This window comes from Mustela putorius, unplaced genomic scaffold (genome assembly GCF_011764305.1).
Source record: "Mustela putorius furo isolate JIRA1106 unplaced genomic scaffold, ASM1176430v1.1 tig00000698_pilon_pilon_pilon, whole genome shotgun sequence".
Taxonomy (NCBI): Eukaryota; Metazoa; Chordata; class Mammalia; order Carnivora; family Mustelidae; genus Mustela; species Mustela putorius.
Window position 1 is genome coordinate 2033979 of NW_025421449.1, and position 103512 is coordinate 2137490.

The window sequence follows — 103512 nt, forward strand, 5'->3', positions numbered from 1 at the left end:
TGTCTGGCTCAACAGGACTGGGTAGGAACAGTCGTGGGTGCTGGAGGCTCTGCCCACACTGGCCTGCAAGGCCAGCCCCCCCAGGCGCAGCCTTCCAGGACACCGCCCCATGGCCTCCGGGAGCACTCATGGCCTCATCCCGCAAGGCCTGTCGGGAGGCCTAGCCTCCGGGAAACCACTGAGTACTGGGAGTTGCTGGTTCAAGGAAGGTGAGCTCCAGAGGAAGGCCCATGGGACAGGCTTCAGACAGGCACAGAAGGGCTCTCCTGGAGAAAACAAAGGGCAGACAGGACCAGGATAAAGGACAGACCTCTCCATCAGGGAGGTGTTCAGCAGAAGCTGGGGCATGGCTAACAGGGGGATCCTGGCCGCTGTTTAGTGGAGCACCTGCGGGTGGTGGTGGGGGGGCATCAAGCTCTTCCCTTCACAGGCTCCCATCCATCCCCCAGGGGATTTCAGGAGAAAGGTCTCCATGCCCGGCAGGAAACCTGTTTCAGCTCAGCACTCTGGTTTTCCGTTCTCTGAGCCCTGCTTTCCTCATCTGCAAGGGACTGACCCTGGTCTGGCTGCCCTTCCCGGGGCAGTCAGGTCAGAGCTGGAATTACCTTTAAAGAAGTAGAAATCCTTGCCCCTTGTTGGGCCACAGCTGTCCTCTCTCCAACCAGAAGGGCTCCCCCTCCCCGTTTCCTTTCTTAGCTTTGCTGGGCACACAAGTAGCCAGCTGGCGTTTACAGAAATGCTGTGTGCCAGGCCCACATCTGCTCCTTTCACAGGACGCTGAGCTCTAAAGAACCACAGACTCATTCCATAGCAGGTGGGGACAGGGAAAGGAGGCCCACCAGGCTCAGTCAGGAGCTCCAGACTTGGGAGAGTGGGGGAAGGTCGAGGGGGAGGAGATGGCCCACACCTGGGCCCACACCCAGGCCCACAGCCAGCAGGAAGGAGCCTCACTTAGGACACAGCTGGGCTGCAGCCCACACCGGCCCTGGGACCTGGACAATCCGCTCAGCCGGCAGATTGTTAGTTCCTTAAAGAGGGGACTGCCTTGTTCATTGTGCTTTCCCCACAGTATGCATTTGAGTTTGGACCCCCAGAATCTTAGCTGAGTCCGTAAGTCAGTGAGTGGCCCTGTGTCCGGACTGGCCTAGAGATAACTATCACCTTGAGTGTCCGTCAGACTATCAAGTCCTGAGTCCCAGTCCGGACCTCTAGACTTAGAATTTGGAGAGAGGGCTTGGTTATCTACATGTCTAACAAGCACCCCATGGTCCCGACTAGACAACTTCGAGAACCTGGGCGGGGCTGGGGTTCTAGCTGTAGTTCAGACCTCCTTCCCTTCCCAGCATTCAGTTTTCTCATCTGTAAAATGTTATCGGAGATTCCCTCCTTTCATACAGAATAAATGGAGCAGAGGGTAAAGTGTTTCAGAAGTTCTGAAACCTGGTGTATATGTAGAACTCTCTGCACGTGGACATTATGGGTGGTCCATGGTTGTCGCTCAGCCTCCCCAGCCTGGGGGCTTGCTGGTTCAGAATAGTCAACCCCAGCCCTCAGACGATTATATAAATAAAAAACTGACAGGTCACTGAGAGTGCAGCGGGAGCCCTGACAAGGATGTGGGCACCGAAAATGGCACCACATGGGAGGGGTGTAGAGCTTGAAAGAGGTACAGGAGTCAGTCTCCTCCAAATTTGGATCTTCCCAAGTCCCACGTGTGCCAGAATCCTGGTGGTCCCCGTGGAAACAGGGACATTCAGCACAGAGCAGTCTGACCCCCCCCCCCAAGATGGGGAAAGGAACAGCAAAGATGAATCTACTTTTAGTGGACCAGAAGCTTCTTGAAGCGGAGGATAAAGTTTTATTCCTCCTGTGTCCCTTGCACTGTGTGATACCTGGAAGGTGTGTAATCAGTGTTTTAGCTAAGCTGAATGGTTGGGATGGTAGCTAACCTTTCCTGAGTCCTTCATGCAATGGGCACTCTGCTCATCCTTGCAGTTGATTTTTATCATCACAGAGATGGGAAAACAGAGGCTTGCAAGAAACAAGGTGATTTGCTCAAGGCCCTAGGTTTACAGATGGGAGCGGCCAGCATGTGAAGAACAGGTGTGCTTGGGACCCAAAGCTGTGCTTTGAGCTCTGTCGCTTCCCCACGGATGAGAAGGTGAATGTGTGCCTTGTACTAAGACTTAGAAACTCCCCAAGCCTTGCCTCTCCCAGGGTCTGGGAGCTGCAGACAGAGCTCATTTCTGATGTGTATTGGCCCAGAACCACGCAGGGGCCTGGAAGTGCTCTCCGGCCAGCAAGAGCAACTGTCAAATCCCATCCATCACCAACCTTTCTGCAGCTCCCACACCTCGAAGAAATAGAATCTGTCACCTCTGTGGGACAAAGGCTCATTGTCTTCCCACTCATTTTTTAAGGGTGTTTGTTCACCCAGGATCTGTTTCCTGCAAGAAGGACTACAAGTTCCCTCTTCCTGGGTGGGGAATGACACCTTCTCACCTCCCCTGCCCCAGACGGACTGACCAACAGATTACCTGACCTGGGAGATAACCTTTCAGGGCCCTCCCAGCTCGCTGGAGGGTCGGGGAGCAAAGTCCCCCGAAGTTCTTGAATGCTTTCCATCAGAGAGTCGCAGACCCTCCCTTGACACAGGCAGAGGCGTTTAGCATGGTTAAATGGTTATATGCTGGAACCGTGAACCCAGGCTGCCAGGAGGCAGGGTCAGGATCCTTCTATGTCCCTACCTGGGCGCGGCAGACCAGCCACTAACCATCTCGAAGCTTCTGCTCCTCAGTGGTAAAATGGGGGTAAAGGATAGGACCCCTGCGACAGGGATGTTTTAAGTAGGAAATGTGTGTAAAGCACACAGTGTGCATAGCGTCGCGCTGGCTGTGTATTCACTCATCGAACAGACATGCTTTTCTAGTGTGCCTACAGCCGGTTAACGGCAGGAGCTAGACTCCCTCGGGGGCAAGGCAGGAAGGCAGCTCCTGTCTGCACGTATTTAGGGAGCATCTCCTATATGCCAGTGTGACCTGGGCTGTCCCCACTTCCCCAGTGCCCCTCTTGCTCCTTCTTCTACGGTCGTGTGTCCATTGTATCCCGAGGGAACGCCTACTCAGCTATCGAGACACAGCTTAAAGGACCCATCACCAGCTCCCCCACAGCTGGGCAGGGCCTCTTCTAAGCACAGCATGACAGAGCCATCATCCACACTGTCTTCAGAGGCCACCATCGGACTGTGAGCTCCCAAGAAGCAGAGATGGCTCCTGATCCATTTCTTCTGAAGCCCCAGCTCCTGGCTCATAACTGACTGTCACTTGCTGTGATCTTCAACCTAGAGGAATGAGTCCAGTCCTAGAAATGGTAGAGAGATGCCTGGGTGGCTCAACTGGTAAAGCGTCTGCCTTCAGCTAGGGTCATGATCCCGGGGTCCTGGGATGGAGTCGTGGATTGGGCTCCCTGCTCAGCGGGGAGTCTGCTTCTCCCTTTCCCTCTGCCCCTCCCCCAGCTTGTGCTCTCTCATACTCTATCTCAAATGAATAAATAAAATCTTAAAAAGAAAGGAAGAAATGGTAGAGGTGGCTCTCAGCACAGGCTTCTGGCTTCTGTCTTCAGTATTTGTCCATCCTTTCTGTTGCCCACTCTGCTGATCTTGGAGGATGACTCCCGGAGCTAGGAGAATCATCTAGATGCTTCTGCTGAGCACATGTGGCTCCCTGTGACCTGGAGAGAGAGACCCAGCCTTCCCCACTACAGTGCCTTTGTACTCCAAATGTACTCAGCCCTGTGGAAACACCTGCCCTTCCCTCAAAGTTCAAAGCCCCTCTTCCTCTGTCCAGGGTAATTCTGTCCCCTCTGCATTCACACAAAACACTCCTTTTTATTCCTATGTCCAACTCGAGGGTCTCCTCTTCCACAAAGCCTTCCTAGGTGGTCCCTCTCCCTCTGCAGGCTCTGAACCAAGCCACTCTTTGTTGAGGGCTGAGGTCCTCAAGCCCTCAGGAGTTTTCCACCAGCGAGCCTGCTGCCTGCCTTTGCCTTCGTCAGAGTGCTCAGTGGAGGGCTTGGCACTCTGTAAGGGGAGGGAGCAAACCATGCCTGCAGCCAGCCTTGGGTTGCAGCAGTGTTTCACCTACCCCCAACAATGTTTTGGAAGGTTTTCATTTAAATCATCAACAGTAAAAATGCCTGAGATCTTGAATAAAATACCTCTGCATTTTAAGTAATCTCTACCCCCAACATGGGGCTCGAACTCATGACCCTGAGATCAAGAATTGTGTGCTCTACCCACTGAGCTGGCCAGGTGCCCCTGAATAAAATGCTTTTATTTCGTCGTCTGAGAAATGGAAAGATCTTGGCCCTCGTTTCAACATGGCAAATGTTCCCTAATGCAGAACATTAGCTGTTTTCTTTGTGGCAGGCTCTGTTGTCCACAGCGTGCCTCGGTTCTCACCCCTCCTTACCTGACTGCGCCCATTCGCCCGGCTGCCTGAGACGGGTGAGTTTGAGAAACGTGCTGTGTGTTGGATGAGAGAGAGACATTCTGGAAGCAGTGAGGAAACAGAGACTCAGGAGTGTCCTACTCCACGGGGACTAACCCACAGATTGTGGGGACCCGTTCCAGGCTGGATGAGCTGTGAATAATCTATTATTAAATAAGTGCTTACCACAATGTGTTTGCATTATCTAATTTACCCCTCCTGCCCCTAGGAAGCAGACCGGATATTGACTCTCATTTTACAGGTGACGAAACTGACTCAGAGCTTGCTCAAGGCAGAACCGCTAGCAAGTGGTCAAGCTGGGATGGACCCTCAGTTATTCTGACTTTGGAAGGGAGCCTGACTACCACCGTGTCCCTACACAGTCACTTATTACCGCCTGTGCACAAAGAAGCCTTTCTCCACTTACCCCATCTCAGCAAGCCCTCTGGGCTCTATCACATCACCATGTTCGTTTCTTCCCTGGTCAGAAATTCACCTGTTGTGCTTGGTCCTGTTCAGTTTTTGTCTCTTCCCTCCCCCAGTCCCGGGCTTTAAGCCAGATTCCCTGTCCGTTCAGTTCACCACGGAACCCCCGAGGTTTAGCACAGATCTGGACACATGCAAATTCAGTACCTATTTATTTTGAATGAATTTGTTTGACCCAGTCCCTGGACTGGGGGACACAGAGGTGAGAAGACAAGGACAGGGAGATGCAGGGGCCGCCAAAAGGATGTAAGCACCACAGGTCACCAGTTTCCTCTGGTTTCAAGTTCTTCTACTTCACTGTCCTGAGTACATGGCTGGCGGGTACACAGTGGATGCTCAAGAAATAGTCAGTACACCTGTCTTAGCATGCTGATGTCTTAACACCAGCAAGAGAATGCCTCCTGAGTGCTCCTGGCTCTGTCTGACCACGATTCATGTAAGGGAGCCATCTCTGCCGCATTCTAGGAGCTCTGTGCCCTGAGCAGGGCTGCTGTCAGCCTTGAAGAGGGGGATTAGCCTCATATGGTATAACCAGTAGGGGCCAGGCCTGTCTGACTTGGAGTTCAGTGCTCCCTCCGATCAGGTCTCTCCTTCGAAACCCCTCCTGGTTAGAGCCCAGGCTCCACTTGTGCTTCCCACAGGGTCAGGAGGTGAAGGCTCAGCCTGCCCTGGGAAACAAACAAAGAGACCACCGGGAAAATCCCTCTCCTCCCACTGGGAAGCTTCTCAGAGATTCCCACAGCCCCGCCAGCCACCTCCTTCTTCCCACCTCCCCATCTCCTTCCAGGGAGACTCTCTGGTGCTGAAGGTGGGCTGGAGCTTGATGATATAAGAGAGCCGGGGGTCGGAGAGCCTCCGTGTATGCGTATGCGTGCGTGTGTGCGTGTGTGCGCATGTGTGCGTGCGTGGGAGGCAGGGAAAAGAATGAGAACTATGGGCAAACATTCGAACGACAATAAGGAGAGCTTAGGGAGTGTCACCCCCGTGCCAGGTCCTGGCTATGCCGAAAGATTTACACGCACCGCGACTTGGTGTCTCCCAAAACTGCGTGACCACAGTAATTCCCAGGAGGCACTTCTTAAAGATAAAGGGAGCCCCCAAAGTCTGGGTGCACTTTTAGCGCCCTTTGAAATGTTAACAATATGGCAAGTACCAAGGATAGAAACTCACAAAAACCACCCTTTGACAGTACAATTATAGAAATTCCTTTTGTATTAGTTTGTGAATTTTTAATGGCGTTTTTAATTAAAATTTTTTTGTTCCAGTCGACCTTTGCTGTCTTCCAAAAAATATTAAATGAAAATTTCATTGTTTGAAATTCAAAACAACCCGAGCACCCACTAGTGGGTGACTGGACACACAGACTGTAGTATACCTGTACGTGGGAATGCTGCTTGGCAATTAACTGTTGATCACACACAGCGAGGATGAACCTCAAAAAAATGATGCTGAGTTCAGGAAACCAGAAAAAAGTTAGGATATACTGTATGATTCTATTCCTATCAAATTTTAGAAAAGGCAAACTAATGATTGCAGGTAAACAGGGCAGGATGTGGCTCAGTGGTTGTCGAGGAGGAGAGGGAAATGTTACAATGGGGCACAAGGAGAGTTTGGGGGGTGATGAATTCATTTATTGTCTTGGTTATAGCAATGGCTGTATAGCATGTCAAAGCTTACCAAAACACACGCTTCAGGTATTCTGAATTATTATACCTAACTAAAGCTGTAACTATCGGGGCACGTGGCTGTCTCAGTTGGTAGAGTGTGGGACCCTTGATCTCAGGGTTGTAAATTCAAGCCCCACGTTAGGTAGAATGACTACTTAAAAAAAATAAGATCTTAAAAAAAAAAAAGAAAATAAATTTGTCACAATGAATGTAACCATAATAAACTTTCAAAATATAAAAATCATCATTCGAAATCCACAAAACTAAATAGGCATAAAAGAAAATTAGAGGGGTGCCTGGGTGGCTCAGCTGGTTAAGCGTCCGAGTCTTGATTTCAGCTCAGGTCATGATCTTTGGGTTGTGGAATCGGGCTCCAAGTTCAGAGGGAGTCTGCTTGAGATTCCCTCCATCTCCCTCTGCCCCTCCCTGCTCTCTCTAAAATAAATAAGCCCTTCCACGGGGCACCTGGGTGGCTCAGTGGGTTAAGCCGCTGTCTTTGGCTCAGGTCATGATCTCAGATTCCTGGGATCGAGTCCTGCGTCGGGCTTTATGCTCAGCAGGGAGCCTGCTTCTCTCTCTCTCTCTCTCTCTCTCTCTGCCTGGCTCTCCATCTACTTGTGATCTCTCTCTGTCAAATAAATAAATAAAATCTTAAAAAAAAATAAAATAAATAAGTCATTCTTAAAAAAAAAGACATTTAGATAATTAAGCTTCAGTGTTTTTTGTAAATTTGTAGCATTCTAGAAGAAGCATTTAAAAGCATTTAGCAAATAGAAGCCCATTTAATGGACTATACTTCAGCTAAAGCTTCAAAATGCACTAAAACTTGGAATACCAAAGCCTTCTAGGTCTGTTGGACTTTAGACTTACTGGAGTAGTCTTATTAAGTATGATGGAAAAGGGCATCATCTCTTTCTTTTCCTCTCTCTTCTGTCTTTCCTCAAACCCACGACATAGCTGCTTTTCTCTGCTTTGTTCTACAGTTGAGGGGTTCAAGGCTCAGAGGGGCTGGGTGAATTGTCCCAGCTCACGCAGGCAGTTAAAAGCAGTGCTGGAGGGGCACCTGGGTGGCTCAGTCCTTAAGCGTCTGCCTTTGGCTCAAGTCATGATCCCAGGGTTCTGGGATCAAGCTCAGCATCAGGCTCCCTGCTCCATGGGAAGCCCACTTTCCCTCTCCCACTCCCCCTGCTTGGGTTCCTGCTCTCTCTGTCTCTCTCTCTCTGTGTCAACTAAATCAATAAAATCTTAAAAAAAAAAAAAAAAAAAAAAGCAGTGCTGGAATGAGGGCCCCAGGCAGTTTGACTCCAAAGCCTGCACTTGGGGTAACTCAGGCAGGGTGAGGGGACCTGAATTTCCAAACTCTACCAAGCTCTGTGCTCTGTTAGCTCCTGACCACAAGGCTGGCAGGATCCCAGGCTGGTGCATTTTCCACCCACATCAAAGGGCCCCAGGCTTCAAAGGCAGGTTAAAGGGAGATGCACATAGCTGGCTGGGTATGCAGGAAAGGCCCAGGAGAGCTAATATGATTAACCAGAGACCCAATGGGGCAGGAAGAGTCTTCATGGAGCGGGTAATTCAGTGGAAGGAACTTGAATACGTTCTTGCCCACCCCCCACGCCCAGCATCTTTCATTCTGTGGCTACGAACAGACACTGTAGACCCCTGGGAATTAGGGGGGGAGGTGAGAGCTGTTTGAAAAACATGTTGAAAACCAGTTGTTACCAGTTTTGTGCCAGGCATAGTGCTGAGTGCTTTGGACACGGGCCTCACAACCAACTCCCTTCACATTGTGGTCTATAGATAAAATTATTCCCATTTTACTGATGAGAAAGCTGAGGCTTGGATTGCTTAAATACTCGCCCAAGGTCACACTGGTACTAAGCAGTCGAGCCGGAATTGGGGCCAAGGTCTGTTTCGACTTGAACCCTCATATTCTATCCTATCATTTGGAAAGGGACAAACAGTTAAGACCCCCGGGTGTTCTTTTGGTCTTTTCTTCACTCTGTCGGGAGGGTGACAGGCACGGGGGGTGGAGGCCCTGTGCCTCATTGCCAACTTTCTACATTCGCATCTTTGGGGGACAGGGACTGGGTAATCCAGTGCTGAGAGCATGTCCCCTGGATTTAAGATGTTATATATGGACAAAACCACCCTATGCCCCCACTTTATCCTGCAGCTTCCATATCCACCCCCCACACCCCAGTCACTCCCCTGGCAGCTGAGACTCAGAGCCAGCGGACCAGGGTTAGGAGGTGAGACAAAGGCTACGCTGGCTTCCCTGCAGGGACCCCCTGGCCCAGCTCCTACTCCTGGCTCGCAGCACCCTTTCCCTCCCTTCTACCACCTCCTCCCTTAGCTCCCCTTTTCCGTCCTTCCCGTGGGCTGTACCCTCAGAACACTGTTCTTTCCCCGCTGGTAAGATTTAAGATTTAAAAAGATTCCCTTTTTTGGCCTGTATCTGAGCTGCCCTAGTGGAACTGGTAGGACTGGAAATAGAAACTAACAGGGCCCTGCCCTGCTGGGGCATCCATCCCGCTCAGGTCAGGGGAGCCAGGAGCAGGGGACAGTATTGGTTTGAATTAGTACCAATTAGACTTGCAGTATGTTGGGGGAGGTGAAGGGAGTTGGGACACCTAGGATCTCCTTTCAGCTCAGTCCAGACCAGCATGTGACCTTGACTAGGGCACATGGCTTCAGGGAGCCTGTTTCTGCATTTGGCATGGTTCCAGGGCCTTTACGTCATGTCCCCTATGACCTACCTCCTCTTGGACTATGAGCTTCCGGGGGGACAGAAGTCGCCTTTTGACCCCTGCACTCAGTGCCCTGTGTACAGTAGTTGCTAATAAATGAGGCCCCAAAGGGTACTTTTCTTATCAAACAGCTTGCTTTCCGCCCCCACAGGTTGGTTGCTGTCACAGGGGGTGGCCAAGGCCAAGGAAGGGAGCACCGGCTGGCCCAATAGTTGAACCCGTGCCCTTCAGTGTGTGTGCTTGCCTCTGGTTTGCTTCCTTGTTTCTGGAGAAGGGTCTTAAAGGGATGTGAGGGGGCGGTGCCCAGTCGCCTGGTGCACCGGGCCCTGCCCTTGGCACAGCCCAGGCGTCTGGAGCCTGCAGACCCCGTGGGACCGAGCTGAGTGCCTACGGTGCCTCGCAGGCCCTGTCTCTGTAGGAAAGCAGGCAGAGCGGCTGTGGCGCCGCTGGACAGGAGGCCCGAGGCAGCGGTGAGTGTCCCCGGGGCCGCCCCCTCCCTGGGCCGCCCCCACCCTGAGCCCTGGCCTGAGGACGCTGTGGAGTCACCCCAGTCCTGTCTGTGGCTCCTGCGTCCTGGCACCGCCCAGCAGGCATCTCCCCAGCCCTGTGGGTCAAGTCACTACCATGGGGTCCTGGACTTGAGCCCCGCCAAAGGGGGGTACTCCCAGGTGAGCCCCGGATGGGGCAGCAGGGTGGTCAGGGCTCCCTGGGGGTGGCTGGATGTGTCCCCCTTCCCCCGTCCCATTCCCACTCTGGGTCTCTGTCCAATAGCCTAATTCTCCTGTTGCCAGCCGGCCTCAAGGGGTGGCAGGTCCTGCTCTGTAGACCAGGGGACCCGAGGATAAAGTCATAGTTCAGGACCATCTGCAGAGCCCCCAGGAAGTACCAGGCTAGCTCTGGGAAAGGGATATGACAGGAGACATGGGTCACACACACAACACCACCCCCTCTTCCTCCTCCTCAGTGTTTCCTGCCCCCAGGAGTTGCTGCTGTCTCTGAGCGCACCGAGAGCAGGGGTCCCCACACCCCCAGCCTCAGGGGATCCTGGGCTACGCTAGCTGTCACCACAGTCTGCCACAGTGCACCCGTGCCCGAGCCAGACCCGCGGGAGCGCTGTGCACACTTGTCTCATTTGGTGCTCTCAGCTCGCAGAGTGGGCGCTGAGAGGTCCCATCACTTGCTTGAGGTCAGGGCAACCACAGGTGGAGTTACGCTGAAGCTAATGATGTGTAAGCTTCAGACCCTTCCAAGGTCCCCCACCCTGTTGTATCTTAGTAGGTTTGTATTTTCTCTTAACGGCTCCTTTCCTCAACAATATGAGGCTCAAGTCCCACAACAAGTCATTTCTCTGGGGTACTTTCTCTGTCTGCTGTCCTCTGCCACACTGCCCAGGGTTATGTGTGTGTGTGTGTGTGTGTGTGTGTGTGTGTGTGTGTAGGCCTGGCAGGAAGAGAAGAGCACCCAGACCTGGTCAGTGGGCTCCCATGACCACATTCTTGTCTTCCCAGGACTCCCAACAGCCTGACAAACCTCCCCACCTTCCCCCATCACCTACCCCCTTTGTCTGCTATGGAAGGAGCCAGCTTGGGCAGAGCCCTCGAGTGACCTGGAGCCTCTCTATGGGCTCAATTTCCCTCATCAGAGGAAGGGGTGGTCATTACAGGAGGGACTGCAGAAACCAGGGGGAAGGGGATGGAGCAGAAGGGGCTCTGGAAAGCTGCTGGGTCCTGCAGCCTGGCCAGTGTCCTCTATTCGCCTCCGTGCCCCTAATCCCATCAGCACAGCACCACGGTGCCCTGACACCCCGTCTTTACAGCTGCCCACCCCAGTTCCCTTCTAGCTGCGGCATCTTCTCCTCCCAATCAAGTTGTTGATGAGTTCTGCTCCCCGCAATCCTTGAAACCCCCGCCACCCAGGGTCACTCTTCACCCCTAAGAGTGCCTCCCGCTGTCCCCAACCACCTGGGTTGTGGGATTCTGCTGCCAAGTTGGTTCTAGGCCTACTTGACCTCACACCAGCCTTTGATACAATTGAAACCCTTCCCTACCCCTTGGATTTCATCCCATTCAGCTTCCCTTCCACCTCCCTGGCTGTCCCTGCTCGGTCCCTGTCCTCAGCCTCTTTCCTCTTCGCTTCCCCTCACCCCACCTACTCAGCTCTGACGGCTCTCCTGTCCTCCCACGACTCGCTTCTCCTGGAGACTTTAAACTCCACCTGATACCCGAGGTGCCCTGCCTCTCTCTAGCCCAGACCACTCCTCGGAGCTCAGGACTCTGATCCACTGTCCATCGGTGCGGCTCCCCTGGGCTCCCTTGGGGGGGATCTTGACCCCCCCACCCCATCCAAGATTGGGCTCTCTCTGTGTTCCTTGCCTGCTGTTCCCACTTCACTCGAGCCCCTCTGTCGACCCAGTTACTCGACCCTGGTTCCCTCAACACCCCAACATCCAATCCAAAACCAGCCCTGTTGATTTTGCTTTCAAAATCATTCTCTAGAACCTGTCTGCTCCTCTCCATCTTCCCTGTCATCACCCTGGTCCCAGCCACTGCCATCTCTTGCCTGGACAGTTGCAGTGGCTTCTTGCTGGTCTTCCCCCTCCTCCCCCCATAATCCAGTTCTCTGGGGAGCTGCTGTCAGATAGGATGGCAGCCCTTCCCTTAGGGAGACCCTTCAGAGCCTTCCACTGCCTTTAGGATCAAATACGAGCTCCTGAAACCCACCCTGCCCCTGCCCCCCATCTCCTGTGGACCCCACTGCTCTCTGGCTACGCCAGCCTTCTCTCAGTTCCTGAGCTTCGACGAGCCTCTCCCCATCTCAGGGCCTTTGACCCTGCTGTCCCTCTGTCCAGAATGCCCTTTTCCCCATGCTGCCTCGCAGACACCTCTTCGACCTTCAAGTCTTTGCTTAAATATGACCTCCTTAGCAAGGCTTCCCCCTGCCTTCCTGTCCAAAAAGGACCCCCAGCCCCACACTCCCTCCAAATACCCTGTATTTTCCCTTCCGAGCACTTGTCAGCTCTAGTTTCGGCTTTGCTCATGGGGCTCTTGGTTTATGCCAGCCTCTATTACCTGACTGTAAGCGGCCCCCCCAGGGCTGTTGATGTTACCCTCTGTGTTGTTCTGCATTTCCACACTTAGTACGGTGCTAAGCGCACCGTGGGCCCCCAAGAGCTCCCTGGCCCGAGGGAGGCCTGGGGAGGCTGGCTGCCCAGGCTGTCCTGTTGCTGTCTGGCCAGCAGGTGGCCTCCCAGGACAGAACTTCATCAGGCCTCCTATTCCTGGACTGCTCATGGTATCCCAGGGTGCCCCCCAGCTGGAGATCTAAAAGGCAGGTGTGGGAGGCAGTCTTCCCCCTACACTTGTCTGAAACTTGCATCTCCGCATCGTGGCTATATATATATATATATTTTAAAGATCATTTATTTGAGAGAGGGGGGGCAGGGAGAGAGGGGCAGAGGGAGAGAGAGAATGTCAAGCAGACTCCGCGTGGAGCCAGGAGCCCCACATCAGCCCATCTCATGACCCTGAGATCATGACCCAAGCTGAGATCAAGACAGGGGCACCCAACCTACTGAGTCATCCAGGCACGCCCTCCCCCTGTTTTTTAAGTATCGCATTGTGGTTATTTTGGCCCACATCTCCTGCAGAGGTCTGGATTGGCTCTAACCCATTTTCTCCCTTGGTGACAGTGAGGAGCTCCAGAACTAATGACTAGCAGAAACAAGGTGACTTGGTCGTGCGGCGAGGCCGTCCTCCTGGTGGTTGGTGCGAAGGCTTTGGAGCCCAGTTGCCTGGGTTCTCATCCTGGCCCTGTTGCTGACTCCTTGTGAGATCTGGGGCCAGTCACTTAACCAATCTGTGGCTGCTTTTCTGTAAAAGTGAGACTAACGCTTGCCTCCTCGGGTCACTATGACACCAGACTGAGGAAATCTGTGGAAAGTATTCAGAACGGGGCCTGGTATAGAAGGAAGGCTCAGTGAAGGACAGCTCAATGGAACCATTCTTGACCCCCCGCCAGAACCCCCAGTCGCAGGTGTGAGAGAGACTACCCACAGTGCCACTGGGCAACCTCCCACATGCGTGTGCACGGCACACACACGCACACCAGGGAAAGTACGGGAACAGCATGCAGCGCTCCCAGCCACAGCTCTGGCGGGCTGAGGTGCCCTCCGTGCCAGGACGGGGGAGCCCAGCAGATGCCCTGTCACCCTCCTGGCAATGTGCCCCCTGAGCTCGGGACCACTTGACAGGTTGCCATGGTAGCGGGGGGCGGGTGAGGCCTGCAGGGGGACAGTGGCTGGCCTTGGCCGAGCTCTCTGGCTTTTTAGAAGGAGCAGGCTTCCTGCCAAAGCACAGGCCTTCCTGCAGCCCAGACATTCAGCTGGCTCAGGCAGCCATGGCCATACTCAGAGCTCCCTCCACCTTCCCTGCTCTGGGGACAGGGAGGCTGAGCCAGCCCCAGGCACACGCACCTTTGGCCCGTGTCTGGTATAGGCCTTTCTCCTTTGCCCCATGGTGAACCCCTCTGGAGTTTGGGTAGCACCCAGCACATAGTGGCTGGTCTGGCATGTGTGTACGGTGGCTGAACACACACAAAAAATGAATTCCTTCTCCCCGCCTTGAAGAGAGTGACATTGTCAGGCATAATCTGACCTGCCCTAGAGATGGCCTGTTCGTCCCATGAAGACTTATTAAGCGGCTGCTACTGTACAGCCAGGCTTTGCTCTGCGTGGAGTCCAGATGCGAGCCCAGAGGGATGTGTCTCTGCTCTCATGGAGCTGACATCCTTGGGGGATGGGAATGGGGGGGAGACATAAACATCTGATGGTGATGGGGGCCATGCCGGGGGTTATGCAGGGCTTGGCAACAGTGAGGGAATGAGCCGGGGCTTCAGGTAGAGCAACAGGGAAGGCCGCTCCAAGGAGGCAGTGTTTGAGCGAAGGTCTAAGCAGAAGGAAGGAAGAAGGCCTGGAGGAAGAGCATTCTAGGAAGAGGGACCAGCCAGTACAAAGGCCCTGAGGAGGTCCTATGGTTGGCCCATTGAGGGAACTCAAACAAGTTAGGCTGGAACTCCGTGGGTGAAGGGGCTGAGGGAGAGGACACAGTCCTAAGCTGATGGGCCTTTCTTTTTTTTCCTTTTTAACATATAATGTGTTATTTGTTTCAAGCTGATGGGCTTTCACGGATGTGTGCCTCCCTGTAGCCCCTACCTGGTGCCACATGTGGAACATGCCCAGTGCCCCAGAAGGTTCCCTCAGGACGCCCTTCCCCAATCAGTGTTACCCTTTTCCTGGGGGTCACCACTCTCTGACCTCAGTGGTCACAGCCTAGTGTGACCTGTCCTAGGACCTCAGTTCAGTGGAGGAGGACATCTTCTGCCACCTTCTCATCTCTACCTGGCTTCTCTCGCTCATGGAGTCTGTGGGACTCACCCAGGATACTGTACGGGGAGTTTGTTCATTTTAGTTGCTGGGGGGTATTCCATTATGAGAGGACTCCATGATTTGTCTACTCTCCCCTTGGTGGATATTTGAGTTGTTCCCCAACTTGCTCAGTTGGGGTTGGGGCTGGGGGGCTGCTGGCCTTCATTGGCCCAACAGGAGTTCTGTGCTCCAGGGCTGCTATCAAGGAGAAGGGAGGGGAAAAGGGCCCCCCCCTTCTTTTAGGTCCCGCCCCCCGCCGGGGGGCCGTGCACGTTCTTTGCTTCCCACACCCTAGTCTTCCTTCCTCAGAGCTGGACCTTGAGATCTTGGGGAGGCATTTGGTGTGGGTGTGGGTGTGGTGACGATTTTCTCCGTTCTGTGGGTTATCCTTCCTAAAAAGCTGTGGTAAAGTACACATAATATAACATGGATCATAATATAACATGGATCGACAGCGGCAGCAAGGACACCCACATTGCGCAACCGTCACCACCGTCCATCTCCAGAACTTTCTCATTCTCCCCCAATGGAACTCTCTACCCATTACACCTTGACTCTCGGAGGCTTTTGGAATAGTGGTTTTTGGGGAGGAGGCAGGAGGTGGCCCTCCCTGAGGAATCTGGGGGAAGCCAAGGGGAAGTGGGGGAAGGTAGAACAAAGGGAGCTGTGGGCAACCGGGCCTCGTGAGTGGAACATTCCCCATGCTCACCTCCAAGACCTGCTGGGGTTTTCCAGACCCCCAGCACTGGGCTCTTTATTTCCTTCCTGCCCCCATCCTGGCTGCTCCCACTCTCCCCTCACTGGCATGGAGGGCGTTTTAACCCCTTTACTGCCTTGGGCCAGCGGCAGCTCAGCACGGCACTCCCCACAGGCTGGGAGGTGGCCAATGGCCCCACCAGGAGATTTGTCTAGAGGTTTTTAAATGTCGAATGTCAGCTAGGTGAGAGGTCAGAGCTGGGAGACCAGCTTCCTAGGGGGTTGGAGGCATGCTGAGTGGTGAAAGAAAGAGAGGTTTCATTCTCCTCTCGACCCCCTTGGGAAGGAACCTCTTGGGGGAGTCTGAAGGTGCAATAATTGTTAAGGTTTCTTCTGGTTCTGGAGGTTCCCACCAGCTTTGAAGGCCTTGGGGGTGTTAACAGCTGGAGACATCTGGGGCTGGGGGATGAGATGGGTGTTTCTCAAATATTGAAAGAAAGATGTGCTCAGTGCAACGTGATCTGGTCCTGCCACAGGGTGGGGGACAAAAGGACTTGCTGAGGACTGAGGGGAGTGTCTGGGAAGTGGGTGTCAGATTTGTGTTAGGAAAAAGAAAAAAGACCTCCTCATGCCAGTCACAGCTCAGCAGGGAAGGCTCCCTAGGGAGTGAGTTGGCTGTCCCTGGGAGGATTACAGCTGGGCGGCCGTTTTCTGGCTGGACGCAGGGCACTGGAGTCAGAGAGGGCTGGGGGCCACTGGGTGAGTTCCTCAACTTCTCTGTGTCTCTGTTTCTTCATAAAATAGGGATAATAATGGGATAGACGTTCTAAAGTGAGGAATGAGGTTGTGGATGTGAAGCCTAACACGGTGTGGCTCTAAGCACCCCGAGAAGGAGAGGGCGCTTGTGGGAACATTCTTGGGTGAGGTGGTGGGGGGTTCCATTAAGTCCTTGTCAAGGATCCCTCAACTCTGATGTTCCATGGAAGGGGAACCGCGGGGCTCATTCTGACAGAGTTCAGAGAAGTCTGAGTTTGTCACCCACTGCCAGATGGGCAGCCTGTCTACTACCTGCCACAGATGGGGTGTGAGGAGGGTACCTCGTGTTTCTGTGTAAGAAAAGAATTGTTGACTCCGTTTAACAGATGAGGCCACAGAGGTCCCTTGAGTTGCCCAATGTGGACATGGTGAGGCAGGCGCTGGGTTAGGGGCTTGGGTCTCCAGAAGCCTGGTCAGGGCCTTGAACACCCGACCTGTCTGGGCAGGGGCCCTTGATTTTCCATTGAGCTAGAGGGGTTGCCTGTCTCGCTGGGAACAAGGCTGGGTGAGGGGCACCAGGCAAGGTTTTGAAGAAAGCTTCTTTCAGGAAGTTCTTGTCTTTGTCCCAGGGCCTGCCCAGGGCCTCTTGCAGACCTGCCGTCATGGACAGAGCATGGCAGGGTTTGGACTCAGGAGAGCCCTCCTCAGATGAGTGACATCACCATCTGAGCCTCCTTGCTCTGGGATGTGGGAGTGGCAGCTACGTCCCAGTTTGGTATGTACCAGTTTGGTATGTACCCAGTTTGGTACGTCCCAGCATGGTACATTTGAGAAAGTGCTTTGTATGTGACTCGAAAAGCGTTTTCTTTCTTCCTTCCTTCCCTCCTTCCTTCCTTCTCTTTCTTTTAAAGGATTTTATTCATTTATTTGACACACACACACAGAGTAGGCAGAGAGGCAGGCAGAGAGAGAGGAGGAAGCAGGCTCCCTGCTGAGCAGAGAGCCCGATGCGGGGCTCGATCCCAGGACCCCGAGATCATGACCTGAGACGAAGGCAGAGGCTTAATCCACTGAACCACCCAGGTGCCCCCCGAAAAGCATTTTCTAGACCTTGGGCCCAAGCTTGCTGCTCTGAGCTCCCTTCCAGAGAACTGGCTGCTCCCAGTGGCCACACCTTTGGGGTCTGCTGCTGCATTTACATGCAGGCCACCATCTGCCAGGGCTGCTCCCAGACAGTGGCTGAGCCCAGGTGAGACACTAGTTGGGCCACTCTTGCCAGAAGCAGGACAGATTTACTGGGCAGGCTTTGCTCTGGTTGCCCTCTCGGCCTGGCCACGATGCATTCAGGCCTATGCCAGGTCTCAGGCTCTTTCTCGCAACCTCCCCTTCCCCACCGCTTTCAGTGTCAGGCTTGGAGGGCGCCCTGAATGCTCTCCCTCCTACTCCTGCCTCTTCACACAGTCTTTCATGTGCATTCTCCCAGTAAGCCTCTGGCAAGGCTAACCGCCTCGCCGTCCGCTTTCCAGTGGGTCATTACTAATATCCGGTAAAAAGTGGTACCTTCAGGGGCGCCTGGGTGGCTCAGTGGGTTAAGCCGCTGCCTTCGGCTCAGGTCATGATCTCAGAGTCCTGGGATCGAGTCCCGCGTCGGGCTCTTTGCTCAGCAGGGAGCCTGCTTCCCTATCTCTCTCTCTCTGCCTGCCTCTCCATCTACTTGTAATTTCTCTCTGTCAAATTAATAAATAAAATCTTAAAAAAAAAAAAAGTGGTACCTTCACTTTGGGTGGCAGGCCAGAGGGGACCTCAGATGTCTTACTCGGATTGCTGGAACGTGGGGGCTGCCAAGTGTTGTGGGTAGAGAAAGGTGAGCTCTGAAATCAGCCTGCCTGGTAAGGATCCCCGATCTGCCTCTTACCAGCTGTGTCCCCTGGGATGGTTAGTTCACGTCCCCGAGCCTCAGTTTCCTCTTTTGTTAAAGGAGATGACTCCTGCCTTGTGGGATAGAAGCAAGTCTTCAGAGAGTGAAGGCACATGAACTGTGACACAGAGGGAATGCTCAGTCTGTCCTTCCCTGGAGGAGGGAAATGGTGAGAGGAGGGAGCAAGATGCCATCTCTGAATCTGCCGTGTCTGGCTCCAGGAAGCGCCCTGGATTTGGTTGTGGGGTCGGAGCTGCACATGCCCCTCTGAGCCATGGCCTGCACGCTTTGTTTTTCCTTTTAAGATTTTATTTATTTATTTGAGAAAGAGCATGAGAGAGAGAGAAAGAGAGAGAGAGTGCGCGCAGGGGTAGAGGCAGAGGGAGAAACAAACTTCCAGCCGAGCAGGGAGCCTGATGTGGGGGTTGATCCCAGGACCCTGAGATCATGACCTGAGCTGAAGGCAGACACTTCACCAACTGAGCCCCCCAGGTGCCCCTGGGCCAACGAACTCTTAAAAGGAGTTGGCAGCCCCCCACCCAGTGCCCTATAAGCTGCAGGTGGGGGTGTTTCATCCATGCTGATGGGTGGGGGAGGCCGGAGTCTTAGCGTCAGGGCAGGCAGCCAGGAGCTGGAAATGGCTGATTGCAGCTGGAAGAGCGCCTCAGGGTTGTTGGCCCAGTGGTTCCCCAAATACCAGCTCAAGTACAGCCTTGGAACCAGCCAGGGGGCTTTCCCAGTCTCCCGCCCTGGGGATCTGAGCTTACGAGGCCTGGAGTGGAGCCTGGGGGTCTGAGGCTGAAACTTTCTTGCTGGAGATTCAAATACGCACACAGGCAGGCCGGGGAACAGCTATCCAGTCCTGGCCCGAGGTCTCCCCCTGACTGCCAGGACAGTGAATGCCTGTCTCAGATCTTGCCACAATGCAGGGGCCTCTGGTTTCTGTGAACATGTGTGGTGTGCCATTTTGCTTCCAAGTTTGCTTTGGAGAGGAATAGCCCTTGACGAGCGGGCCTGTTTCCCTGTGGCTTTGAGCTGACCGGGTCCGCTGCTGGGCGCCTCCAAGACAGTAAAGAGTGAGTGGGGTGGTGTCTGTCCTTTCTGAGAGGCTTAGTTCTAGGCCATTAAGGACAAAGAAGGGGACTGGGTCAGGTAGTGAGTTCCTGGTCTCTGGGAGCAGTCAAGTGGAGGCAGGGACCACTACATTTGGGGATTTCATACACTGACTCCTTCCTCAGGCTTTGTTCCTTTTAGCTGCCTTTATGACGTCCATGCGATCCTGATGCGGGGGGGTGTCGAGGGGTGGCCTTAAAATCCTCCAGCAAGAAAACCGAACGAGAAAAAAAGACAATAGGAGATGAAGCCGGGACAGCCCAATTGTGATGGTTGTTCTAATCGAATGATGGGGACATAGAATCAAGCATACTCGTCTGTTTTGGCACGTATACAAAATGTTCAAAATATAAACTAAAAATGACTTAGTTATCCGAATGTGTCCTCGATGTACGGGGTAAAAAAAGGACAGCGAGTAGAAGGCACGTCGGTTGACCTTCCTCGGGTCCCATTTCCCCCGCGAGGGCTGAGTCCCCTTTCCAGCCTCTTCTGCAGCCAACAGACACTGTGCATGGGTACACACATCTATGAGCTCACTTAAAAAAATATATTTAAAAATAGATAGCATATCCATGTGGAACGAAATTCCAATGCACGAGAAGGTATGCAGCAAAACCTTCCCTTCCGCTGGAGGCTCTAGCCACCCAATTTCGTGGAGGCAATGAAAGTTACTGGTTTCTCAGGTGTCCTTCAGAGACATTCAATGTGTGTGTGTGCGTGTGCGCGTGCACGCGCATGCGCTTGTGTAAGAGAAATATGTATATTTATATATATTCATATATATATTCAGGTATGTATGTTCATATATATCCCATATATAGAGAGAACATATATAGAATATCTATGTATATATTGATATCTATAGATATATAGGTATATATAGATATGTTATGTTATCTATTATCTATATATAGAAAAAATAGATATATATTATTATATATTATCTATATTATCTATATATTGTCTTTATGTATGTTCATACCCTTTTGGCAGCCCCTCAAGCGTTAAACATCGGAAAGTCTGTCCTGTACTTTCTTCCCCTGGTTCCCTCCCATTGCCTCCCCTCGTACTGTCTTCACTCAGCTTCAGAGTTGAATGGGTGATTTCCCTGAACCCACAGCACCTTCTCATCATTGAGACACGTGAAGCTTTTCTCTGGTGTTGTTCTCTTTGTTTTCTTTTCCCTTCATCTCATTCCTTTTTCTCATAAGCACCCAGGGTAGTGTGTTTGACAAATGTTTTCACATAACGTACACATCCTCACTCTCATGTTTTTCTGGGTATAAGTCTTGTTACTTTCCATCCATGGTATTGTGTGGCCCGTTGTGCTCTGTTTCTTTCTTTTTTCTTTTTAAAGATTTTTTTAAAAAGTTATTTATTTATTTGACAGAGATCATAAATAGCAGAGAGGCAGGCAGAGAGAGAGAGGAGGAAGCAGGCTCCCTGCTGAGCAGAGAGCCCAATGTGGGGCTCAATCCCAAGACCCTGAGATCATGAGCCAAAGGCAGAGGCTTTAACCCACTGAGCCACCCAGGTGCCCCTGAGCTCTGTTTCTTAGTTTATCCTAGAATATTGCATTTTCACACTCGCTCTGCACTTCCTTGTGTACCCCTGGATTGTGGGGTATAACTTGCACAGGATTCTGTAGTTGTGACTTACCCATTCCTCTGAGGCTGACTCCAGCCCTGCACCATCACGGACAGCACTGCCTTGACTGTCGTGTCCACGTCCACGTGTGGACCTTACTCCAGCCTCTAGGCATCCTTTCCCATCAGCCCACATACACCCACCTCATATTTTAAGACATCGGCATGGCAGTTCCTGTTTCTGGAAGCTGCAGTCTAGCTAGCCTTCAGCTCTCTGTCTGTGGATATTTCGTTTGTTCCCGTTCTTTCACCATGGCGAAGCATGCGCACCCTTGTCCATGTGTCCGTTTGTGTGTGTGTGCAAGTATAGGCGGAACTCCCGGAGGTGCAGCCACCGAAGCAGTCTGTATGGTTGTCATTTGGATAGATGTCATTGGAGGGTGTGACAGTGCCCCTTCCCTACCCCACCCCCCACTGCCAGAAGCTGTCTTCTAGCACTAAGGTTCTTTGAGGCTCTGAGAGGGTAAGTGACCGGGCTGGACGACATAGCTGGTGAGTACTGACGCTGAGACTAGAGCCCAGGAGGCTGAACCTGGGCTAGCGAACTTGCCAAGGCGTTCGGCTGGCTCCTGTGTGTCCCGAGCTGCTTGGAGCCTGAGACCTTCCCTGTAAGTCTGGGGGCCTCGGTCTCTCCTCCAGGAGGGTCTGGTAAGCCAGCCCTGCCCACTGGCATGCTGAAGGGGCAGCCCAGGAGCTTGCCGCTCGGAGGTCCTGGGAAGACGCTGTGTCGGGCCTCTGTAGCTCCCTTCACCCCCGCCCTGCCCCCCACCTCCCCTACGCATCTTCTTAAAGGACTCTGTCAGAGTGAGGCATCCTTGGGAGCCCAAGTGACGTTGCTTGGAGACAACTGGGCAACAGATCTGGGTTATTTAAAGGAAAGAGAGGGAGGGAGGGAAGGGGTGACAGCCTGTTTATTCAGGAGTAGATGATCTCCTTGCCGCAGGGTTTGGCAGACCCCCTCTCACGCTCTCCCCACCTCCTGCCTCATTATTCCCAGTGTCCGGGGCCTGGGATTCTGCTGCGAGACCCAGCACAAGACCACTGGGAGCTCCCTCCTGATAGCAGTGGGGGCAGGGGTTTCCCTGAATGTTCTAGGGAGGCACCAAGCAAGCGTTGGCTAGGGAAGGCCTCGGAACAAGGCCTCGGAGGAATCTTCTGATGGTGACAGTAGCCACAACTGCTGGTAGGTACTGAGCTTCTTTTCCAACTACTCATTGTTAAGAGCTTAAAAAACCCTGTCAAGGTAGATGTGACTATTCCCATTTTATAGATGTGGAAACAGAGGCTCAGAGGGGTTTAGAGACTTCCCTGAGGTTACACAGCTAACAAGGGGCAGAAACTGAATTAAAAGTCAGGTCTGTCTGATGCCGAATTACACACAGGAACGAATTGCTGTATGTGGCTGGAGTTGGCAGGGCGCTGGCAGGGTACCCACTGCACCCCGAGCTGACCTGGAAAGTCATGCTGAGTGCCCCTGTCCCTGCTCCCCCAGCACCCAGATCCCATGGCCTTCTGCAGGAAATAGGGCACTGGTGATCAATTTCCTTGTCTGTCTCTGCCACAGGTTGGTGAGCACCTAGGGCGGGTGGGATCCTGCTTATCTCTGTGCCCCGAGCCCAGGGTAAGGCATTCTTGTAGGTACTTAGAGAACATTGTCACACAGAGCTCGGATGCATGAGACAGGGTCCTCCTTGTTACCTGCAGATCCCTAAGGACAGTGTCCTCCCCCAGAGCCGTCTCTGCCCCAGCTGGACAGACCTGGGCCCTGCAGCATTCCCTGGGGGCTGGTTTCCCATCTGCACCCTCTTGCTGTCTGGTGGGATCCAGCACCGGGGTTCGTGGACAGGTGAGGTCTGATCAGCTGGGAGCACTTCAAAGCACAGGGTCGGGTGGTGAAAGCCGCTAGGTGTGGGGGCACTGGGTACCAGGCCCTGTGTGGTCTGGGACGCCTCACCAGAAGACTCTTCAGTGTTTAGTTTTTAGAGAGAGGATAGCTCAGACTGAGCCAGGCCGAGTTCTGGTAGGCAGGGTGGGAGTGGGGAGGCGGGGGCAGAATGGGGAAAGGCAGGTCCATACATGAGTGTGGGTCCTGGGTTTGTGCTGTAGTTGGCATTGTCCCCTCATCCTCCCCTGGACCCCACGGCTATGCTGCATGCAGCTGATCATGACCTGCCTTCAAACCAGGCCTTGCTATTTCCTCTGATAATGGGGGTCACACAGGCCGCTCTGTGCAGGGCGGCGAATTCATCGCCCCACCTGAGGCCCACAGCCACCGGCTCAGGTAATTGTCACTATTTTCCTTTTATAGACGGCCACCAGAGGCTCGGAGGCCTCTGTCATTTCTAATGCAGCCCCACAGTACCCACCTCTAGACCGATCTCTTGTGCTATTTTCTTCATAGTGTGAGTCCCTCCACAATGATCTTTCTTCTTTTTTTGTTTACTTGTTCACGGTATCCCTCACCCTCATCTTATAGAAATGTCAACCCCATGAAGGCAGGACCTTGTCTTCCTCTTTCCCTGCCCAGGGCCGACCACAGGGTTGGCACAGAGAAGGTATATAGTAAATGTTTGTTGACTGACTGACCGACCAACCAACTGAATGAATAAATGAATGAAATATTTGTTGAATGAACGAGCCAGGATTTCTTCTCCCTTTTCTTTCTTCTTCTGATGGAGCACTCTTTCTGTCATTCTTGAGGAATGTTCTGGAGACAGAATGAGCCTCCTCTCATATGTCCTGGGCAGTCTTCAGGCAGGCACTGAAGTCAAGGAGGGAAGTGAGGTCTCCCTGCCCTTGGGGACAGCATTGTCACACACAGGCCACAGGTGAAATCAGTTTTGTGTACTACAGTGGGAAAAACCAGGATAGATTAGACATCACACACAGAAGGTTAAGCATTTTGTTGTGACCCACACACGTTTTCATGGCTCTTGTGTAGGTGGTGGTCCCCACCTAATATGCATTTCTTTTTTTTTCTTCCAAGATTTTATTTAAATTCAAGTTATTTAACATATGTAAAATGTATTTCTTACTTCGAGTGTTGATCACAAAAGTTGGAGCCCAGTGTGTGAGTTTCAGTCATGGGAGATGTCATCCTTGAACCTGAAAGAGTACAAGCAATGAAATTAATGATCCGGCTGGTAACTATGATGCCAATTACTGAACATGTGTTCCGTGTCAGGTGGGGGTGCTTAGGTCCAGGGCCCTGCACAGAGGCGAGGGGGAAAGAGTCCAGAGCAGAGAGTGATCCTGTCAGCAGGGAAGAGTGCCTGGAGGAGGTGGAATGCACACTCAGCCTTGAAGAACCCCTCTACCCTGGCAGGTTCAGGGCTGGGTCAGAGCGCAAACCTCGGGTGGCACTAATCATAACGCAGTAAGAGGTGCCTTTGGTGAGCTCTGGCTGAGTACCAGGCACCCCCTCATTCCTCCAGACACTCCTGGGAGGCAGGAACCACTCACATCATTTTGCAAATGAAGACAATGAGACTTGAAAAATGTGGGGACTTTTAGGGTAGAGAACATTACGGAGGCTGGATCCAAGGCATGACTGCACTGCTCGAAGACCAGGTCTGTAAGGCCTGGGCCGTACATGAAACGGGATTGAACAGAAGAAGGCTGCCACATTTTGGAGATGGCGCGGTGGGCCTAGAAGGCCAGACAGGTGCAGCAGGACCCCAGGCAACCAGGGCAGGTGGAAACTGGTCTATGCTGGGACTCAGACAGTAGATGTCTGATTACCTGAGCCTCAGAGGCCCTCCTGGCTCAGGGGGGAAGACTGCAGGCTCTATGACAAACCCCCAACCTCGTGGGCCCATGTAGGTCCCAGGTTGAGACCAAAGCAGTGCCCTGGGGAGCAAGGTTGGGTTGGCTCCCCGCCCTGACTCTGTCCTTGCCTCGGCCCCAGCCCCCTGCGGCCTGTGGTGGGCTTGGCAGGGAGCGAGGAGCAGAGCAGAGAGAGACCTGTTTCTTATCGTTCGTCTAGTCTCATCTTTGCTGGTTTGAACTCAGCTCCTCTGCTTCCCGGCGAGTCATTTGAGCTTGTCAGGCAATAACTCTTGGCTTGAGAGTTCCCATGAGGGAACTGGGGTTCCCACAGCCTGTGTTTCTGTGCAGGGACTGGACATGGGATCTCTCTTTTGACAGCACCAGCACCGGCTGGCTTGGGCAGAGGGACTTTAGAGGCTACAGACAGTTCTGGGAGTGTGAGTAGGGGGGTTACTGGCTATTCTTTGTAGCTTTGGGCTGCAGTAGGTTGGTTTGTGTGTGTGCTACACATACTTACCTACACACACATGCTCACTTGCATGTCCACACTCATGCCCATTGGACACTTGTGCACACATATACCCTTATTCACATCTCTGCAGATATGAGCTTACACATGAATAACACAAGCACATATGTATGCACACACAAGTACACACACTTGTATAGGGCCGTCAGTGGGGCCCTGGCATTCTTTAAGTCATGAAGTGATGTCTTGGGTGCTGGTGTGTGGGGAATGTGGGGTAGTCATAGCGCTGGGGGCAGGGTGTGCCGGCAGAGTGGGTGTAGGTCCTGAGCCCTCTAGATTTTGAGGTCCTCTTCTAGGACCATGGATCCTTTCCCAGGGACTTTTGGGCTTCTGCTCTGAGCGTCTAGATCTCTCAGGAAGCTTCTGGGGCCTTTTGGGCTGAAAGAGTTGGCACAAAGGAATCTTCCCTCCTGCTTTGGGCTGGGAGAGAATAGAGAATAGAGTAGTTCATACTTAGGGCTGTTCTATGTCCCTTCCTTCTTCTCTCCTTCAGTACTCAGCCCTCTCTTCCTCCCAGGCCCAGGGTGGGGCCTATCTGGTCCTGAGCCTTTCTTGTGGTTGGGGGGACCCCCAGCCTCATGACCAGCAGGGACTTGGTGGAACCTCAGAGGCTGGGTGTGGGCTAGTGAGACTGGGCACTGTGGCCCGGTGGACTCCCTGGTGTTACCTTGAAACAGCTTCAGGCCTCTAGCCCTTTCCTTCTGGGATCTACCAGCCGAGCCTCAGGGCTGTCTGTTGGAGCTAGAAGGGCTGCGATGGTTGGTTCTCCTGGGGACACCTCTGCTCTGGGGTTTTCTGCTTGATTCAACAAGAACACCTACTGTGTGCATGGTGGATACAGATGGAGGAGTTCGGCACTGCGCTGGGGACCAGTTAGAATTTTGTCTTCCGGGAGCTCAGTGTAGAGAAATAAACACAGACACAGCCCTCGGCCTCTGCTGGACAGTGAGGGAGGGTGAGCAGCATGTTTGCACGCTTGTGTATTTATGTGCGCGTGCATGCCCGCGCATGCGTTTGTGTGTTTCTGTGTGCGCTCATGCTAATGCGGGGGTAAGCACCCTTACTTTAGCCCCAGACTCCAGGGACAAGTACCCAGGAACGCGGCACCCTCGGGATGGCAGGCAGGGGCATCAGGCATCAGTGGGGGACCCGGCAGTGGGTGGGGTATTATGGGGTTGTAGCAAGAGGAGGAAGGAAAGGAATGGTGCCCAAGAATGGAGCATACCATGCGCAACTTGCTAGCCCTAGACACCTCCTTGAAGACAGACAGGCCTGCTTAGGGGTGAGGAACTTGGGGGAAAAAGAGCTTATGTCACATTTCCCACACCACATAGCCAGTACACTGTGAGCCCATCTGGTCCTAGCTTGGCTGGACTCTCAAGGTGGTTAAGAGGCTTCTCTGGCCCCTCCTGGACTTCCTCTTCCCTTCTTTTGGCATATCTTGGGTGCAGCAGAGGCAGGCCTGCAGTGGAAGGCAAGTCTTCCCTGGGCCTCCGTTTCCCCATCCACTACACTAGGGGTGATATTAAGTCACAGTACTTATTTCATAAAATCATCTGCTGAATGTAGCATTTGAAACCTGGGTGCTGGAGGCTGGATAAGAGAACCACAAACTACAACCATTCCTTTTGTTCTCATTCATTCCCAGGGCTGACCTGGGGGGCTGCGTGCCTCTCTTCCAGGCCAGCGCGCCCTCTGGCCTGACTCTGGAAAGAGGTGAGGGCAGCGCTGCGTTTGTCCTGGGGAGATCCGGCTCCCCCACCTCCTGCTCCTGCTCTGAGTGGGGGCCAGACAGGTAGTGACAGGTGAGGAAGAAGGATTTCCCGAATGTGGAGAGGGAAGAAGTGACTCACTAACCACAACAAAGCCGATCTCTCCGAGGGAAGCCGCGGGGAGAGAGTGAACGCACGCGGGTGCCGGCGGAGGCGTGCCATCCACGGGCCTGCGTGGGTGGCTGCGGCGTCGGGAGTTGGAACGCTGCACCTAAGGGGCGAGGATAGTGGGAGTCACCTCCCCCCACTCATGGGGATGGGGGTGGAGGGTCCCCTCCCCTTCCGAAGTTTCTGTCCTCTCATCCCTTTAAGCCTCGGGTCTGAGGGGCGTCCAGGGCTTGGGAGAAGCCCACGGCCGAGCGGACAGTCTGCTCTACGGCCGCTGACACTGGAGTGGCTGAGACCCGGACACGGCGATCGTCTCGCTCAGGTTCTCAGCACAGTGAGGCATTTATTCAGGCTCCCCGATGCTCATCGGAGTACCGCCCAGGCACGGCCGGCCGGGCTTTAAACAGCAGAGAGGCGAGGGAAGCTCCGGCCCGCCGATCGCCGGGGAGAGCTGGAGTCTGGGAGGGGGTGTGGCGCCGAGAGCATTCGCTTCTCTCTCCAGCCAGGGAGGCTGCATGGAGGGTTTGGGCATCTTCCAGCAGGAGCCGAACTAATGACAAGGGAAGAGGAACTGGCTTCTCAGGCAGTCTCCCCCGCCCCAAACTTTTCCTCCCAGCGCGGGGTGGGCGGGCAGAGAGAGGAAGCGGGGCCGGAGAAGGTGGGGCCAGCCGTTCCCTCTCCACCCCCGAGCCGCGGCTCTGGGATGCCAATCCCGACGCGGCTTGGGTGAGTGTGTCTTTAAATCCAAGCCCCCCGCCCCCGCGGCGGCTAGGGCAGGGCCTCGGGCTGGCCGGGGGCTGGAGCGGTGATTGGCGGCCGGGCCGGGTCCGCCTCTTGGCCGGGGGGCGCCGGGCGCGGGAAGCTGAGCTGCGAGCTGGGGTTGGGACGCGCATCTTCCAGCACCAGCGAGCGCGGGCTGAGGTTCTCCTGGCCTCGCCTCGTTGCGCCCGGCCTAACCGCCTCCGGAGCCGCCTCTGCCCACGGATGGGCTGGGGAAGTTGGGAGGAGCGAGACGGAGCCCGCGCGGGGCGAGCCCAGCCGCAGCCTGTCTTGGCGCCCGCAGTCTGGGCGCTGCGCACCAAACACAGGAGCGCGGATGCCCCCCGGAGTCGCGGGCTGGCAGGTATACACGCGTCCGGTCCCGGGGCTGGCGATGGGAGGGCAGATCCGGAGTCCCCTGGGCACCCCCTTTCCTGGGGCGGCTCAGACCACCCACTCGCCATCCCCCGGCTGTGCACGCCTCCTGGGCTCCCGGAGAGGAGAGGCTCCGGGCTCCCATCCAAACCCGCACGGTATTGGTGCCTGGGAGAGAAGTGGGACCTCAATAAAGAGTGGGCGGTTATTAGTTGTTTGCCAGCCGCTGGGCTATATCTCTCTCCTCCGCCAAGGTTTCCGCCACTCTTGGGGACAAGGCCTGGGGCACGGTCCCTGAGCAGCCTCACTGCCCAGTTGGGAGGAGGGAAGCAGGGAAGCCGACTCTTGATCCATGCATAGGGTCACTGGACACATCTTTAAGGGGCTTGAGGCCCATGGAGCTGGTTCACATTATGAGGTCCCAGTGGGCTCAAGCTTTGGTTCTGAGCCCCTCCCGCCCTGTCCCTCTTCAGGCCTGGGACTCCAGGGAGAATCCCTTTTCATCTTCAGAGTTTTTTCCTGAAGAGTCAGTGACTTGTCAGAAAGCAGAGTGGGGTGTGGGAGAGCTGTTGCACCTGACTCAAAAGTGGCCAGGATGGTTGGAACCTGTTCTTACCTCTTGGGCAGTGGGAGATGGAAGAAAGTGTCCTGGCCTCAGGAAGCTTCTGGCACTCTTTACTTTCCCAACCAAAGGTCTAGGCACCAAGTCCTTGGCTTCTGCTTCGAGTGGCTGGACCCAGTGACTGAGCACCTCTTACATGCCAGGCCCCTGGCTCTGCTGGGGAGAATGGGAGTCTGGGAGGACTCAGGGTGCTGTCCTCAGGTGGCTCAGCCCTATGGAGAATGCAAGACAAACAGAAAGTTTGCTGATACAGGCTTTCCATACCAGTCCCGGACTAATAATAGCGGAAATGCCAAGAGGCTCCGCATGATTAATTGCCAAATAAGTGATGTAGGCTGCCACTGCTGGGGTGGGGGGTGCTATTCTCAGGCAATCATATGCATATGTTTAAATCTGTTTAAAATGTTCTAGCACCATAGCCCTCTCCTCCTGGTTATCAGAAGTCCCCACCCCTGTGCACAGGGAGCAGAAAGGGGTTCCAGAGATTTCCTTGGCTGTATGTGTCCCCAGCCCCACGCTCAGGTTTTTTCCCGCTGGTAGATTTCTGAAGAAGCCCTTTTGGTTTTTGGAGTTAGGCCAAGCACGGGACTCCCCCAGCTTCCCTGGGGCCTCTGAGGTTTGAGGTCTAGGTCTAGCCTAATGGGAGGGAGGCTCAGAGGCCAGCAGGGAGGAAGTCCGCACTTCATTACTGAAGCGCCTCTATTGCGGGGGGCTGCGGATGAGGTTGGAAGGCTGGAGGCCCTGAGCCAGGGTTTCCTGTGAGCACAGACAGGCTGTCTGTCTTTGCTGGCCATCAGATATTGAAGTTGGTTGGGGTGATGGAGGCATGGGGGGGGGGTGGGTAGGACAGGGCTAGCTTGATGTGGGTGGTCCCGGGGCAGCACTGACCTCACTCTGAGGTTCTGCTCTGTCTGGGGGCTCTGCCCCCTCTCCCATCATCCCTGGCAGGTTTCTGTTTCTCTGGAACGCTTTGTGGAGGTGGCATTGTGCTCGTGGCCTTGAGCACTGTTCTGAGAGAGGGTGTTGCTCACCCCATGGCCCGTGGCTGGGACCGTGAGCACTGCTGTGAATGCACCCACCTCCAAGCTGTCGGCACACACGGGTCACCCAGGCCCGGGTGGGGGACACTGGTGTGCCCAGAGATCTGAGTGTGCTTGGGTCTGCAGCAATGTGGGCAGAGACTGAGAGGAAGAAGATGCAGTGTGAATGAAGACAGATACAGGAAGGTGACAGAGGTGGGCAAGCAACCCAGGGGTACATATGTGGGCAGGGGACACATAAGCGTGGACCACACATGGGCCACAGACACTGTGTAAGCAGATAAGGTCTCCCGGGGCAGGGGGCCCTGGAACCTTCCCACACGAGAGGCAGATGTGTGATGGGCAGGCTTATGGATGACGGGCACAGACGTGAGCTGACATTGAGACACTAGACATGGAGTCCCACGGATGTGGCTTGAGTAGCTGGCAGACTGGGAGTTGGCTGAGGGCTCCTGGGGAAACGGACACATATACCTGCTGAGTTACCCGACAGGAAGTCCTGGACAAGGACAGAGGTGGGTTCCAGGATGTAGCCTGAGGAGTGCCCTGCTCGGTTATCCCTGTGATTCCTGGCAGCAGGAAGTTGTCCCGTTTCAGGTGGTGGTGGTGTAGGCGATCTGTGGTGTGGCTGTGTTTCTAGGTCCCCACTGGGGTTTGAAGCCCTCAAAGGGCTTGATGTTCTCTCTTGTACTCTAAGAGTCATTTGACCTCCCCTCTCCCTAGGTTACAGGGCTAGGTACATGCCCTAGCGCCAGTAAGGGCTCCTTGAACCTTTAAATCTCATCTTCCTTGGGTTTCCAGAAGTTTCCTGAAGTGCGGCTGTGTGGTTTCCGTAGGGAAGGAACCTTGCTCGGGGCTCTTCTTTGGAGCCCATGCCTGAGTGAGGGTCTCTGGCAGGGAAGGGACCATTCTTTTTTTTTTTTTTTTTAAGTTTATTTTTTTTAACTAATCTCTACACCCAAAATGGGACTCGAACTCATGACACTGAGATTGAAAGTCATGGGCTGTACTGACTGAGCCAGCAAGGTGCCCAGGAGGAGACCATTCTTATGGAAAAGAAAAGGCAGATGGTGTAGGGGGTTGTCTTTGATGAGACTGTTGCCCTCAGGTGTTCCCTCCCCTAAACCCTGGGCTTGGCCAGGGAAGGGCCCCCCCCTTTCTGGCTGTCATCACTTCTGTTCTGCCCAACTGGGAGACTGGGAGCCAGCACGACGTCTAGACCCAGTTTGAAACTAACTCACTGCACAGCCCTGGGTAAGTTACTTAATTTGTCTGCATTAATTTACCTTTAGCCCCAAACTCCTCATCTTTAAAACGGGGCCAGTGACCCCTAGCCCTTGAGGGTGTTTTGAGGTTTAAATAGGAGAAAGTCAGTAGAGGGCCTGTGACCCAGGATATGGCACAGAGGGAGTACTGTCAGTGGAGCTTTGATTACAAGCCTTTCCCTGTGGCCAGGACCCCCCAGAGCTGCATCGGAAGCCAGGTGGCTGGCCTTGGGAAGCTGGGCAGGCAGGCACCCTTCACTGGAAAGCTGGGGGCTTTGTCCTCAACCCTTGCCCACCAGCCACTCCTCAGTCCTATGGACCGTCCACACGCAGGGTCAGGAAATGGCAGGCAGGGCGTCTGGAGGCTTGGGCCTGCTGCCTGCCAGGCCTCTGGGAGGGCAGCCAGTGGTTTGCTAAGAATAGGCCCAGATCACGGGTCTGCTTCCCAGCAGGGAGCCGTGTGCCTCCCCTGTATGGGCCAAGGTGCTTGCCGGCCCTTTTATGTTTCTTGCAGCTGGCTCTCCCCACAGGAGCAGGCCTGGGAGCAGCAGCCTCTTCTTGGGTTTTTGGCTGGGACCTGGGGAAAGAGAAGGCCTGGGAAGCACTGACCATTCAAATCTCCAAGTTCCTCTTCCACTCAGAGATTGTCACCGGCTCCCTGATTGTCTTCCTACCTGCCAGTGGATCTGCGGTGGCTAAGAACACAGGTTCTGGAACCATACCACCAGGGTGTGAATTTCGGGTCCCACACACATTAGCTGTGCGCCCCTGGGCAGCTCACTTACCTTCTCTGTGCCTGATTTCCTTGTGTAGCAGGGTTAATGCTAGTAACTTGCTTAGAGGGATGTTGCAAGGATGAAAGGAGGTGGTGCCTGGAGAGTGGGGTCACGTGCAGCTCCTAGTAAGTGCTTTTTGAACGTCGGGGGCTACTGTGATTACTGTGATTAGTGCTTTCTCTGCAGAGGGGGAGATGGGTGAGGCCACGCTGGCTTGCATGGTGCCTCCTGGTCAGAAGGCACCTGTATGCAAGCTTTTCGATGGGGATTCCTGGCCCTGGGTTCAGTATGAGGTACAGGGGACCACAGGTGAGAGAGACCGAGTCCCTGCTGGGTGATGGAGGCACATGCATACATTATACCATACCTGACAGGCACCTTCCCAGGGCCTGTACTAGCTGTGATGGGAGCTGGAGGGAGGCAATGATCTGCCTTGGGGTGGGGTGATGCATCAGGTGGGCTTCAAAGGATGGAATAGAGCTTGCAAAGGTGAGGGAAGGCTTCCCAAGCAGAAAAAGCAGCCCATGCAGAGCGGTGACAACTTGGTGTGTTTAGGAACGTGAGCAGATCCATGCGCCTGGGGAGGGGACCCACACTTAGCCTCTTGCCCCGTCACAAAAGCCCTTGTATGCTGGGACCTTCTGTCCAGAGGCAGCCCTGGTTTCCCTGTTAGGACACAAGCTGGAGGCCCACCAGAATTCTGCGCCTCTCACTTCCCTTTTAGGAGCCACATTTGCTGTCCCCTCATTCTCCAGAGACCCTCCTGCTGCTTAGAAATGCCTGCCAGCCCTCCCTGGGGGCCCTTGTTTTTGAGCTGGGGCTCCAGACTGCTCCTGCCCCAGGAACATGCCTATTTTTGCTCTTGGTTAAGATACCCAGGTGTTAATAGGTCCCCCATCTTGGGAATGAACTGAAGCCGTTGAAAACTCCTTAGCTTTTCCTAAGGAGTGAATGTCTAATGGTGGAATTCTGGGACCTTGGGACGTGTTCTGTATGTTTCCTTTAACTGACATATGGACTGGCTTTATCTCCAAGGGGGGTGCCCCTTCTTGGCTGTGGTCCTCCGACGAGTGAGACACAGGGCATCTGGGGTTACCTTCATGCCCAAGGCAGGCAGCAGGGAGCATCTGGGAACTGGGTGTGTCATGCTGACCTGGTGGGCTCCCAGGGAGGTAGGGCTTTTGGAAATTCCAGAAGGGAGGGTGTGGTGCTGGGAGCACTGTGGGTCCACCGCTCAGCCTCCCGCCCTTGCCCATGAGGAACAGCCCCATTCCAAGAGTCTGGGTTGGCCCATGCAGGAGGAGAGAGGTAGGTGCCCTCAGATGACCTTGGCCTTGCCAGCCTCTGCTGCCTGCTGAGCCCCAGGGCCTGTCTGCCTGCAGGCTATGTGGCCTCTGTCCAGGCCTTCCTCAGAGTGGAGGATAGGGATGCTTGGATGTTTTGAAGGTTGTTGATGTTTAGAAAGCACAGAAGGGAGTTTCCCTCTTCTTTTCCTTTCTTTTTCCTTTTCCTGGAACTGTAGACCCCACGACAACGTTAACCCTCTCCTGCTGGTCACAGAGTGACGGCTGCATGTGTCCTCTTTGACTGCTACCCTGTAGTTACTGAGTCCTTCCTCCTAGGGTCCCTGAAGTGGGTGCTGACCTGTTCAAGTCTCCAGGGCAGCCCTCCATTAGAGCCCCAGGGCCCTGGTTGGCAGGGCCTAGAAGACCTCATCCAGGCTGGGTCTGATGCTGGCTCCTCCCTGCCCATATCTTGGCCCAGCAGTTCTTCAGCCTCAGTTTGACCCCCTGCTCCGTGGGTGTGTGCCTGCTGACTTGCCTTTGGATGGAGCCTCATGGGCTGTAGAGGTCTGTGGCAGGGGCTGTGCCACTGGCTCACTCCAAGGCCTACTGGGAAGCTCTGGTTTCCAGATGCCTCAGAGAGAAGGGCCTTCCCTGGAGATCGGGCCTCCGAGGTGCAGAGCCCTTGAGGGAGCTGTGGTGCAACTCTCTACTGGGCCCTGAGCTGGGCCTGGGGTGGATAAGCCCCGGACTAGATTTCACAGCTGCCTTGGAGCCCAATTTCCCATCTGAAAAATGGGCATAATAATTTTTTCCCTCCCTCCCTACCTAAAGAAAAAAATTTTTTTTTAATTGAGGGGATCTTCACTTGACATAAAGTTAATTATTTTCAAGTGTACATTTCAATGACCTGTCCATTCACAGTGTCGTTTGATGACCGGCTCTGTCGAGTTCCAAAATGTATTCCTTACCCCAAAGGAAAGCCTGGACTCACGGAGCAGCTAATTCCCATTCTCCCATTCTCACCTCTGTCTTACTTAAAAAAAAAATAAATAAATAAAATATTTTATTTATTTATTTGAGAAAGAGAGAGTGTGTGTGGTGGAGGGTAAGGCAGAGGGAGAGGAAGAACCAGACTCCCCACAGAGCAAGGAGCCCAATGCGGGGCTCAATCCCAGGACCCTGAGATCATAACCTGAGCCAAAGTCCGGCACTCAAGACGACTGAGCCTCCCAGGCGTCCCGCAAAAAGACTTACGGAGGTGTATGTGCCACAAAATTCATGGATTCTTAGTGCACAGCTGCATGAGTGCTGGTAACTGCCGGGAACGTGCAGCCAACACCTCAGTCAAGTCTGAGAGCCCTTCCCCACTGGAAGGTTCCTCGAGCCCTGATGCAGCCAGTCACCACTCCCACCCCCAGGCCTGGGCCCACTTAGGTCCTTTCTGTCCCTCTGGTTTTGCTTTTCTTAGATTGTCACATAAATGGACTCAGAGCATGGCTCGTCTCCTGTCCGGCTTCCCTGGTCCTTGTGCCCTTGAGATGTGCTCACATTGCTGGACACTTTGGCCATGCCTTCCTTTTTGACTGCTGAGTAGTATTCCAGGCTGAGTGTGGGTGGGGTGGGGGGGACTGCTTATCGCTTATCAGGTTCCCAGGAGATGCCTGCCCACCCTGCTTTTGAAAATGTCAATGAGAAAAGAATATAAAGTAGTTATGTTCATGAAAGATTCAAGTAGTAGCTTCGCACAGAGAGTACGATGGGAATCTCCCTCGCCCCTCGCCCCCGTCCTGTCTTCACTGGAGAGAACGTTGCCCACAGTTTACTGAGTATTCCTCAGTGTTTCTTCTGTGCCTCTGGTGAATTTGTGTAGTTTTGATTTGGGGTTCTCAATTATACCAGCGCCATGGCCCTGGGGCTGCTTTTTCCCTTATTAGCCATTGGTCTTGGGGAGGGTCCCAGCACTGCCGCTGGAGCCATATCCTTGGGAGCTGCCCGGCCAGAGATGGGGTTCTGGGTCAGACGGGCAGGTGTCCGTCTCCCCCTGGCTCTGAGCTGAGGCTCTGCCAGGCTTTGGGGAGATAGAATGAAGGCTTGCTGGAGGTGGGCCATTCGGATCAGGTTTCTGGAGGAGGGAGGCACTGGAACACAAGAGATCAGACCATCCTTGGGGTGGGTGAGGGGGTAGCTGGGCATCTGGGTGGATGTGCATTCCTGCTTCCGTCACTACTGCCTCCCACTTGCAGCCAGCTGCAGGGGCTTCCTCTTCCGGGCTCCATAACATGTCCCTGGAAAGAATAGGCCCAGGAGCAGGGATTTGTTGGACGACCCTGCAGGCCTCCCTTCTTGTTGCAATGAAATTGCACCTTGTCGAGGTGACAGGACCCCTGTCTTGGGTGTGCAGGTGGGGAGTGGGGATGTCCGTGGCCCTCCTGAGGAAGAGGGCCCTCCTGGCTCAGGTTTGCACATGCCTGGCTCTACCTGACCCCAGCCGATGGGGTTACGGAGGCTCTGCATCTGTATTGTCATGCTTCTTTCCCTGACCATGGCCATGCACGTGTAAAGGATTCACATTCTGGGCATACTACTAACATCGGTTGTTTTCATTGTTTCCAAGTTTAGTAATCAGAATAGTGTCTTATTGTTGGATGATGTGAGTTCTATGAGATGGGAATCCTGAGTTGTGTTTCAGGATGGGCTTGTCTGTGGCTTTGGGTTTCCTGTGAGCCTCTTTCTTTGAGCCCTTGGGGACGGTTTAAGGGGAGGGAGAGGGGAGTGAGCCTAGGAAGGAAGCTAGCAACAGGTGGGTTTGCTGATTTCCCTGTGATTTCTCCAGCTTAGTGCTGCTCAAACCTGGGTAACATGTGGACCCTTCCCCCTTTAAAAATACCGTAAGTGTCTGCCTTCAGCTCAGGTCATGATCTCAGGGTCCTGGGACTGAGTCCTGAGTCAGGCTCCCCACTCAGTGAGGAGTTTGTTTCTCCCTCTACCCCCAGTTTGTGCTGTCTTGCTCTCTCTCTCAAATGAATAAATAAAATCTTAAAAAGAATACAAAATAAAAATAGTGTCTTGAGATGGAATTCATAAGCCATACAGTTCACCAATTTAAAGCACACAATTCAGGTTGCCTCGGTGGCTCAGTCATTAAGCATCTGCCTCCGGCTCAGGTCATGATCCCAGGGTCCTGGGATCGAGTCCCACATTGGGATCCCTGCTCAGCAAGGAGTCTGCTCCTCCCTCTAACCCTCCTGCCTGCTTGTGCTTTCTCTCACGCTCTTTCAAATAAAATCTTTAAAAAAATAAAAAATAAAAATCCAGCCAAATAAAATTGCCCTAAAACCTCATACCTCCTTTAAGCTTTTGCTCCTCCTTTAGCCAAACATTGCAAAAGATTTGGTCTGTGCTCTATCTTTATGTCTTTAGTTCTTATTTCCCTTTCTTTTTAAAGATCCTTCTTGGGGCGCCTGGGTGGCTCAGTCTTTAAGCATCTGCCTTCGGCTCAGGTCATGATCCCGGGGTCCTGGGATCGAGCCCTGCCTGGGGCTCCCTGCTCAGCAGGAAGCCTGCTTCTCCCTTTCCCTCTCCCCCTGTGGAGTATTCCCTCTCTTGCAGTCTGTCTCTCTTTCTGTCCAATAAATAAAATCTTAAAAAAAAAACCCACATAATTCAATAGCTTTTAGTATATTTAAAGTCCTGTCTCTGTTTCCACTGTCTGATTACATTTCATCAACCCCCAGAAAATACTCTGTATCTATTACTTGTCACTCCCTACCTCCAGCACACTGATCTACTTTCTGTATCTCTGGAGTTTCTTATTCAGGACATTTTGCATGGAATCATACAGGGTGTGGTTTTTTTTGGGGGTGGGGGGACTCCCTTTTGAAGTTTTTATTTATTTATTTATTTGTAGATCTTATCTATCTGTCTGAGAGAGCGTGATAGCAAGCAGGAGTGGGGGGAACGGGCAGAGAGAGGGAGTAGACTGCTGAGCAGAGAGCCCAATGTTGGGAACACAATGTGGGCACTCTCTTTTAAAAGAAAAAATGGGGGGTGCTTGGGTGGCTCAGTTGGTTAAGCATCTGCCTTCAGCTCAGGTCATGATCCCAGGGTCCTGGGATCGAGTCTCTCATTGGTTTTCTGCTCAGTGGGGAGTCTGCTTCTCCCTCTCCCTCTCTGTTTGCTCTCTCTCTCTGTCTCGATCTCTCGCTCGCTCTCAAATAAATAAAACCTTTAAAAACGTAAGAGAATAAAAACCTTACTTGTTGATTTGTTTCCTTATTAGAATAATAATTTAAATGTGTACACATATAAAACTAGGCGTAAATGCCTCACATTTACATAGTTTCTCCATAACCGTGAAATAAACATGAAATACCAATAAAACTAGAAAGCCAACCCATTGCAAAGGAACAATGTTAATGTATTGGAAGGATGTAAGCTGCGCCTAAATTGCCAGTGTTGGGTTCATAGTAGAAGGCTGAGTCTCCTCTGTTTCCCCTGCCCCTGTCACCTGAACTTGCTGTACAGAGTGGCATTAATGATGTTGGCTAGTTGGCTGGTTTGAGGGCAATCCTGATCACTCCCGTTAGAAAGCGCAGACTGCCAGTGAGTAATCTCCAAATGTTTGTCTCAGTAGTGCACCACTTGAGATCTGGGAAGCTGGCTTGTTTGATCGAAGATAAAGGCGAAATAGTGGTGTTTTTGAAATCTGCATATATTGGCTCGTAACCCCACTTCCTGTGGGAATCGGGCATTTGGCATAAACAGAGGTGGACTTTGCTCAGTTCACACAGATGCCGTTGACGTGAACATGGTCCCCGCTCCCAAGAGTCAGGCCTTTGAACAGGCTGCTGTGGGCTATGTATGGGGTGGCTCAGTTCTCTACCCCACCCCCCTGCCTGAACCACCCCCTTTGTTTGTACCATGTGCAATGATGAGATTTGGCCTTTAAAAAAAAAAGAAAATCGATTATAAACATGGGCCTACTTCAGCACCAAATTGCATAGCGGTGCTTGCTAATGAGGTCATTGAGAGGACCCAAGGGGTGCGCTCATTACTTTTTTTTTTTCCTAACAAATGGAGGTGAAATTCACATGACACAAAATTAACTGTTTCTAAGTGCCCGGTTAATTTAGCAATTTAGCAGTATTAAGTACATTCACAGCCTTGTGCAACTAACCATGTCATTCCAAAACATTTCTTAAAATTTTATTTTAATTTGGTGAGAATACTTAATATGTGATCCACCTTCTTAATAAAATTTTAAGCGTACAATGCAGGATGACTACATACATGTTGTTCAGCAGATCTCTAGAATGCTTTCATATTCCCGCACTGAAACTTCATGCCGCAGGATGACTAGCTCCCATTTCCCCTCCCTCTGGCCCCCGGCAGCCACCATTCCACTCTGTGAGTGTATGAATTAGACCATTTTTGTTACCTCATGTAAATGGAATCTACAGTATTTGTCTTCCTGCGACTGGCTTATTTTACTTAGCATAACGTCCTCAAAGCTCATCTACGCTGTGGCAATATTGCAGAATTCCCTTCTTTCTTACAACTGAACACTATTCTGTTGTACGTCTAGACCGCATCTTCTTCTTCTTCTTCTTTTTTAAGATGTTATTTATTTATTTGACAGAGAGAGAGATCACAAATAGGCAGGGGGGCGGGGGAAGCAGGCTCCCCACCAAGCAGAGAGTCTGATGTGGGGCTCGATCCCACGACCCTGAGACCATGACCTGAGCCGAAGGCAGAGGCTTAACCCACTGAGCCACCCAGGCGCCTCCAGACCACATCTTCTTTATCCATTCATCCGGCAATGGGCATTTGGGCTGCTTTCTCCTCCTAGCCACAGCGAACACGAGTGTGCTAATATTAACATTTCTTTGGGATCCTGATTTTAAGTCTTTGGGGTAAATATCCCTAGAAGCGCGATTGTGGGATCCTATGGTAATACTATTTTAAACTTTTTGAGGAACTTTGGTACTATTTCCCAGAGCGTTTGTACCATTTTACGTTCCTGCCAGTGGCGTGCAAGGATTCCCTTTTCTCGACAGCCTTGCTAACACATTTTTTTTTTTTTAATAACTGAATAAGAAAACCATTGCACGGAGAGAACACATTTTGTTTATCTGTATGTCAACTCAGGGACACTTGCAGTGTTTCCACCCTTAGGCTCTTGTGAACGGTGCTGCTGTGAACACGGGTGTCCAAGCAGTTGTTCGAATACCTTCTTCTCTTGGATATCTATCTAGGAATGGCATTTCTGGGTCATATGGTAACCTTGCATTTAACTTTTTGGGTTTGATATTTTGCAGTTAGATAGTGGTGATGGTTGTACAGCATTAGGAATCTCTGAAATGCTGCTGAATTATACTTTAAAAGGGTGAATATTATGGTACGTGGATTAAATCCCAATTAAAAAAAAAAAAGAGGGGCGCCTGGGTGGCTCAGTGGGTTAAACCACTGCCTTTGCCTCAGGTCATGATCTCAGGGTCCGGGGATCGATCCCCGCATCGGGCTCTCTGCTCAGTGGGGAGCCTGCTTCCTCCTCTCTCTCTCTGCCTGCCTCTCTGCCTTGTGATCTCTCTCTCTCTCTCTGTCAAATAAATAAATAAATAATCTTTTAAAAAATAAAAAAATAAAAAAAAAAGAGAGGGCTCTTGGACCCCAGAGCAGACATCTGTGGAGTCTGGATTGAGCCGTATTGTCAGCACTGGAAAAGCCACTGTCCCGCATTGCCTCGTGAAGTCCTGTGGACTTCCTGAGTGGTGGGGATGCTGGTCCTCTGCCCTGTGGTCTTTGTTTGGTGTGGTAGGTAGGAGCTATAGGAACCAGATGGGCCAGCTTCCTACCCGCCCACCTCCTTGGCTCATTCAGTGGCTTTCTGGCTTCTAAATGGCAGGTGTTCATTGTAGAACCCAGTTTCCTCCGCTTCCCCACCTGCGAGCAGCCAGCCTTGGCTGTGGCCTGGACTCCGTGGGCAGAGATGCCTGTAGACGTGCCCCACTGACTTCTCTGGATCTGCTTTGTCCCTCTCTACCATTCATACGGCTCATCGCAGGGGGCTTGTGACACGTTTGTCCTTCTTTGCAGGCCTCCAAGGCCTGCTGCTTGCTTCTGAGGTTGTAGCGGGTGAGGGACGACCACACCGGGGCTCTCCTGGCTGTCCAGGCCTCACTGCACACTTGCCTCCCCAGTCTGTCTCATCTCAGTTGGTTCGGCCAGAGTCATCCATGGTTCCTCTCGTTCTCTCCCGCTTCTGGAACCACATATGAGCAGACCCTGTGGGCCTCACCCTCACAGCAGATCCACGGTGAACCCTTTTCCCCTCAGCTTTCCCACACCACTGGCTTGGCCCCCAGTGGCACTGGGACTCCCACGGGAGACTCCACATAGGTCTGTGGGCTTCATTTCCCCCTCATTCCCCAACGCAGCAGCCATGGTGACTGTGTTAGAATGTGAATGTCAGATCAAGGCATTCCTGTGCCCCAGGGCTCCAGTGGTGCCCCACTGACTCACAGTGAGGGCCAGTATCCTTACTGTAGCCTCTAGGATACCCCCGTCTAATACCCACCCCCTTGCTCACACTGAGCTATCCACACTGCCTCAGGGCTCCTTCAGCACACTGGAAATACCTCACCTCAGGGCCTTTGCACTGACTGTCACCTAGATCTGGGATGCTTTTCCTCCAGAGAGCCACACAGCTTGCCCTGTTATTTCCTTCAGATATTTACTCAAATGTGAAGCCTCACTTAGATATCCTAAAATTTCGTGCCTCAGCTCCGTGTCACTATCACCTCCCCATACATTTTACTAATTTATGGAGCGTATTTCTGTGGCTCCAGCTAGCAAGTATAAGGTGGGATTTTTGTCCTATGTTGTCAGCTCCTAGAACAAGTCCTCCCCACCTACTAGGTGCCCCGGGAACATTCATAGAATGCATGCATGAAGAGGGAATGAATTGGCCCATTTTATAGACGAGGAAGCTGAGTCACAGGTTGACCTGAACCTAGTCTCTTGACTCCCATCCAGTTCACTGCTCTTGTGCTGAGCCGTGATTTCTATCTCCTTCTCTCTCTGTCCGTGCTTCCAGGGAATGCCATGCTCTACTGTGTGGGTTTGAATCTTCAGACCTCCCCTTAGGAAGTTTGGCTGGTCAGTACGGTAATAACAAAAGACAGGTGCATCTCCTCACATTTGTACAGAGATGATGGTAACAGGCTCTCCCCGTTTGTTGAGTGCCCACTCTGTTGAAGAAATAAAACAGGAGGGAGAGACAGGAAGAATGACAAGACACTCTAATGGGATGGGGAGTGCCCACTCTGTATAAGGTGCTGGGTGGGGTAGCAGATTGGATGAATTTATTTCTCAGTTAAATCTCACAGCATCTTGAGGGGAGGAACTGTCATTGACCCTGCTCTACAGACAAGGAAGTGGAGAGATTCCATATGGGGCAGAGAGGACAAAGATCAGTAATTTCTTGAGCCAGTGAAGATGCGAGGAAACTGGCCCTCTTAAGCAATGCTGGTTGCTGGGCAAAATGCTACTGCCTTTTGCAAAGTAAGATGGCAGAACCTACCATAGTTTTAAATGCACATGCCTTTGTATCTCAGCAGTGTGAGTTTTGGTAGCCCGCTCTGAAGATGGAAAATATCAGGATGGAAGGCTGTGTGCACAGGGATGTTGTGGCAGGATGCTGGAGACCACACCGTCTCCTTTCAGTTCTGTGTTCTTCCAACCCCAGGGCATTTGCACGTGCCATTCCCTCTGCCTGCATGCTTTTTCACATGGCTGAAACCTTCTGTCTTCAGATACCGGCATAGACCTTCTTTGACCATGGTCCTTTCCCTACCTCCCTCATTTTCTCTCTGAGCTTCTCAGTCCCTTGGAGCCCACATTCCAATGTGTATAATGTGTCATTATTATATTTCTTTGTTGACTCCCTTGTCCCTCTGTCTCTCTCTCTCTCTTACTCTCTTTTCTCTCTCTTGTTGGAATGTCTGTTCCATGGAGGGGCAAGACTGTTCCCCTCTGGTTGACATGGTCAGTCCTTAATAGCTGTTAGGTGGATGAGTAGTACCTCAATGAAATGGCCTGCCATCAGTAAACAGACGGGGTGGGGGGTGTCTGTGTCTGAACAGGAGGGGTGTTTGTGTTATCTAGTTGAGGGGAAAAAACTCTTGCTAGAGAAGGAATTTTTCTTTCTTTCTTTCTTTTTTTTTTTTTTTTAAAGATTTTATTTACTTGACAGTGAGAGATGCAGAGAGTGAGAGGGAACACAAGCAGGGGTAGTGGGAGAGTGAGAAGCAGACTCCCTGCTGAGCAGGGAGCCCGATGCAGGGCTTGGTCCCAGGATCCAGGGATCATGACCCGAGCTGAAGGCAGACGCTTAACGACTGAGCCACCCAGGCGCCTCAAGAGGGAAGTTTCTAAGAGGTGGGCTCCGAGTATGGTGGGAAGGACATAAATCTTTTCTTTATATACCTTCATCTAATGTGGACTGTAGGTACAAATACTTATGTAATAAAAAAATCTGGCCAACAACGACAAGAAATCAACAAAGGGAAAAAAATGGACCCAGTCAGAGGGAGCATCAGGATTTGAACCCTGGTCCTTCTGGCTCGCAGCCTACGTTCTCACCACACCCAGCCCTTTCCACTGCAGACTCCCAGCAGAGCCTCACAGCAGTCCTCAGCCGAAGACAGAGCAGGAGCTCTTGGCTCTTTGTCTTTTATTCTGTGAACTGAGGTCTCATTTACAGACAGTAAAGCAGGGGACAGTCTGAGGGATTGCTGCACGCGTCTCACCCAGACCACACAGAGAACATTTTGAGGGCCCTGGAAGGTTCCCTGGGGCCTCTTCCGGGCCGTTACCTGGCCCCTGCTTTCAGGCACCCATGCTTTGGAGTGCCTTCCCCAGGGGTTAGTCCCTGCTCTTGAACTTTTTGTAAATTCGGTATGAATGGAATTATAGCATAGGAGCTGTTTTTCTCTGGATCCTTCTGGCTTCTTTCAGCATCAATGGTTTGGTTCATCTGTGAGGCCACAGGCCTCAGTGGGCTCTTCCTTTTCATTGCTCTGTAGTATTCCATTATAGCAGTGTGCCACCAGGCGTCGGTTTCTCCCTATGGGTGGACTTGGGGCTTGTTTCCAGCTTTTGGTGATGGTGAGAAAAGCTGCTGAACACTCCTGCTTGTCTTTTGGTGGACACGCGCACTTATTACTGTAGGATGCCCACCCGCCGGGTGGTGGGATAGAAAGCTCATTTTACCAAGAAAGAAGCTAAGGAGTCTTCAGAAGACCCAGAAGGGAAAATGACTTGCCCAAGGTCACACAGTGACTCATGGGGGAGCTCAGCCAATCCAGCCCACCTCTGGCCCTCTCCCCCACTTCCTACCTCCCTCCCCCTCCCACAGTGTGGTCTGCTTCTCACCCTAGCCCTGTGGGTAGGGTGGTCAGGCAGAGGTCAGGGGGCATCAGGAGGTCTCCTTACACTGGGCAGTGCCACTGAGTGGTTCTTGCTTGCATACCTCCTTCTCTGTCCTTGGCCCTGGGCATGGCAGGCAGGCCGCAGTTTGCCTTCCTTGGCGGTAGGTGTTGGGACTGAGGGGGAGCCGTTGTTAGTTATTGGCTGTTGGGGCCTGGGCAGGCCAGGCAGAGGCTAGGACTAGCGTGTGAAGGCCGCCCTGGGGCCTTTAGCCTGGGAGTGTGTGTATGTGTGCGTGCATGCGTGGGCACGAGGTGTGAGTGTCCTGTGCCTCTCACACTCGCTGTGCTCCCGGTGGGTGCAGGAGGGTAGGGCTGCCTGGCTCAGACCCCTTGTTGTGCTGGAAGGAGCCTGGCAGAGTGGCTTGTTCTGAGTTGGTGCGCCCCTACTCCCAACACTGGCTCTGGGGCTGCCTCCTCCCAGCCCGGCTGGGCCCAGGCAGCAATGTGTCTGCCTCTTTCCTTGGCACCCACCACCCAGGTCTCCGACGGGGGAGGCCATGCCTTTAGCAATTTCCATGTCCATCCTGCCTTTTGGCCCGGAACTATACAAAGGCAGGGACAAAAATTAATATGGGCATCCCAAACCACTTTTTTTTTGAATGAACCTTTTAAAAAAAAAATTGAGATAGATTATACATACCATAAAATGTACCTGTTTAACCATTTTTAGTTGTACAGGTCACTAGCGTGACGTACATTCACACTGTTGTGTTACCATTGCCAACATGTCCAGAACTTTCTCCTCTTCTGAAACCGAAGATTATACCCATTGACACTAACCCCACATCACCCTCCCTCTCCTGGCCCCTGGCAGCCATCTTTGTCCTTCCTGTCTCTGTGACTTTGACTACTCTAGGTCCTTCATGTAAGTGGAATCATACAGTGTTTATCCTTTCGTGTCTGGCTCATTTAAACATTTAGCCTAATACCTTTAAGATTCATCTATGTTGTAGCTTGTGTCAGAATTTCGTTCCTTTTTTGAAGTTGTAATTGTTCTTTTGAGCTTATTTTATTTTTAATTTATTTTATTTTATTTGTTAAAAAGTAATTTATTTGAGTGAGAGAGATCATGAGCTGCAGGGAGGGGCAGAGAGAGAGAGGGAGAAGCAGACTCCCTGCTGAGCAGGGAGCCTGATGTGGGACTCGATCCCAGAACCTTGGGATCATGACCTGAGCTGAAGGCAGACAGTTAATGTACTGAGCCACCCAGGTGCCCCTGAGATTTTCAAAATACCTCGGATCTTCAGGATTGAGTGAGGGTATTAACTTGATGGTGGGAGTGGGAATAGAGAATGTTTATTCACATTTACTAGGAGAACAGTCCTTTCCCCGTGTTGTCTCATGTAGTCCTCACCACATCCTTATGAAGTAGGTTCCAATATTATTTTCATTTTACAGATAAAGGGATTCAGCTCAGAGAAGTCCAGTGACTAGGCCAAGGTCACACAGCAAGTCTTCGGTCTGCCAGGATGGGCCGCCAGTCTGTGCTGCACAGTCCGTGCTCCTCAGTCCCACCCCCATTTGCAGTGTCCAGGCCAGGCTCAGAATTTTTCCTTGAAACCTTGTCTGTCACCTCTCCCTTGCTGAGTGTGGAGCTGATCGGTGCCGGCTGGTGCGGAGGAGACGTGGCAGGCGGTCCCTTCCCCCTGGCTGGGTCCCCGTTCCTGTGTCCCAGCTTCTGTTGAAAGCCCCTCTATGAAGCAGTCTCCCTGGGCTCAGCAGTGATCTTCAGGGATGGGGTCCTCAGTGCCCCCGGCCCATGGCTGGCAGAGGCCGCTGGGTCCAGGGTGGCTGAACGGCAGGATGTCACTCTTGGCAGAACTTTCCCTGGACAAACAGCTACCAGGAGCTTCTGGATCAAGAGGATAGATAAACAGGAAGAGGGAGAAACTTCAAAATATTTTTCTTCCCCTGCTGTGCCCTGGTGTTTTCTCCCTGCCCTTCCCTTGGTCACCCGAGGTTTGAGGTGGTGGATCTCTTCCCTGGCCAGAAGCTGCCCAGAGGCCTGGAGAGTCACAGCAGGCATGTTTTAGGTTTTAGGGTTTCAAGTTTAGTTTTGCCTGATGGGCTGGGATCAGCCTGGGCGTCCAATGTGTCCCTTGGCACTCCTGGTACTACGGATTTCTTTCCTTCTCTGTTACAGAGAAACCCAGAGCAGTTGGAGATGCTGGGTGGCGGTGGTGGTGGTGGGGGTGAGGTCTCCTGAGCTTTGGGCACCTGAGTAATAGTCTTTGATGAAGTGGTCCCTCCATGTGTGGCCTCTTCCATGCAGCCCTCTTTGTTTAACACAGGGCATCATCATACAGCTCTGCTATTGCTGCAGTCTATGCAATAGTCACCCCACAAAGCAACATCCTGACTCTTTGGCACAGTTCCCGAGGCATTTGGGGTTCAGCCTAACCCCACCCTGTCCTGTATTCTGGCCTCACAAGTACCTTACTACTTCTCGAAGCCACTGTACAGTGCCACACATTTCTTTCTCCATGCTGTATCCTTCATGCGGGATGCCTTTCTTGTCTGTCAAATATTCCTCCTCTTTTAAGGCCCAGTTCAGTGGTTTCCTCTTCCAGGAAGCCTTCCCTGAGTTCCTGACCCTGAATTACCATTTGTGCAGCTCAGTGTAGAGGAAAAGGTCCTGGAGTCCTTGTCTTGTGGTCAGCCCTCTGAGCCTCAGTTTATCTGTGGATTGGGGATAATAGGAGTGGGGAGAGGAGAAAGCCTGATTCTCTTGCCCTGGCTCTTGTGGAGTTGGCTAGAGCCCAGGGGAGAATGGCCCTCTCAGGGTTAACTCCCAGCCATGCTAGGGACGGAAGCAAGGGCGACAGAGTGTGAAATGAAGTCACTTCCTTGCTGGGGGGTCTGCCATGTGCCTGGCCTTCTGCAATAAATCCTGTTTCCTCCTTTGGCCTCCGTGTGCCCACCCACTCCTGGCTCCCATGACCCTGAAGGTCCCCAGCAGGTGGGGCTCCCTGTGGAATGTTGGCCTGTCCTTCATCCGGTGAGGTCACTTCCTGTCTGGATCAGCCACCCACCTTTCCTGCCTTGGCCTTCCACGTGGAGGTTTCATGGGGATGATGGGTGTGGGTTCCAAGGGAGGCTACCTGAGGTCAAGTCCAGTGTCCAGCCTGCGCTGTACGCTGGGAGCATGGATGGCCAGAAGGGCTCTGTGTGTGTCCCCAGGGCTGTCACTTGGCCTCCTGGGCCCCCATTTCTTCCTCTGTGGAACCTGGGGGAGCCTGTATATTTCCTATGCCCTGGGCACTGACTGGGTCAGACCAGGGCATCCATGACCTCATTTAACCCTTTCTCTGCCACAGGGAAACTGAAGCCCAGGAGCTAACCCAGGCCTCTGGTTGTGGGGGGCAGGGCTGGGGTCTACCCAAGTCTTGCTGATTCTGAGATCCTAATGATTTCCACAGGAAGGTGTTTAGCTTTCCATCACTGGCAACTCAGGAACACCCTGTCTTCCGAGCTTTTCCTGTGGGGTCAGGTGCTCTTTGGGCCATAAGGTGGTTAAAGAACCAGGGTTGTTGCTGGGAGCGGCCATACTGTGTAGTTCTGTGATTTTACCCTCTGTTTTCTATCAATAGTTTTTGTTCATCACAGAAATGTCAAGAGAGGTGCTCTGGGGTGGGGCATTGGGTTAAGCGTCCGACTCTTGGTCTCTGCTCAAGTCATGATCTCAGGGTCTTGGGATCGGGCCCTGTGTTGGGCTCCCTGCCCAATAGGGAGTCTGCTTGACTCTCTCTCTCTCTCTCTGTCCCTCCCCATCAGGGTGTGCATGTGCTCTCTCTCTCTCTCAAATAAATAAATCTTAACAAAAAAGAAACATCAGAGAACACAAAGATACGCAGGAAGATTAGAAGAGCCATCTGTGACCCCACTTTCCAGTGATAACCACACTTCACCATGCATGTTTTGAGATTTATCCTTCCAGAAGCTTTTTCTATGTGTATGTATGTGTGGGCCCACGTGTATATATACTGTGTCTTTTTTTGGTAACTAAACACACAATAGATATTTTCCTATGTGAGTCAATAAACTGTTACTTCTTGCTTTTGAAACTTTTAAGTTGGAGTTTCACGGGGTGGGGGGGGGGCAGAAAAGCAGGCACATCACAGGTATACACCCCGATGATTGATTATACAAGATTAGCACAGCCTTCACGGCCTCCCCCAGGCCGTTCTAGCACCCCAGATCCCTGCACTTGTCGATGTCCCCTCCTTCCTGCTCCAAATGGGACGTTTTGTCGGACTTCCACCACCAGGCATTAGTTTGGCCTGTGTTTGAGTTTTAGAGGAACGGAATCAGACAGACTGTGTTTCTGTTGGCTTCTTTTCCTCCATGTTCTGTTAAGTGACAGTCGTCTGACACTCTGACCATTTTAATGACCGCACAATGACGTCCGCCACACAGCGGACTTTGACCACGTTTGATGTGAAAGATGTTTTCAGGCTTTGGCTAAACTAAGCTAAACTATGTCGAACATTTTTGCGGCCATATCTCTGATGATTTCCTTTGAATCAACTGATAGGAAAACTGCGGGATCAAAGGGTTGCATGTTGTTAAGGTATTTAAGAATTATTGCTAGATTGGCCTCTAGGGAGTTGTGCAAGGTGCATCCTGCCAGGTGTTTTGGGGGGAGCCCGTCCCTGGCACCCACATGGATGCTGGGTGTTTTCATGCCCTTGTATCTGTATGAGAGAGGCAAGGTGGGGCATTTCATACTTTCCAGTTTTAATTTTATTTTTTTTAGATTAAAAAAAAAATTCATTGGACAGAGGGAGACACAGCGAGAGAGGAAACACAAGCAGGGGGTGTGGGAGAGCAGAAAGCCCGATGCAGGGCTTGATCCCAGGGTCCTGGGATCATGATATGAGCCAAAGGCAGACACCGAATGACTGAGCCACCCAGGTACCCCGTTTTCCAGTTTTTAAAATACAAGTTAGGTTGAGTGTCTTTTTCTCACATTTATTGTCCATTTATATTTCTTGGTTGGGTTTTTTGGGGGTTTTTTTGGGTCTGTTATACTCTCAAGGTATACTTGTTTTTCTGCTTGAGAAGAGCTGTATTGAATATGATTAATAATAACAAAAATATCAAAAATATCTTTATCTGGTTTACCATTTGCCTTTTAGCTGTAAAGCTGACCATTTTTTTTAAATGTAGTCTGATCTACTGATGTTGAACTGTATGTCTTCCTAGCATTTTGTATAGAAAGTTCTTTTCTGTCCCGAATTCTCTTCTGTCACTAATGTGGTGTCCTTTCTAGTATGTCATTGTTCATCCTTTGGCACTCCCTTCAAGAGCATGATGTTAGAGGACGATGATATGCCCTTGGAAGCGCTCTGCCACCTGTGTGCTCTTGGGCGGTTATCCAGACTCTCTGTGCCTCACGATCTGTACCTGTAAGGTGGGACAGACGCTAGTACATGTTAACCAAGGGTATGTGGGTGTTAAATCACAGCTATTTGCAAACTTTTTAGCTTCGGACCTCCTTCTTTTACACTCTTAAAAATTAAAGACTCCAAAGAACTTCTGTTTATGTGGATTATATACATAAATTGATATTTACTATATGAGAAATTAAAACTGAATATATTTAAAAACATACATGTATAAGTTTATTTAAAAAAATAATAACAAACCCATTATATGTTAACATAGATAAGGTGTTTTTTATTTTCTTTTCCCTGAAATCTGAACTGTTTTCCAAAACAAAATACAACGTGAAGAGTGACATTGTATTGCAGTTTGTAAATCACTTTAAAGATTAAAAAAATTTTTTAAATTAATTAATTAAAAAAATAAACATATAATGTATTTTTATCCCCAGGGAACAAGTCTGTGAATCACCAGGTTTACACATTTCACAGCACTCATCATAGCACACACCCTCCTAAAAAAATTTTTTTAAGTAATCTGTACACTCAATGTGGGGCTCAAACTCATGGCCCTGAGATCAAGGGTCACATGCTCTACTGACTGAACCAGCCAGACCCCCTCTGCAGATCACTTTCTTGTCTGGTTTAGTAACACATGGATTCTCATATCTGCTCCTGTATTCAGCTCTTGTGATATGTTGTTTTGATTGAAATGTATGAAGAAAATCCAGCCTCACACAGATAAGTGATTGGAAAAGGGAAAGATATTTTATTAGCCTCTGGATATTTTCTTCTGAGACCCCATTAGAATTCAACATGTGATAGCTTCTTAAAGGTCATTTGAAATGTAGAATCTGCAACCCTGTTAATGAATTTTTCATATTTCATTATGCTAAGATGCATTGGATTGTCTTATGAATGGATTTTTGACACAGGTATGGTTGTGTCACATCACATATTGATCATTGGGAAAATACTGGCTCACGGAGTTACACAGATCTTCTGAATGTGGATACATTTCATTTCAGCGACGTCCACAAATTACTTATGTTAGTATCACCACCTGTAGCATTGCGAAGTCTTTGTGTTTTGGGATGCTGTCAGACTCATGATGGCTGATGCAAGTTTTCCAAAATTCGTTTGTTTCCCTTAAAGCTCCAACTTGATCCTTGGCAACAATGATCCTTGAAAGGGCAGGCTCACTTTGCTCCGTTTTGAGACGATCTTTGCTAGATACCCAGTTGTGAGTAGCCAGCGTTTGTCTGTTGGCCGTTCTTTCTGTGAATGCAGAGGCTGGTTAGGCTGACCACTTGGATAGCCTCACAGGTGCCTCTCCCCCAGACACCTGTCGTGTCCCCCCAGCAGCCCAGGTACACGCTCTGTCATCACACAGAATAGTAAACACTTGTATATGTACTTAAGCCCTGGGCTTCAGTGAAATTAGTTTTACTGTTTCATTAAAGACTTTTTAAAAAAAATATTTTATTTTTAAGTAATCTCTACACCCAGCATGGGGCTCGAAGCCGTAACTCCAAGATCAAGAGTTGCATGCTCCATTCATTCATTGAGCCAGCCAGGTGCCCCTCCCTCATCAATGACCTTCTTAGGTGACACGGGCATATTTTGTCACTGTGAGTGACGGGTGGCCTGGTTGGGGGCCAGCACTATCTCTCCTGCTGAGTCTCACCTGTGGCTTCTGCACTATCAGTGTCCTCGCTCATGGTGAGAAGGCGATGCTACTTAGTACTGTCCTGAGACTAGTCTTGACCTTGCGGGCACCGGGAAGGCACTGAGGACTTGGGCTCTCCAGAGCATGCGGTGGGAACTGTGGGTAAGGTAGAAGGGAATGGCCTCCGCGCAGGGCCTGGGCTTCTCTAGGGCTTCGGGCCATCTTGTCCGCTGCCACAGTTATCCTACCCCCCACCCCCCGCCCGCTAACAATCTGCAGAGCGCACCTTGGGGTGGGGGTGGGGATGTAAGCCACTGGGTAGTTCATCACTTGTGATTTCACATCCTGCTGAAGCTGCTGATGTGTTCAGTCCTTGGGAGTGGGTGAGGAGTCCAGGGGACGCTTAGGTGCCCCTTTCTTCTTGTTCCTCTGGGAGGCAAGGAGAGTGTGAGTCAACAAGAGAGACCCAGGGGGCTCAGCCGGGCAGTTCTCCTGCAGCCGTCTGTTTCTCAGACGGGCTCTCAGAGTCACCCTCCCCCCTTCCTGGCCTGAAGGGGCCTCCACAGCCTCTGGCCTTCATGTCCCTTCCTCATTAACCTTCTCTGCCATATGGAACGCAGGAGTCCTCGTCCTTCCCCAGGCTCCATTTTCTTATGCTGGTTCAAACAGGCATGCATTTACTGAGCACCTGCTGTTTGCTGGGCCCTGGACTAAAACCCACCTGTGCTGTCTCATTTGTGCTCACAACATGCTTCCTATGGAGCTGATCGTTCTTTGTTGTTCTTTAGAAATCTGTCCAGTTTTGTTCATTTCAGGGGCTACTTTGTGCCAGGCACTGGGGTACTGTCGAAGGCCAGCCTCGTCCCCGGCCTGGTGGGCTCCTGGAGGCCACGGCCGTGTGGGACATGGCTTGGGGGACATGAAGGAGGCTCCCTGGATCAGGGACTGGGGGTCAGCTAGGCAGGGGGAGCAGGTGGGACAGGAAGCTACGGCGTGAATGAGCATGAGGCCGGTGCGTAGCTTTCAACCTCGTTTGCCTCTCAGCCCAGCCCGCTGGTGTGTGTGCCATCGCTCGGAGGATAAGCGGCCGGCATTGACGTCTTGGAGAGCTGGCCTCGCCATGGGTTATAGTACGAATTTCCAAGGGCATAGTTTCTACCTTACATAGATTCTAGAACACCCCGGCCCCACCCCCACTCCAATAAGATGCACCTCGACTTTTCTTATTAGTTTTGATATTGTTAATTATTTGCAAAGCCCCGTTGAGATGTCTGTGCCAGGGACTGTAAGAATTTCACTTTGGCTAAAGTTTGGAGAACAAGGCTGGGAGCTGGGAGCACGAGGCTGGAAGGGGAGGCTGGGTCTGGCTGGTGGAAGTTGTGGATTGCTGTGTAGTTCCTCCTCAAGTCTGAACTGAAGTCTTGTAGGCTGATAGGTCTCCTCCGCTTGGCATGCTTCCTACTGTGGGGCAGGAGAGCTCCTCCTGGTCAAGGTCTTTCCCAGCCCTGGATGGACGTGCCTGGGGAGGCAGGTGGGCAGGCGAGGGGGTCAGAGACCCCCCGGGGCCTCACCCTGCTGTCCATTGTCTCTGTGACTGTGGCCGGTTTTCTGGCCTACTCTGGACCTCAGTGTCCACTTCTATAAAATGAGAGGAACAGACAGGGGACTTGAAGGTGCGTCTGACTCTGACTCTGAGATCCATGTTGGTGTACAAGGTGGATTTGCACTGTGTGTGTTTGTGTGTGTGTGTTAGGAGCGACGAGGCCCCTGCCCTCAGTGCAGACCTGAGGGTTTTGCCCTCCCCTCCCCCGCCCCCAGCTGTCCCCAGCCCCACGCTAGGGGACCCTGCAGCATGGTGACTTCCGTCATGTTTGTTCTGCCGCCCAGGCAGATGTTTCCGGCAGCTGGCCACTCAGCCTCCTGCCCTATTTTTAGCTCCATTGTTACCCACCCCAGGCATCTGGCTGCCTGGGGTGCACATGACAGGCCGTGGCCCTGGAAGGGGTCCTCTTCTCTGGGTCCAGCTTGTTCCCTGCCTTCCAAGGGGTCTCTGGTTTAAGTTTCCCATGGTCTCCTGGGAAAGTGAGGGTGGCATCAGGAGAAATGGGAGAGGGTGGGAGGATGAGGCAGTGAAAAGAGCCCCAGCTGTGGAACCAGAGGCCTGGTTCTGTTGTTCTGTTGTGTAGTGAATCTGAGGCCTCAGTATTCCCATCTGCCGAATGGCACAGTGGCTGGCACTTCTGCCTTTCTCAGAGGATTGTTCTGAAGTGGAAATGAGGTTGTGAATGTGAAATTTATTTAGGAAAATGATCTTTGGAACCAACAGCTGTGGTGGGTTCAGCTTTGTAGGGGCCCTGGAGGAGCACTGGATCCAGAGCAGGGAGATGGGGCATGTGTTTACTAGACACCAGGGCAGGGAGCTCAGCCTGGGTCACATGGGACCCAGGCTGCACTCTGGAAGGAAGAGGGGGCATTGCCATCAGGCATTGGTGGAAGGCATGAGGGGATGTGGGTGCAGATGTCTGAGGACAGACGCGTGGGGGCAGGGAAGGGCTGGATGTGTCCTGAGAGGCCTAAGCGGGAGGGGGATTGGAGCATCTCTGGCCCATAGGTCTGGAGCTCTTCCTCCCTAGAGAAGCTGTGTGGTGGGGCTGGGGACAGGAGGTTCTGCATCGCCCTTCCTGAGCTGGCCGCTAGCTTAGCGGGTGTATTGCACAGTGAGCTGTGTTGCACACTGGACTTTCATCAAGGACTGAAAGGTCTCAGCTGCTAAAAGCTGGAAAGCCTTCCATCCCACCCAGCCCCCTCACTTTGCAGATAGCAATGAAATGTGGCCCAGAGAGGGCTGTGCTTAACTGGAGACCTCTTGGAAAGTCCGGGCTGGAGAGGAACGTCTCCTGGGGCTTTTGCTGCTCTATACCATAGAGATCGGGGTTTGCCAGGAAGGTTGGGGATGTGGAGGGTAATAGGGGGTACTGAGGGTAGGAAGGGAGGGGTCTTGAATGCTGGGCAAGAGAGTCTAGACTGAAAGCCACAGAAGTAGAAGGATGGGGACAGAAGTAGAAGGATGGGGACAGACCCCAGAATTGGGTCATGGATTTTCACAGTTCCCTAAAAGCAGACCTCAGGCCCCCAAGATGTTACTGGAGGTCAGAAGTGGGGGTCCATCCTGAGGTATCACTGGCCCCTTGGGGCCCAGTCCCTGGAAGTGGCCAGGCAAGTATCAGCAGGCCCAGAGACCTTGGTGGGGTCTCAGGAAACTAGATTTCTACTGACCTGGAGATACCCAGATGGCCAGCTGCTTGGAGCTCAGCCGGTGAGCATGTCCTCCTTAACCCTGTTCTCTCCAGGTCTTCCCCACTGGGGTTTTGCCTCTCCTTTCCCCCAGTCCCTGGTGCATGGAACCTGGACACAGACAGTGCCTCAGTCTCTTCCAGGAGCAGGATGACTGCCCTCCCAGAGCCTACTGGGTCCCCCCATATAGGGAGTATGACATCCCCCTCCTCTCACTCCTTTCTGAAAAATCCAAGAGGCAGGGGCCCTCTCATCCAGATAATACCTTCCTGTTTTCCAGAACAGTCCAGGAGGGCCACAGAGAAACTGCAGATGGAGAGACACCTGTAGCCTCTCTCTGCCTTTTCAGAGTAATGGTGGCCAAGCCTCTATCTATAACATGGAACAAATATTTAGCTGCTTGGAACTTTCCAGGTCTCTGTGGCTGACTTGGGGAGAGCTGCTGCCCCACACCATCTGGCAGTCGTTGGTGCTCTGATGGTCTTTTGTGTGTGTCTCCTCAGCGACCCTATGGGCCCTGGTGGCCAGAGACAATGTCTTCTGTATCCTGTGAACCCCCATGCCCCAGCACTGGCTGGGTTCACAGGATCTTGGTGTTGCTCTACCTGACTGTTACAAGCCAGGAAACTTGACATTCTCCTGTGAGAGGGGAAAGAAGTACGTTCTGTCTTGTTGCATGTGGCGTGTGGTCACTGAGGGTCAAACCTAAAAATACTGGAGCGCATTAGTCAGGATTAGGTTTGGCTGCGAGTAACAGGACAAGCCAAATAACAGTGGTTTACACAAGATGGAAGTTTATTTCTATGTCCTGTCCAAACCCAGAGCTTTGCAGCCCACGCCTGGGGTGGCGGTTCCAGGCCATGGATTCCTTGGGAAACTTGACCACTCCCATTCCGAGGGTGTGGCTTAACGTGCTTGTGGTTCAAGATGGCTGGGAAATGTCAAGCATCGCATCTGTGTTCCAGACAGCAGGATGGAGGAAGAGAGGAAAAGGGGCCCTAGGGAAGATTCTGGAACTTGCCACATGACACGACCCCTCGTGTTCCATTAGTTGGGACTGGTCATGGGTACCTGCAGGGCATATGGGGAGTGGTCTCCTGCTCATCGTCTGGCTTGTTTAATGGGTGGAAGCATTGTGGGCATTTTGGTCAAACCTGAGGATGCCCCCCAGGCTGAGAAGTGGGATCAGGATTTCTGGGGCTGTGGAGTCTCCCCTAGGGACATTCCCCCCAGGGAGGTCAGTCTTGGGACATTCCTGCCCCAGGGCCAGCAAGAGGGAGCAGAGAAGCTCTCTGGGGGTCAGAGGCAGCCCAGTGGCAACGGTCAGAACAAAGGATGTGGGCCAGCCTCTCCTGAGGGGGTCAGAGTCTGCCCGGGAAGTGTGGCCCGTGTCTGGGCTGCTGGGGCCCGAGGGAGAGGACAAGCTCCCTCACTGGATGGTAGCCAGGAGGCCAGGGGACTCACAGACTTGGGGACTCATGGAGGGGCTGCAGGAGCTGTGACAGAGGTAGATCGGGTGCCACCAATACAGTGCTGCTCCAGGGAGCAGGCTGGGAGGTCAGGGAGGGCTCCAGGACCCTGTACCTGCACCTCACCTCAAGAGAAACCAGAGATCTACACTTCTGTTCAAAACCCCTTGATTTCCAAGTACTGGCAGCTAATTAGAGTGGAAAATCGCAAACCCGCAGGGATCAAGCCAGTGGCACACAGGACAGCTTTCTGCCTGCGGATGACAACCTCTACCCTCTAGACCAGATGCTTCCTGAGTCTTCAAGGGGGAGGACTTAGGGGGAATGTATGGAAGACTCACTTCTTGTGAGACAGCTTGACTTTTTAAAAATTTCATTTAAAAAATGTTTTCATCCCCAGTTTTGTTTTGGAAAACTTTTAAGCCTACAAAAGGGAGGAGAGTACTGTTAGTGAGTTAGTGTCTGTCCTCGCCGGTGGCTGAAGTTTGCTCTGTTTGCTTGTGTTCTCTGTCTCTCTATCTCTGTCTCTCAACCACCTAAAAGTGACAGACATCAAGGTGCGTCATCTCTGGACCCTTCAGCCTGGGTCTCCCAGGAGCACAATATCCACAATATCATCACACCCAAGGAATTAACTTATTTGTTCCAACACGCCATCCATATTCAAAATTTCTCATTTGTCCGCAGAATGTTCCTTATAATCTTTCCTCCTTCTCTAATCCAGGTTCCTGTAGAGACAGAGCTTTATGTCAGGCGGAGCTGACCTACAGGGGAGGTACAGAGGTGGGAGGGCTCCCCAGGCTAAGAGGCAGGAGGCTAGGGGTGCCAGAAAGGACCCTTTTCCTTCCCAAGGGTCCCAGATTCCGCAGAGCTGACGGGAGACCTTTCTCCGTCCGTCCGCCGGCTGTTAGGGGAGCCAGGAGGGAGGCTAGCCCTCCCCCCTGCAGTGTTTCCCAGCTTGGGCGCTCCCTCGGCAGAGGGACCTGCTGTCACTTGCGGGTCTCCCACTGGCCACAGCTCCTCAGCTACCCAGTCACTCTGCCCAGTCTGCCCACTCCTGGCTCCAAGCCCACCCCATACTGTCATCTCAGGGGGTGACAAGGATGTCTTGTGACTCCTCCCTGCTGGACCTGGGACCCTCGAAGGCTAGCCCAAAACTCCAGGCCCATCCTGGTGGATGGCTCTCCACCGGCTGCATACTGGGGAATGTTTCCAAACATTCTTCCAACTCTGGTTTTAACTTGTAGATCTTTTTTTTTTTTTTTTCCAGTTCAGAAAAAAGTGGAAACATTTCAGAAACATACAGTGTAGCAGATGAGGGAGGTCTCCTGCCATCCCAGACCCCTGGTAGCTTTGCTTTATATGCTGATCTGCTGGTTTTCAAATGGAGGAGGCTGAGGGCTGGAGGAGGTGGAGGGTTAGGTCTGGGTGACACTCAGAGACGTGAGGCCATGTGCTACAAAGCCGAAGCCACGTGACTCTGTCTCCCCTGAGCTGCAGAGCCTGGGGAAATTCCTGTTGTTGGCCTGCTTCCCTGCGGCCTCTTCTGTAAAGTGGGGGAGTCACAAAGTCTCTGTATCACCTGGTTTTGAGGTGGTTGACATTCGCAAAGCTAAAAAACTCACAAAGATATGAAAAATCCCACCAGGCTGTATGAGTGCCGTGATTATTATGGGAACGTGGATGGCAAGGGGCAGCGGCCCCTGGAGGTGGTGGGGGGACAAAGACACAGAGCTGGGGGAGCACAGTGTGGGGGGGTGCAGGGGCACCCACGTGAGGAGCCGTGACCTTTGTCCCACTCTGAAACCATTATAAATAACTATACTTTAATTCCACGTTCCCAAAGTAATCCTGTTGGTCCTCGGAAACTGAGAAAGGATGAATAAGCCAAAAGTAGATAAGGTCACTTGGTGCCCCCACTCACGAGTAAGTAAACATCCTTAGTATCTTTTGTGCCTCCTTGTTGTGGGGTGCGGCCCTTGTTCCCATCAGCACGAGCCAGGCAGGGTGGGGAGATAACGAGATGGAGCCGATTTGTTCCGTCATTATGTGTGCAGCCCCTCCCCTGAGTCAGGCAGCGGACGGAGCCAGGAAGGACGCAGGATGGCCCCTGCCAGGAAGAGCATGCTGTGGAAGGGAATGGAGTGTTCCATCTTGCAATGATCACAATGGGCTGCGGGTGTTGAGAGGTGGGGGGAGGGGTGGGTGGTGGGTGTGTCATCAGGGAGGGCTTCCTGGAGGCACTGGGCTTTAACCTCAAGGGGTGGGTGGACTGGGGGAGGGTGGGAGGAGGAGGGCAGTCCAGGTAAGAGCAGGATGGTGTGGGAGCTGCTTCTTCCTCACACTCTTGAGAAGGACTGAGACCTGCTCCTTGGTGCCATCTGCCCGCTCCTGCGAAGCCTAGAAGCTTCAGGTGCCTGAGGCTGGTCAAATGCTCATCTCATAAATATTTCCTGAGCATCTGCTAGGCGCTGTCCTGGTGCTGGGGCAGCGATGTGGACCAGTCAGGCACTGTCCCGGCTTGGAGAGGGACTGGAGGAGGCTGAGGGGTTCCCATAACCCTATCAGTGAGGCAACTGGGAAATAAAAGGGCTTGTGGATGGACAGAGACTGGTGTGGGGTGCTGTGGGCAGATAGCGTCCCCAGAGGCTCAGAGAGGCCTCCCTGAGGAGGGACATTTGAGCCACGAGCACAGGAACGGGTGGCCATGTGAACAAGCTGAAGAACGTTCCAGGCAGAGGGTGCTAGGGTGCAGCCCTCATGAGGAGGAGTGGGCTGGGGGTGCTGGAAGAAGGAGGGGCCAGTGGCCAGGACAAGCGGTGAGTGAGGTCAGAGGGGCGGGGCCTCCTCAGCAGGGGACGGGGCTGGATGTCCCTGTGTGACCTGATTCAGGGTTTTACAGGATCCTCTGGCTGCTGCACGGAGGATGGATTGTGGGGGGACAGGAACGGAGGACAGGAGCTGGTGATCTGGACCGGGTGGTGGCAGAGGTGGGGGGAACAGGAGGGGGCAAACCTGTTCTTCTGTGGGGAGAATCCCAGAGTGGGCAGAGGACTTGCCCAAGGTCATGCAGAGCAGGGCTGTCTGGGTTCATGGTGATGGCCAGGAGCAGATGGGAATCTCCCTAAGAGAGCTGCCACATCGAACGGAAGTGGAAGTTAGATCTGTGTGTTATACCCGCTCTGCCCTGTCACTGGCTTGGGATGGGAGCCAGCGGACCGCTGAGCCCACCAATTCCTCCCAACCGTTCCTTTCATAGGCCTTGTCTGTGTGAGGCCCCTGGCCCCATGAGGGAGGTTCAGATCCAGCAGTGGCCAGGAGGGGGTAAGGGAAGGGGTGGTGGGGAGAGAAGTGCATGAGGTTGGGGCCCCTGGGAGGGGAAGGGGACTGTAGACTCCCCCTGCCCCCCAAACTCATGGTGACCACACACCCTGATTTGGCTAATTACACACTCATGCATTATCTGCTCAACACCATCTCCCTGTGCTCCTGACACAGTCTTCCCCTTTGCTCAGGCTGGAGGGAGCCATGGCTCGGCCAGGGAGCCTGGGCATGGGAGGCAGGAGCTCTGGCTCTCAGTTCTGTCCTTGTGACTTGGAGCACCCCGAGTTCCCTCACTGGGTCTCTGTTTCCTCATCTGTGGAGAGAGAGGGTTGGACTAGCTGACCTCCAGGGGCGTAGCCTGCTCTGAAGCTGCTTTTGGGAGCCTTTGGTGACAGCTGGTTGTGTGGTTCTGGGAGTCACGTCTTTCCTTGAGGTGGGACTAGGGATTTTGTAAGAGGGTCTGGGTCCATCCTAGTAGGCAGGGAGGGAGGACAAAGGAACAGGCTGGGGTCAGTAGCTGACGTGCAGCTTTCCACTTCAGTCCTGAGAGCCAAACTCTGCTTTGGAAAAGCCTGCAAGGTTTGCCAAACCTGGAGGTCATGGCTGCTGCATCGGGACAGGGACAAAGAAGGTGAGGACTTGCGAGCTTTGGGTTACAGATGGGGAAACAGAGACCAGAGTGGGGACGATTCAGTTCTACGGAGAACCAAATGAAAAGAAACAGACTTAAACTCATGTTGCTGTTTTGGGCCGAGGCTTGAAAAGTCTGCCATTGAACCTCTTGCCTGGCCTCCTTGCTTCAGCACTTCCTCGGCTTGAATGCTGCCATTGACGAGAAGCTCATCACTCTGCAGCCTGGGCATTTGTACTGTAACATCAGGCAGTCAGTTGATGAGCTGGAGCTCATGTTCCAGCTCCTAATGCTGAGCTGTTCCTGGGAAAACAAGGTCACCTCTCTGCCCCGGGTTCCAGAGGGCGGTTTCTTTTCTCTCCGGAATGACTGCGTGTGGAGGCAGGCGGATGCATGTCCTCATGGGGGAATTCCTCAGACACCGTGAGAGCTGTGGTCCAGATGATTCTGTGGCTTCTTAGTCGCTGAGGGCTTCTGTGGGTGAAAAGGGGCTGGGAGTCCTTGATCCCGCCATGGGGAATTGGGCATCTCTCTCCCTCTCTGGGAGGCTGTGTCTGGGGTGCTCTGGCAGAGAATGGAGTGGATGGGTAGGGGTCCAAGAGGGAGGAAGGGAGGGTGTGGGGCATGCTCCGGCTCTCAGGGTCAGCTGTGAGGAGGCAGGAAGGCAAACTGGGAGGAGTGGCTGACAGCTGCTGCTGTCCGCCATCCTCCTCCGAAAATGGACACAGTAAGGCTAGGATCTTTGGGCTTGTTGGATGCCACCTACTCTGTCAGTGCTTTGAAGTGTTAACAAGCAGATGCAAAGGAGAAGGTGAAAGGGGCCTTATGTTTGATGGAGAATATCCTTTTTTTTCTTTTTTTTTAAAGATTTATTTTATTTGGGGGGCCTGGGTGGCTCAGTGGGTTGTGTCTGCCTTCGGCTCAGGTCATGATCTCAGGGTCCTGGGATCGAGCCCCGCATTGGGCTCTCTGCTCAGCAGGGAGCCTGCCCCCCACCCCACCTGCCTCTCTGCCTACTTGTGATCTCTCTCTCTGTCAAATAAATAAATAAAAAACCTTTAAAGAAAAAGATTTATTTTATTTATTTGAGAGCGAGAGAGAGAGAGAGAGAGAGCATGAGCAGGAGGAGGGGCAGAGGGAGAGGGAGAAGCAGGCTCGCCACCGAGCAGGGAGCCCGACGCGGGACCCAGGACCCTGAGACCATGACCTGAGCCAAAGGCAGACGCTTAACCCACTGAGCCACCCAGGCGCCTCTGGCAGAGAATATTCCTCCCTCAAATTAGGGCTTTCTTTCTTTCTTTCTTTCTTGCTTTCTGGCCAAGAGCCCCTCTAGCAAGCTGGCAGAAACACATGAACCCCCTTCCCAGAATGTTTTCAAGTGCACAGACTGTACGGGCTTACAGAGGAAGTAAGTTGTAGTCAGCTATGGAAACACTAGAAAACAAGTTGGTGATGTAGTAATACATGCCATCAGTTATTATTTTGTGAACAAGATCACCGATGAAGTAAACGAAGGTTAACTTTTATTTTGTGACCAGGCTGTTGTCGCTCAGCTCAGGTGGGGACATGAAGCTAGAGTGTGCCTTTGATGGGCACATGTCTGCACGGCAGACACCCACGTCAGTGTGATTGTCCTTTCGGTCTCAGGCCTTGAGAACCTGTTTGCAGATGGCACGGCAGCATCTTTTGGGCTTGCCGGGCACAGTGAGGATAGGTTTCATTCTGGGGTCCTCAGGATTCACCTGCTCGTAAGGTCCCTTGTGAGAACCTGGAGGCTTAAGACTACCAGGCACACATTTGCCCAGAGTTGGCGAGTCAAGGCACTTCAGCGCCTGTGGGCGGGGCCCCGGGTTCCTGTGGCTTTAAAGGAGGGATGATCTCCAGCCGAGTTTCCAGACACCTGCACGGCGCGGTGGGGTATAAACTGCCTGTGAGTTTCATGGCAACCATGTCCCAGGCTCTGTCACACAGTGGGGACAGCAGCCTTCACTCGTGATCGGATGAAGTTCCAGACTAGCATAATTGTTTATAAACCATCCAGGGTCCATGGAGCGGGTCTTTCAGTCCGCCCACACCCTGTCCTGCCCTCCATTCTCCCCCCAGGCAGAAGTTTGAGCACTAGGGACCTCGCTAACACACCCCCTACCTTGCTGACCACCTTCCCTGGTAGTGGGCAGTCGTGGCGTGACCACTAGGGCCACCAGTCGTAGGAGCTAAATCCGTTTGGATCTGGAAAAGGCTTTTGGACCATGCCATCCCTGCTGTCGTTTTAGGGCTGGGGACGTGGGGAAGTTGCTTGGGGTCCTGCAGCCTAGGACCAGCAGGAGGAGGCCCCTGGGCCAGTGAGGCTCACTCCAGGCAGGGTGGAGAGAGGTTTCAGGAGGAGTTTTACAGAGTGGGAGGCCTGGAGATCCGGGGCTTCACCCTCCTCTGGACCGTTTGGAAGCCAGTCAACTTTCAAAGGATATTGTCCATCCCCCAGCCCTGGAGCCTACAGCTGTGCACATGGATATTGTCTCCCAGTGGCCCTGATGGGGCTCCAGCTGGGGCCTGTTGTCGCCTGTGGAGCCCATGAGAGAGTGGGGGGGTGGCTGGAGCTGGAGCTCTGGGGGTGTCAGCCACAGCTCAACCCAGAGCGGGCAGCTGTGGGTACCTACTGCCTCCTGTAGGCCCTTCCCATGTCCTGTCCCTCATGCCCTTGTCTGCGACAGCTACCCATGCTCCTGTTCCTGGGGGAAACTCTTCCCAGCCATGCCTTCTCGGCCCAGGCTGCTGAGAAGGTCTGGAGAATTTCGGTGAGCGGCGTTGCCAAAGCAAGTGAGGTGGAAAGAACTTTCTGGCTCTCCTTTCAGCGGACTGGGACCCACTGCGGAGCCCCTCTTGCTCTCTGAGCAGCCTGTGCTTCCGTTTAGGAACAGAGAGGCTCATTCTGTCCGCCTTTGGCAGAGACAGAGAGAGAGAGAGAGCGAGAAAGGGGGAGGGGGAAATTGGACGGGGTGTGGTGGGGCTCTTACAAACACAAGGTGTGCATGTTAACAGCCATGTTGCGTGGCTGCTGGGAGTTTTCAAGGATGACAAGGCAGGGCCAGAGGGAGAGAGGGAGCCCTCTCCAGACTGGAGAGGGACAGGACAGGTGGTGGTCTGGGAAAGTTTGAGGAGGGGTGGATGAGTCTAGTCACTGTCTAGACGGTTCTGGGAAGGGGGAGTCTGAGTGTTCAGGGCCTGGGGACGCTCCGCCTTCCCACTGACCCGCTGAGCCTCTGCCTCCGTCACCCACTTCCCCGAGGTGCTGCTGCTGGTTTCCAGAGGCCAGGGTAGAGGGAAGCATGGCTGGCTCCAGCAGATTGCATCGTGTGGAGCAGCTCACCTCGGGCTGAGGGGCTGACTCTGGGTGAGGGAGTCTGGCGTCTAGGGAACGCTCTCTGTGCCCTCCAGCAGCTCCTCCCCTATCTCTGGCCGTTTCCCCAGACGTTCTCTGATTTGTTCTCAGTATGCTTTAACTTTATTACCTAGTGTTCAGAGGAGAAAAAGCAAAAGGAGATGATACAAATGAACTGTCATCCCACTTGGTGATAACTTACATGAGCATCTTGACATGTATCTGCCAGGGTTTTCCACCGATACATTTTCATGAAGTGAAACGGAATAGCAGCCTATCCTCGCCTTACAACCCGTTCCTTCTGTCCCTGCGTCCTCAATGCCTTTCCAGTCCATCAGTGTGATATTTTCAATGGCTGTTGAACCTTTCACCTTCGAGATGCCCCTACTTTATTCAGCAGAGCTGCTGTTGTTGACTGGAGGGGGGTTCCCGGGGCTTGGCCATTGTAAGTGACACTTCCAGGAGCAACACAACCCGGAAGCCTGGTTTTTGCGGACATCCTTAAGTATTTCTCTGGGAGAGAATCCCCCTCCCCCAGGGATTCACTGCATCCAGCAGGGCCAGCCTGCCTCCTGCACGTGCAGGGCGGAAGCTTTGGCTGTGATGGTGATACTGATGATGGCGTCAAGTTCAGGGGCCTGGCACTTTCACTGAACCCTTGGGTGTCCCCAGCCTCATCTTGTGATATTCATGACTAAACTGTCCTCCTGCATCCTATTTGCATCCACGTTTTCTCCCCCTCTTTTTTAAAGATTTATTTATTTTAGAGAGTGTACACGAGCGAGCGAGCGAGAGCATGAGCAGGGGCAGAGGCAGAGGGAGAGGAGAGAGACTCTCAAGCAGACTCCCTGTTGAGCACAGAGCCTGACGCTGGATTCGAGCTCATGACCCTGAGATCATGACCTGAGCCGAAACCGAGGTGGACTATTAATGGACTGAGCACCCCCTACCCATCCGCATTCTTCAGAGCCAAGCCTGACTTCCCTCTGCACCTGCCCCAGGTCTTCCCACTTCTCTCCACTCTGGGAGCCTGGCCTCCATGGGGCCTGACCCAGTCACTTAGAGCCCTAGGTCCTGCTGACCTGGTGTGGAGGGTTAATTAACCCCTTCCTGACACTCATCTTTTCGCCAGAGGAGTATAACCGTAAGGGGTCAGGGGCTGTGTCTTTCTGTCCCTTTATGTCCATTACCCTCCCAGACCAGTAGTCAAGGGACAGGTACACAGTAGGCACTCAGTGAACAGGTGGGAGACAGCACACCTATCTTCTGTTTCCAGCTACAGGCTGAGCTGGCTCTTTCTGGGCCTCAGACTTCGCATCTGAGCAGTGGGGGTAGAGGTGGGCTAGGTCCTGGCCTGCCGTGAATTTTCTCACCGTTTCTGCCGCCACATGCCTTCTCATCCTGCAGGTCTGGGCTCCTGAGGCTGCCAGCGGACTATGGGCACCACGGCCAGCACAGCCCAGCAGACGGTTTCGGCGGGCGCCCCCTTTGAGGGTCTCCAGGGCAGCGGCACAATGGACAGTCAGCACTCGCTCAGTGTCCACTCCTTCCAGACCACGGGCGTGCACAACAGTAAGGCCAAGTCCATCATCCCCAACAAAGTGGCCCCCGTCGTGATCACGTGAGTGGTGGCGGGATGGGGGTTTGTGTGACTGTATCCCTAGAAGACATGGTGGGGGCAGCTGCCCAGAGGAGTGGTGGCATAGAGCACTTAGTCTACAAATCACTTTCACAGATGAAGATACTGAGGCCCAGAGAGGTTAAGCAGTTTGCCTGGAGTAACACAGCAATCAAGTGGCTGAATGGGTCTCTGTTGTGGGTCTCTTAGCTCATGGCACAGGGCCAGGAAGCATGGAGAAGGAGGAGTGGCTGGTTGGGGGACACCTTTTTGAAATCATTTTTGGCCGAATATTTTCAAAGGGAGCTTACAGACGGAGATGAATAAAATTTAAAGATTTTTATTTTTCACACCTAGTAATTATGGTTCGAAACTGGGGTTAATACCAGGTTGTGAAAGAGCTGTGGGCTCAAAAAGCTGGCAGCTCTTGGTCACTTCTCTTAATTAGGTCCTGGAGGGGTTTTCCTGGAGGAGGCCGAGAGGGGGTTCTGGTACCATATTTTGAGACACGTGGATACACCACGTGCGTCCAGAGGAACAGGATCCAGAAGGGGGCTCTGCGACCCTGTCTGCCCTGTGGTGTCAGTGAAGGAGTGGGTGCTGGGAGCCAGAGGCCAGGAGAACAAGAGAGGCATGGGCTCTGTCTCCTGGTGAATTGGGAAGTTGAATCTGCCTCTGGGCCCCTCCAGCACGCAAGATATAGGACATAGTGAGCTAAGAACGAACTGTGTTCCACACATAGAAGTTTGGCAGAGACCTAGCAGGTGGGACTTTATGTGTAAGGAGACCTAAGGGGTGGGAATAGTAAATTGGCCTGCTGGCTTTGGGGCCTGACAGGAAAATTAGGATCCCAATCCACTACTGTGCTTGCCATAAGGGGAAGAGAAGAGACGTTACAGACAAGAGACTTGATACGTAGTCTCTCTGCCAGAGATGACACATGGAGGTTTGGTCCTTGAGGGCTGTGTTGGAGACACATGTCCTGGGCCTTGCTCTGTGACCTCGGGAAAATCCTTTTCCCTCTCTGGGTCTTGTTTTTCTTATCCGATCACATGGGGATGACGAGCAAAATACTTAATGAAGTGGTGTAGCTCAGAACAGTCTTGGGCCTGCCGGAGTGGGACTGTGTGTGCCTCCTGGATCCAGCATGAGCCCAGCACCCTTGGGATTGTAGCGTGTTTAGGGGGAACGGACCTTAAAAATCATCCATCACAGGGCCTGGCAAACTGTATCCTGTGGGCCAAATACCACCTAGCGTCTGTTTTTGTAAATAAAGTTTTATTGGAACGCCGCCACTCCTATTCATTTACATACTGTCTGTGGACGCTTAACACTGGAATAGCAGAGTTGTAGTTGCAACAGAAACTATGGCCACACATAGAAGTCTGGCACACACATAGAAGTTAAAAACTATGTATTTAAATCCAGTTTTCCAGTAAAAATTTACTGTCCAGTTCTTGATATAAAAGGTTTGCTGACTCCTGATCTAATATGTTTTAGATCAGGTGTGAAAACTGGATCTAAATACATAAACCAAGCTTCTGGGGGTAGAGGGATTTGTCCACCACATGGTGAGATGGAGGCTGAGCTGGGAGAGGGACCCTAAGTCTCTCGACTCCTTGAGGTGACTCCTTGGTCCCCTGCCCTGCCTTTCCTGGACGCAGTTCTTTAGTAAAGAGGAGCAGTGTCTTATTCACTGTTACAACCAGCACAGAAGCTTCTTGTGTCTTGAGCAGACAGATCCATCCCAGTTTAGTATCTGCAGAAATCTGGTTTTATACCCATGGGTTTTGCTTGAAACGGTCCCATGTAGCGGTAGCTCTGTGACTGGTAAAAATGATTATTTTAATAAACCCTTATTGTGCCTAAGGCTCTTGGCTGAGCACTTCCATTCAGCAGTGACTTGAGTTCTCACAGCAGCCCCAGAAGGTGAGACTTACTGGAAAGGGAGCCACAGAGAGAGTGAGTAACTCCAAAACCACAACGTTGCTGAGTGAGGGAGATGGGTTCATGCCCGGGTCATGCAACCCCAAAGCCCGTGTCCTGAGCCTCCTTACTGTGCCATGGGGTTGTTCTCAGAGACAATCTGATGGAAGGGTCTCCGGGGACCCAAGCAACCCTTGAATGGGAGGCCTTAAATAAGACCGAAGCTTCTCTCTGCATGAGAGTTCAGGACGCACGCCAGGCTGGAAATGGCCGCTCTGGGATCAGCCAGGCCCCTTCTCTCTTGTTTCCCCACCATCATCAGCACCTACTTCTCGCCATCACCTCTGAAGAGAAAGTAGAAGGCACCCACCTTCCCTTTAAGGGAATGGCCAGAAGTTGTTTGCATTACCACTTCTCCCCATACCCCACTGGTCAAAACTTAGTCACATGACCATCCTATAGCTCCAGAGGAGGCTGGGAAATGTAGTTCTTTGCCGAATAATGGCCCAGTCAGAATTCCAGGGTTCTGTTGCTGAGGAAGAAGGGGAGGGTGGATACTGGGGACAGCAGGCTGTCTCTGGCACAGGTGTGTAGCTGCGTGGGTAGGCTGGCCCTGTTGTGGGGTCTGGTGAGGGTGGAGGCTACCTTGATCCCGAAGGTTTCCTGACTTGGGTTCCATTCTGCCCTGACAGGTACAACTGCAAGGAGGAGTTCCAGATCCATGACGAACTGCTCAAGGCCCATTACACGCTGGGCCGGCTCTCAGACGCCACCCCTGAGCACTACCTGGTGCAGGTGAGGGCAGCCTGGTCCCTCCCTCCCCCTTGAGCCTCCCTCAACTCCCTCTGGTCCTCCTTCCTCATGGGGTCCCTCCTCTTACTTTCCCCACTGACCCCTTTTCTGCTTCATGTCCTCACCCTATCCTCTGGGGTCCTCATCCACTTCCTCTCACCCCCTGGTCTCCTGGGGCTGCACCCCTTGCCCTGTGGGGACCCCTGCTCATCTCTTCTGGCAGGTCCCTTCCTGGCCCCAGCCTGCACACACCCTACCTTCGGAGCAGGAGGGAGAACAGACTCAGTGGGGATCCCGAGCTGGGGGATCTCCATTCCATTCTCCACATTCCAGAACTTCTCTGGCTTAGCTGTCTTTCCCTTCCCATATCCTCAGGAAAGCCCCTCATACCCAGGTGACTTTCATTTTTCTTGTTCCCTGCTATAGCTCCCCGCCCTGGAACAGTGCTCAGGCACCGTGTAGGTGCTCCGTAAATAGCAAATGGGTAATCATGCTGATTAAACTGCATTTGTTGAAAGAGCAGCTGGGATTTCCCGGTGTCTGGAAGAGCTGGTTCCATTTCTAATCTGTCAGTCCATGTGTGGGTCCTGTTGGAGGGGCACGGCCAGATGATGTCCAAGCTCCGTTGTGCCCAGGAATGAACTCGCCCGGTGCCTCTTGCTCTCACCCGTCTTTGTCCTCATTGCATCCATTCATTCCCAGCTGCGGGGGAGAGAGCCCCGTCTGTCCTCAGAGCTTCAGGACCTCAGGAAGGGCCTAGTGCACTTTTCCTCTAGCTGACTCCTGGGGCCCTGGCTGTGACTCCCTGCTTGAGCCCCTGCTCCAAGTCCTTCCTCAGGCCAAGGGAGATATTTGCTTTTTCCTGGAGAGCTTCGGGCCCCACCCTAAAACCAAATCCTGCCCCTGGAGTGTCTCTCTGTGCTCTCTTTCCTTAAGGCCTGGCTCCAATGCCTCCATGAAACTTTCTATGATTCCTCATCAGGAGGAGTTGTTTTTCCCTTTCCCATGCTAAAAGACATCCTCCTTGGGATCACAGATGGCCACATAATTTGTTTGTTTTTTCTAAAAACCTGCAGACAACTTGAAGACCCTGTCCCCTGCCCCTTCTCTCTGCTCCCTGTCCTCGGGGACCTGGGACAGAGCTCCACCAATAGAAGATGTCCCTGAGCCATCTGAGTAACCCCCTGTGGCTCTTCCCCTGCCAGGGACGCTACTTCCTGGTGCGGGATATTGCTGAGAAGATGGATGTCCTGGGCACTGCACGGAGCTGTGGGGCCCCCAACTTCCGGCAAGTGCGGAATGGGCTCACTGTGTTTGGCATGGGACAGCCCAGTCTCTCTGGATTCAGGCGGGTCCTCCAGAAACTTCAGAAGGATGGACACAAGGTAAATGGGGCTGCTTCTGGACGGAGTCTTGCTCCCAACATCTGGCAAAGGGGCTCCTGGGAGGGGCCTGGACCCATGATGGGGAGGGTGGCTAGCGACCCAGACCAGGCTCTACCAGGCCTTGAATGCCATGGTGATCACTGTGGTCAGCATGGTTGGGAAATTCTGGGTCCATATTTATTGCCTTGTCTTGTGTGGACCTGGGGGCCCTGAGGTCGGAATGCCCTTATACACTGCACGTTGAGAACCTTGGAGAATGAGAAAGGTGTTGGGGTGATGAGAGGGTCCAGGTCATAACAAGAGAGGCACAGCTTGGTGACTACAGTGGACACAGGTCCTTCTATGAAGGTAGGGCAGTTACTCCCATTTCACAGAGGAGGAAACCAAGGCCCAGAGAGGACGAGTGCCGCAGCTTCGGAGTGGTGTCCTGAGACCCAAACCAGCCACCTGGATTCTAAATGACTCCTCTTTCCTGCCTGATGCTGAGGCGGGGTTTTGCGCGCCTGAGGGTCCCCTGTGATTTCAGGCTCCATGTGGGCAGCCCGTGTCTTGTGTGACCAGGGTTTAGCCTGAGAGTCCCCGAGTGAACCAGAGTGGGGTGGGCTGTTAGCTCTGGGCGGAACCAGAGTGGGGTGGGCTGTTAGCTCTCCGGTTCCCCAGGGAAGGGTCTGCCCACCTCTCTCTTCTCTGTGCAAGGTGCTCAGTGAAGGAATGGTTGAACGGTGGTGGCGGGCATTCATTTCTCCCCCCAGTGTTCATCAAGCGCTTGATTTATCTGCCATTTCATGCTCTGAAGAGTGGGGAAGTGAAAATGATCAGGATACGGTTCTCCCTGTAAGGAACCTGTAGTCCACGAAGGGAGACGTGTTCACTGATCATGTGAGGATGAAGCAGGAATTCACACCAGGAGCTTCAGGCAAAGGGCTGTGGGCTCTGAGAAGAGGGACAGTCAGGAGCAGGCGACACTGGGACTGAGCAGGCCCAGGGTGGGGGTGACAGGCGTTCAAAGAGGAGGGACCGGTCTGTGCAAAGGCACAGAGGTGAGGCAGAAGGCCAGGCGCCCCCGTGCTGGGTAGCGGTGACACTCTCTTCCTCCTTTGGTCCCTGGCAGGAGTGCGTGGTCTTCTGTGTGCGGGAGGAGCCCGTGCTGTTCCTGCGTGCCGATGACGACTTCGTGCCCTACACACCTCGAGATAAGCAGAACCTTCGTGAGAACCTCCAGGGCCTGGGACCTGGGATCCAGGCAGAGAGCTTAGAGCTGGCCATCCGGAAAGAGGTGAGGGTGCCTGGTGTGGGTGGAGGGCCCTCTCCCTGGCAGGCCGTGGGCATCTGTGTTGGGACCCTGCCTCCCAGCCCCACTGTGCTCTCACCGGCCCATGCTCACCCACTCTTCAGCCCTGGTTGGGCGAGTCGCTGGCTGTAGGGCCTGCTTACGGGCAGCCGGAGGAGGGACGTTTCCTATTCCCGGCTCCCTTTGCTTCTGCCCCTTTCCCACCCTGCACACCTCCTCCAGGCCCAGCACCCATATTTAGCAGGGGCCTGGTGGTGTGGAAGGAGCATTAGACTAGGAGCCCCAACATGGAGGGTCAGCCCTCCAGGAGCTGTGAGGCCCAGGTGAGTCACTTCTCTTGATGGGCCTCTGGCTGTCCCTGAGGTGCCCCTGTTCTCCTGCACAACCTGGAGGCCTGTCAAGGATTTTGATGTGGAGGTATGTGCCTGGAGTCGGTGGCTATAGTGCACCCAGAGGCTCCCACGGGCACAAACCCGTGGTCTCCCATCTCCCTCTGGGGGCCTCATCTCCTCTGGCACCCGGCTGACTGAGCTTCCCCTGTCCTTGATTCTGATGGCCTAGCTGATTCCTGTTGCCTACAGGACAGGGCAGGGCAGTTGCTCCCTGGCCCCAGTGTGGGCCCTGTCATCTTGTGTATAGGTTGCTGCCCTTGGGCCACTGGCCACCACTGTCCCATCAGGCCTCCCAGGGCGCAGAGCACCTGGTTCCCCCTGGAGGAAGAGCAGCCTGTCCGTGGCCTCTGTGTGGTCTCCTCACTCTAGAGCTTGGCCAGGAAGGCCAGGAGGGGCCTGCAGGTCCCTCATGGCCCTCTGGCCCCCACTCCGCCATGCAGATTCACGACTTCGCCCAGCTGAGCGAGAACACATACCACGTCTACCACAACATCGAGGACCTGCTGGGGGAGCCCCACGTTGTGACCATCCGGGGAGAGGATGATGTGCACGTGACCGAGGAGGTGTACAAGCGGCCCCTCTTCCTGCAACCTGCCTACAGGTACCGAGTGACAGGCCTCCTCGATGTCAGCAGAGGGTTTGGGACGCACAGATGCCTGCGTGCTGGGCAGTGGAGCTCCCTGGCCCTGCTCCCCAGCTGTGGCCTCGCTTTCACTGTCTGCAGCCTGGGCCGAGCTCCCCACAGCCATCTCTCCCATAGGAATGCAGGGATGGGGGGATGCCCAGGCTGTGTGGCCTGCCTGATGGGTCTCTCCCCGTCACCTGGCAGGTACCACCGCCTGCCCCTTCCAGAGCAAGGCGCACCCCTGGAAGCCCAGTTTGATGCCTTTGTGAATGTTCTCCGGGTAAGTCAGGGCAGGAGGGGGCAGGGGGTGGTGGGAGCACAGAGTAGGGACAGGAGCCTGGAGAGCGGGTCTGGGTCTAGGCCCTGTCTCCATTGTGATGCTCAGCGTGGCCTCTGGCTTTCCTCAGAGGAAGGCTTCCTTCTGTGTTGTGTAGGAGGTGGAATATGTGTGTGTGTGTGTGTGTGTGGTGTGTGTAGCTGTGTATATTTGTGCATTGTCTAATGACAGAGCCCAGCACTGACAGTCTGAAGGCCTGGACGCTGGACAGACTCAGTTGCTAACTTGGCTGTGTGATCTTGGACAAATTACCTGACTTCTCTGGACATCAAGTTATTGGGGCTCAGAGATTCTCGTCTGTGGCCTCTTGAGCTGGTGTTTCCTGAGTACTGGTGTTGTTTCTTTTCCAGCCCCTGCAGGAGGCCACCTTATTTAATTTGCATCTCATGGGGATGTCAAATATAGGCCTGTCACCTCTGAGCAGTCTCACTTCCAGGCCCAGCTGGCTGAGCTCCCCAAGGGCCGGGGCAGGAGGCAGGGCTGTACTCCTCAGGGCAGGTGGAACAGATTAGGCTTAGAAGTTTGCCAGAAGTGGCTGAACCCCCGTCTAGGCACCCCTTGCCAAAGACTGCGGGGCACAGATGGTTCGATGTCATGACCCCCATCTCCCCAGACTTGGTCCTGGCAGAGGGTTTCCAGGTCATGCTGTTGCTGACGGTCGTGGTCTTTCCCAGGAAACCCCCAGCCTGCTGCCGCTCCGTGATGCCCACGGGCCTCCCCCTGCTCTCCTCTTCAGCTGTCAGACAGGCGTGGGCAGGACCAACCTGGGAATGACCCTGGGGTCCCTCGTCCTGTTTCACCACAGTGGGGCTGCCTCGAGGCCAGAGTGAGTGTCCCAGGGCGCCGCAGGGATGAGGAGAGGAGGGCGCAGGGCTGCCAGAGTGCTGGGGCCACGCCAGGAGCCCAGGGCCAAAGCTGGAGGTGGGGCACGTGGAGATCATTTCCTGGGTTGCCACAGGCTTGCTGAGGAATGTGGAAAAAGTCGGTTGACCTTTCTGGGCCTCAGTTTCCCCACTGGGGAAAATACCCCTTGCTTCCCCCAGCCTGAATGGGAAGGAAGACTCGGAACCTGTAGTCCAGGGCCCCTCAGTGGCCATGTGAATGGAAGCATCAAGAACGGGAGTGGGGGTAGAACACTTTGGGGGTACCGCCTCTGCTACTGACCCTTTTCTCGTCAGGGCTGTCCCCCTGCAGGCCAAGCCGCTGCCCCTGGGGCAGCTTCAGCTGATCCAGAGCTTTCTCCATGTGGTGCCTCAGGGGAGGAAGATGGTGGACGAGGTGAGCTGGGGGCTGGGGGCCGGGGCCGTGGAGGGGTGGGCCCTTCTCCACTGGTGGGGTCTCTTCCTCCCCTGCACTGCCCCCTTCTTGGAAAACCATTCTTTCCCTTTCTCTCCCCTTCCCTCTCCGCTGTCTTTCTCCGGCCCTGCTGCCCACCTACCACCCCTTCCCTGCCCCGGTCGTGGGCCCCCAGGTGGACAGAGCCATTGCCGCCTGTGCCGAGCTGCACGACCTGAAGGAGGTGGTCTTGGGATACCAGAGGAAGCTGGAAGGCGCCCGGCCTGAGAGCCCAGCCCAGGTGAGGCCTGGAGAGGGCCTGCTTTTGCCTGAGTCCCGTGACCTCATTTTGTGAAAGTGGTGAACCGGCTTCTTTGAGACTGACTTTTCCTGGTGGCTGCTTCTCCCAGAGAAGAGAGGCAGATGGAGTTGTTGGGCCGGCAGGAAGGACGGACAAGGAAGAGGGGAAGTTTACTTCCCTGGCCAGGTCCCCTCGCTGGAGAATAAACAGGACGGAGGAAGGGGCCGCTGGCAGGGGTGCCGGGGGCCTCTGGAGCCAGAGACTTCCCAGACTGCTCCCAGGTCCCCCTGCTAGTCAGTCCCTTGCTGTTTCCTTGGGTAGGCTGGGGTTCGGTCCAGCCTGCTGCTTCTGGAAGAGCGATGGGCTCTGGGCTATCTCAGCAGCTCTGTCCCTCCCTCTGGGGAGAGGCCATTGTCTTGACAGTGTTTGTGCACAGCACATGGAAGGAATCTAAGGCCTGCGGAGACTTTTTCTTCTTTGACACTTAAAAAAAAAATCTTTCGAAAGTGATAGTAGAGTATGGAAAATCGAGAAATTGGAGCAGGCAGAAAGTCACCCATCATGCCAGCATGGCTGCTGGGAGCATTTCAGGCCACTTTTTTCCCCATGTACTTTGTTTGTGACATTCTTGGTTCGGGTGCCTCCTGGGCGTATTTATGCCTGCTTGGAGACCTTCTCCTCAGTCCCCCATGCCATCCCTCCTTTCGTCATTGTGGTTTTTGCCGGCTGTGTGACTTCAGCCATCCCTGGCCTGCTAGGTTAAGAGCGTGGCCTCTGGCCTGACCACATGGGGTCCGGTCCTGGCTCTGCCATCTACAGGTGTGTGGACATAGGCCTGTGCCTCAGTTTCCCCGCTTGTAAAAAGGGAGCCACGAATGATAACCACCCTATAGAGTTGTTGCCAGGATCAGCTGAGAGAAGAGCCCTGATGCCCTTGGAAGGGAGCCTGTCGCAGAGCACGCGTCCCTGGGATGTCACTGTCATGGTTTACTAACCATGCCCCTCGGGTTGGACTGTTGAGTCGTTTCTAGTTCCTCACCAGTGTAAATTCTTTTGCAACAAGATAACTTCACGAAAATGAAGCTGTTGTGTATTTAGGATTTTTTTCCCCCTTAGTCTAGATTAGAGGTTAGCAAATGGTGACCTAGGGGCTAAATCCAACCCGCTACCTCGTTTTTGTGAATAAGTTTTATTAGAACATGGACTTGCCCATTCAGTTCCACACTGTCTGTGGCTCTTTCATGCTGCCAAGATGGGCAGGTAAAGCAGAGACCCTAGAATATTTACTGCCTTTCATCGAAGTAGATGTTTGCCGACCTCTGGCCTAGATTCCTAAAGATGGGGTTCAGTGTAATCAAAGGGCATGACCTTTCTTGCGGGCCTCTCTGAATCTCACTTGCCCTCCAGAAGGTGGTACTGACCCAGCCGGTAAACTCTGAGATCCGAAGGTGGAGAGAGACTTTGGGATTCTCTCTGACTGCTCGCTGCCCCTGGCCCAGGCTGGGCTGTGGTTACGAACTTTGTTTGGGGATCCAACTCTCCTTGCCATCAGTGTTATGATTGAGCAAGTCAGCTCATTTCTCAGAAGCTCTGTAAAATAAGGGAAAAAATTGTGGCTCCCTTGGAGCAGTGTTATGAGGGTCTTTTTGTTTTCTTGTGGAGTGGGTCACAAGTGGGTTCTTAAGGGAGGGCCTCTGGCTTAGAGAAGGGTGTTTCTATCCCTGCTTCCTCAACATGATTGCGCACGGCCCTGCATGTGCATGGCTTGGTGCAAAGATGGTGTTGGGGGAAGGGAGGGTCCCAGCCTATCTCTGGGCACAGAACTGGTGGGCGAGGTGGTCCCTGTGTTGACAGCTGGGGTAGTCACCAAGAGCTTCCCCTGGGCCACAGACTAATTGCAGCAAACGGGAGAGTGTTAGATGCTTGGAAGAATTTCCAGCCCAGCAGAACTGTGTTATAAAGGGAGGGGTAGATTGTGTCCTGGGGGTTTCTGAGGCTTAACTCCTGCCCTTCAAGGGATGGGGACAGGGTGGCTCTGGGAGCCTTGTTTTTACCACCTGGCCCCCCTTCTGGGTCACCTTCTCTTAGGAAAGTTGCAGCCAGCACGGTGTCCGGCAGAGGGCGCTGCAGAGCCTGGAGCGATACTTCTACCTGATCCTGTTTAACTACTATCTCCATGAGCAGGTGGGCAGGGGGATCAGTGGACCCACAACCCCTCCTCCTGGGGTCCCTCCAGCCCTGTCCCCCACAGCAACTGGCATGGGATTGTTGAGGACCCCTGTGGAGCTGGGGAAGAGAATGGGGACGTATTTATTGGTCCCAGAGGAAGGTGGGTGTGGGAGGCCTGGAGAGACCCCGATAGAGTGGTGGTTCCAGAGCAGGTCAGGCAAAGGGAGGGCCCACCTCTCTCTGTCCTGGGCCCCAGTCTCTGTAACCCTAGCCAGGGCATCGGGGCCTGAAAGGATCTTGCTTTGGATCTTCTGGTCCTCTTGCACCCCCCACCCCGCCCTGGACCACGATGGATGTCTCTTGAAGCTCTGCCCCCTCCCCCCGGCAGGGTCAGCTGGGAGAGTTTGGGATGGCCTCGTGCCCCTGAACTCCCATCTCTCTCTGCCTCGGGCTGCAGTACCCGCTGGCCTTTGCCCTCAGTTTCAGCCGCTGGCTATGTGCCCACCCCGAGCTGTACCGCCTGCCTGTGACCCTGAGCTCAGCAGGGCCTGTGGCCCCTGGGGACCTCATTACTAAGGGCTCTCTGGTGAGTGTGGCTGGCTGGCTGGGGCAGTGGGAATGAGTGCGGGCTGTCCCTGGGGCTGGTGGGCCCTTGATTCCTGATGGCTTGGATTAAACATCGCCCTCCTTCCCAGGAGACAAAGAGGCGATGGCCTTTGGGGCGGCAGACTTCCTGTGAGTGATGTGGGGTTGATCTCAGGCCCCAAGAAGCGTTTGCGGCTTTGGCCACTGCTTTTGTTCCCTCTTATCATTCTCGAACCCACGTGCTGCAGGCGAGGAGGCAGGAGGCCTGGTTTGGATGTCTTTGCCACCAGCCTCTCATTGTAGAGCCTTACAGTTCTCCTCTGGGGGGTGGGCACTACTGCCTTTCTCCCTGCTGGGGTGGTGAAGCGCCCAGTGTGCTAACGTGCTTCGTGGACTGTAAAGTGCTGGTGTCTGCCCTCCCCTGCCCTGACTTGGGCCAGGCTCTGAAGCTCAGTCATCTGCTGGGGGTCCCAGGCTTGCTGCTCTCCCCACAGGGGGCGGACGACCTCATCTCCCCAGATGCTCTCAGCACTGTCAGAGAGATGGATGTGGCCAACTTCCGCCGTGTACCCCGCATGCCCATCTATGGCACGGCACAGCCCAGCGCCAAGGTAACCACCCCAGGGGCCCCAGGTCCCCTCGTGGGGTCAAGAGGGGGTAGCAGTTGAGCCCTTTCACTGATGGCCCACTGATGGTCTCCCCCCAGGCCCTGGGGAGCATCCTGGCCTACCTAACTGATGCCAAGAGGAAGCTCCGGCATGTCGTGTGGGTCAGCCTGAGGGAGGAGGCCGTGCTGGAGTGTGACGGGCATACCCACAGCCTGAAGTGGCCTGGGCCCCCCATGGCCTCCGACCAGCTTGAGGTGAGGCCCTCCTGCCCTCTGCATACCCTCACCTTGGAGGCCTTCTGGGAAATTGGCCCTGGAGAATCTTCAGAAGGTCCCAGGCTCCTCTTGTAAATGGAGAAACTGAGGCCGCAGGAGGAGCAGACTCAGGGAGTGGCTGATTCGGGACTCCCACTTTGGTCATCTCCCTGGCTCTGGGTCTGGCTCTGACCCCTGAGGCTCAGGAAGGGGCAAGGGTCCACCTGAAAGCCAGGACCTGTCCTGGCCATGGCAGGCTCTGCCCTTCCGGGGCTGGCCTGGAGGCTGCCTCAGTGGCACCTTTGTCCTACCTTTCTCTAGAACCTGGAGTCCCAGCTGAAGGCCCACCTGAGTATGCCTCTCCCAGGCCCGGGGGGCCCAGCGACCCGCAGGTTCCAGACCTGCCGCACCTTGCAGGAGGTCTTCGCCCAGCACCGAGGGGCCTACCCTGGCCTCACTTACCACCGCATCCCCCTGCCGGACTTCTGCGCCCCCTGCGAGCAGGTGAAGGGGGCTGTGTGGGCTGGGCCCCTAGGGAGCCAGAGCAGACCCTCTCCCACCCCTGCTCTGGCCTGGGCTGTGGCTGTGGGCACAGAGCCCCTGAGGGACTGAGCGCTTGTTCCACGAGCCTCCAGTGGCTTACTCACTCCTTTCCAAGGTTCGAGTCCGGGGGTGTGTATGCATGTCTGTGTTTATTCTGTGTCTCAAGTGTGTGTGTGGGGGAAGTGTATCCACGATGTCTGTAGCGAATGTGCGTCTGTGGGGGAAGCGTGTTTGGAGTGTGTGTGGGTGTCCTGTGGACTGTGTACATGTATGTGGTGGGTGGGTTGGTCTGGAATCCGACAGACATCTTGTCTTTCCCGGGGGGTATGTGGCAGGTGTCTCTGGGGAACTGTGTGATGTGGTGTGTGTGTAGTGGGGTTGTGGGGTGCTTGTGTGTGTCCAAGGTTGTTTGTGTGCTGTGTGTGCGATCTCTGTAGGATTATGTCTTTGTGTAGTATGTGTTTTAAGGTCCGTGGGTACGTCTGTGGTGCGTGTGGCCAGCCCTTACTGCATGCGGGTCGCTGTGATACGCCTGTTGTTCGGGTGGTGTGTCTGTGCAGGGTGTGGTTCTGGGCTGGGTGCGTGTGGGGACAGGTGATGGCAGCCTGGAAGGGGCGGCCTCCGGGGCTGGTAGGTCCTGCCTCTGTGGGTCTGGTTGCCTGTTGTTTGTCGCCCCCTGGTGGACACATGCTTCAGGGAACGGCTGAGGTCGACCCTGCCCTCAGGCTGGGACCTGAGTGGGGTCCCTCTCAGGCCAGCAGCAGGGCTGCGGGTCCCTGCGCAGCCTTGGGGGATGGAGCACATGGATGTGGCATACACATCTTTTGTGTCTTGCCTGGTGGAGGGTGTCTGTGCGTGGGTTGATGGGTGGGTGCCTGGGGGAAGAGGGGAATAAGGCGTAGGGGTGGCTGTTTATAAGCATGCCGTTTTGTACCTGGCTGTCCCACAACAGCTGTTATGGGATTGCCACTTGGAGGGGCGGGCCACGTCTGGAGTCTGCTTCCTGCAGTCCGGCTGCCTGACTCGGACCCTGGTCTCCCCACTCAGGATTTTGACCGGCTGCTCGAAGTTGTACAGGCTGCCCTTGCGAAGGACCCGGGCACCGGCTTCGTGTTCAGCTGCCTCAGTGGCCAGGGCCGGACCACGACTGCCATGGTGGTGGCTGTGCTCGCCTTCTGGCACATCCAGGTATGTGTGGCTTGTCCTGTCCTGCCTGCACAGGGCAGAGTGCTACTTAGCCCCTGGGACCCTGGTTGTGGCAGGAGCATGTGGAGGGCAGGGATGGTGCATGGCATGGTCCCAGAGCCTGTCCCATCAGTCCTGGGCAGAGGGCTTGGGGACTGGCAGACCCCTGGCAAGGGGTTCCTCAGGTTGGGGAGGGGGCCACCTGGACGGACGTGCTCCCTGTCCCAGCAGCTGTCCTCCCTCAGGGCTTCCCCGAGGTGGGCGAGGAGGAGCTCGTGAGTGTGCCTGATGCCAAGTTCACCAAGGGCGAGTTTGAGGTGAGCACACCCCACAGGGCCCCGTGGGGACCCCTCGGTGAGGGGAGAGGGCTGACAGTTCTGGGGGATCTTCAGAGCTCCTCTTACTTATATCACCTTCTCCCATGTCATCATCTCCATGCTCCCCTGCTCCCATTTCACAGATGAGAAAACCAGAGCACAGGTCAGCTTGGCTCTTGGAGAAGAGGGGGTGCCACTTGGCCCTGCTGCTGGGCTGCTCTGTGCCCTAGGGGAGGCCTTGGCCACATTTTGTCTGGATGGTGCTGATGACTGCCTCATAGGCGCCGGGGCCCCAGCTGTGGCTGGTAACCTTGATGCTGGGCTGTGGCCTGTCCCACCTCGCCCCTGTTTCAGTCCAGGGCACTGGGTGGACAGCTGCTCACATTTCTGATTTAGTCACCCCTGTATTGTGCACCTGCCACATGTCATCACCACAGACACCCTGCACACGTGCAGCGGGTCCCTATCTTATGGGGGTTGCTCAGAGCCTGCATGGGGTTCTCTGCTGTTGGTGCTGTAGCCATCTGGCCACACAACATTCCCTGCTTCGTCATCTGGCCACACAACATTCCCCTCCCCTTCTGTCCCTGCTGTCACTGTGGCCTTTGCGTGCTCCCTCCAACTTACCAAACTCCCTCAGCTTCTCAGCCTTTGCATCTGCTCTTCTGTCTCCTTGAAACTCCCCTCTTCCTTCTCACTGATTCGCTGATTCTTAGATTTTTATTTTTTCATTGTGGTAAAAGGTACATACCATATAATTGACCATTTTAAGTGTCTTTAAGCATATAGTTCTGTGGAATTGAGTACATTCACTTTGTCGTGCAACCATTATCGCCATCCATCTCCAGAACTTTCTCTTCATCGCAAACTGACCATACCCATGAAACAGGAACTCCCCATTGCTCCCTCCGCAGCTGCTAGTGACTACTGTTCTACTTTGTGTCTGTGGATTTGACTGTTCTCCATGCCTCATTCAAGTAATATCACCCAGTATTTATTTGTCCCTTTGTGTCTGGTCTGTGTCATTTAGCATCATGTCCTCCAGGTTGAGTGTTTTTTCGCTTTCACTCCTTTTCAAGGCTGAGTAATATTCCCTTGTATGTATGGACCACGTTTTGTTTATCCACTCATCTGGTGGTGGACACTTGCGTTATCGTCACCCTCTGGTGACTATGAGTCATGCTTCTATGAACATGGGAGCCCAAATACCTGTCTGGATATCTGTTTGCAGTTTCAGAGGTGGAATTGCTGGATTGTACAGTAACCTGCTTGATTTTTATTTATTTATTTATTTATTTTTAAAGATTTTATTTATTTATTTGACAGACAGAAGGCACAAGTATGCAGAGAGGCAGGCAGAAAGAGAGGAGGAAGCAGGCTCCCTGTTGAGCAGTAGAGCCTGATGCGGGGCTCGATCCCAGGACCCTGGGATCATGACCTGAGCTGAAGGCAGAGGCTTTAACCCACTGAGCCACCCAGGCGCCCCAACCTGCTTGATTTTTAAATGGTGGCCATATTGTCATTTGTGGTAGTAGCGCCATTTTACATACCCACTGGCAAAGCACAAGAGGTTGAGTTTCTTCTTGTTTTTGCCAACACTTGTTGTCTTCTGTTCTGATAGTAGCTGTCCTGGTGGATGTGAGGTGATACCTCGTGGTTTTGAGTTGTATTTTCCTGATGACGAGTGATGCTGAGCATCTTTCCAGATGCTCGTTGGCTGCCTGCATGTCTTCTGTGAGGAAATGTCTGTTCACGTTCTTTGCCCATTTCTGATTTGGTTTGTTTTGTTGCTGAGTTACAGAAATTTTAAATATATTCTGGATATCAATTCCTCAGTACGTACATGATTTGCAAATATTTCCTTTCATTCTGTCAGTTGCCTTTTTGTGGTGTTGATGGTGTCCTTTCTTTGTTTGCCTCTATGTCTGATGGCCTGACCAAGAAGTCACTGCCACATGCGATGTCATGGAGTTTTCCTCTGTATTTTCTTCTGCCAGTTCTATGGTTTTAGCCCTGGTTTAGGTCTTTGATCCATTTTAAATTAAATTTGTATGTGAGAGTCGCCTGGGTGGCTCAGTGGGTTAAAACCTCTGCCTTTGGCTCAGGTCATGATACCAGGGTCCTAGGATCGAACCCCGCATCTGGCTCTCTGCTCAGCAGGGAGCCTGCTTCCCTTCCTCTCTCTGCCTGCCTCTCTGCCTACTTGTGATCTCTGTCAAATAAATAAATAAAATCTTTAAAAAAAAACTTAAAAAAATCTGCATGTGAATATCCAGTTTTCTCAGCACACTGTGGAGTAGGCCTTGAGGGGTCCCTTTGTGTGGGGTGAGCCTGTTGCTGGGGCTGGAGGCCCCACCTACCTCCCCCCTCCCTTAGTTTTCTCTGTGCTCTCCTGGCCCCAGGTGGTGATGAAGGTGGTGCAGCTGCTGCCTGACGGGCACCGAGTGAAGAAGGAGGTAGATGCAGCCCTGGACACAGTCAGTGAGACCATGACGCCCATGCACTATCACTTGCGGGAAATCATCATCTGCACCTACCGCCAGGTGAGCCTTGCCCCGACCCAGGTGTCCCACCCCAGGGCACAGTGAGCTTGGGGCTGACTGGACGTGAGGCAGCTAGGGCTCCTGTGGGACCCTCATCAGTTCTGTTACTCCTTCACCTTTTGGAAGTGACCTGTGAAATGGAAACACACCCGACCCTGGCTTACCCTGGCTTGATTCAGGGAGTGCTTGGTGAGGTTTGTGTGTCAGGGATGATCAGAGCGTTTGACAACTGTGGCAGCCCTGGAACTGGTCAGAGATGTGGCCAGTCAGAACCAGCACTCCATCCTGACCCCTGTGGTGCCAGGTGTTAACCCTTCAGGTTCTGGGTCATGGGGGGCACTGAGGGTCCCGGGCAGGAGTCAGGTAGCTAGATGGGGCCACTCCAGGGCTTGGCACGTGGCCATGTAACGGCTGGCAGGGCACTCGTTTAGTGTTCTAACGGCTGATGCCGCGTGACTGCTTAGGACCTATGTATGTCTGCACTACCTGGGAGCTGGGGTGGCTCCCAGATTGACCTCCTCCTTTAAAAATTGTGTTTGGGTGACTCATTAAACGATAGTAATGAAAATGTTTCCATAAATTTACAAACTTTCTGTAAAAGCCCAGAGTTTCAGCCTATTTAGAAAAAAGTGTGTCGTTCCATTAGCTATTGGTGGGGCTCTGTCATACACAGCTCTCCTGGCTCAGTCAGATGATTTGACATTACCTTTTGGTAACTATGTTCACGCACTCCCATTCCAGAGGCCAGGCTTCTGTTGACCTCAGCAGTGGGAGGATAGGGATCCCTGAGCCCCACGCAGGGCTCCCTGGTGCAGGGGTGATAGGGTGGGGTGGGGGTGGAACGGAAGGAAGATATAGAGTCATTCCCCAGTATGGCCGCTATGTGGCCTTAGTGAGCTGAGCCTGGGTCAAATTCTCAAAGAGGCTGAAGAGCAGAAGGCCTTCATTCTCTTATCTGGTCCTTTTCACCCCGGTGACACACTTGTTTCACATGGGAGCTTTAAAACATTCCCATGCCTCAGTTCCATCCATAAAGTATAACTTACTAGGTCTCCTTGGGGGGCCAGGGTGTGAGTGTTTTTTGTACAGTTCCCAGGTGATTGTAATGCATAGTCAAGGGTGAGAACCATCTCATCTAAGCGGGAGTCCCCAGCTGTGGTGAGTTTCAAGATCACTTGGGGGGCCCATTCTGGGCTGGGCTCCAGTTCTGAGTTTCTGATTCCGTAGGTCTGTAAAGCTCTTAGATGATGCAATGCTCTGGTTGGGGGCCCCTTCTGGGGATTTGCTGCAGCCAAGTCTCACCCTCTTGCTGTCTTCTAAATGACAGCTTTATGGAGATAGAATTCACATACAAAACAATTATTTAAAGTACAATTCCCCAGTTTTTAGTACATTCCGAGAGCTATGTAGCCATCATCACAGCCAGATACAGAACATTTTCATTGCCCCATTTCGTCTTCCCCCAACCCTAGGCAGCCGTGAATCTACTTTCTGCTCTATGGATTTGCCTATCCTGGACATTTCATAAAAATGGAATCACGCACCATGTGGTCCTCTTGACCAGCTTCTTTCACTCAGCACAATGTGCTCAAGTTTCATCTGTGCTCTAACCAGGATCATGACTTCATTCCTTTTTGTGACTAATATTCTATTGTTTGTATATATCACATTCTGTTTTTGGTGTCATGCCTAATCTAAACTCATGAGAATTCACCTCTAAGAGGTAAGTATTTTTCTTCTAAGAGTTTTGTAGTTGTAGCTCTTACATTTAGTCTTTGATTCATCTTGAGTTAATTTTTATATATGGTGTGAGGTAGAGATCCAACTTCATTCTCTTGTATGTAGATATCCAGTTGTCCTCCCACATGTGTTGAAAAGACAGTTCTTTCCCCCACTGAATTATTTTGATACCTCTAAATATTTACATTGACTGTAAATATGAGGGCTTATTTCTGAGCTTTTAATCCTGTTCCATTGATCTGTTTGTGTATTCTATGCCAGTACTATACTGTCTTGATTACCCTAGTATTATAGTGAATTTTGAAATTAGGAAATGAATTCTCCCAGTATGCCTTTTTCAGAACTATTTTTTCAGAACTTCTTTTTCAGAACTATTTTGGCTATTCTGGGTCCCTTGTATTTCCATATGAATAGGAATTAGGATTAGCTTGCTAATTTCTGAACAACAACAAAAAAGCCAATTGAGATTTTGATAGGGATTTCGATGCAGATCAATCTGAGAAGTGTTGCCATCTTTTTTTTTTTTTTTAAATAAAGATTTTATTTATTTATTTGTCATAGAGAGAGAAGCGAGAGCAAGCACAGGCAGACAGAGTGGCAGGCAGAGGCAGAGGGAGAAGCAGGCTCCCCGCCAGGCAAGGAGCCCGATGTTGGACTCGATCCCAGGACGCTGGGATCACGACCTGAGCCAAAGGCAGCCACTTAACCAACTGAGCCACCCAGGCGTCCCGAGTATTGCCATCTTGACAATAGTTCTTCTTTTGATGCATGAACATGAAATGTCTTTCCATTCACATAGGGCTTCTTTGCTTTTTTACAAGATATTTTATAGTTCCAGAGTGTGAGTTTTACACTTCTTATATTAAATTGATTCATAAGTAACTTACTGCTTTTGTGCTATTGTAAATGGAGTTAATTTCTCAATTTCAGTTTTTAGTTTGTTCATGGTTACTATATAGAGATACAATTGACATTTGTATGTTGATCTTCTATCTTGCAACCTTGCTAAACTAATTCATTAATTTTCATACTTAGTGAAATTTTTAGGATTTTCTATTTAAAAGATCATGTCATATGCAAATAGAGATAGTTTTGCTTCTTCCTTTCTAATTTGGGTGCCTTTTGTTTAATTTTCTTGCTTAATTGCCCTGGCTAGATCCTCCAGTGGAATGTTAAGTAAAGTTAGCTAGCAGAGACACTTCCCTCTAGTTCCCGATCTTAGGGGGAAGCTTTCAGCCTTTCACATTAAATCTTATTTTAACTGGCTTTTTCTTTCTTTCTTTTTTTTTTAAAGATTTTATTTATTTATTTTGCAGACAGAGATCACAAGTAGGCAGAGAGGCAGGCAGAGAGAGAGAGGGAAGCAGGCTCCCTGCTGAGCAGAGAGCCAGATTCGGGGCTCGATCTCAGGCCCCTGAGATCATGACCTGAGCCGAAGGCAGAGGCTTTAATCCACTGAGCCACCCTGGTGCCCTGATTTTTGTCAGCTTGAGAAAACATAAACTTTGTCAGCTTGAGAAAGTTCCTTTCCATTTTTAGTTTATTGAGTGTATTTTTTTTCTTTTAATGAGGAGATATTGACTCTTGTTAAATGCTTTTCCATATCTGTTGAGATGATTATCATGGTTTTTGCCCTTTATTCTATTGATATAGTATGTTATTTTAATTGAACTTTAGGTGTTAAACCAACCTTGCATTCTGGGATAAATCCTACTCAGTCATGGTGTGTCTTTTTATGTTGTTAGATTTGGTTTGTCGAGGATTTTTGTGTCAGATTCATAAGAGATCTTGGTCTCTTTTATCTTTGTTCGGTTTGGCATTAGGGTCCTGCTGGCCTCACAGAATGTGACTGTCTCAATTTTGCAGATGAGACCGAAACCTCAAGAAGGGAGAGGCCATCATACGTGCATTAGTCAGTTCGGGCTGCCACAATAAAATACCACAACCACATGGCTTAAACAACAGAAATTTATTTTCTCACATTGCGGAGACTGGAAAGTCCAAGATGAAGGTTCTGACCGATTTGTTTCCAGAGAGCACTCTCACCGTACTTGTACACATCGACCTTCTCTCTGTATCCTCCCCCAACCTTTCCTGGCTGCCTGGATATGGACAGATGGCAGGATGGGAGAGAGAGAGAGAGGGAAGGGGCTGTCTGATATCTTTTCTTATAAGGACACTAATCTTAGAGATCCTAGAACAAAGAAAGAGCTAAAAGCAGCCTCAATCCCAGTAGCTGGGATTCATGAGGCCAGTTTAAAACAGGGAAGGACCTTTCTAGGGTTGCCAGTATATAACCTTGCTAAATGTGTCCATTTTAAGGAAAGGAGAGATGGAAGGAAAGAAAGAAGCAACAATTTAAAAACTTAACTACCATATACATGGTTGACATTTCATTAATAAAAGGATATTTTAGTACCAGAAAGGTAGAATGGATGTCATCTGGGAGTAGAATAGACATGATCTCAGAGTAGAGTCCTTGAACAGATTTATGTTTCTAAGTTCCTGTGGACCCTTGCAACTGGTTATGGACCCAGATTTAGGAATCACAGCTTTTGGTGACCAGGCCCCTATATCCTTTAGAGAGAAAAGGCAGAATGTCTTTCCTCCAAGGTTACCCTGCACTTGACCTGGCCTGGCTAGACCCAGAGCATATGTCCTGCTAAGGTCAGGATGGCCTGAGCTGCCCCCACTGCCTTGAGATTAGAAGGGGCCTCTGGTCTGCTCTGTGCATGCCTATGTGTGGACTCTGGAATGGCTGGCTTGTTCTGGGCTGATGGGCAGAAGGAATGTGGGTGTGGGAGTTGGAGGAGCCTGGGTTTCAATAGCCATCTTCATCCTCTCTGACCGCCTGTGTCCCCACCTGACAGGCAGGACCGATAATGCTTCCTGGCAGGGCTGTGTGTGAAAAAGACACAAGGGACCAGAAGTACAGGGCTGACACACAACACGTGTTTGACTAATGGGAGGGCTCTGAGGATCCCTGTAGTGCCAGAGTGTCCTGTGATGTCCTGTAGCTTCAGAATCCCCACAGAGACCCTCAGGTTTCAGCGCTAAAGAACTTAGAGAGCATTTGTCCCCTCTGCTGACAGATGAGCTAGAGAGCGGTTTTCTAGGGTCCCATGGGTGTCGCTCTCAGAGCAGGGCTGAGAGGCAAAGAGCCTCGCTCCCAGACCCCAAGCCTCTAAAAGTTACTCCAAACTGCCCCAGCACCTGGTCCATGTTTAGATTTTCTCAGTGGTCTCCCAGAGTCTTTCTGCGGTTGGATCAGGATCCAGATCAGAACCACAGATCACATGTGGCTGATGTGGCCCGTGGAGCCCAGGGCTGCTCTTCTCCCTCTCCTTCCCCTGAAATGTAACCCCAGAGGGAAGCAGGTTGCTTACCAGATACCTGCAGTCTGGACCTGGCTGGTCGCACCCCGAGCTCTAACTAATCACGGGTGATGCCGTGGGCTTCCACAGTGGTACAGAAGTCCCCGTGGTGTCTCTTGGGACTGGGCAACTGCTGGAGGTCGTCCCCTGGATTCTTTATTTCACTGAGGGTGTGCAAAATGCTGATTCGCTGGTGCTCTCATTCCCCCTCTGTTAGCTAACTCAATCATTCCAGAAAGATACTCCCCGCCGAGGTGTGGCGGAGGCAGGAAGGCAGGGCCCGAGCTTGGTTTTTCACTGGACTTGCTCGTGTTAAAGGAGGTTTGTAAGGTGTGCTTCGCTAAAGCCCAGGGGAAGGATGTTGGGTTCGGGGAGCCTCTGTTCTTCCAGACTCGGACTTGGAGCCCGTCATGTGGGTCTGGGTGACTGGGGTGGTCTGGGAGAAGGAAGATGGAGGGGCTCCTGAGGGGAGGCTGGGAGTTGCCAGAGGCCAGGGCTGGAAACCAGGAGACCCAGTCTCCACTCATCCCGACTCAGAAACAGTGTGGGAGGTGCCCCCACGAGGCTCACTGAGCATTTTCACTTCCACAGTCTGGCTCAGTCCTTACTTGTATCTGTGCCTGAGGAAGGGGAAGCTGTACCTCACGGCCATGTGTGCATTTGAGGAAGGGAGGCCCTGGGCTTGCCCAGGAACCCATAGCTGGTGGATGGCAAGAGGAGCGCGAGACTCCAGGCCCGGACTTCCAGGTTGGGCCCTCTCTGCCCTGCCGCCCAAGTTGGAGGACAGTTTCAGCTCCTTCCCAACTCAAGCCCTGCTGCTTCCGGGGTTGGGGGAAGCAGAACTAGAAGCCAAAATTCGTGCTCTTGGCCTGAGGCGGCCAGAGGACAAGAGCACATCGTGGACTTGGGTCATAAACACAGAGGGAGTCATGGGACTGCAGCTGCACACACATTTTCCACAGAGACAGGCCTTCCCTTGTATGACAGTCTTGGCCCCCCTCTCTGCCTAGGCTCATCCCAGGCAGCCCAGCGATGTGTCCTCCACTCTCTAGAGTGCAGTGAGACTGGGCCGGAGCCTAATCTGCCTTATGTGTGTGAGGGGGCCAGAATGCTCAGGGCATTTTAAAAACCACCTCAAAAAGAAAAAAGAAAGAGAAAGCTCTTTGAACTAAGCTACTCTGTGAGGTGGCGATAGAGGTGACAAGGCTGGGCCCCAGCCCACAGTGGGGACACCATCTGGTGAATTAGTTGTTTCCTGCTGGGCCTAGAAAGGGAAAAATATTTGTGACAGAAACTCAGGTCAGGGCTCCTGGAGGAAGTCCTGCTAGAATCATTAATGCCAGCGGCCTTTTCCTTAGCTTTGGCTGGTGACGTTAATTCTTAGTGTACTGTGTTTTGAACAGTCTGATGTGTCTCCCTTCTGTCCCTTCAGAAGGAGTTTGAAGAAGAACTGAGATAAAAGTAGCCACACAGAGAGGAATAAAATGTCCTTTGGTCTTGAAATGAGATTTCGTCTATACATCTCTAACTTTGAACAGTGCTTTTTGAGTTTTCTAAGAACTTACTCTTTTGTCTCCCTTGGTCCTCGGGGCGGCTGGTAAGGAGGCGATGGTAGGTTTTACTAGACCATTTTCGCGAGGAGGACACTGAGGCCTAATGACACCGTGATCAACTCGAAGCAGGATCAGAACCCGTCTCCCAACACCTCAGCCCGTGTTCCTTTCCTCCATGACAGCCATGACCCAGGGGGCAGTCTTGTGGTGGAAAAAGGAAGGGGCCAGTGAGGAAGCCACCAGGGCCTACCACATGCGCTGCCCTGGGTTGGTGCCGAGTTGCCAAAACGTCAGAGGTTTAGCTCGGTGCCCCCAAAGACAAAGGGTGTTATCTTCAGAAGAATACAGATCCCAGGTGGGGTCTCCTCTCAGTCTCTCCGCGACTATGGTTTGGCCAAAGTCGTTCCCTGAAGACCTCATTCCAGTAGGTAATGTGTCTCCAGGGCCTGGGCCGTGCAATTAGAGCGGCCTTGGAATGCTGTAAACTGTCACAGAAAATATGATGGAAGGAAGAGTTGCTCGGGTGGACGAGCGGCTGCTCAGTGTGTGCGTGTGTACGTGTGTGTGTGTGTGTGTGTGTAGGGCACATGTTCTCAGACCTGAGACCTCTCTTGCTTTCCCCTCCTTCCCATGGTATGGCTGAGCCTGAACGATCTTCTCCCTCCAGGGCGACCTCCTGCTTTAACCGTGCCGCAGCCATGCCCTGCCCACCTGCCCTGAGCTTGGCCCTAGGTGTGCCCCTGGAGGCTTGGAGCTCTCTGTGGTTCCGGAGGGGTCTCGGTCTCAGCCCATACACTCCCCAAGGAGACCCGCCTTTGTGCTCACTGCTGCCCCTGTTAGCCTTCTGGTTATCCCCCCCGGGGGTGCCTCTTTCTGCGGTTCCTCTCTGTTCTGCTGGGCCAGGGCTCATCTCTGACCCCTTGACCCCCAGACCCCGCCTGGGGCAAGTAGGGCTCCACAGATGTCTGGCCAGTGAGCAGACCAGTGAGCCGAAGCCTGAGTAAGTAACTGTGTGATTAAATAGGAAATCGGACTCCTACCCTTCCTTGTACCTTTTTGTTTTGTCCACATTGTTGGTCTGCCAGGAGAGGGCGCTCTTCTCCAGCCGCCCAAAATGCCGAGTCTGTGTGGGAAGCCCCGAGTTCTGGCCAGGGCTCTGCTAAGAGCTCCCTGCACAACCCTGGGTGGATTGCTTTGGCCTCTCTGGGCCTTTCCTTTGCCATCTGTCACCTGGGGTCACTGTTGCTTCTCCAGCTGCCTATAAGGGTGGCAGTGAGCACAGCTTGTTTCCAAGGTCAAGCGAGAGTGGGGTGTGTAGGGTGCCGTGGGCGGGGGAGCTGGGACACCTGGCCAGTTCACTAGCTTACGTACAGGGCAGTGGGCTCCCGAGGGCTGTCTTGGCACCGCATCCCAGAGCCTGGCCTAGGAGTAAATGATGTTTGGGGAATGAAGGGTGCACAGAGAAGTCTGTGTTGCCAGGTTTAGTACCTTCCTGCTTTGAAAGTACTGAATAAAATGTGTTTTTTGGGGGCACCTGGTTGGCTCAGTTGATTAAGCATCTGCCTTCGGCTCAGGTCATGACCCCAGGGTCCTGGGATTGAGCCCCACATCAGACTCCTTGCTCAGTGGAGAGCCTGCTTTTCTCCCTCTGTCTCTCCCCCGCTTGTGCTCTCTCTCACGGTCATGCGCGTGCTCTCTCTCAAGTAAATAAATAAATCTTTAAAAAAAATGTTTTGTTTTGTTTGGAAAACTGGCTACTTGTCTATGGGCCAAGGGCCATTTTCTCTCTTCTGGGGATGAGGTGTAGAAAGCATCCTTGTGCTTGAGGCCCTGGGACAGGCCGGAGGATGGAGTTTGCAGGGACCCCTAGGAAGCCTCTGGAAGGAGGTGGCACTGATTGCTTGAGAGCCAGCGTCTGACAGGGAGAGGGCGGCACTGGGCTTTGAGAAGGATGGGTGGGTCGGCGCTCTGGGACCTCGCCCCTTAGAGACTAGCCGTCTTCAAGGACTGCCTGCCGCTTGCTCAGCTGGACAGCAGAGGCCACCAGGCCATCTGTGCTCATTGCTATGAGTAGGTCAGGGAAAGGGCAGCAGGTGGATCCCAGGAATGAAGGTGTCTTCTGGTTGGGACTGACTCAGGCCCTGAGCCTGGCCTCGATTGCGCTTCTTGTTTCTCTCCTTGGGCTCTGGTTTTCCCATGGCCTGGGCTGTGTCCAGCCCTCCATGCGATCCGGCAGGTCAGCTCATCTCTTTGGCCTCGGTCGCCCCTTCTGGAAAGCAGAAGGGTTGATGTAGGTAAGCCCGGCCTGTCAGTGATGCGGGGCTTGATAAAAATGGGAGATTGAAGTATTCGGCAAACATTTCTGGTAGGCCTCCTGAGTGCCAGGCACTGTGCTAGGTCTGGAGATGCCTCGTGGACAGCCCAGGGAAGTTCCTGCCTGTGTGGAACCCTCACTCCAGGGAGGGAGACACATGAGGAACAAGACACAGGTCAAAGTCACGTTGTGTCCAGTCGGGATGCGTCTGTGAGGTTAAGGGGATTGCAGTTTTACATGGGGTCTGAGTCAGGAAGGGGCTTGATGAAAAGGTGTCGTTTGAACACAGACCTGAGGGGGTGAGAGAGATCCATGCCGACATCTGGACAGAGGGATACGGCAGGTGCAAAGGCCCTGAGGTGGGGGCTTCCTGGTATGTTTGAGGAACAGGAGAGGAGGTCAGAGGTTACAGGGGCTGGGGGCAGGCAGAATGGGGCCTGGTCTGGGATTGTATAGACGATTACACAGATTTCGGCTTCTACTCTGAGCACCAGTGGGGGCTTGTGGAGCGGGTTGAGCAGAGGAGCAAACATAAGGTTCTAGCTGGCTTACTCTGGGGCTGTGGTGGGAATAGCCTGCAGGAGTGGGGTGAGGGGGACCAGGAAGGCCAGTCAGGGACTGTCACTGAGGTGACCCGGCTTGGGCCAAGGTGATAAGGAGGCAAGCAGCAGCTGGCAGTGTTCAAAGCAGTTGACGAGATGCCCTGACTGGTTGGCTGTGGGACTGAGAAAGGGCGAAGTTAGGACGGGAGACCAGGTTTTGGCCTGAGCAGCGGGAAGAATGGACGTTAAGATGGGCAGACTGTCCAGCAGGTTTTGGGAAAGCTCAGGAGGTTCACCTGGGTGGGACATGTTTTGTGAGTGTGAGAAGTTGGTTTGATATCTACCTAGAGCTCTTCAGCGTGGTGGTGCACTCGGAGTCTCCATTCAGCCTGGAGTCTGGATTCCCGGAGGTGGAGGTGCACGTGTGGGGTCCCCAGTGTCCTGTCTGAACTCTAGATTCCAGGGGGGCACTGGAGACATGAGAGTGGCTGAGCTGGCCTGGGGAGTCTGTGCTTGTCCACCAGCTGGGTGCCTGCCACGTGCCTGGTCTGTGTCCTGACACTGATATTCGGGGTGTTGGGGAGGATGCAAGTTGTAAACCTCGTTATAGTCTGGTGCCTTCTCCCCAGGATTGTTTTCAAGACTGATCATTCCTTGGGGAGCAGAGGAGACCGAGAAGAGGCTGGAGCACTCAGAGCAGGCTTCAGGAGAGCCGGGTCTCAGCCTGGGCCTGGAGCGCTGAGCGGAGCAGGGCCAGGCCTGGTGGAAGGGAAGGGTTTTCCAGGCAGAGGGAAGGCAGGCGGTCAAGGTACAGAAGCAAGAGTGAGGCGGGGCGTGGTTGAGCTTGATGCCCACAGGGCCCAGAGGGGTCAGAGAGCTGGGCATTTGGAATTTGTGTCCCAGCTGGGAACTCTGACGTTGGGCGCTTACTTAGCCTTGCCCAGCCTCATCTGCAAAATGGGCGTCCCTCTAGGAGACGTTTTAGGATCTAACAGTCCACTCTGGGTGTGACAGGTTCAGCCTGGCACGTGGCATGCTGTAGACCCTTGACACACCTGGGGAGGGGGATCAGCCCTGCCTTGGTAGGTCTCTTCCACGTGGCCCAGCAAAGGGCAAGAGCTTCAAGAGAGCCACGGCTGTAGACGCTGGGCCTATGTGGATGCCGGCCGACCGCAGGCCCGAGAGAGCTGAAACGCCCAGCACCCTTGGCCACCTTTCCTAAGCTTGTTCTATTTTAGGGCTCGGTCCCAATGGACGCGGAAGCCTTATCCAGCGCCACCTCAGCTAATGACAGCTTGGCCTGCCAGGCCATTTAAAAACAGCTCTGCTATTTTTATCAACAGGAGGAGGTTGGCCTATCCTTGTCCCCAGACAGTGCCCACATCGGGTTTTAAGGAATTTTAAGGAAATTGGGCTTTGATAGGAAGATGGGTTATTGTCTCAAATCACAGACTATGACTGCGCTCAGGAAGTGCCCACGGAACCTTCTGGGGGGTGTCAGGTGTCACCTTTACTTGCGATCTGAATTTAGAGATAATTCTACCCTACCTTGCCGGTAGGGCTCAGAAGGAGTCACCCAGCCTCTCCACCCTGAGTTTTGCTCAGAGGCAGCCCTCTCTGGTGTATCTGGGAGCAGCTGGCCCCTGTCCCCATGGGATTGAGGGCTTGGGGAGGACAGGTCTGGGTGCCTGTGCCCATGGGTCAGCCCTGGAGCCGTGGGCTTCTCATGCCCACGGGATGTTTCCTTAGCGCTAATTGAAAGTAGTTTCAAACGGGTCCTGTCTTATGGAACTGTGGGTAATTTTCCCTCCTTCAATAAGCTGCAGAGATGGAGATGGGGAAGGCAGCAGGAAGGATGGGGCGGTGAGTGGCCCGTGCCGGACAGCAAGGCCCTCCTTGGGGAGAGTGGGGTGGTGGAGGATTGGCCATACTTTGTCTCTAGGTAAATTTTTTTTGGGGGGGTCCACTACCTAATTTCTAAACAAAATTGCTTTTTTTTTTGAGCACCCGGTGGGTTGATCCTTAAAACAAGAGGCACCCTGCCCTACCCTGCTGCGGTCATCTCGGGCAGCAGCCCTGGGGCCATTTCCACCCTCACCCTCTCCAGAAGCCCTCCGTGGCCCCTTTGTCTGTAGGATCAGGGCCTGGCTGGCCTTCCATATCCTATTCTTGTCTCCCCCCTCCATTGCTTCTTTCTCTGTGCCCCCTCCCCTGTCAGTCTGCCTTGGACACCCCTCATTCTCTGGCCCCTTCCTCCTCTTCTCAGGGCACCTTTCTCCCTGCCCTTTTTCCTAACCAGCCTCAGATACCACCGCCTCCTTGATGCCCTCCCTGGTCTGGCTCCCCTCCCTGTCTCAGTCCCCTGACCCAGCTGCTCTGGTTGCCCTGGGACTGTCCTCAGCCACCCAGCCAGCCCCCGAGGGATGGCTGCAGGCGGGACCCGTGCACGCATCTTTCTCGTGTAGCTGCTCTCTCTCCTATTCCATGGCTTGCTGTGGCTGCTCATGGTTTAAGCATGCTTCCTGCTACCTTGCACATCTGAGCAGTCCTACCTCCAGAAACCTGGGAGCTGAGAGTTCACATGGCAGGACCGGGCCCAGAGTTATGTCTTGCAGGGAGCCACAGCAGTGGCTGTGGGCCCCTTTCCCCTCCACGGCCCCCTCCACTGCCCACCTCCTACCCCTTCCCTGTCCCCAGTGCCCCAGAGCTCCTTCTTACTATGTCCTTGCTCCACCCTGGGGGAGGCTGTTAACTGAGGTGGAAGTGAGAGGTGGGGGACCACAGGTCCTGCAGACGGCCCCACTCCAGCTCCTGGTTCTTGAGGCTGTGGGTCTCGTCATGTCTGGGGAAGGGCCCCCCCCCCCCTCACACACACACAAAGCCTTCCTGCAGCTGGGCTGAGTTGTGCCTGCACTGGAAGGCTTCTGGCAACGGGCCTGCTGTGGGGAGGTGGCCCTTCCTGGCTCCTGGGTCTCTGGTTTCTAGTTCCTTGCTGTTTCCTTGAGGAGGCTCCTGGCGCCTGAGGGAACAGCCCCCGGGCTAGTCTTCCTGGAGCACAGGGAGCTGCAGTGGGTGGATGGAGGCCTGGAGGGTGTGGGGTGGGGTGTGGCGTTCTCTCTCCTGAGCTCCCCCTCCAGGGTGGGCTGTACGTCTGTGGTGGGTCGAAGGAGCACCTCAGGCATGGCGGCAGGGACACTGTACCACGGGGACGCCGACTCTGTGTGCCTTGGGGTGCCCACTGATGCCCACACCGAGGAAGCTTCCAGAGCACCCCACTTAAGTCCCCGGGAGTCTTCCGGTCAGACGTCACTCCTGCCCCTACACCTTCAGTGACTCTCCTGAGCTAAAGCCATGGGGCTCTATCCCGTCTGCAGAGTTCCCCCGGGAGCTTCTCAGGACACTGACCTGTACCCCGTGTCACGCAGGCTCTCCTCTGAGGGGTCTGAGCTGGGGCCCCGGTGTCCGCGTGCCAGGGTGCGGAGCTTGGCTAGGGTAGAGCGTGGGCTTCTACAGTTGGCTGCCAGCCCAGTTCCCTGTCTTGTCCCTTCACACCCTCATTCCAGCCAGGCCAGCACCTTCTGGGTCCCGCCGGCTGGGTACTGTCTGCCCACCATCCGCACAGCCCCATGACAGGCTGTTTGCGCTCTCTACCCCGACCCCAGCCGGCCTGCACCGCCCAGCCACAACCCATGCTCTCTCCCTAGTCATGTGGCGGTCCCCTCTCTCCTGGCATGTGGCCTGATGCTGTCTTATAGGGGGCTGGGGATGGCTTGTTAAAAACACACACACCTCTTTCTTCCCTCAGCCGTCTTATCTTTCGTTACTCCCCAGCCCTGGTGGCCTTTCTAGGATCTATTCCAGCCTTGGGGAGGGTAGGGCCAGGGCCAGGGGACTGGATTCACCCCGCTTCTGCCCCTGATCCTGAGCCATTTGAGAAATGGGCAAGGAAGTCCATTAAGGACCCGTCGGGGCCGAGGCCAAGGTGGAGGCTGCCCTCCCAGGCAGAGACACACGCACTAGCCTGGGAGCCACGGGGAGGCCATAGAGCTCAGGCCCCGGGGGCTGAGGGGAGGCCGTGCTGCATCCAAGGTCAGAGCCCTAATGGCTCAGCCTTGCTCTCCTTTGGTCTCCCTGGAACTTGAGCCAGGGCCATGCTCTGGGCCTTGCTGTCCAAGTCCCTTCCTCCTGTCTAGTCCCGGAGCTGTGTGTGTGTGTGTGTGTGTGTCCGTGCATGGGGTGTGGAGATGGGCCCCGCGGCGACTCCCACTCACTGCCCTTGTCTTCCAGGCGAAAGCGGCCAAGTCGGAGCCAGAGGCGGGGCGGCTGCAGCTGCGGAGCCTACAGTTTCTGGAACGTTACGTGTACCTGGTGCTCTTCAATGCTTACCTCCACCTGGAGAAGCCCGACTCCTGGCAGAGGCCCTTCGGCTCCTGGATGCGGCAGGTGAGGGGCCACCCTTCGTCGCCCCCGCCCGCCCCGCTGTCATTTGGCTCCGCGGGAAGCTTCCATGATACGGGACCGTGTCTCTATCATCAGCATTGGGCGTCCAGGCCGGTCTCTGCTTGTGGCGGAGGCCACGACGTGGGAGGCATCAGAGGCGGTAATCAGTGTCTCAGTGGGCACATCAGGGCCACATGGGCACAGGATACTTGGCTTCCTTGTGCCACTCTCTCTGCCTTGCTATCTGCTGGGTACTTTCTGTGCTTCCGGACCCCCCCACCCCCGGCATCGTCCTGGGTGGTAGAAGATGAGGAAGCTGAAGTTCGTGGTAGTCAAAACGCAAGCTTGGCCAGGGCCTGAGCTGGTGGAAGGCAGCGCTGGGCCCCAGCCTCACCTGTGTGATCTGGAGCCCAGCAGGCGGAGGGGCGGGGGTGGGGGTAGGGCTTGGTGACGTGGGAAGGGGCGGGGTGACCTGAACTTCCTGGGACAGCCGCCCCCAGCTCTGCTGTCTTCCCCAGGTGGCATCGAAGGCGGGAGTCTACGAGATCCTCAACCAGCTGGGCTTCCCCGAGCTCGAGAGCGGGTGGGACCAGCCCTTCTCCAGGCTTCGCTGCCGGTGGCAGGAGCAGAGCCGCCTCCCCGAGCCCTCCACCCCTGGGGAGTTCATGTAAGATGTGCTCCCCCATCCCTGCCCACACCCCCCCCCACGGCTTCTTGCAGTCTGGGGGTGCTCCAGGTGCTCTCCACGGGGAGTGCTCTCGAGGAATCCATGCCCCAGCTTCCCGGAGACACTGGGGCGGGGTTGGGACCCTTTTTCAAAAAGAGCTTTTTATAGGACAAGTAGTGCACAGTTAATGCTTGTGAACAGCAGGCGCGTGCGCCTTGCAGACTGCAGACGGCTTCCGAGGAGCTCAGTCCCCAAGTAGCCGAGCAAAGCTCCTCGCCACGGCCACGTGTGCGCCCTCCTCTCTCATGCCACAGTGGTCCCGACAGCCTGGGGTGCTGGGCTGGTTTCCCTCTCTTGCTGCCCTCCCTGCTTGGCTCCTGGTCCCCCGGGAGTAGACAGGGTTCTGGTGGACTTGTCACCTTAAGGCAGCTTCCCACCCAGTGTCCTTGCCTCTCGTGCCCCATCTCCAGCCTGGAGACCTCAAGAGTACCACCCCGTGACCTGCTGGGTCTGGCAGAGGCTCTGCCTCTCCTTCCTTCCCCGCCCCATCCCCTGGGGCTGGTGGGACTGAGGAGGTCCTCCAGCTGGAAGGGCAGAGTCCCTCTCAAGAGGCAGGAGCTTCTAGAAGGTGGTTGCAGGCCTATAAAAGAGGCCTGCCCTGCTTTCCAGGGAACCAGGGTGGGCAGTGCTGAGGAAGCCCCAGCTCCCAGCAGGGGGTCCCTCTCACTTCTTCCCTGCCCTGGCTGCCCAGATGGCCCCAGGTCCCCTCCAGCTGTGGCAGGAGCCCCGAGGATGGCTGGGTGACCCCAAGTGAACAGTGGAGCATGCGAGTAGGCTGAAGGGTGTTCCAGGCCATCCCAGCTGAGGACCCCTGAGGTTTCCCTCTAGAGGAAGCAGAGGGGCCGAGGGTTGGGGAGCAGGAGGCCTTGGGAGCCGCTGTCCCCACGGTGGGAAGGCTGCGGGGAGCGGTTGGCCCTGTGGAGGTGAGTCCTGCGGCTCTTCCTCTGGGGACCACTGTCTGCTGATGCCCTGAGTCTGGTGGTGTGGAGGCTGCCCCTTAGGCCTGGCTCGTGGCAGCCTGGGAGCCCTCCCCGGTTGAACGCATGCACTTCTGCAGAAAAACAGCAGAGGCATCTCTGGTTCTGAGAGGAGAGGCCAGAGTTGTTCACATCCACCTAGTAGTGGAAAATACTTGGCCATCTTGGCTGAAATCTTTTGCAAAACTACTGTATGTCTGTTCATTACCTTTTCAGATTTGTTTTTTTGTTTTTAGTTTTGCATGTATTAAAAAGTTTTCATTTCTTTGCAGACAAGGTCTAGATGAGGGGTCACAGATCAGGCTGAACTGGGAGGGATCCTCTGTGTGTTCTCATGGTTGGCCCTGACTTTCAGCTGTGCTGGGACCACGGGCTGGTCACTTCGCCTCTCTGCCTCAGTTTCCCCATTTGTAAAATGGGAGAATAATACTTGCCTACCTACCTCACAGGGGTGTTGTGAGGACTCATTTGTGACTTTTGTTTTTTGTACAGAGCTTTTGAGCATTAAAAATGGCTAAATGTGAATTGTGCCTGCCTGCTGATCTGTCCATAGTATGTTCTAGAACGGATGCGAGCTGTGGTCCTGGCTCCTTCAGAGTAACGGGGCGGGGGTGGGGGCCAGATGAGTTGAAAGCACTGGCTCTCTGAGAAGGTAGGTTTGTCCAGACATCCCTCTCCTTCCTTCACTTTCTTCATGTGTGACTCTTTCACTCTGGCTGCCTGGGGCTGTCATGCTGAGCCCTTCCTTGAAGAACATGGTAAAATAGGCAAATTCATGCTTAAGTGCGAAGGACTGTTGTGTTTGGACATGGAGCAAAACGGAATTTCAGGGGCTATGATGGAGGATGTACCTCAGCCTCTCCTCCCTCCTCTCACTTCTGTAGGCTTTGGTTGGCCCCTTCCAGCCCCTAAATACTTGGACACAACGGCATTGAGAGATTTTCGTGTAAAGAGGCAGCGAGGAGTGTGAGGCAGAGGGCACAGATCCCAGCTCTTCCAGCATTAGGGGAATGAAACCTTCTGGGTTGTATTTCAGAGGTCAGCTGGGGGTGGTCAGAATGGAACCCAGAGCCCCATGGGTTAATGGTGATGATCTGCCCAGCCCTGGGGGAAGGTCTCCTGGGGTTATTGCCCGGCATGGCAGAGTCCAAGAGGCTCCCTCTGCCTTCTGAATGTGAATGCAGAGACATGCGTCGTCGTGGTGTGTGTGTCCCCTCTGGCTCCCTGGGCCATCCCACCTGTGGGAGGGCATCGGGCTGTTACGTGGACGGTACCAGCTCCCATGTCAGGAGCCCCTCTAGGGCAAGACACCCAAAGACTCTTCAATAAGTGAAGACACGTGAAACCTTCGAACAGCCCCTGATGCATCGTAAGTATGCGGTCAGTTTTAGCCAACTTGGCAGAATCAGTCCTTTTGGGGTGCTCAGGAGTAGTCTCCTCACTTATCTCATGTGTGGTCATCACTGTGGGGGGCTTCCCTGCACCTTCCAAAACTTCAGACATCATGGAGCTCTGACCTGCTCAAGCGCCCAGGCTGGGAGGTGTCACTGGGGACAGGGCCTGGGGTCTGTATTTACTTGCAGTGGAGGAGCCCGACGAGGTCTCTGGGGTGAGCTGCCACACTCCCCTCCTGCTACGCCCCCCCCCCCAGGGCTTAGCACCTAGGCCAGCTGCCTCCATGTGCCTGGCTCCCACGCCCTTACCCTGGGTTCTGTCGCACAGGCTCCTGGGCCTTCTGGGGGTCCTGCCACACCAGTTTGCCCCTGTGTACAGACCAGAGGGGCCTTCGCTGGGACCCTGCCTGCCTTAGGGATGCACCCGTGGGTGCTAATGAGCACTTGCTGGCTTCTGCGTCTAAGGGTAGGTATGGAAAGTGAAGATGCCTGTATGGGGGCTGTGGGCAGCGAGTCAACAGTCACACACAGGGCTGTGACAGGGACAGCCCTACCTTCCAGAGCCTGTGGAAGAGAGTGAACGAGCCATTTGCACTGGGGATGGCGAGGACTGGGATGCTGAGGGCTGCCTGTAGACAGGAGCAGTGAGGTCGGGTACAGCGTCCAGAGTTCTGCCTGGGGCCCCAGCTTCCATTGCTCCCTTCTGATGGAGCTTCTAGAATACGGAAACACTGAGGGCGTGGACCCTGGGTGCATGGACCCCAGAGACACGCTGGGCCCAGAGTCAGGCCCCCTCACCCTAGGACCCCCAGGGCTCAAATGATCTGAGTTATTTCTGACCCTACTTACCCTCCCAGCCTTGACCAGACTCAAGAATTGGTCATAGTCTGTGGAAGGGGGACCCCGAGAGTGCCTTTGGCTTCTTTGCTCCTCCCAAGAACCAGTCTAGGATGAACTGGGAAAATGGCACCCACCCAGATGTTGCCTGACAGATCTCCCCTGCTGTGTCCAGCCCAGGGGACCCCAGCTTCCCTTGCAGACTCAGCTTTGTTAGGTCTCTACCTTGGTTTTACCTTGAGAAAGACTGTTTATCTTTCATTCCCATAAGGAAGGCATGAGCAGCAGCTCGTTAGGAAAATTCAACCAGTATCTTCATCCCCCTAGCTTACCACCCCCCCATCCCCCGCCCATGGCTAAATAAGGCAACTGGCGCTGTCCCTGGCTGTGGCATAGCAGAGACACACAGCTGTCTCCGCTCCGGCATCAAGAGTGATTTCAGCATGCACATCCTGGCCTTTGAGATCTTGGGTGACTCACCTTGTCTCTCCAGAGTCTCCAGTTCCTCAACTGTAAAGGAGATTAAAATACTTGCTTTGTCCGGAAAGATCAAAGTGAACGTAGGGTGCCCTAGTGCCTTGTCTTACACTCCGCAGGAATTCCTGCAGGAATCATCTTTGTTCGAATGAGTTTGTTATTCTAAGACCCTGAGCAAAGGAGTCCACCAGAGGTGGTGACAGGGACAGTGGCGGAGGTGGTGACCTGGAAGTCAGGGAAGTTTGAGCCAGTAGGCGAGTGATGGCAGGGAGTCAGAGGCTAGGGGTTGCCTCCAGCTGTCTGGGAGGCAGAGCTCCGTCCGTGTGTCCTTCCCTCCTGGAGGAGTGCATCGAGGGGACGAAGGGAGGCCCCGGTGTCTCATGTAGCTCTTCTCTTAGGAAAGCCCTGCGGACTTCTCTCTGGTTAGAGCAGGTGTGGGGCCCAGGGAAGGGCAGACTTGGCCATGTCCTACAGGAAGCCAGCAGGGGGGGAGCTCTGGTGCAGCCGACTGGAGACTGTTTCTTAAGTTTGTTGTGGTTGGATTAGGGCAGACAACCCAGCTTCCAGAATATTTCCCTGTCTCTGGGTGGCCCAGGAGAGAGCAGCATTGGGCCAGGAAGCTCCAGGGTCCACTAGAGCTGGGCAGTTTCTGCCCATTGCAATGTCTCTCCCAACTGGCCCCTAGCTTGGGTCTTCCGCAGTGCTCGGCCCTACAGCTCCTGGCCGTGGGGGGACCCTTCCTTCCCTCTCTCCTTCTCCAGCTGTCAGACCCTCCTAGCCTTCTGCTGTCTCCCCTTCATCCTTCATGGGGTGTTCCCCAAATAAACCTCTCATACAAATAATCCCATCTTGGTGTCCATCACTCTGAGGACCTGAACAGCACCTCCTCTTGTCTTGGCCTCTCTGAGCAGCTACTTTGTCTGCTTCCCGGGGAAGGTCAGCCTTCTCTGGCACTGCTCGGGGAACATGACCTCCTGTTTCCGTCTTCATCTGTTCTTCATTGCCCTGCCGTCCCGTCTCCAGGGAGGGGCTGCTGGTCCTGCTGGTGGGGACCAGGACACCGTTGCTCAGGCTTCCCTGTGGCTAGAGGGATGGAGAAGAGAGGAGGACAGAAGGAGTCGGTACCCCCAAATCTGCATATGGCGGTGCAAGCCTCTGATTATTTTCTAAATAAAGGGAATGCCCATTTTAGCGGTTTTGGAGCCGCATCTCCAGTGTGTGCTTCAGAAATGTCCTCCTCGCCCTTCCGAAGAGTAAGTGTACTCTTGCCCTTGCCAGCACTGCCTGTTACTTTTTTTTTTTTTTTAAGATTTTATTTATTTATTTGACAGGCAGAGATCACAAGCGGGCAGAGAGGCAGGCAGAGAGAGGGGAAAGCTGGCTCCCCGCTGAGCAGAGAGCCTGATGCGGGGCTTGACCCCAGGACCCTGGATTTTCTCTTATGGATTATCTGTGTGTCCTTTGTTGACATCTTTGGGATGTTTGTCTTTCCCTTCTTGGTTTGTAAAGATGGCAATGCTTCTTTTCCCATGTATGCTGTGTTATTTAGCTTGAAAATGTCATCAGACAGACACGTTCCCTTAGAGCCTGTCCTCTCCGTCCTTCTGTGCCCTCAGTCTACACTGTATCCAAGTGGTTCTCAGGTCGATGACCCATGCTGCATTTGTTATGTTCTGTAGGAGAGTACTTACTTTGTCAGGCACAATAATTGGCTTTGTTTATAATCCTCATCTCATTCAACACTCCAGCAATACCACAAGATAGTAGTGCTCCCCCCATTTTGCAGGCAGGGACACTGAGGCCCGGAGAGTATGTGATTCCAGGCCCTCGCTCAATTCAGATGCAGGTGTTGGAGCCAACAATGTCGGGATTCTCTTTGCTACTGGAATCCTCTTTGGCGTTTTCAAGGATTGGAATCCTTCTGGAAGAGTGCCCTAGTTCTTCATGCTTGGGTGGTGGAGGGGTTGAGGGGGACAGAATTTCTTTGAAAACCCTCTCTCAAGGTCTTGTGGTTCTCGGACTTGATGCTGTTCAAACCCCTACATGCTTTCAAGAGGTTCCCCTCAACACCCACAAGAAATGCTTGTTTCCTATGAGTCATAGTGACAGATTTCTAAGACCTGAGCCTTTTAACTTTGACTTCAAACCTCCTCTTAGTGGATTCTTTCTTTTTCTTACCGTCTGCTCACGTCATCCAGGCACAAAGCCTATGGGACTGCATGTCTACGCTCCCCCAAAGTAACTGTCATTCTTGTCATTCTTTCTTTGAACTAAGTGAGGCCATCTTCTGGGCTGAATGAAACCCCAGTGGTTTATAACAATACACGCTTTCCCCTTCCCACTCTGACATTTTAGGTCCCCGGTCTTTTAAACTTTTGCCAGTCTGATATGGAAAAATAAAGTAGTCTTATTTTTATCTTAATATGACTTTTCTAATTACTACTGAGATGGAACATTTTTCATGTGTTTATTGACGCTTTGGATTTATTCCCCTATGGGTTTTTCTACCACGTTGCCTTTCTTACGTTAACAGGCATAAATGTTTCATACAATCTGTTTAATTCTTAGATAGGTAGCTAGATATACAGCCAATTCTTTCACTCAGTCTCCCTGGTCTTAGAACCATTTTATTTTATTTACTTTAAAAGTATTTTATTTACTTATTTGAGAGTGAGAGAGAGAGAGGGAGAGAGCACATTTTAAATGTAGGAGATTTCCAGTTTATTCTTTTCTGGGTTGAATAAGCCTCATCTTTCAGAAGATCTTCTTATTTAAGTGCTGGTTTGGTTAGCTCTCTTGGTTAGTTCTTTAGTGAGCAGAGTACTTGTCTTTCATGTTGTTGGTTTTCCTCTGTGGCTGGTAAATTTCGGTTGTGCACTCATCTTTTCTTTTTTTAAAGATTATTTATTTATTTATTTGACAGAGAGGTAGAGGAAGAGCACAAGTAGGCAGAGCAACAGGCAGAGGGAGAGGGAGAAGCAGGCTCCCTTCTGAGCAGAGAGCCCGACGTGGGACTCGATCCCAGGACCCTGGGATTTTGACCTGAGCAGAAAGCAACTGCTTAGCCACTGAGCCGCCTAGGTGCCCTGGTTGTGCACTCATCTTTGTCTTGAGATTTCAGACTGACCTGTTTGTAAGATCTGTGCCTACTGAGCCCAGCCTGGGCCGGCAGCTCCAGGGGAGGGAAGGGCTGTGCTGATGCCCGCGTGGGCCAGTGGCTGCCCTGCTGGTAGGGGTGCCCCCTTGTGTCAGATGTATATCTGGCCCAGGCTGCTGCTGGAAGTGCCCCACTCCCTGCTGCTACCTAGGGCCCCCTCCACTGCTACCTTGACTTGACTCAGTCCACTTAGGGGGCCCAGGGAGAGTCAGACTCTCCAGCTGCCTCTATTAGAATGCTCCAAGCCACGCCACGATGGGGGCCCAGGCTTCATCCTCCTCCCTGGCTTGGCATCTCTGAGCCGGAAGCTTCCTTACAGGGGGTTCCTCCTCTCCCAGAGGCGTTCACCTGCGCGGCGTGTAGGCTGCCGTCCCCCCAGCCTGGCCCATCCTATTGGTCTTCTATTTTTCAGAGACTCCTCTTAGTTTCTGACCTCTTCTTACTTCAGAAATGGCATAGAATTTTAAAACTGTACACTTTTTATGGTATTTTAAGGACTTTGGGTTGGAAAAGGGAAATAAGAGCGTATATTTAATCTTAATTTTTAAGATTTAAAAAAAAATTATTTGGAGGCAGGAGTACAAGTAGGGGGAAAGGCAGAGGGAGAGGAAGAAGCAGGCTCCCCACTGAGCAAGGAGCCTGACTGGGGGCTCGATCCCAGGACACTGAGATCATGACCTGAGCCGAAGGCAGATGCTCAACCGCTCAATTGACAGAGCCACCCAGACGCCCAATCTTAATTTTCAAATACACATAGTTTATACTGTGTGCGGGGCCCTGTGGCAGTTAGGGTGACCAGCTGGGACTGGTGAGATCCCCAGGAGCTAGTACAGGGGTGAATGATCAGGTCCCCAGGGACCTGAAGGATCAAGGGCAGCCCAGCATTCTGGAACCCCCTACACGTGTCTTCAGGGAACAGTGGGCACCATCGCCAGGAACTGAGTTGTTGGGGA

General features: G+C 53.3%; 1 protein-coding gene and 1 long non-coding RNA gene across 2 annotated transcripts; one reads left to right on the forward strand and one right to left on the reverse strand.

The window, feature by feature from the left end:
* Positions 1-23569: 23569 nt before the first annotated feature.
* LOC106003495 lies at positions 23570-29151 on the reverse strand. Its single transcript, XR_001176016.2, has 4 exons — positions 28869-29151; positions 27096-27221; positions 23977-24046; positions 23570-23788 (listed from the first exon to the last, which is right to left on the reverse strand). It is a non-coding gene; the product is annotated as an uncharacterized LOC106003495 (long non-coding RNA).
* PALD1 (phosphatase domain containing paladin 1) lies at positions 28118-97219 on the forward strand. Its single transcript, XM_004769519.3, has 20 exons — positions 28118-28241; positions 64289-64502; positions 67118-67220; positions 68423-68602; positions 69714-69878; positions 70726-70886; positions 71115-71190; positions 71922-72073; positions 72426-72525; positions 72719-72823; positions 74912-75007; positions 75450-75578; positions 76072-76188; positions 76284-76439; positions 76761-76943; positions 78030-78170; positions 78413-78484; positions 80887-81027; positions 94838-94993; positions 95509-97219. Exons 2-20 carry the CDS (start codon positions 64318-64320, stop codon positions 95659-95661), a joined length of 2571 nt encoding a protein of 856 aa, XP_004769576.1. The 5' UTR covers positions 28118-28241; positions 64289-64317; the 3' UTR covers positions 95662-97219.
* Positions 97220-103512: the final 6293 nt, after the last annotated feature.

What these genes read in the sequence shown, in the direction of transcription:
- PALD1 (XM_004769519.3), top strand. Translation starts at nt 64,318, where the DNA reads ATGGGCACCACGGCCAGCACAGCCCAGCAGACGGTTTCGGCGGGCGCC. An exon ending in GTGGCCCCCGTCGTGATCAC is followed by an intron (nt 64,503 to 67,117) that starts GTGAGTGGTGGC and finishes CTGCCCTGACAG; the next exon opens with GTACAACTGCAAGGAGGAGT. An exon ending in TGGCCTCCGACCAGCTTGAG is followed by an intron (nt 76,440 to 76,760) that starts GTGAGGCCCTCC and finishes ACCTTTCTCTAG; the next exon opens with AACCTGGAGTCCCAGCTGAA.